At 41.3% G+C, this 113,530-nt stretch overlaps 1 protein-coding gene across 2 annotated transcripts; it reads right to left on the bottom strand.

Annotated features, from left to right (window-relative positions):
- Nucleotides 1-2,341: 2,341 nt before the first annotated feature.
- dph6 (diphthamine biosynthesis 6) lies at nucleotides 2,342-73,650 on the bottom strand. 2 transcript variants are annotated; one of them, XM_061744265.1, is made up of 15 exons: nucleotides 73,529-73,650; nucleotides 73,082-73,173; nucleotides 72,001-72,185; nucleotides 54,051-54,124; nucleotides 52,321-52,439; nucleotides 42,701-42,762; nucleotides 40,922-41,016; nucleotides 40,703-40,796; nucleotides 38,652-38,802; nucleotides 38,136-38,261; nucleotides 36,759-36,888; nucleotides 36,441-36,615; nucleotides 22,549-22,797; nucleotides 15,666-16,056; nucleotides 2,342-3,825 (listed from the first exon to the last, which is right to left on the bottom strand). In XM_061744265.1, exons 1-15 carry the CDS (start codon nucleotides 73,549-73,551, stop codon nucleotides 3,707-3,709), a joined length of 2,085 nt encoding a protein of 694 aa, XP_061600249.1. In that variant the 5' UTR covers nucleotides 73,552-73,650; the 3' UTR covers nucleotides 2,342-3,706. The 2 variants fall into 2 exon arrangements, with proteins under 2 accessions (XP_061600249.1, XP_061600248.1); XM_061744264.1 differs by lacking the exon at nucleotides 2,342-3,825 and adding an exon at nucleotides 12,227-12,843.
- Between the last annotated feature and the right edge of the window lie 39,880 nt (nucleotides 73,651-113,530).

The raw sequence follows: 113,530 nt of genomic DNA, 5'->3' as shown, positions 1-113,530 counted from the left end.
TCCTGAAGGATTCTGTTTAGATTCCCAGGAAAGAAGCAATGCCACACATATATCAATAAAATCATCCATACACCAATTACTTTTGTATACAGTACATGTTATTGCATGGAGTATAAATGATTAAACAAAAGTGTAAATCCTTGGTTAGAAGGAGTTGTTGAAAAATACTTTAATCTTAGTAACAGTAACTTAAACAAGATTCTGATTCTGATGACCGCAACTATAGCATCATCGTTATTAATCATTGGGATTATGTAATTGTGCAGGGAAACCTCAAACTAGAAGAGTTGGGTCATCTTTACAGCTCTACCAATAGATCTGCCGATATCACTGGCCAACAGCATCATGGAACATCCTTAACCTTATGTCCTCTGACAGGTTGAGTGAGTAAACACTGCTCATCCTGTTACAATGTCATGTTCTTGGCATCTGTGAGTTTTATTTTGGCACTTACCACAAACACTGAAAAAAAGATGCGGACCAATCACACTCCTACATATAGCAACATCATAGTAGCCATTTCACCCAGCAGATCAGCAGTGGGCCCCTCAACAATTTTGTTGTTGTAGGTTCAAAAAGAACATATTTGGTCTTCAAAACACCAGATGGCATTAGTGAGAAGCAATCTGTATCCACAGACACCACACTTCACAAGCCAAAAAGGATCAAATAACATACCAGACACTCCATGTCTTTAATGACCAAACAATGAACAGAACATCGTCAAATAATTACTCCAGACATACAGGACTGCCTTAGAAAATTAGAATATTGTGATTTTCTGTAATGCAATTAAAAAAACAAAAATGTCATACATTCTGGATTCATTACAAATCAACTGAAATATTGCAAGCCTTTTATTATTTTAATATTGCTGATCATGGCTTACAGCTTAAGAAAACTCAAATATCCTATCTCAAGAAATTAGAATATTCTGGGAATCTTAATCTTAAACTGTAAGCCATAATCAGCAATATTAAAATAATAAAAGGCTTGCAATATTTCAGTTGATTTGTAATGAATCCAGAATGTATGACATTTTTGTTTTTTTTAATCGCATTACAGAAAATAAAGAACTTTATCACAATATTCTAATTTTCTGAGACAGTCCTGTATAAGAAGTATGACAGATAAACAAAACACCACAATGCAAGTCCTACATACTTGTTGTATGGTGCAATTAGAAAAAAAAGTAAAAAAAAAACAAAAAAAAGTACATCTAATGATGCTCAGTCGGTGTCAAGAGGATACCTGCCCAAATAACATCTAATGATGTCAACATCTGTATTTGATTGTGGAGCTGCAGTGCCAGGGACCATAATTATTGTATTTTATTATTTTTTTTGTATTAAAATGAAACTGAGCTGAAACATATAACTGACACGTACTTTTCATATTATTAGCCACGTTTGAGCAGTATTTACTGAAAGAACAGATCGCCTGCCAGTTAAAATCGCAGTACCTCAGTTGACCACCAGAGGGGAGCAGATACCGCCGAATCACACTGTTGGATCGACGTCTCAGCAAACGCACAGTTTTTTCAACCAGTGCTGTGACCATAAAGACATGCTTTCACAATCTGTCAGGGGGCAGAAAACAATATATTGCAAAACCTAAAGGATTCTAAGATGAAAAACAAACAAAACCAGTTTCGCTGAGGCAAGCCGACCACAGTGTGCGGAGGCGTCTCATGAGACGAGGCTGCTCCAGAACTGGGCTCCCCTACTGTAGCCCACTGCTAAGGGGAAAGGGACTTACACACATTGCAGAGTTTGCCTGGAGGAAGAAAACCACAGTTAAAGTCCATGTGCAAGGCCACAATGACAAGGGCCGCAGGCTGGTACACTCCGCACAAAGGACAATACTCGCCAAAACAGCCCATTTCTTTGTAGAGTTGTTGCAGGTCAGCTTGGTAGAAAATGTACATTTGACAAAAAAAAAAGGAAAAAAACAAACAAGGGAAAAAAAAATAAATGTCACCCTGTCTTTACTCATTTTGTGATGAAGCCCAGTGGTGAGGACACAAAGAAACGAGTCTGCCATAGGCCATGACATGGGTTGTGATGAGGCTGTGAAGATATACTTGTGGTTTTGCCAGTGTGTGTATGAAACATGACTGCTGAAAGACAGAATATAATGTTTTAATGTCTGATGGACAAGTGGTTTCCGTGCAGTGAATTTTAGTGGTCGTGCTGAGTCTGAGTTTAATTACATGTGAATTCTTGAACGGCCGCCGCTGCTGCTGGTCGTTTCATTGAGGAAAAAGAGCTGGATGGATTCAGAACCCGGTAAAGAAAAATATGAAGAATCACATTCACCAATCTGTACTGAATGACACTCATTTATTCTTTATATCAATTGGGAATTTTGAACAAAACCAGTTAAAAAATGACTTTTATTTCCCTTAACACATGCATGTCTGATACCATACTGTTTGGCATTTAAACTATAAAACAATTTAAGATAAGGGGAATAAATGAAAAAAAAAAACAGTTTGGCAAGATACATGCTAATCTGTGATTGCTGAATAGAAGATTGTTGAGCCACTTTCATAGGAAACGTTGTGAATGTCCCCCCTAGTGGGGGTCCTTTAAAACTCAGCAGGAGAACATTAACACACATTGTATATTTATGGAGAATTGGCTTGCCCTCTCACATAAACAATTGCTTGTTTGTATTTTTCAACCCTCGATAAAAATCTTCAGGCTCTATTGGCTGTCTCTATTGTTCAATTTTTGATGACAACAATCAAAACAACAGTGTGTAGGGTAAAGATCAATAGCCTTCTCCACTCCAGAAGGGCAATGAAGAGAATAAGGCGGTGTGAAGATGCATTCCAGCTCAGCTTATCAATACAGTTCAAGATCTTTGAGAAAATAAATGTTCCAGGAGTAACGGTTAATAGCGGTATTCTCTCCTGACATCGTCAGATTGCGCTTGGGTGAAGACCCCCTAAACAGACACTCTCTCACAGAAGACGCGTTTGCCCTGCAGCCTCGTGCAGTAGTGTCCTTCTTCTATTAACCAGGTTGCCTTTGAATCGATACAAAACATAAAAAGTCCTAATCTTTTGAGGTGCTTGCCGCTGATTGCCTATTACACAGTAATATCGCATCTACAGCCCCACGGAGCACGGGGGAGAATCACACTCACATTATCGGAACGCATTACACGCAGCCCCAAACCGGTCCCACAGTAAATCTGAAAGGTTTACAACTGAGCAGGTGGTGTCAGAGGTGGTGCCGGGCCTTTATGAGGGGTGTCGGCTCGCCAGCTAAGAGAAAATTCCACCAGAAAACTGCAGGATATCAGGGGATACGGTTTATCGACTCGTGGAATGAGACACTGCTGGTGTCTTCCTTTGTAGACTCCGGTCTCCAGCCCTCTGGTATGTAGCTTTAGGTTGGAGAAGTTCCATCAGACTCGTTTCTGAGGTGGAGAGACAGCTGCTGTGGTCGTAAACTCGGTTTGAGGACAAAAGTGGATTACTGGTCCAGGTTCTTGGGTCAAAAGTGGAATAAACACATACTCAAAAAGGCACGTGCAGCTCTGCATTTCAAGAGTGAACGGTATCAAACGGGCAGCGTTAAACAGCCACTTATGTCCTTCTGATGTCGGGCCGTCGAAGCCTTTTCTTCAGAAAATCCCCACTTGATCTCGCGTGCCGTCAATTCTCCCGGTAGCGCTGTTGACTCTGCATCTGCTTCTATAAACTTAGCCAGCAGGACAGGTGGAAGATCTGCGAGTCTGGCAAGTTCAGGACTGGAACCGAGGCCACGGATGGAGCAGACTCTGCCAAAGTCCCTCTCAAACTCGCTTCAAGTTCTGGAGGATAGAGGTGGAAAAAGGGAGAACACAAGGATTTTAACTGTTGATCCCAGGAGGACTTAAACAGGAACGGACATTTGGTACTTGCATATCCATCCCACTGGGGTTGTCCCAGCAGCAGGACTACACTTAACCTCTCAACCAGAGACCAAAGGCTTATTTACAAATTATTGGCATTCTTAAATAGTTGGCAGATTGTAGCCTCTAACCCCCACCCCGCTCATCCCCCTGCAGTGCAGACATATGGTCAGAAAGGACTAAATGGTAAACGACTCCTCGCAGATCTGAGCCACATATGAGCATCGTGTGTTTGTGTGTGGCCAGACGATACATACGGCGAACTTGTGAGGATCCACCGGGCGTCTCAGGACCGTGCCTGATGGCAGCCTGTCTATTTAGCAGCAGCCAGCTGAGGTGTGTGCCACTGCCTTCCCTCTCGAGCCCTGCACACTAATTGGTCACAAGGGTCTCATGGTTGACTGTCCAGCCAGATTTCGTCTGTAATAACAGCATCCTGGGATGGGACCTGGGTGTGGTCACCGTGTTCTGACATGGCCGTAATAAAGTCCATACATCCAGGAGAACATGCGGTGTCACAGTTTGTACCATCACTATTAGAAATGTCAATCTAGCTGCATTCACAGTGACATCTGCCAAAAATAATCCACATCAAAATACAGATCCTTGTTGGTTATCTGGATCTCAATAGACAAACAAACTAGTGCTCTTTTAATAAAAATCTACTACACGTATAATACCGTGTGACATTTGTGTGAATTTCTGAAAGTGAAATAGGATACAGAGAATAACAATTAAATAATCCTCATTCTCTCTCATTTGAAACACGCTCAGCATGCCAAACATCCTTACAAAAAGCTTCCACACCCTAATTAGCTAATATGCACTACAGCTTAAAATGCCCCTACTGAACATAGGGCTTTTGCTGGGCATTAAAAGCCTAAATATGTGTTATCAGAGCACCATGGGAAGCAGGATCCTAGGGAAATATAGCTGGCTGACGACTGGGTGTGCTGCAGAGATCACAGACAGGGGGATGGTTTTATTAAAAGAAGGAACAAACCCTTTATCACACCTTGAACACTAAGCCTGTTTTATGTCAGAATGTTTTAATCTTTGTACCACCGGATGGGAAATAATTGCACTTTCTCTTTGAGTCTGTTTCAGAGCCAGTAAAGATGTGTCTGCTTATGCATGAAAGAGGGTCAACGAGAGGGGTGAAGGTGATATGAATGACCATGCAGGGTTTTTTTTGTGTGTTTTTTCATGTCTTTTTAAGTGAAATTGGAAGGAAAGGCAGTCTGTGCAAGTCCATGCAAACCCACTAAATGCTTTGGTGACATAGAACCAAATATACACATATACAGTGTATATATATATATATATATATATATATATATATATATATACACCATATTTTCTGGACTATAAACCGCACCGCATCCGCTCTATTTTTAAAAAAATAATAAAAAAAAGATATACAAGCCGCATCCGCTCTATTTAAAAAAAAAGATATGCAAGCCGCAGATATTTATGTTGTTAGATTAGATATTTACTACATGTACAGAATGATTTTGAACTGTAAATGATGTACATGTTTGTACCTAAATAGATCCTTTCCTAACAGTGTCTTTTAACACGACAGCAACTTTGCTGATTAAAATGGGACAGAATCAAGAGAAAATAACCGGTATTTATTTATCTATTTATCTGTTTGAAATCTGCTTCTACCTACTTCTATCTGCTAAAGAAGAAGTAGCGTATTCTTCTTTGCATTTATTTTGTCTTAGTTTTTATTCTAATTCCGGTTAGAGCGCCCCGAGCGGTGGAAGAAAAATCCACAAAATAGCTGCACCTTTGTATAAACCGTATGGTTCAAAACCTATGAAAAAAGTAGCGGCTTATATTCCAGAAAATACGGTATATATATCACATCACATTGTCCTTCAGCTCCGCTTTAGGCTACATAGACAGTGGTACAGTGGCACTGCCCATGTAGCTCAAATAGCTTCAAATATACTTGCATTAGATGAAACCAGACCATCTATCCAAGAAGACCAGCCATTATTCTGCCTCGTGGCAAGTTTACAGGAAAAAGTTTGCTGGGTAGACTGTAATTTCAAAACCAAACCAGTACCAAAGCCTCAAACACGCACACGCTCTATAAAAATCATACACAATGAACTTATGTGGAGGAGAAGGAGACGTGTTAGTGAAAGCTGTGGTAGAAAGTGACGAAAAGGCTGTGATTGTGTGGAAAGGATGTTGCCTGCTGGGTTTATAGGGATTTTTAGTGGCAAAACCTAGAGCCAGTGGTTTTTCATTCTGCGACACTGCCTTCCAAACTGCTCAAATGAACCACTCAACAAGTTTGTAATTAGCAAGTGTTGGCTCATAAAAAACAAACAAACAAAAACAAAACAACCCAGGTGAACAGACAGAGGCTAAGGGACTGGGTGTGTGCTGTGAAGCTTAATGACCACAAATCACATGACTTCCTGGATATGCAAAAAGCAGCTCAAGCCACAAAGCTGCAGAGAATTATTACACAGCTTTCCAAGTCTTTCCAGGTCTTTCCAGCTCTTTCCAGCACTTTGGAGCTTAAAGTTTTATCTCAGCTCATCTTCAACCTACTATGACAGGATGCAAATATTCATGCATCTCCCTTGTAAAACCCAATGCAAAGTTCACATTGTTTTAGCAAAGTGACCAGCAGGTATCAACCTAGTAACCTGTTTGTAAGACACTTGACCAATGATATAACATAAGTGCAAACGCTGCCATAATGAAATAAAAGCCAGAGGTTAAAGCTTGCTGATTTTTTCACACCATCTTCCTATTTGTACCAGATAGAAAGATGCTGGACTTATCTGAAATGTAGCTACAAAAACTATAAAGGATCACTAAGATTATTGATGGATTGAATGCGTTATAATTTAGCAAACAAATAAAAACACTTTCAGTTCCCTTAAAGTTAGAAAATGTGTTTTCCTCAGGTTAAGTTTTATGTCGGAGTGCCAGCTCACTTTGCTCTCGGTCAGCATATGTACCGGTAGCAGTGGACGCCTACAATTACCACTAGATCCAAAGGCTTTATATTTAAAAAAGGACCATAGTCCCTTCAATTTACATTTTTTTATTGATTTGATCCTTCATTTTTAACTTTATGTGCCAATGTACAAATGGGGAAGCGTGTCCAAACTTGTGGTCTGTACTGTAGATGTGTTTGATGTTTGCAGTGATTTTGAAATTCTTAGCTTTATGTTGTTATTTAGCTCTTCAAAAGTCATTGAGGAGCTAAATTTGTGAATTTAGTTTTATGGAATCAAAAATCTAAACCCCAGCATGTTTTAAACATTTATTTATTTATCAGTCGCATTGGGACTTCTGTGTGTTTTGTGTGTTCATGGCAGTGGGTGATGAAGAGGCTCCAACATTTTCTTCCTCTCTTACTACATGCAGACTATACGAAGTGACGATATAATTTAGAGGTAACTACTTGGAATTAAAGCTGCAAGCAGCGATGAACGTTCAGGCGTGCTGCAGTGGAAGCGCTTGTATGGCTTGCATGTAGATTCTTCAGGCCTGGACATTTAGTGGATGACACCACCCACGACTCTCTATGTCAAACCATTCAAAAGTTATGGCAGAAAGTAGGAACTATCAAATATCGACCCATCAGAAGAAGGGGCGGGGCTAATTTGCACCAATTATGGTCAAGGACTCAAAACCGAGTCCGATGACACCACCCACGAGTCTTTATGTTAAACCATTCAAAGGTTATGGCAGAAAGTAGGAACTATCAAATATGCACCAATCAGATGAAGCGGGAGCGCGTTTTTTGGCATCTATCGTTGCCACGGTAACGCTTTTGACTGAAAAAAGTAATGCGCATCGTCGCAGGATGGAGACGCAAATTTTGATGTACAACACACCTGGGTGCACATTACGGTTCGGGCGAAGAAGCGGCCGAAGAAATGGCATAAATTGCGCCAAAATTACACGATTAATTCAAAATGGCCGACTTCCTGTTCGGTTTCGGCCATGGCGCCATGAGACTTTTCTTTAAGTTGCTACATGATACAGGTGTGTACCGATTTTCGTGCATGTACGTCAAACCGTATTGTGGGGCTTGAGGCACAAAGTTTTCTAGGAGGCGCTGTTGAGCCATTAGGCCACGCCCATTAATGCAAACTATTAAATATCACATTTTTCACCAGGCCTGGCTTGCGTGCAAAATTTGGTGACTTTTGGGGCACGTTTAGTGGGGCAAAAAGGCCCTCATTTCGTCCAAAAAAATAAAAACGAGAAAAATAAAAACGAGGAAAAAAAAAAAAAAAGGAAAAATTCCTACAGATACAATAGGGCCTTCGCACTGTAAGTGCTTAGGCCCTAATTAGTTTGTGGTAGTGTTATACGGTTTGAACAAGAGCAACAGATCAAGACATTATGTGCAAAGTTGCGTTCTTGCTTCAAAGAAAGCCTCTTGGTTTCAGCAGGTTCAAAGTTATTCTGAGTAATCTGGTGTGTTTGTGTTTAGAAAGTCAGAATGCGACCCATATGCACGGCTCGGGTTGAGTCAATAATAAATCATCTTCTGACAAGGAACAAACAGGCTAACTGTGTGTAGCTGAATATGGGTCTGTAGGGCGGTTGTTTTGAAATACTGCATTCTGGCACACACATTTTCTGCCTTATTGGGTGTAAAAACGCTATAAAGCCGGTGTCAAATTGGGCCTACTTGAGGTAACATGACGTAAGGATATATACGTTCTCTCAGCTCCTCTGAATCTGTTTGTTTTCCGGCATCCTTTGACTGTCACTGCAGAAATGAACAAAGAAAAATAGCTTTCATTAAGTGATTCATCCAGTGAGCTTTGACACCGCTTTTTACAAAATGTCTTTTTTCCTGAGATTGGAGGCGTGAGACAGCACAGGTGGACAGATGGAAATTCGGCTTCGCTGTGGAGTCACATAAAGTCAGTGCGGAGTCTTTCAAGTACACATGCGCTTACAAATCCTCCACAGACTCGCTCTGAATTTGTTTTGGACCCGAATGTCTCCTCGGTGCATCCTGAATGCACACACACCTGCATTCGGCACCGTCTACTTTCAATTAGATCAGCCGGGGTGCCCGTTGAAACCAAGGCTGAGCGGCCTCTTTGAGAAAACCTTTCTATTGTAAGTAACAAGTTGAGACAAGATGTTTAAAGGTTTCATTCGAGCCATATGTCACGTCTATCAGCTGTAAATCCTAAAGCAAGTAAAAAATGTAGGGAGGGGGGGTGTGCAGTCACATTTTGCTCCAGTGTTGTCTGTCTGCGTGCTGACAGCAGCGGTTGCAAGGCTGTGACTGCTAGCGCCAGAGGTGTTACTTTTTCTCCTTTGACTTTTTGGATTCGTCACCCCGTGAGCATCGGCTGTGACCCATGAACGTGCCCACGGGTGAGCTTGGAGGGCTTGTATGAGCGTGCAGCGCAAGGCAACAGATTCATATTCAATGATGAGTAAGTAAAAGGTTTTAGGGAAGCTTTCCCAGCCGTCCGTAATCAAAGCCGCACACATGCCAAGAGTTAAGATTTATGTTTAAGTAAATTGACGATCCAGTTGCATATTTAGTGGTTAATATGAAAATAATTAACCTTTAAACTAGTTGATGCATTTGCAAGTGCCAAAAATGACATTTTTAGTTATTTATTGCATTAACTATTTTGTTGGTATATTATTTAGTTCTAATAATAATCCAGTGACATTTCTCACGGGAATAACTGAAGATGTAACTAACAAGCATCATTTATCAAAAAATAATGTTCAGTTTGAGCTGCATAATTAGGTGAGAACAAAAACCCCACTGTTCTTCTGTCAGGCCTAGTGAGACGTATTCCAAACAGATCGACCTTTTCCAATTCAGTTCTGGTAACCATATTTCATCGTTCTGAAAATGATAAGTCAAATCAAAGTTAAAAATGACAGTTAGATGGCCGGCTTGGCAAAGATTCAAAAATGTTAATTGACTGCCTCGGCAAGGGCTTGACAACTGACTCTGAGTGATCGATGTGCTTGTTGCCCTTTTCTCTCGGAGAGAACGTCTCTCAGACTAAAACAAATAACCGCTCTGCATTCATCTTGACGAGAACCGTAGAATCATGGGAGCCGGAGACGGCGGCATATAAAAGTATAATGATGACAAAAGACTGTGCCAGCTGCTTGGGTTACCGTACACACTGCAGACACAACAAATGGTTTACAATAATTAAACACAGGAAGAAGAGGGGTTACTCTAGAGAGACTGTTTCCTTGAATACTTTATGCAAACTTAACCAATGTTAGCTCAAACTTTCTTTGAAAAGAGAGCGCGGCGCGATGCAGGCTGTCACTTTGTTTCATTAACACTGTCATGGAGCTCAACGCTGCATCTCAGCAACGTTGCGGTTGACAAGGTCGCTTCTGTGGGCTAAACATCTGTTGTTCGCTCTAAATTATCAATTGACATAAACAGTCTAATGTTTTCACTCTTAATGAATGAAAGCATGAGATTGTTTGAAATATTTTCACACCATCATCAGCAATTATGTTATAACCATCAATAGGGGAAGTGAATCTAACTTGTTATCTTCCCACAATGCAAAGCTCTGCTTAGTAGTGACTTCCACTGATTCTAATGCGACTGATCTTCCAATCACTCCCAATACTTTCTAATTACTATTACTTATCCCTATATTACTGGTATCTGTATCATTAATATTACTCTTTTTGTTAGTTGTGTAAATTCACTAAAGGCCGTCGTAAACCACATAATTTTATTACAGAAACTTTCTTTAACATAACCCTCCAGATTTATCTGGATATAATACTGGCACTATGGTATAAATCTAAGAAAAAATACTAATAAACACGAATGAATCAAGTAGAGCTATTACAAGAGCCATAACTCAAAAGGTTTTAAATCTTTAAGAGCAGAAACAGTTGAGATACGCTCCTGCCCTAATGAGTCTGCGCTGATGTTTTCCACTAGCGGGAGTTCTGGATAAAACCTGTAACAGCTCACTGTCTCCTCAGCCCATGATACTGTAGCACCACACGGGAGCCGACGGAACGAACAACACGACTGACCACGAGGTGGCGGTGATGCAGATTTATTTGCTGTTCGCAAACGGCCAGCAGAATAAAAGGAAATGGAGAAGGAGAAGAAAGAGAAGAAGATATATGTAAACAAGGGATGCTACTTGTGTTTTTGTTTACTTTTTTTTACATACACCTGAAGCAATTGAGATTAAAAGAACCCCCCCCACACACACACACACCCCATCAGACCTCTAAATTGGTTTAATAAGTCAACAAGCCTGGATCCGACTCTTTGGCCCATCTGTCGTTTTTTTCATCGAGTGTACTCACAGCAAAATGTTCCAAGTTCCAAGGAATTGTGTTCACATGATATATGCTCACGTGAGAGTGCTGAACATAACCATATTTTCCGCACTATAAGGCGCACCTAAAAGCCTTTAATTTTCTCAAAAACCGGCAGTGCGCCTTATAATGCAGTGCGCCTTATATATGATCATTACGGTAATTTCTGTTACTGTAGTCAGGGGATTGTAGCTACTGTAGTTGGTGTCGCTGAAGCAACGGCGCTAAAAACGTCAGGAATCGTTACAGACGTTAAAGACAACATCAGCGACGCTGACTCGCATAATGGCGACTTTGACGAGACGGAGCAAAGCTGGTTTTGATTTTGTTAATAAAGTTCGACATACAGTACTTTTCTTCTTGTTTTTTTTTTTGCATTCGCTGTAGGATTTTGTAGCATTTCCTGTAGCGCAGCTTCATCAGGTAGATACGTAACTCAACCCCAGCCACTATAGTATGGTATTTTACCATATATTTAGTGCGCTGTTGTGCAACTCGAGGTAGCTTGGCTGTCCAGTTATCAAGGCTAATGATAATTCTATTAAAGAATTATTAATAATTAATAAAGTTGACTATTTATCAAATTGTATTATCAAAAATGATAATTCTCGTAGGGGCACCACCGCCGGGGCCTTACTTCCGGTGGGATTCGATAACTAACAGCAGAAAATCAGTCTCATTATGATTTGAATTATCCTGCAGAACAGCAAATCTTACAGAATAACAGTGAAGGCGTGATATCCGAACACTAGGCTCTGCCTAAACAAATCAATTTGTGACCAAATCTTGCATGAAATAACACAACCACTCATAAAGAAATCAATCAGAATTTATTTACATACGGGTGTCAAAAGATGATAAACGCAACACCCAAATAAACCTGATGGCAAAAAGGGCTTCAGTATCATAAAACAATTAATTAACTAGAAAAACATCACTAGAAAAATAGGACATGAAAGTTAAATACATGGAATGAAAAAGAAAAGAAATCAAGCAATAATAACGAAGATACAGAACATCTACAGTTCAAACGAGGCTCCTGTGGTCTTTTAAAGATGGACGCGCCCTCTTGGCCACGTGCAATTAGAACGGATGGTGATCCCGGTGTTAAACCGTGATCAACTGCAGAAAACAGCGCCTTAAAACATGAATGACTAGCAATGAGTAGTGACTACAAATTAATGAAAACAGTCCTTATAATGATGGTGGTGTAATCTCAGCTCTGAACACAGATTTAGCTCTGTAACACTCCCAGTTAAACTCATACACCCAGGTCTCAAAACCTCACGCCTCCTCGGGTCTCCGGGTGCCGATCAGGGGTTCCTGCCGGGTCTTTGGTCGGAGTCCGATCCCAGAGAGTCCTCCCGCCTCTCCCGCTCCTCCTCCTGACTCTGGAATCACGAGAGGACGGGGGTACAGCTGAAGCAGCCGGCGCTCCAGCTCCGGTCCGGAGGCTATCACGTCGTCTCGGGGGCGCGCGGGGCCAGTCTACTTCTTCTGAGTGCTGGTGCCCGTCGGCCTGAGCGCGTGGCCCCGGGACGGGCAGCGGGATGCGTCTCGGTTCTGCGCGGGGCAGGCTGTCCACAGGTCCTTTCAGGTGAAGTTTAAGAGCAGAGAGAGAGGTTAGGAAAGAAGAACGGGTCTCACCCTGGGCCGGGGCCGAGCTTCGAAGCGGCTTCCCCCCCCTTTCCAGCTCCCAGGGACCGGGGACACGTGAAGCAGGACTCTGGATGAAAAGTTGAGACCGGGAGCTGATGGGGGCGGCTCCGTGCACCGCGGCTTCAACGGGCTGCAGGTCCACCGGAGCGGCCCGATGGGGCCTTACACCTCCCCCCAGCCGGGGGGAGAAAGGGAGATGGGATCTTGGCCCAGAGCCAAACGATCCAGCTCGGATGAGAGGGTGATCGGAAGAGAGAAGCAGAGGAGCAGCGGCAGGGGTTTTGATCCTACGCGCGCTGCGGTGACGTCATCGGTGCCTCATTGCGATTGGATGAACGCCGCTTGTAGGCGCCACCCCCCCCCGCAAGGCATGCTGGGGGTTGTAGTTCAGGCAACAGCGCCATTTTATGAGGCACATTAAAGCGGAAAAGGGGGGGTTCAAAGAAGCAGTACCATTTTGAGGTCTGGTTTTGGCTCCGCTGCATCCCGACCCCTGCTTAGGTGTCATAAAACCCCCAAGGAAGTCTGTTTTCCCTGGCAGAAACCCTGCTGGGTCCTTGTTTTGATCTCCGGCCATGCCGTGGGGGTCGTAAACGGACTATCTCGACCCAGGCCGAGATAACCAGGAGTTAGCAGCAGGGGGTCGCAGGACTTCAGGAAGAAGGGGCAAAGTCTGGTTTTACAGGTCCTCAAAATCACAAAATATTCATACATTTATAAGTCCAGATTTCACATGGGCGACGCACAACAGCGCCTTATAATGCGGTGCGCCTTATAGTGCGGCAAGTACGGTAATTTAGAAATCCCACTCCTCAGACCCTGACACCGCCCGGTAGTTCCTGTTGACCAAGCTACGTTTCCTACTACAGAAACGTTTTTCGCCCCGTAAATGTTCCTGAAGGCCACTTTTGTAGTGCCGTTCCTGGTAATAGAGACATGTTCACGATCCGGCCTTGAAAAACTACCCAGAACTCCCAGTAGTGGAGACTTTCCTCTTAGGAACATCGTGTCTCAGACTGACACAGAAAAACTGATCGATGCGTTTGTTACCTCAGGATTGGACTGTTGTAATTCTTTATTGTTGGGTTGTCCCAAAAAATATCTAAAAAACCTCCAGCTCATCCAAAATGCTGAAGACAGAGATGAGAACTGACAGGAGAGACAATATTTCCCCCAGTTTTTAGCTTTTCTTCATTGGCTACACATAAAATCCAGAATAGAATTTAAAATTCTTCTCCTCCCATACAAAGCTCTTAATGATCAAGCCCCATCACAGCTTAAAGAGCTCTTTACTGTAGGTCTATATTTTCCAAGCAGAGTACTTTGCTCTCAGACAGCAGATTATTTGTGGTCCAGAGAGTTTCTAAATGTAGGATGAGGAGTAGAGGCTTCAGTAATCAGGTTCCTCTCCTCTGGAACCAGCTGCCAGCTTGTGTTCGGGAATGTGTAAGAAAATGTGTAAGCTTAAAACCCTCCTTTTAGATTACGCGTATGTTTAGGGATGGCTCAGGTGTCCTGAACCATCTCTTATTTATGCTGCCATAGGCCTATACTGCAGGGGGGCCTCCCATGATGCATGCATGATGCATGCATGATGCATCTCACTCTGTTCTCTTCTACTCCAATGCTATTGTTGTTGTTATTAACCTGTTCCTTCTTCCCAGCAGGTGTCCCTGACCTACAGTCTTTGTTCTTTTCTCCTCATTCCTGTCCTCTCAACCTCCGAGCGGTTGAGGCAGATGGCCGTCCTTCCTAAGTCTGGTTCTGCCAGAGAAAGTTTTGATGCAATCTGTTGGTTTCCTTAGCTTGGCCTTCACTATAATTGTTATTAGGGCCCGAGCACTGACAGTGCGAAGGCCCTATTGTATCTGTATGTTCTCGTTCTCGTTCTCCTTCCGACGAAATGAGGGCCTTTTTGTTCCCTAAACGTGCCCCAAAAGTCACCAAATTTTGCACGCAAGCCAGGGTCGGCGAAAAATTTGATATTTAATGGTTTGCATTAATGGGCGTGGCCTAATGGCTCAACAGCGCCCACTAGAAAACTTTGTACCTCAAGCCCCACAATACGGTTTGACGTACATGCACGAAAATCGGTACACACCTGTATCATGTCGCAACTTAAAGAAAAGTCTCTTGGCGCCATGGCCGAAACCTAACAGGAAGTTGGCCATTTTGATCCTGCGACAATGCACATTACTTTTCTCAGTCAAAACCGTTACCGTGGCGACGATAGATGCCAAAAAGTGCGCCCCCCCTTCATCTGATGGGTCGATATTTGATAGTTTCTATTTTCTGCCATATTTTTTTAATGGTTTGACATAAAGACTCGTGGGTGGTGTCATCAGACTCGGTTTTGAGTCCTTGACCATAATTGGTGCAAATTAGCCTCACCCGTTCTTCTGATTGGTCGATATTTGATAGTTTCTATTTTCTGCCATATTTTTTGAATGATTTGACATAAAGAGTCATGGGTGGTGTCATCAGACTTTTGAGTCCTTGACCTTTATTGGTGAAAGTTGCACGCGCGAGGGCCCGTTCATCGCTGCTTGCAGCTTTAATTTTTATTGGCTTTGTAGTAATTTGGCGTTGAACTGTATTCTTGAAGTGCCTTAAGATGACAGTTGTTGTGATTTGATGCGATATAATTAAAGCAGAAGTAATTGAACTGAACTTGACTGAATAACTGGGAACCAATATTAGGCAAGTTGTTTTAATGTTCTTGCCGATTGATGGTTGTATCTTCATTGACATACCTTGAATTATCTGCCATGCCAGGGGGTGGCTGCACTTGTAGAACACTCTTGCACACAGCGGGACCAGTTCAGTATCCACCATCTTCATCGCCTTCATGAACATGGCACCAACTTGCTCCGTTAAACACTTCACATCAGTGGTCTTCAGGCTGTCAACTGGACTAGCAGCCAGAGAGATTGAGAGGGAACCACTGCGTTTGTCAGCCGACAGTACGGTGTGGCACTCGATGGATCCGCATGCCACCTTGGCAGCCATGTCATGGGAAGTTCTTCTGCTGGGATCATCCTTGACTGCAGTCACGTGCAGCTCAACCGCTGCATCCCTGGGTAAGGCGGGCACCACTGCAATCAATAATGGCACCGGTTTGATCTCGGATTCCCACAGCAGCTCCTGCAATGTAGACAGATGGTATTCAAATGAACCGCATGGGAAATTATATACCATTCGCTGCCACAAACAACAATCAATCAAATGTATGGCCCTCCTGCTGAGACGCATGCTGCGGTCTCTGAACACAAACACTAACCCATCAACATTATTGTAAAGCCAATCATAAAAATGCTACCACACAACACTAGAAGAGGCTTTTTACTTGACAGACTGACAGGCCATCAATTAATGCTAGACTGTGAAGTGACCCTTAGTAATGATAGTGTACAGACAATTTAGAAAAGAATCCAGCGTTTGTAGCAACCATACATAAAATGCACAAATGAATTCACTTCAAGACGCATTTGCCATCATGACAGGTTTTATCCAAGAGGGCTTCTCACCTTTCTGAGATGATCACTCACAACATTTTAAAGGCTGTTTCACCACAATTTGGTCCACAGAAGCAAAAATATCTCTTTTTTTTCCCCCCCTCTCCCTCCTTTGGACCGAGAGCTATTAGTAGTAAGAAAATGTCTTGGAACAGTGCTACAATGTGGCCCTCTAATAATACTTGGCTGTGGCTTCATCTGCTAATGGGAGAGAAATGAGTGTTTTATGTAACCGTCATTTCAGTCGGAGTCGATAGGGCAAAAACACTTAACCCCTTTTTCAATTTGTTGGATCAATTTTCATCCACTTACACCCCACTTCGTAAATGCAGAATAATAACAGGTTACTTACATTTTATTTTGATATTCACTCACTCACACACACACACACACACAAAAAAAGAAGAAATCATTGACAAGAGCAGATTCCAGCCTCTTTGTCCCTTCAACGAGAAGACCCTTCATGACCCAATCTGTCAGAATCACTGAAGCAGCACTTACTTTCAGATTAAACTTAAGCAAACACATCACTGAGTATCAACAGCCAACATATCACTTTGAAAAAAAACAAAGGTAAGTGTCTTTAACGAGCGTGGGTGAAGGGGGTTAAGATTCCTAAGCTTATTCTACAGAAAACTTACTTGTAGTCGTCAAAAACAATCAAAAGAAGCAGACAACAATAGCCCTGTCTGCGCAGACGTCCTGGCACGTCAGACAAAGTGACAGCACATATACGTGTCCAGTGCTTTGATAAATGTTATATTAGCACTTCAAACACAGGTTAGGTATTCTCCTAGAGGGAAGTGCTCCTGTGCTTGTCAATAGCGATTGAACGTGCAACTGAGAGTGCAAAGTGGGGACAGGAATGACAGGACGGGGAGTTCTTGCTCAGCCAGGCTTAAAGGCCACCCTGCAGGCCTTGGGTGGCGAGGTACCATACATACCCGGCCGACGCTGTGCAGAGACATTCGAGGACTTCTGCACCGGGCTCCGGCCTCTGGCAGGATTTCATTGCCATGGCACAGTTGCTGACTTTTTATAAGAGCTGTCAGATGAGGTTACATCAGTCCACGTTTGTTTCTTTTTTAAATGTATCTCCCACAATTTTGCAGTAAACGGGAAGCTCATTTAGCAGTTCTGTGGCTCTCAATGTACTAAATGTTGTTGTAAGTTTTTTCTGTGCACACATGTAACTGTGTTAGCAGCTTTATTACTTCATGCTTCCTTAGGAGAAGAGTAATTGGTGGGAGGGGACACTTCCATTGCCCCTTAATAAGACATCATTAATTAAATTAATCAGATAAAGCACAAAAGTTTGATATATGGTGGAGTTGAGTGCTGCAGTAGGAAGTTAGGAGGGCTGGCAGGTGGTAGACCATGTGTGTGTGTGTGCGTTGAGGGTTTGTTCCACTCCTCATCGGCCACTTAACGCAATCCATCTCATTACTTCATGCCACTTCAGTTCCAGGGCACGCAGCCACCCCCCCCCCCCCCCCCCCCGTGCTCTCTCACTCAGTAGGCAGCAGGTAAAAGCATACAGTCTGAATCTGCTGCGCTCAGCGTTCTACACTGATGGGGTGTGACCTGCTTCTCTTTATGTTTGTTTTCCTTCTCCTCATTTTCCTCCCACTAACTCGCGTCCATGTGCCGAGAGCGTGTGGTGGCTTGGAGGGCCGAGAGGCGTGAAAGCCGAACGGTAAACACGGTAATAAGGAAGTGGTGTAAAGGCGGAGAACAGCGGGGAGCTGATGGGACTGCGCTGCTTAGCCAGTTCCCCTACATTTCCTGCCCAGCAGGACGCTTTCAGCATGTGGTTCTTATGTCTCAGCACTTACTGTAGTGCTGTCACTCTGCAATAATATCCTGTCCCGTTCACTCTTTTATTCACTCTCCTTTCATAAGATTCCACCCCGAGGCTCATCAGACTGTTTGTATAAATGAAACACAAAGGGCCGTGTCAGTAGGGTGACAAAAAGTTTAGTTATTTCAAAGCCCTTTCAAAATACCAGAAGTGGCCAAACTACATGAAAAACTCTTGAAAGACACTACAGTTCAATCTCATCACTAACACAGCTATCATCAGTTTAGTTTCCACAAAAGAAAACTTAAAATATATCAGCCTTAACAAACAATATTTAAGCCTGATATGTTTTTAGAAGGTGCTCCTACACAAAGGAATGCCTGTTTAACATTTATTGACTCATCCCATCACCATCTCCCTGTTCATCAAACCTTGTGTATGCTCATCGACAAACAGGCTCTTTGTGGTTTAATGCAGCGTAAATACAATTTCCCATGTGTAGCGACTCCAGTATGCTCCCAATTAACCCCACAAGCTTCTCCATCCACCTGATTAGAGAAATTATCAATGCACAACAACACCAGGCATTTCTATCATAAACATGAAGGTTACAGGGGTCTTTGTCAGAAAAGTGCGCTCCCTGTCTTTGTACGCAGAAGTGATAACACTTAATCACAAAGTTTTGTGTTGAAAGCGCCACCGTACTCAACGGAATCATAAATGCTTGTTGTGCTGAGGATTGGTTTAAAAGTGCAAACCCAGGAATGTGCACTCTAAACAGAATGCTTCATTCCTGCTGAAAAGCGATTGAATTAAAATAAATAGTCTCATGCATACTTTCATGCCTTTATTATACAATTGAGTAGTTGTAAAACTATGAACATAAAAAATATGTGCTTATTTCCCAAGATTTAAGGTAAAATAGCCTGGAGAGAATTGTTTGTATGCAGGCCATTTAGTCCATTTAAAGTGATAAAACTCAGGCGGGTATCATGGTCTGCATTCATTTAGTCATAGTAAAACATAAAATATTCAAGACTGTAATTTGCTAAAATGAATGTTAAAGGAGCTTGAGGCAAGAATAAGAAATGAGACTCATTAGCGCCACGACGGCCGTCGGGGGTACTGCAGCCAACAGCGACGCCGGCACGGGAGAACGGGGAGAAAGCACATGCAGCGTCATGTGACGTCACATCCGCAGGACAGCGCGGGAAATTCGGGCCCAGAATTGCAGCGCATTTTGCAGCACACAGCCTGTTCAAGGCAAAGGAGAGATACACTAGAGGGCTCATTCATTTTGGTTTGGAACGCTTCATCTGACATTATTACTAGAAAACTTAAAACGTATACGAATTTTTTTTTCATAAATCCTGCCTCAAGCTCCTTTAACAAGTGAGGAGTTGCTTAGGAAAATTTACTTCAGGCGGATGAGCTTTATTGGTGAATCAAATCTTTTTGTTCAAAATTAAGCTTTCAAAGAAAAGAACACTGCACCTGCTGCGAAACAGGGTAGGGCGCCTCCAATCTGTGCAGGGCACAATAAGTCTCAGAGATCCTGGTGCAGGACTTAAGTCTCAGAGATCCTGGTGCAGGACTTCCTCCGGCACCCTCAAGCCTTCAAAACTTTATTCACGGCCCAGGACATGAAGCTTTAAAGCACCCAAGATGACGGCTAAGAAAACATCAGACTATCCTTAAGTTTGGCCCTTTAGAGGCCCTGATCTTCATCCAGGAGGTTTAAGATCTTTCCTGTGAAATCATTTTGTAAACTACAGAGTGGAGAGACAGTAGAGCGATTAGATGCAGATATTTCATTGAGAGTTACATGGACAGTGACTGCTTGGAAAGATCAAAAATATTAAGTTATGGGTATCTTAATGTCTCATTCATAGTATGCAGTTAAATCAACAGTGAAGTCTGCTTTGCGTTAAAAGACAATAAACACTTATGGATGACGTTGCCTTTTGTCTTTTTTGAGTTATTTGTTGGGAATTGTGTTCAAATGAACAAAAGAGTAGCCTAGTCCTGATTTACTCTTAGAGACCTGGAATGGTTGCTGTTTGTATCTCTGCCTGTTCCCATTTCTGTTTGTTTGTTTTCTCTCTTGCAGATTCCAAAGGCGTGTTGTGTGTTTTCCTGTGTTTCTCTCATGTCAGACTTGCAACGGATGCCCCCCCTCAACCCCCTCTCTGATCGCCCTCATATATATGTTTAAAAAAAGCTTCATACAATGATGAGAAAACTGGCTTATAGGCTTCTGGCCTGTCATTGCTGGTACCTCTGAGTATTAAAAAAAAAAAAAAAACATCCAAAGAAATGCCCAAAAGTACGGAAGAGTATTAGGGCCATGCAGGAGAAAAAATATTTGAGATCGAAGATATTTGAGAAGATATTTTTTTATTCTGCATTTCAAGAAAAAAAACGAAATGTGGAGAAAAAAGTCAAAAAGTCAAGATTAATATTGAAATACAATTTCGAGAAAAAAGTCGAAATGTAGAGAAAAAAGTTGAAATGTCGAGAAAAAAGTTGAAATGTCGAGAAAAAAGTCAAAATGTCGACAATAATGTTGAAATACAATTTCGAGAAAAAAGTCGAAATTTCGCCTTTTTTCTCAACATTTCAACTTTTTTCTCGAAATTATACTTCAACATTAATCTCGACATTTAAACTTTTTTCCTCGACATTGACTTTTTTCTCGAAGTACATAATGAAAAAAAAATCTTCCTCCTCTAAAATATTATTTTTATTTTTCTCCTGCCTGGCCCTAATACTGTTCCGTACAAAAGAAATGTGTCCATGTCTGTCTGCCGTTTTTTATTGTCTTCATCCAAAATACTTTCTATTTTAACAGCTTAAACTATACTATCTTGTAACAAGGCATGTAAGTGAGGCTTTCCCGGAGTTGTGTTGTTTCAGAAAAAATCTGCAGCCAGGTGTACATACGTACATACGCCGCGAAACATGCTAAAGCATTACAGCCGGTTCAAATAAGTTTTTATTATTATTACTGAACTTTCTTGGATTTGCATTGGAAAGTAGAGCAAAGTGTAAAAACCAAGCTGAGAAAATGATCCGTTGTAGTTGATTTTGACATCCTGCAGCAGAAGTGGCTCTGTTTTAAAACGTATTTACAGACGAGACCCTGAGCTGCCAATCAGTGCTGTTTAACCTGTGAATCATCTGTAAAGGGGGGGTCTCCTGCTAGTAATCCCTGGTCAGTCGAAGGAACATTTTTGATTAATGTGACAGGCTGCAGGGAGGCCCAGCAGATGGACAAAGTCGTCCATCTTCATCGACCTCTGACACGAGTGCAGAAGTGTCATCTCCCAGGTTTGCCCTTGATCAGCTTTGTTATCCGAGTCGCTCCATCTGTATTGTAAATGAGCGCTGCTCCGCCAAAGCTATCAAGATTTCCTGTTCCACCGCGGGTAGCAGTTAAGACAAAACTCGTCAAATAAATAAGCAAAGAGACACCAGTTATTATGTGTTATATGTTTTGGAATAAGAAATGTTTCTCAAACGTTTTTAATCTGTATAAATATGATTATTGGCTTTAAATACCATTAGAATTTTACATATAGTTCCACTACAGACGTAAAGTTGACGTTCTCTCCCGAGTCTTAACACCACTCCAGCGAGCCAAGTTAGAGGTGGGCTCCTGCCTCTCTCCCTGAGGCTCTATTCCCATGGTTAGACAGATTACTGTGGGAGGAGAAGGGCTGCCAAGGGAGTGTGGAGCCCCTATTAGACGTACGGAGCAAGGGTTGTAAGCCAGGGCGGTAGAATGGAGGGAAGGGTGGAGGGCGGTGGCAGGGAAGACGAGTTAGGAGGGGGATAAGCTGCTCTGAGAGTTGAGCAGCGCTCCAAAATGGTGTGTGGGGGCAAAGGATTAGGGAGGCTCTGAGGAAGACATCTGCTTCTGTGCCAAGCGCCGCATTATCAAAGACACCAGCGTTTCCCACATCATCAACTTTTCATGAGTGCACTCACTGGTAAATATCAGTAGCAGCGGCTCAGGTCTCAGGGGGACAGAGAGGGGTGCAAAACATTCCCTTATTTTACAACTATAAAACATGATTCTGAAAGGCCTCTCTGAAAAACTTGGATACCCTGTCAAGTCTCGCTTCTTTTACTTATTCAGTGATGCATGGATCCCTGTGTCTTTTAATTCATTAAACCTGCTTATCTCATGTGAGCATAACATTGTTAGACCAATATTTCAGCTGCATCTGTTATAAAACAGTCAGACATTCATATTTCTACGTAAACCACTGTAATAAATGTCATAAACAAAAGAATCCACTCCAGAGAGGTGCTGACCTTCTCTTCCACCGTGGACGTTTGCAGGGTTTCCCAGACAGCTCTGATCATCCTAATGTCTTGGTGTCTGGTGATGTAGCAGTGGGCCTGGACGACATGAGCCACCGTCAAACCGCTCATCGCGGCTTCCAGGACCTTCTTCACGTGGCTGAAGGACAGGCGTGCTTGTGTGCAGGCGCCGGCGTTCACCAAATGCATGGTACAGGGGACCAGAGCAATCTGCCCAGCGCAGAACACCACCTCGTCTACCTGGAGGAAGGACACAGAGAGAGAAAAAGAAAAAGACGATGGGCTATGAAATCATGAAAAACTGAAAAACACTGCTGAGGTAAAGCTAAGCTAAATAACAATGAAGAAAAAAAATAGATGAAAGAAACAAGTAATGATGCTTTAGTTTTAGTTTCAGTTTATTTTTATTTGTTAGAGAGGGACCACGTACATTAGGAAACATTTTATAAAATAAAATGTAAATATACCCAATTGTAGCCAAAAGGCTAGTTTACATTGGCAGTCCCCCTGCCAGAAATAATAGGCTAGTACCTAGTAAAAAAAGATTAAAACACAAGTACAAACACATCAGCAATAACATATAACATATATAATTCAACCCTTACAATATACACAGTTCATCCCCACATCGATAGTATACACATCAATGTTCACATCTTTGATTATCAATCAACCAATTCCTGAGATTATATTTGAAGACATTGTATGAAATGGACTCTCTAATGTTCTGTGGGATGTTATTCTACTCAGGTGCTGTTTTATAAGAGAAAACCGATTGCCCAAATGAGCTCTTTCTAAACGGGATTTTGCAGTCTCCTCTGGCTGCCCCTCTGGTAACTCTGGCTTCCCCTCCAGTAGCACCAGTTACAGAGGAGCGGAAATAAACGACTTTAAAAAAAATAACAAAAGTGCACTATTCAATGAGGTGCTATAATCAAATCAACATCAATTACAAGCCTATGTTTGGTTAGCAGTGCATTCATTAACAAGTTCCAATCTCCCATTTTTATCACCAACAATGCATATTTCACACTTACATAGCACACAGGTATTAGATGGCTGCCAATATATCTCCGTGGCATCAATTTTATTCATAAGCGTAATTAGCCATGTGATAATTAGCTCAATTTTCTGTTAAATACCTCTGTTGGAAATAAGCTCCTCGAATAATGAAAACTGGAGAAAAATCTATCTGCTTAATGCAGACGGACGAGTGGGGATGAAGACTGGCATTAAGGAGGTCACGCCTTCAGAGACCCAGGTAGATCAGCGGCGTTCAGCGGTGGATGCTGTTAGCGTTGGACACAAAGCTGGTGATCGATGCAAATAGGTGTTTGGTTTGTGTTAGCAGTCACAGACACCCGAGCACATAGGCCCATCTCCAGAGAGGATCGACTGAGTTGTCTACTGATGATCAAAGATACAGCCAGTGGTATCTTGTGTCATGTGAGATTAGTATAGTTTATATGAAGAGGAGGTATATCTTAACACTTCCCGTGAATCAAACTCATAAGCTTGTTTGGATCGCTGCGACTGTCACACCAAAGTCCCCGCAGACGCTGGGAGGCCATTGCATACCTTATTCAGAAGTGGGAAATTTACTACAGAGTATTTACCATTATTAAAGTGGATGAAATCTGTCTTTCCTGGAGGAGCAGAACAAGATGTTAACCACACTACAGATGCGAACTATTTAGCTAGAGGGCGGACACTGTCATTGCCGTCTCCATAATCGAATGGGTTCGCCATGATCCCCAGCTCCTGGGTTCGCTTGTCAGCTTTGATGAACCTTCAGCTTTCCATCTCTGCTACTGCAAATTACCGGGACCTCGCAGGGGACAAAAAAGACGGAGGGGAAAGCGAGTTACAAGTGGGGAAGTGAGGGAGAGGGCAGAGAGGATGGAGATAAGGCCCTCACCACTTTCAACCGCTCGGATCAATCAGTAGATCATTTACCTGCCTCGCCTGATCCGCCCGGGCGTCCGCATTACTTTGAGCGCCGAACATAAAAGCCAGAATTTCCTCACATCAATGAGGAATTGTCATTGGCATTCTATTTATGAGCCATTAAATGCCATCATATCCACTCCAACAAAGACGGGCTCTATCAGGTTGGATGGGTGGCCACAATCTTTTAACAAGCTTGTCGTCATGAAAAGGGCTCGCTCCATTCTGAATTCATAAAGACCAGCTACCATTTGTCAATTTGAATATCAAAAGGTGCAAGCATGGGGCCCCTTGACTGTTAAAGGCGGACTCCCATTGCGTCTACCGAGCAGGTGTGTGATGATCAATTATTGAGGATCCCACTCTGGTTACTCTTAGTGGGAGGTGGAATTGGGGATCTGGGGTTTTGTGGTTTCTGTGTTGATCCTGGATTTGGGGGGGTTACTGGAGAAGGGAGAGTGAATACTATTTACATAAAATTAACAGTTCAAAAGAATGAGTTCACACACCAATCAAACTTGTTAATTGACTGTCAATGGTGTGTTCCTGAATATACAACACAACTACATTATTCATCTGAGGCCTTGACAGGGAAGACAGGCCAATTTGCATGGGCGTTGGAAACGTGATCAACAACCACAATGCCACATGCATTTTTAATAAGCCCGAGATGGTAATCTTTAATATTCATAAGGGTCAAACAATTGCATATGACATTAAACTTTCTTTAACAAGGTAAGTATTTTTCAAATGCTAGTCTTAGCGATCTAAACGGCCCACAGAGAAAAGGATTAATATGATATCTTCCAGCGGGACAGTATATTAATGCAGCATGTTTGTGTTAGTTTCTTTCTAGTATTTTAGTTTAATAATATTTGATACTTGTTGACAGAATTGAGAAAGTTAACTCCAAGGTGATTCAAGATGAGTTCTTCATGTTTCAGAATCAAATGCAGCTTTAAAATGAACACAAAACACGCAAGTTATTATTCTGAGAAACTATGTTATGAATTTTTCAAAACGAGCCCTAATAATGAAAATCAATTTCAAAATCTTTCTTCTGCAATTTCTGAGCTAGAAATATTTGAAATTAGCTCAACAATGGAGGACAAAGCAGTCTGAGCCATGTCTTGCTTTGGATTTGATCAAGCTTTATCTTGTGGTCATAATGCCATAATATTTCTACAACCACAGTAACATATGCAAAGGTCACCAACCTCAAAGACATTTTTTTTTTTCTATTTCTTGGGTGTAGACAGTAACATTAGTAAATATGCCCAGAAAGTGCCTGGCTCCGTCTGCTCCCGAACCTTAACAGTGTCTCGTTTCAGACTGGTGTGTCTGAGGTGTTTCTAATTGCTGTTTTTGTCAAAGGGCTTCCAGAGGTGGGCGTGCCAGACTACATTGGTATTGGTACTGGAGCCCTGTGGGTCCCCCGTCCCGGTGAGGACGTCTCCAAGTGTCATTAGCAGAGCTTCGGAATGGTGTAGATGAACTACACTGGCCGGGATAAAATGACCCAGTATTGACAAACAGTCAGGTTTTTCTGCCTGCTTCCAAGGACAGAGAGAGGTGGAAAACTGCTCCACTGCTCCTATCAGATATGCTAATGGTCACATTTCTCCCCATTGAGACCTCATACATAATTTAACCAGGAAATGATCATGCAAAATGTGTAATATAGGTTGGATTAATCGGCTTTGACTTTTCTCTTTTGCAAGAAGTCGTGCAACCAAACTTAAGGGGTAATGGTAGCACCATACCAGCTAAACATATGTTTTTAAACAATGACTGTATCTAATATTTTAATTCATTTAGGTGTTCCTACATGTTTTGACAGTTGTTTTCAACCTAACCACCCTGCTAGGTGTGGGTGAATTAATGCATCTTGACAACTGCAAGCCTAAGCATCCCACTTAAATTATAACTTTATCTAAACTAGCACAGATCTTGGGATCTTGCACCTAGATATGTCATGAAATTACTTTTATTTTGCACCATTTTGATTTACTTTCAATTGTTTAAGGAGCTTTCTTAATATGCGTGTCTTGACTATCTGCTTTCTGGTAATTTTCTTCTATTCTTGAATATTTAAGGGCTGGCATACAGCTCAAAATAGTTAAAAGTGTGGGGATAAAAAAAAACTGAGGCTGAAGTTTTGTTGTATGTATTTAAGTGAATATATTACTTCTACGTTTTAGCAGGGATTTGATATGCAAGGACCGTCTAATCCTTGTGTGGAGAATGGCAGTTTGTCAGGGATGTGCGCTGTGATTTCATCTTGAACTGGCTTCAAGTCTGTGGGGTTCGTTCAGCATTAGTGAATTCAAAGCAGATCCTGTCTGGGAGTGGGAAAATGATAAGAAATGGGCTCATGTTGTGCCGCGCCCTGAGGAAATCCTGCCTCTTCTGACACCTCATTTCTACAAATGCAAACCTTTCAGGAGAGCCACAACCTTCCTCGTTCCTGCAGAACCTTTTACTTTGTTAGTATTCTCATTTCAGATTTAACGGGAAGGGGGGAAAGATATTTGCCTTTTTTGGGGGGGGTTTATTTTCTCTGTTTTTTTTTCCCCACTACCAATTTTTTTTCCCCCTCTGTTTGTGCTCCAGTTTGAGCCTAACCCCTGTATGTTCAACTGTCACACAACATCAGTGTTACTTAAACAGCGACATAAATAGCTGTATGAAGTGCAGAAGGAAAAGGCAAGAATAAGGAACTTCTGAATGCATTCTTGTAAAGTAAAATCATAAACACAACTAAAAGCATAGTTCAAAACTTCAAATTATGATTCCAAATTTTCAATAATACAGTATGTAAAGTCACACAACTGGAATTTGAACAAGGGGCATTCCCCTAGCCCTCCCACTTCTCTTAAGCTTATTTGTATTTGTCTTTTCTACCTTTAATGTCTGCACTTGACGTAATGACTTGACAGACATTGAGTTGTGTGAAGTAACACTGCCACATCCGCTCTGGTCAGTTTTATGTGAGTCAGGAGCTGCCAGTCAGTGCTATAACCGAGGCCTGGGGAGGCTGCTAAAAGCTTGGGGAGACAAATCTGAAAGTCAACAAATATGAATCAACAAATAAATAACTTTTTTTTTTTACGCTGATAAAAAAAAGGGAGGAAATGCAATAAAAATAGAATAAGATTTCAAACAAATTGATATGTTTTCTTTTTTTGGTGTAAATTTATAGTTGCTATAATGATGTTAAAATAAAGAAATATGAGCGAATAAAATATAACAAATACCCAAGGCTGATGTAATGAAACTGTCTGCCGCCCTGGACCCCTGCACCACACCAGAGTCCGGCTGTGAATGAAGAGTGATGGAAAAGCATGGTTTTTCATTGCGTTAGGCAAAATGCCCTACTGCCTTCAACTGTCCCGACCTCACATTTTTTGACAAATTGGTTGTGAGGCTTTTACGACTGATGCACATATCGCAAAAATCATTTCTGCCAAGCTTCCTCTATGACCTGCCCGTGGGACATGACAAGCCCCTCCATGCATCGCTCTATCAAGCTGAATCTTTCCAGGACAATGCAAATTATGACAAATTCCATCATCCTGCATTATGCGCTTTCCCGCTAATCTCCCTAATTCGAGAGAATCGGGGAGGGTCTCGCTGTTTCAGCTGAGGGGCATGTTGTCTGACTGAATGATGCTGAAACTGCAACCCTCATACCCTGCGCTGTCTCCCTTCCCAGCTGTGACCGTCTCATCTCTTCTGTCTTTTCATATTTTTCCTTTTTGTGATGCTGTATCTCTTAGTTTGGCTGGTAAAGGATCAGCCAACTTAATCTGGACAAAAAAAAAAAAAGACAAGACAACACTTAAAGTATAACCCTGATAAGCGGTGAAGTAAAGTCTGGACCACAGTTCCAAATATATACACTGCATGAGACAGTTTAAATATTCATACCTGAAAAAAAAAAACAAAACATTAAACTAATGGTTTAATAAGATAAGTCCTCAGTTTCCCCGTCCAAAATATACAGAGTGAGACAAACACAAATCCACCCAAACATGCTTTCAGTCCTGTCTTGTCAATGGTCCATTTTGTGTTGGATAGTGCATGCATTTCAGTCTTAAGATATAAAAGATAAATAGCTCACGATCAAAAAAAAGGGAAAGACGGAATGACAGAAAGATGGTTCACAAATAGGCAAAAAAAAGAAAAAAAAAGTGTAGTTCCTGTTTGTCTCAACAGATGGCAGTATGGCTGCATTAAAAACGTGCACAAAGCATCACCAGTAGTTAACATGCAAACTTCGCTCCAACCATGGACAACATGTCCAAACAGTGTCAATAGTCTCCTTGGATTTTCATCTTTCCTTATTTTTTATTTTTTTCCAAAATATTTTCATAGACAACCACAAATTCCTTAAATGAAATCCAAAAAATGTGGGGAAAAAAAAGGTGGTGGGGTCTACATCGGTGACAGAGACATGTTTAAATTTCACTTTGATTTATGATATTGTATTATACTGAAAATAGGTGATAGTATTCTTTTTTTAGAAAACTGGAAAAATGTGACGATCTTAAAATGTACTGAATCCCACATGGAAAAATAGCAAACACTTGTATTAACATCTGTGTCACTGCGTCACTGCCAACTCAATACATTTTGACATTTAGTAAATATTGTGTTGTCCATATCGTACTGAATCAACTCCTTCCCTGAACATCTCAACTTTATTACATTTCCCGAAATGGCAGGGCTCGACATGCCCGTAGATTGTGAAAATATCTAAAGTATCAATAATAAACATATATTAAGCGCGAACCTGCTGACATCCAAGAAAAATAAGAAAAAGAAAGCCGGTACATTAGTTATCTACAGCAGTTTTCGCTGCAGTAAAACATGATTCGATGACAACGGCGAGTGACCCGGATTAAAAGTTAGCAGTTTGAGGAACTGCTTCATATGAAATGTATGATGACGCAAAACACAGAAACTTAATGAGACATCAAGAATAATCTCTCCCGAGTCATTTATACTACTGCTAAAAAATATCTCAGTGAATAAAGAAGAGGCAACAAAGCTACCACACTGTTGCATGTAAACTGAGTGATCACCTCTGTCCAGTTGATGACTGATTTTACTTAAGATAAACTTTAAATCTCTGGTTGTGCGACTGCATAAACATAAGCATAATGAATAAAGACTCCAGACACAACAGCAGTGTCCACAAATGCACCGACTGCAGCTAAGATATACTGAGCAAATTCTTTTGCTTTAAATTTTCTCTAATCATAGTTTGGATAAAAGATTATTACTAAAAGCCGAATGCTAGGAGGGTTGCATGCTAGAGAGCTGCTCCTCAGTAGTTCCTGTCCATCAGCACGGTGCAGTGTGCGAGCGAGGCCCCTGTATCTTCCTGCCTGTATTTGTCACACGTGTGGATTTCACAAGAAATATCCAGATCCTCTCTATCTGTGTTTTTGTGCCCGTGTATGTATGTGTGTGTCAAGTGTGTGTGCACAGGCCCTGTCAGCTATGCCCTCTCGTCACTGTGGGGGGAAGAAACACACCCGGGCAGCACTGAATATAGCAGCTAGTTACCATAGTAATAGGACGGTCATACATCTCTCCTCTGTCAGACAGTGATGGGAGTGGACAGGACACGGCGCTATGCTTTTTATCTATGCATTTGGTATTCAGTTATTTCATTCCGCAAATAAAAAGCGAAGCCATCTCAGCTTTGCTTTTTTTTTTTTCTTTTTTTTTTTCCTCCCTGTATTCAAATAGAGGCGTGAAATGGGAAGTAAATAGTTAGATATGGGGTAATAATTCACACATGGGACTACAAAAAGAAAAAAAAAATGGATGTGTTTTGACTGAGTGTTTGCGATTGTAATAGTGGGAGCATCTTGGCAGATGTCTGCTGTGGTGGGATCTTTACATGATGGTTTTCAGATGCCTTCTCCATGTCTCTGAACCATTCACCCCTCCACTGCTCATCAGCAGTGACAAAGTGAGAAGCAGATGAGGATGCTCTCGTATGTAGACACACACACACACACACACACACACACACACACACACACACACACACACACACACACACACACACACACACACACACACACACACACACACACACACACACACACACACACACACACACTAAAATAGCATGTGGCTCCCTCAAATTAAAAAGAAACGTACACCATTTATCAGTTGTAATTACACTCTCACACTAAAACTAGTTACATTAATCTAAATACCATTAACTGTTCTGATACATCCTCTTAATGGAGACTAAAAAGAACAACATAATGCTTTTCTTTTTTTTTTTCATAAATTTGCAGAAATGACTGACTCATGTAGGTGCAATGCAGACCCCCAGATCACCACAAGAGTAAATATCTGTCTGCATTACACTTATTGTTTGAACACTTAGATGTGCATCCCTGCATGTTTGTGTCTATACCGTGTGCATAAAGGTGAAAGAAAAGAGGGACGGTAGCTGTGGTTATCCTGTCCCGACTTCCCATGGCTTGTTGACATGAACGAAGCCAGTCAGGCACCAATAATACATGAAGAGCTGTTCAAAGACAATTAGGATCAGTTGTCAGGGTCGGGCCCATTAATGAGTGGGAGTGTGGCAGGGGCCGAGGCGCAGGCACGGCGCGGACGAAACGCGACTGCCTGAGAGCCGATGCGCTCCGACAGATCCAGTCCTTCCCCTGTCCTCGCCTGGTACAAGCTGATACCAGCCCGCATCCACGTGGTGCTGCAACAGCGGCGGCGCGGCGCAGGATACCGAAGCAAAAGAAAGGCCGTGCCTTGGGAAGATGACGACCGACGTGGGAGGTCAGCCTCCACGCCGTCACAGCAGGAGAGAAAAGCAAGACAGTGGCCTTGCAGGATAGGGTTGAAAACAGCATAATTACCCTTCCTGCTGTCTACCGCTTCCCATAAAACTGCCCCCTCATCAGATTAAAAAGGTGGTGTGATTTGACCCCTCGGATATACTGTATGTGTGTGTTATTTGGAGCACAAGTTCCTAGGTTTTCTTGGGATGTGCAGCTGCATCAGAAGTCCTGTTGCCTTACTCCCTGTGTGCAGGAAGATTTTCACACATGCAGTATGCAAATATTCAGAAGTGGATAGATAGACACTTTGAGATAATGTGCATGGACCTGATTTGCCTATAATGTTTATTTGCATGTTACCATCAGTCAGTCCTGTGCGCACAGGGAATCAAACCAGTTCAGTCTGTCAGAGCCGGAGCCGTCACGGGCAGCACTCCCTGCGAGACTTGGCCTCGGGGAGTGCAGCGGGCATGCCTCCGCGCTCAGGTCTTACTGGTTTTGATCGCTGTGTTTTCCGTGTGTCCGATTCAAGTGAAAACAGTTGACCCTGGCGTTTGGGAACGAGCCTAAAGGGATAGACCCGGATGATGAGAAGAGCTGGGGAAACCTCAATCAATGCTTGCCAAGGAAAGGCTCTGAGGTAAATCTTGACTGTCAGTCAAAACCCTCTCTGACTCTCTCCAAACAAAAGGGTCAACCTCCTGCACACCATTCAGGCTTTCGGTTAAAGAAACAACACGCCTATTCTTCTTGTGCCTTCAGTGAAATGAAAGGGAAAAGCAAATCTGTGTTAACATCCTCTGCTGCGGCGAGAAGCAAGTAACTACATGTGCGAAAGTAGCTTTCAATCTCGCAACTGCTCAAATCGCTGAGGCTTCATGACCTCATTTTTCATCGACTCAATTGCTCGACAACTGCTCTCCTCCTGGTCCAACCCCTTCCTCCCTGCCTCATCTCCTCTGCTTCTTAGTTGGAAGTGATCATTTGTTCTTTTATTAAACTTGATAACATCCCTTGCATTGTCTGAGCATGCATGCCGGAGAGCCGCCCCGACTGTTCTAGCCTCCAGCATTTCATATTATTGGTGCATTATTTCACGCATGCCCTCCTCTTTTATCAAGCGCTTTTGAAGTAATGTTAATAGACTAGAAAATTGAGACATTTATGAAGTATGGGCCATGTTTATGAAAAAATCCATAAAGTATGACAGGGGAGAGGTGAGATAAAAGCAAGGTTTTAATAGATTATGGCAAACAGGGGAGAGGCATCAGATGCTGACAGACACCTCCTCCGAGAACCTTCATATTTTATGGGATTAATTTTGTTGTATTAGAAATGAAGTTAAATGTCCTAATTAATCTGTTCGTGCTGCATGAATACCTCCCTGAACGCAGATGCATGCGCACACACTGTTTCCCAGCTAATTACTCTTCTGTGGTAATTGAGGTAAATGCAGTCTCTAGATGTGGGCTGAGGAAGTTTGGGGAGGTGTGGGGATATTTGATGTGGCGGTGGAGGGAGGGTTGCTGAGTTTTGCACACTGGCTCTTTTACAGCAGTAAAACACTAGGAGCGCGAACCAACCATAAAACTAAAGCAATTACGTTAATTTCTGTTATTCATCACTTGTTTCTTTTTTTTTTTTGCTTACATTTTCAATTGAAAATGCCAAAATAAATCAGGATGTTTTTCTTGCAACACGGAGGGAAAATGATTGGCTCAAATATATACAGTCATCGAGATGCTTTTGTGAGCCGACAGACTGCTGCTGCTTTCTGCATCACCACAAATTCACGTCACTGTTCAGCTTAGGTTTAAATCATTAACACATTTCATTACCATCTCACCCTTTCTTTTACAGTGTTACTATCAATTACATACAAAAAGAAAGTCATAAAGGAACTTTTGTTAATACACTGCATGCTCTATATTTGTTGAGATGAACAAAATCAAACTCAGAACTCAACCACGCAGAGGAAAGAACATTTCTACATATGCTTTTCTTTTAGTCATTCACTCTCCAGCATGGGTGGCCCGACCACAATATAACTCCAGTCCAACCTCATCAAAAAGCCCAGACAAAGTTCAAACCATTGTTTTTAGATATTTAGACTCCTCTAAGAAGATTATTCAAATTCTACCACCCGCCTCAAAACACTCCTCCCTTTGATGCTAATGGGCAACGTCAGATCCACTTCCCTCGCGATGCCTCACAGTCCACTTTGACAATTTTCAAAATACAATGCAAATCCGATCGCGGGCTCGTGCGAGTCAATCTCCCACAATATTGACTGTCACTCACAATTAGGGGACTGAGGCTAGAGGCTGTTGCTCACTAGCAACCTGAGGCTGGTGCAGCCGGCTCCCTAAACGCAACCCGCAGAATCTGATCAGTGAGTATAATTTCCCTGCAAATATCCCAGGGGTGAGCCACTTACCTTAACAGGAAAGAGGAGATGTTTAACAACCATTCAACTGATAGTCCTTCCTTTTCAGACCTGCATTGGCTATTGTGCGTGCCTGTGTGAATTCGCCTCCAAAAGGGATTGTGACCAAGTAAGCAAGATTAATTTAAACAGACGTAGAAAAAGAAAAAAGAAGAAAAAAAAAAAGAAATCCCACAGTTTGAGACCCCGATTTCTCTGACTTAGTAGATCACACTATATAAGTTATCTGCCAACTTAGCACTTTGTTACTACAATGTGGATACTGGTGGATAAAACAAGGCAGATTTTCAGAAAAAGGAGCAGGGGGTCCTTTTTCTTGCTATTATGTTAATGCAACAAAATTGTTTAAAAGTGCTCTTTAGTTAATGACAAATGCAGAAATATATTTTATGCTCTCTAAAAACACGCTATTACTTCGATTCTGTTGTGATATTTGACATTGTTTTTTTTTTTTTTTAAAGTGGACATCTAAAATCATCTGTTGTTTTTTTTTTGGTATAATAAAAAAAATGTATTTCATTTACTTTAATCAGATTATACAAATATCCCCTAAAACAAATGAAAGCCAAATTAACATTAGATCCATTACACACACAAATAATGTGATACTAGTAGATAACGACACGTATTACGTGTCAGTCAGGCACAAAACAACATGAAGCAGTGTAAAAAATAAAGCTTAAATTAAATTACAGTTTTCATTTTCTGTAGCTTGAGGCTTTAAAACTAAACCGATGCTGTACAATACATCAACTTACAATACACCTAAAGCCCCCAGCTTTGACATTATAAAGGTTAACTAATTCCTTAAATCAAGTCAGATCTGAATCTGTCAGCTTGCCAGGCCACGTCGACATTCAGTCAGCTTGCCATTTCCGAGAGCTGACGTTGAGAGACGGGACAAGTCAAGCAGACAGATAAATTGGATGGATGGAGTTTGAAGGTCCAGTATCCGTCACATCCCAATCTGTGATGCAGTTCCTTTCTCCCTCCACCAGCAGCAGTCTGCGGAGACCCCACTGCGAGTTTCTGTGATGCCGTGCTCTGTCACTAGCCATGTGCTGTCTCTCAAACCAGTGAACAGTCATGAATGAACTGGGCCCAAGAGAATTTCGGGGGTATTTTGACCAACAGCATTCAGAACTTCCTAAGCCTCGGGCATCGTTTCGAGAAGCTAAAATCCTGTGTATATTTTCTCTCCCCCGTCTTCTGTGGTTGCCAGAACCCTGCCACTAATGTGTCACAGGGCAACAGTCATCTAGGAAAATTCTCATTACGATGGCAACGGCCTGGTAGTGGGGAGAGATCGGCTGGTGCTGCGTGCTTGCTCACAGCGAGGGGGTAATTGTATCAATATGTAAAACTCTCTAGCTGCTCTGAAGAGTTGCTAATAGATTTTTGATCAAATTAACCCATTGTAGCATGGAGGAGGGGGCGGGCGCACTGTGAGACCACGCTGGGGTCATGTGAAGTACAATGCACAGCCCACGAAGAATCAAACTCTTCTCATTGTCTTCTCAAATTGCCGTGAATATGAATGATAATTAGAGGAATGAGAGATTAGAACGCTTTTCAGAGGCAGCAGAACAAGGAGACCAGCTGACTTCAATTTCATGTCTCAATGAGGCTCCATTGAGGAAATCAAACACTGCTGGCATGTTAAAGCAAACCTGGCCCTGTAGGTTGCATCTCAGGAATCCAAACTGAAACTTCAGTGACACACTGTTGAGATATGCCGTCAAGCCCTGAACGAATAGCTAATCCACACATGTTCTCACTCACAGGCGGATTTGGCTGCAGGATCAAGGACACTGTGGAGGAGATGGACACTATCCTTGTTGACAGTACCTTGACAAGTGTAATCCTATATAATACACAGTGGGTAAACACAACATCAAGCCAACCGTGCAACCACGGCCCACACTTCCTCTGCTCTGCCTTTGAATTCCACATTCTTTCTGGGCTTGAAGCAATATGAAAGACGCTCGACATGCAGCTTTACAAACAAGTGCAAAAGTGGATCCACTCTGCCCACTAGGAAGGGAACACATATTTACATGTGAAGACAAAAGTAGTTGTGAGAAACAATCCATCACACAAAGCGACCGTCGTACGCATGTAGGCGCATTCGTCCATACGTAACGCACCTCTGTGGGGAAATGATAAGACGCAAACAGCAAGTATGTAATCTGATATGCTGCGATTGTCCAACATGAGCGCAGCTTTAGCAAAACATCAAACGAATTGCGAGAAAGCTTGATCATTCGGCAGATTAAATCCTTGATCACGCCTCACTAAGCCACTACTAACCCTTTGAAAGACACCCTTGGCTCAGTTAAACACAGAAAATGATTACTGCAAGACTGCTCTCAATTAGTATATAAAAAAAAAAAACAAACGGAGAATAACACGGCCAAAATGTTAGATTAAATTATCTACAAATACCTTTGCAGAAAGAGTGCTGCATGAGGGTGCTCCATGACAAGACAGCCATTCTAAAATTATCTGATGAACATCTCGTCTATTTTTCTGCATTCATTATTTTGCATTGATAGTTTTTCATACTCTGCTTTAAATATGACAAAATGTGCAACCTGAAGACAATGACCATAAAGTGAAGTGAAGCATAAAGTAGAAGAAAAGCTGAGTTTCGGTTGTACCCTGAGGGCCTGGCTGTACGGGCCGATGTTGGCCGGGGCCCAGTGGGACAGGCTCTGCACATGCAGGGCGTCTTTCTGGTGGAAGCAGCCGTCCTCCACAGGCTCGCTCCAGTCATGGAGCAGACAGTCCATCTGCAGCAGCTGACCGGCGGGCAGAGACGCCTGGACGCACACCCTGCACCAAAACAGGGAATCGATGCCATAATAATTACAACACCAACAGAGAATAAAAACCCACAACAGGGAAGCCACAGCGAGAAGAGAAATAAGAGAAACGGGAGGGGGGGGGGACTTCAGAATGAATGTGTGCACCTTTACCTGGCTGGAGGGTTGATGTCAAAGTGTTTCTTATAGACAGCATTGAGAGGAGTAAAGTCGTCCATGCTGCTCACATACAGGTGAACCAAAATGATGTTCTTCATCCTCCAATCTCTGCTTTCCAACTCATCTGGTAACAGATGAACATAACAGGAGCATATTAAACTTTACATGCATGTTTGATCATAAACTGCATTGTATTGCATTATATATTATCCATTATAGTTTAGTTTAGCCAATCCAAAAGGGCTTACAGCTGCACTACACTACAATTTACAATAACCATCCAACTACTTCAGTCGTCTGAATGAGATCAATACTGTATTTAAGAAGGTGAATAGTTTACAACTTTTGAATGACATTGAAATCTATTGCTTTAAAGTGGTTTTGGTGACCTCAACTGTAAAGAGAAGTCTAAGACAATAGATTGTATGTGTATGCATTGTAGGCTTTGTATGCAAACACAGGCACAAACGCTCAAAGCGAAACCTCGCTCCCAACAATCATCTCAAAGAGCTTGAAGTTTGCTTTTCCTTTGCCAACACTGGCGTCTCCGACTACTTTGCCCTCATACAAAGGGCTTTTTCATTAAATATTAACTTGTTAAATATTGTCTCTGCACTGTGAAGGCTGTTCAGCCAAGCACCACCATAAACATTAAATATGCTTTTCATCTTTCGCTCTTCTGTCTCCATCAAAAAAGAGAAAGAATAAAAAGACTGAGATACACTGTAAAAGTGTACTCTTTTAAACTTCTGCAGGGCAAAAACAATAACCCACCCAACATGCCTGCACTTTGTGTGTGTGTGTGTGTGTGTGTGTGTGTGTGTGTGTGTGTGTGTGCGTGTTTAAAAAGGTTTTGGAATAATTTGAAGAGCTTGTCTTTGTTTGGTGGCCAGTTTGCAATCCTTTTCTTTTGACAGACAGTCTTTGACACGCAGGGTTTGCCTGCTGAGTTGACACGTGCCTGAGTCGTCTAGCTCTCCCTCTTGTCCTAGTGTGTATGTATTGCATCCAACACATCAGGGAGAAAGAAACATGCACGAGAAGTTCGCCCCAAGGGCTTTACACCATTGTTTTTAATGCTAAAATAAAGAGCAAGAAGCTGCTTAAATTAATCCTGAACAACAGGATCATTTATAACCTCATTTTGATCGTAACATGAGATGAGATCTTTATTTGATTGAATAAAATTACTTATGAAAGGTTAATTTTACTCTGTGCAGTGTTTTTTTTTTCTTTCCTGGTTCTTAATATTTTAGGGATGCAGATTTCTTTTCTTTGCTTTCATGAAAATAGACACAATTAAACAGGATATTCAAAAGTACCATGTTTGGAAAACATTTTTCATGCTCTTTTTTTGACATGCTCTCTTACTTTGTAGCAGTTTAAATGCTGCCATTGTCTGGCCCTCAATCCCAGGGTCTTGACTGTGAAGTCCACTGATACCAGAAATCCACTGATAACCTGTGGAGCTTCTTGATGAGCAAGATGGAGAAGTGTCTGTAGGGACGGAATAACAGGAAGTTCATGGATTTTTACACCAACTTAAGTAAAACCAGAAATGTTCACTATCATGCTCCATCAAAACATTTGGAAGATACAAACTACTAAATAATTATGCTTTTATTAATGCATTTATAATTAAGGAATGTGTTGTATTGTAGATTAATGCATACAAGTTCAGCATATGTCTGAATAAAGAATAATTCAGAGCCCATTCTAAGAAGCAATCATAAAATGACAGGTCTTGTCAAACAGTCATTCAGAAACGCTAGCATCATGATGCTGGCACAGACCCGCGGAGCACACGCCACACAAAGATATCATTTGACACGCACAGACACGCATGCGTGTCAGCATCCGAGTTTCCCACAAACAAATGAATCTCACCGTGGCCCCGCTGACAACTAAGGTCACAATTTGATGTAAATTTGTGCTGGTTGTCTTCAGCTTGATCAGCATATTCCACCTCCTCAGTCATCTTGTCAATGGCTTTCTGGCAAGGACAACTACCATGGGGCAAAGCTCTCGCCACCACATCCTGCAATGAAGCGCCACAGGGAATACATCAGGCCAAATGCCCACCAAAGAGCACGGAGCCTTTTGCAAAGACAGACAAAACGCTGTATAATTAGCCAACCTTTCTGAATATCCCACCAAGCAGTCTTGAGAGTGCGTGTGTGTGTGTGTGTGTGTGTGTGTCAGTCTTACATGACAAGGACCAAGACACTCATAACTTCAAGGTGAATGAATATGAAACAACATGCTAACATATTCGTGGTTCAGGCGAAGAGGGAGTGGTGTTTTCTGATACTGTAGATTCAATCATGCTGCCTGTCAATCAAAACTCATGACTAGACTGGTGAGAAATGTTTTGAATTTCACAATTTTGTTGGGTTTGTTTTTATTTCTTTTCCTCTATTGTTTACTCTGGCTCAACTCTATTCTAAATCTTAAAAAAACAAAAACAAATAATTGCCTTTCTCTAGGCATACATGTAACCTGCCAAATCTTGCTGGGGCGTCACATTTAAATTCATATTTCATTATTTCCTCAACGCACCCCTCACACTGCCTGGCACTCATTCACCCCCCTCTTCTGCTGTCAGCCGCATTAGGCCATATGATAATCAAATTAATTATACTTCATCCCCTCTCTCCTGGCCAGCATGAAAAATAGCTTGACTAGCATTAGCAGAGGGCAAATCATGGTGGTCCATCCCCACCCCCTGAGCTGGGTGCAGTTTCCTCTAGTGTTGGTGTCACCGTGGATCTGTCACCCTGACGAGAAGAGCTTCAGAAAGCTGAACCAGGGCAGGTTCTCCCCTGGTTGCACCCTCCCCTCCACTCCCCTCCACTCCTCTTGCAGACTCTGGTTCTTCCTGCTCTTCTCCCAGCATCCTAAGGGGGGCTACAGGGGCTGCAGGAGCGTGTGTGTGTGTGTGTGTGTGTGTGCGCGTGTGTGTGATGGGGGGTGGGAGCAGCAAAGTAGGGAGGAGGGAAAAAAAAAAAACATATAGCTGTAGGGAGTGAGGCTGCAGGGTCATAAAGGTTGTGGGATGGGGGTATGTTTTCTGTCCACAACAGTCCCATCCCCCATCTAACATGAATATATAAAGTACATGCATGAAGCTGTCTGCACATAAACACTCAAGCACACAAGCATGTTTGCGTGATACGCAAAGAAACACACGTGCAAATCAGACGCATTGCCCTAGAGATATGTTGATTCCTCGGTGTAACCCCCCCACCCCGACTCTCAGCAACTAATACAACAGTATACAAGGAACGCTTGCTGTCAGCACAAACACAGATCTGCTAGGAGCATTCTTATTAATGCAGACAATTTAATCAGAGTAATTAAAAGCAAAAGTTGAAGAAGGTCACCATCTCCGTTCCAAATGTAGGGGATTCTTTCGTCCTTAAGTAAGTTAAGTGTTTGCCGCTCCTCTTGTCTGTGAGGCCCAATTCAGTTTCCAATTTACCAAAAAGCCAATTCCAACTCCCTGCCTGCAACCCTTGCTTGTGTCCGCTTAGCCAGCTACCTGAATGCAAAGCGCCTTAATGTGAGTAGACATGTTTATTAAGCTGGGCCTAGTTCGAGGCTGCAGCGAATATTGCAGACGTCAAAGTAGGCCATGTGGAGCTAGAGGAGCAAGAGGGAGGGATGAAGGGAAAGACCGAAAGCAAGACTGTGTGAGAGAGAGCTAGAAAAGGCCCTGTGGAGGTCGATCTGAACCCTGCCCCGCAGTGCACTGTTTCCTGCTCTCCTCAACAAAGTTATCAGACACCCAAGGGTTTTGTTCTTGTGTTTGTTTTGCCCTGAGATAAGTGATCAACCGCAAAGCGACCCCGACTTTTGCTTGTAAAATTACTGGCGTGGTATTGAGCAGCATTGATCTGATTTGTGAAACAACTTGGCTTCATGGAAGTTCAACTCACAGCGTTTTTGTTCTCGGTGTGGATTTTGGTAAAGTTAAGGTAGCCGACTGGAGCAAAAGCATCTGCTGAGTGGATCACCGTCTCGGCTGCATCACTGGAAAAATGCACAAAACAACTTCCAGATATTTTTTTTTGGAGAAAAAAAAAAAAAGTACTTTCCCACCATATTGTTGCCACATGGTAAAAACAAATGCAACTTTGTCACACAATTGTACTTACATGGCTATCTTCTTTTTGAAGAGAGGACAGTCAAGCGTGAAGGTTTCATATTCACCTCCTTCTCCACAGACATGGACTCCATACTTCTGTGAAAGCTACCCATTAAAAACAAACACAAAACTAATTTCAACACTATGCTTTAGGGTACGAGAACTTACATGATACTGTAAATGAATAACCATAATAACTATTTTCAATTTGCATCTAATATTCTAACACGTTCCTGTGCAGATGAAAGTTTAAACACTTCATGTTATAAGGGAGGTGTGGTTCCAGTGTCACGGACTCATAACATTTTTCATTAAAGCAGCACAATGTAACTTTGAGCTTTTGTTGAGTTTGGCGGCTCCTTTGGATAAAAGCGGTAGTGCTTTACCAGAAAGAACACTACGTTTCCCATGAGCACCAGCGCGTACTGCTGGAAAGATCCTGTCCCCGTCGCGTGCATTTGTTTTGACAGTGAATGAAATAAGACGGGACGGAATTTTAAAACTACTTTTCTGTTTTCAGCTGTCGTTTGCAGGATGAATAGTGAAGAGGTAATGTATCTATTTTTGGCTAAACAATATAATATGACGATGTTGAAAATCACTAAGTTCAACTTGGTTTTATTAGTGAAGTCATCCCCGCCCCCCTGTGCTGTTTCAGCCAGATAATGCACCCCCTAACTACAAATGTTTTTTAGAGGGACTTCGTCATAAATTAGTAGTCCAACATACTTACTGACAAAATAAAAAAATACTTTATAACCTGTGAATAACTGAATGCCCATTCCTTATATTTTGCAGATCAGCCCTGCACAATTTTACAGTTCTCAGGAAAAATACTAGAACCCAAGACGAATCCCCTGTATGTGAAAACATCCCTCCTCGTCTTTCAGCTCACGCCAGCGAGTGAACGCCGGGCCAATGTTTATTCTTGTCCGGGCATTTCTTTTTTTAAATGTATTTATTTATTTTGTCCGGGCATTTAGCTTGTTACTCTCCCGCTTTCTTTTTTTTGCCTCCTCCGATAAAACTTTTATTTTCTTCGGATTTTTCGCTGCTTCGGCCATGATATCAGCTTCTGCTGAGCTCTGCGCTCCACACCCCGCCCAGCTTTCGTCTGGACTACGAATCGGGAAGGAGGGGGAAGTTACGTATTCTGTAAAGCAGTCAAAGCGGTAAAAATGTGTAGTTTTTTAGTGTGGCAGGGTTCCTACCATGCTCCTCAAAGTTACATAGTGCCAGTGAAGTCGATACAGACCCCTCAGACCATGACAGAGGTTCATTAAACCTGTTGGAAGTTGATGTACCATCACAATGACTCTGGAAATATTATATTAAGGTGGAAAAGTTACATAGTGCTGCTTTAAGTGTAGAATGGCTTGAAAACTTTATTTTAATATCTAATGAGACATTTACATCCAAATGAATAGTAAGTGTGATCATTTGACTGAAATTTGTAATTTATGCCACTAGATGTCACTACAAACTACAAACTGGATCATTGCAGCTTTACTGAAACCGATCCGAACCAGCTGCAATGCAGCAGTTAAACCATTCAATTTGCAAGAAGATAAAATGGGTAGCAGGTGTATGTACTTACACAAGTGGAGGCGCACAACAATACGATAAAAATCATTGAAATAGAAAAGGTGAAAGGTAATATAAACATTAAACTTTGAATTAAAACAAATCAAAGTTTTACAGCAGCTGCAACAGTTACATGTGGTTAAACGGTGAAATTCATGAACATCCTGAGGTGAGCAGTTAAACAGGGTATCTACCAGTCTATGACCTGTTTCAAATAGGGCTCCATGTCAGCCAGGGATTTTCCTAAGTGCTTCTCGGGATCCAGGCCTGGCATCCACGTGGAAAATACATGTATCAACATACAAAAACAGACACAAACAGACAGAAATATACACACAAACACCATTGCACACGACAAAAGGTACAGAGAAAAAGAGAGAGAGGGAGAAAAAAAAAAGAGGTCTGATTAGGAACAGAGAACAGTGATTGAACGTGACAGGCGGGGGGGTTTACGGGCAGTCACAAAAACACACACGTAAACCTGCACCCTGGATCTGTTTGTTTGACTTTGCAAGTAGTGTACACAGATCTCTCTGGGTAAGGGTAACAATTTTCAATTTCTGGCCACAGACTCCCCCCCAGCCCCCCCACGTCCCCCCCACCCCTACAGATCCTCCCCACCGCCAAACCCCCCCTCCAACATGCTCTCTTTGAGAACATAAACTCTGGAAAGAGATCTTGTTTATTTGTCTTTTCCCTCCCCTTCCCTTGAAATGGTGCATGGAAGTGACTCACAGGCAATGGAGAGAAAAGAAAGGGAAGAAAAGGGTGGTGTGGAGTTTTGTATGCATGCCTGATGGTGCCACACTCCCAAAATAAAGTCTCACTGACCCACACTGCTCAGACAAAAAAAAAAAAAAAAAAAATCCAAACAAATATGGCAAACCAACTAAATAGCAGTGACATGAAAGAAGGGAAAACGCCATCTCATTTCTTTTTGGTAAGCGTTTTAAACTGAAACACTCCAGATAGAGACACCGATAATTAGAATTTAGCCTCCTCTGTACTGAAATCACAAAAACTGTCAACAATTTACTAATTTAACTAACTGGACTCATTTCACTCCGAAGCCTGATTTTGTGTTTTTGATGGCTGTAATTGAACTCCATCTCACCCTGTCACTCTTTCCACAGAGAAAGTGCAGCCTGTGATTTCCTACTGCACATTCTTCAATCTTCCGACGCAAAAAAAAAAAAAAACAAGCCTAGAGTACCAGGTGCTTTCGACAAAGAATAGAACAATGCAAACATAACAGGACACGAATGTTAAATGCTAAATTTGAGGAAATTCCAAACCATGTAGTTATTTGCTGTTTCCAACGTGTTAAGCTTAAAACCCCCGGATTGTTATCCTAAAGTACGAGGACGCAGTTGTTGGAACGGATGAGAGCGTCTGGATAGCGACTGAAGACTAGCTTCAAATCATTAGCATTTTTGACTTTCCTTTTCCCTTGTTGTGCTGTAAGTGATTGACATAATCTTTAAAGAGCAACTCGTGACACGCAGAGAGATGTGCAGCTGTGACAGTGATGCCGTTGCCACAAGAAAAAATAAATAGTTGCTGAACTGGCCTGATAATTTCTCTGGAAAATCTAATACACCTGCTGGACATCACGTGATCCTGTTCATAGGCATGTTCATGTGTTTAATTAGAGGGAAAAAAAAAAAAAAGTTAATCCTAATGTGAGAATCTCTCTTCCCTCATGGCCTGACAACCTCAAAGGTTAATGTGTCAACCGTGGGCCCCGTGGGGAGAAATGGATGGAGATGAGAGAGAATGAATGGAAGATGTGAAGGAAGGATGTCGCATCCCATCCTGGGTTCATCTTCATCCCAGCTGTGTCTCTGCTCCAGGCCCCGTTAAGTCCAGCGTTACAGGGGAGAGATGGAGGGCCGCAGCAGCGGGAGGGAGGGAGAGAGGGAGGGCAGGCGGAGCGGAGAGAGGGAGAATGAGGAGCCCCTTATTCTCTTCCCAGGGGATCCGTGGTCTTAATTAGTGTGAGAATATCTAATCTCAACATCCTCTCATCTTAACCCTGCCACAAAGGTAATAAGGAAGGTGAAAAAAAACCCACCGAAATCCAATCCAATTTAAATATCCTCTTTAATTAGTCATGTCTTTTAACAAATTTTAATAATTGGCTCCGAATTGCTGAGGGAATGCAGCATTTTTAATGTGTTCATTAACCTCCCAGCTCTTAAGTAATATGACACATGATTTGATATTTACAAGTTGGAAAGACGGCAGAAGCCTGGGACGACAGGAGTGAGCAATAAAAGGATACAAAGATGGCACTGATGTGGAATTATTTCTCTCCAGAGCAATTAGCACTTGTATGAGTGTTTTCCTAATTGATCTTCCTGACTGAATTAAGGTTAGTCAAACCATTTGGACACGAGAGGAGTGAGGAGTTGTACGACGCACGTCTCGCAAAAGTCTCCGAGTAGCTACCGGTGCGAGCCTTCAGCAATCTAACGCCACTCATTTGCATGATCTTCACATCTCTGTCTCCTCTGAACCTGTTTTACAACTTGACCTAAACCCAATTACCTAACCTCATTATGCCACATTAAATCTAAATAAGCCCACGAGAAGCTGCCATTAGTCTGCCGCCAGAGACGGCAAGACAGCACTTTGGAAGGAGAGGATCTTCCCTAAGAGAGACTGAGAGCAATGGTTTTCTTTTAAAGGGGCTTTTTACCTCGTATTATCCTATAAAACTCCAATTAAATTCAGTGAACTTTAAAACCAGGGAGTCCAGTAATGAGAGAGTGCATTTTTTTTTTTTTAAAGCATTGTTGGCATTTAGGGGGTTGAAGTTAACGAGGAAGACAAAATTAACTGGAAAACCGTGACAATTAAGGTAGTTTTATATCGGAGAAAGAAAAAAAATATAAATGAAAACAGGTGGAGTGAATAACATTTATCCTTTCTTTACAATCCAATGTCCTGCTTTGTGTCTGGCACTCAAATAAATGTAAGTTCCTATTAACTTAAATCTTGTTGCAGACCAAACACACCCCAGCTATGCAGTTAGCACCTACGCTCGCCCGCAGGACAGCACGCGAGGAAAGGCCCAGAAAACACAAAAGGAATCCAAGCACTACAAAAATAAAGGGTTTTCTTTACTCAATAGAACTGAAATCAAGAAAAAAAAAGAAAAAAGCATCTGACCAACTGAATCCAACAAGAGGTCAAAATCAATTTCAGCCAGATCATGATAGTTTCTTTTTAGCGACTACGGCTGAGCTTTCCCACCTTGGAGAGGTTGGTTTTTATTAACCACGTTAGATAGGCAACTTGGTGCCTATCTAATTAAAAGTGCGTTTGATATTGCTTACTGAGCCTAATGCCAAATTAACAGCTGAGAGATTCGAGATACTGCCTGAGCTAAGTGCAGATTCGCAGGCGTCAGTGGGTTGTCTTGAGATCTAGCGCGCCAGCTGACAGCTCAGCTTTAATCCCTGCCTTCAGAGAGAAAAGGCAGAGAAAATTGGATTCATGATGTGCAACATTTTAGCCTTTAAACGGATGAAATAAGCATCTTCCCTCCCTTGTAGGTGATCTCCATCAGCCTTTTATACGACGCTCGAAAAGACCCCCGCCAAAACAATAGCTGTTCACCATCGAGTAATCTCTACAAGACAGGCAGAAGAATTGAAAGACGGAAAAGATGAAAAAAAAAAAAAAGGAGCGACGTGGCACGGTATAAAAGGTGATAAGATTAAGGCTATATGTGAAATTTGTCAAGCTCTTATCTGAAATTCAGCGTCTTCGACTAGATATGTGTAATAGGCAGTGTAAATTGCGGTGCGATCACGTCAAGATAAAGTCTTAAAAATAAATAAATAAAGAGAACAAACTGGGAGGTTATTTTAACCTCCCTGGAGTGGCCAATATTAATCTGGAGTGAGCGTGTTTGCTTTTAAGGCTAAAATAAGAACGACATTGTAAGGCGCTCCATTGAACTTCTTCTTATCCAAGAGTGGACCACACAACAAGTGGAGAGTTAAAAATACCTTTTTCTGCAGTCGAGGGAAGAGATGTCAGACATTGGATAAATTAATAGAACCCAAAATACACAAGACAGAGGAGATACTTTTCCGACATTGCTTCACCAGAATCTTGGTTCACACCACAGCCAATCTGCTGAAATCTAGTCCCAACGCAGGAATCAGTTTTACAACCAATATTTGTACATCTCAGCTTGATGTCCGTGTTGAGTCTTATTTTACTGGTGCACCTGTTTTTATGTTTAGATTTTTAGAGGAACAACTTTTCACATCTGAAGCGAGTGGTAAGTGTATAATTATTAGCTCGAGCAGCTTTAAATGTTTAATGGGTCAGAGCTGAAGCTTTACTTCTAGAGCGAAGAAAGAAAGTAACCTTTAGGCTACTTTGCAACTGTATTGATATTGAAGTTTGGGCCAAAATAACATTGGAAAAGTTGGCTAAATTATTAAAGACTGTTTTATTGATAAGCTCCGACACAATCATTTAAGTCTTGGCAACGGTTTTTGGGTTCCTCTTCCTTGAAGGTTGCAGCAGCTCCGTGTTCATAAACTGCTCTAAGTAACAAAATAAAAAGGAAATGCTCAGAAATTAAATAATACAGTCTGTCAACAAAAGACATGCATCAGGACCGATTTTGGAGTTAAAAAGTAGTTTTTTCTTATCAGTAAGCCTTTTGCTAATTCTAGTTACTACTGTCTTAACAGGTAAGCTATAGGTATATTTTTCTCCACAAGACAACTGGTCAAGGTTAAGCCTTTTCTTTCTGGATGTCACTTTGAGATTTTAGCCCGCCCTTTATCATAACACAGTAATGCACTTTACGTTGGTGTTAGCCAGAAGTCACTTGCTCGATTGCAGTTCAAAACCCTGCTGCGCGGCTTTTAATGAATGCAAGGAAACAAAAGCAAATTAAAGCTGCAAGCAGCGATGAACGGGCCCTCGCACTCACGGCCACCGCCCCCCATAAGCATATCAGAAATGACACCACCCACGACTTCCTATGTCAAACCATTCAAAAGTTATAGCAGAAAAAAGGGACAACCAATCAGAAGAAGGGGCGGGGCTAATTCAGGCCAATGAAGGTCAGGGACTCCATAAAGAATCTGATGACACCACCCACGACTCTCAATGTCAAACCATTCCAATGTTATAGCAGAAAATCGGGACAACCAATCAGAAGAAGGGGCGGGGCTAATTAAGGCTAACGAAGCTCAAGGACTCATTACAGAGTCCCATGACACCACCCACAACTTCCTATGTCAAACCATTCAAAAGTTATGGCAGAGAAAAGTATTCTAGGGGGCGCTGTTGAGCCGTTAGGCCACGCCCATTAATGCAAACCATGAAATATCAAATTTATCGCCAAGTCTGTCTTGCATGTAAAATTTGGTGACTTTTGGAGAACTATCAAATATGGACCAATCATATTTCAAAATGGCCGACTTCCTGTTCGGTTTCGGCCATGGCTCCAAGAGACTTTTCTTTAAGTTGTGCCATGATACAGGTGTGTAGCGATTTTCGTGCATGTACTAAAATTGCGGGTGGAGTTGCCTTTATATATCAGGTGGACGCACCAACTTCACGTTTGTAAATCCTCTATTAAAACATTTTTTTTCACTTTGGTTGTTAACTCAGTTTGAGATCTTGGCTTTGGTGTTTCATTTTTGTTTCATATTTACTTTTACATATTTTTAATTCTGGAATGGTTTTTTTTCTGAACCCGTGTTTGTGTTCGCCAACTTTTGTGACAGAGTAAAGGCCCTACGACTTTGTATGCTGCAAACAGTTCCAGTGATGGAGTGGCGACCAGCCCGGGTGTGCCCCGCCTTTTGCCTTCAGAGAGTTTGGATAGACGCCATCAGATTCTCGTGCTCCTGAACAGGAATCGACTGGTATTGATAAAGGATGGATGCACTGATCTTAATCTGACTGAAAGTGAACTAGACCAAACTCCTCATAGTCGGACTAATACGCCGAATGATGTGGCTGAAGTCAAGATAATGCCTGCATTTAGATGTTCCAACGGGACTGGAACATCAAGCTGAATTTCAAGCCACTAAGTGATCCAGAGAAGAAAACAAAAGCGTACAAAACTAAATGTAAAGAGCTGCAAAGCTGTTCAATTCACTTTTCACCATTTTTCCAGTTTCCTTTCATAAGCTAAACCAAACCATTATCTGTTCTTTTGGCCCGATTAGATGCTACCAAGCTGAAAGCAGGCCGTCCACCACCTAACGTTGAGGACTGGGACATACAGTACTTTTCTCAATAAATCGAGTTCCTTTATGTGCATGTATATTAGGACAAGTCCCTTTAAATGGCCAAGTTAAAGGGGACCTATTATGAAAAACACGATATTTTTCTTGCTTTAACATCTATAAAGTGGTCTCCCCTCAGCCTGCCAACTCAGAGGAGTAAAAGCAACCAAATTCTGCAGTGTCTGTACAGCCGCCCGGATGAGCCATCCAGTGTGATGTGTCTTCTAGGAGCCGTTCAGATTCTGCGCATTTTCGTTACGTAACCAAAATGCAAACACGCCCACAACTATAAAACCGTGTAACTGCATGCGAGCGTCCGACTATCGTAGCACTGCGTAACATCGGACGCTCTCTGTCCATCTCCCTCCAGCAGCTGCCACTTTATTGAGGTTTTTGTAGAGAAATGAGGAGGTATGATAGAGATAACTTCTCATTTCAACTAACTGGATCAGCCGTTCCTCATCCATGACTGTTTCCTACAGCGCTTTCAACCGGCTTTCAATGCGAGCGACAGGAAGAAAATAGAAGCAGGGTGTCCGACAAATGTTCAGCTCAAAACGGCACGCTGCGTCGCTGCGGACAGTTAGGACAGTCCAATAGAAAATAAAGCAATGGAATTGATTTTGTCGCTGACGCTCGCTCGCTCGATTTAACGCAGAACAGTAATTCAGGCTTAACTCCGCCGGCCGGAGCTTCCACCATTTTTTCATAGCGGTGTATCGTGTCATTCAGGCAGCCAATCAGCATAGAGCCTCATTATCATAGCCTCCCCGCCCACTCAGAATCCTGCATAGATAATGAGGTTAGAAACGGTAAAGATAAAGACATGGCCCAGAGGCTGAATTTCTAATTTATATAGAAAAAACCATCAAAAGCTTGTTTTTAAGACATTCAAGGCCTGTTTAAAATAGACATTAAATGCCATGATAGGTCCCCTTTAAATTGTAGTTGTAGCACCACTAAACTGTGCATGTGATATAAGTTAAATTACCATTCATTTTTCTTTTTCATATAAAAGTGATGTTTTTATTAACAAAAAACCCCCGACAATTAATATCTTTGAATACTAATTTCCCTCTAATCACATATTGAAACAGAAATCAGGTCTGAGGTAAGAGGATCAGTAGAGCAAGTATGGGATGTAAATTCCTCTCTGGTTAGGTTTCCGTGTTAGCAAAGGATCTGTTCATGTGAAGGTTAAGAGATCATGCAGACAGACCTTTATTTCACACAAGCCAATTATCTCTGAAGCTGAGGACCAATTAACAGCTGAACCTTTGTCCTTATATGCACCTCCACCAATCAATCAATTATATAATTGCATTAATATTTAATACAACTTTTTTTCAGATTCCAATTAGCCAATCAGCTCCAGAGATGCTGTATAATGAAGAGAGAGGTCCTCAACAATAGAAACAATTAATTAGAAGCATTTTCTGGAATTAATTAACACAAGGTAGCTGAACTTGTCTTCCTGTATGAAATTTGGAGTCTTCAAAGAGTTAAAGTCCTTTTTCTTTCCTTCTTTGTGTTTTCCATTGCTATCAAAACACAAATAAAGGCTTGTAGACTGCTTATCTCCAGCGTCATTCTGAATTTGGACAGCTGAAGGGATTTTTCACAGGACACAATTAATCTTGAGAAAAGCGGCGAGAGAAAGGAAAACAGAAACAAAGGCAGGAAAAGTCATCTTGAATGACTTATCATAACTGAAAACCCCAAAACACCCATTTTTAAACTACCATGAAATATCCTAATCTGTTATGGCTGCCAGTTCAGATGCAGATTAACCTTTGACCTATGAAAGTTTCTTCTTCTTTTTTTTTTTTTTTGATGCCCTCATGGGGTCTTTACCAGTAAATCCCTCCGAATCGCTTTCTGTTACACACACAAACACCAAAGCCCACCAGGTATGCCGTTCTGTCACCCAATCTCCCCTAAACAGCACACCTCACTGCTCAGACCTGCTCCCGCCAAAGCTGCAATTACGTGCGCGCTGCCTAAAGGCCTCGGGAGTTCGCTCCCCTGTTCAATTCTCTCCTCTCTAATTACTACTGCCCTGGGACAGGTGAGAAGTCATCGCTGATAAGATCTGCTCTTTTTACCTGCAGCCAAGGCACACGTGCACACATACACACATGGCTGCAGCTGGGAGGCCGAGACGCACGCTCCGAGGCACCAGAGGGGAACCTTCTTTCTAATTATAATCTTTAGAAAAATTTGCTTTTAGACAAAATTATGAGTAAGGGGGGGTATTTTTGTCAGAAGGGTAATTTGCCAATATGATTGACTGAATACTGTTCAACACCGGGGTTAGATCTGCTCCGGTTGTATTTTCAATCATATCTTTTACAAAGTAAATTGTAATTTCAATTTGTAGACAATAACTGCAATCCGAAACATGGATTCTGACATCATCACTCCTCTGATGGGCATCTGACAAGTCGTATTATTTATAACAAAAATTCCTTTTTATCAAAGCCGTTAAAAATGAGAAATGGCTCTAGTAGCTAAAGTAGCAAAGATAAACGGCTTAGCAAGTGCATTCCGCGAGAGGTTATTTGAGCAGTGCTGAAAGATATGCAGAATATCTCAGGCGCACTATGCTGAGCTGTGCGGGTCATCAGTCAGCCGTGGACCTCCTCTCGACTGATTGCTTCCATAGGCGACAACAAGCACTTAACAGCACGTAAACAGTGTCTGTCTGATGATCTATCCCCCACGAGTAGTTTGAGAGTAAAAGGAACCATTCAGAGGCGTAATTATCATTTATCATTGGCACCGTCGCGAGGAACCGGCTGCAGTGTCAAGTAGATACAGGTAGGGATCTTAACATGGTGTACCAGAGAAAAGGGAGAGAAACTTTTTCTTCAGTTTCTTTTGTTATTCAGTAATCTGATCTTCATGTCCTGAGGCTCTAAAACAGGCGAGCACAGAGCATGTGACACCACATTAACTTCTTCCCTCAGCACTGAAGCAGTTGAACATCTTAAATGAGAGATACCAGATTTTAATCTTCGCTTTACGGACCATGTACTCGAAGTGCAGAGCTTATGCATAACGCCGCTGAGGAGTGTTTCTCACACACAATAGGGACATGCTTCGCTTATTGACAGGTTGCATTCATGTGCGGGGCGATCACCTGTGATTATTTCTCAGCTGCCACCCCCCTCCCCTCCACCCAGCCTCGCGAAACCACGGCGCACATCCCTAACACCTCCTCCCTCTGCGCTTCTTATCTTTTCATATTGTTCTCTGCTTCAATACCTTTGCCGCTGGCGTAAGTCTGAACACCCCTGCTAAGCCACAGATTAATGATTACAGCATTACTCTACTTGCCTCCCTTTTTCTCTCGAGTTACAACCCATTTTCTCCCAACTATCTTTCTCTTATCCAAATTCTGTTCTTTCTATCCCCGGTGTGTCAAACACAACTTAACCAAAATGGCACCTGAGAAGGAGTAAAAAGACAATGAAAAGTCGGGTTGGGGGTGAGGGGAGTATCGAAAACCAGCTGGCTGAGACACAAATGACAAATGAAGGCACAAGCTCACCGTAGGCGGCGACTTTGATGAGGATAGCATGGAGGCCAGATGATATCATCTCTGAGAGAAGGGATTCTTGGTCTCGGCGCCACAGGTAGGCCAGGGGCTGCAAACCAAGCCGCGAGCATCTGTGGAGCAGGTGAGAGGCAAGCAAACGTGTTCAATATTGAATATTTGCCAAGTTCAGAACAACTTCAAAGCCACTTTTAGGAGGGACGACTTCTCCATTTACAGGAAGGCTGCATCCCTGGTAGGCCTGCAGGAAATACTCCCAGCTGCCACCGCGGCCAGCGGCTGCGTTCAACAAGACAAGCACAAGACTGCTCCAGCTTAAGATGTGGCTTCTCCATTGAAACTCAAGTGAGACAAAATTCATTGCAGCCATTAGAAAGAAAGAAAAGATGTGCAAGTGGTTCAAAATTCATATTGTAACGCTTTCAGCAGGCTTCTGTGTCTAAAACATGGACTTGTCATTTTCAAAGAAGCATTGTTCTAGGCTTATGTTCAAAGATGCTGCAGAGATATTATTTATTAATCTATTGATGTTGTTCCCCCTCCCATCCTGTACTAGATTTGGGAACATACTTTTGGACAATGACAGATGATACTGACTCACCAAACCTACAGTACATAAGTACTTGAGTATTTGATACCGTTATTGCTAGATGTCTAGTTTGATGGCGATTCCAGAAAGCGAACAGCATTTTAATTAATTGCAAATAACACACTTTTGTGTTGTATTTTATGATCAGACTTTCAAATTGTGCCTATACATTTTTTCTGTGCAGATATTAGACCATTCAAAAAAAGAAAGAATACAATATACTGGATGTCTTCACTTGTAACTTTCTCTTAACCCTAGATGGCTCAACTAATTTAGCTATTTTGGCTGTAAAAGATTCAGAAATCATACTTTATCGCCCTTTTTTCAGAATGACTTCAATATCAACAGTGATGTGAACAACACATGGCTATGCCTTGTGGGGTGGCTTTATGCTATCATAACACGCCAAATGTCCCTGTACAGCTTGTTTTTTCTTCTTTCAGAAATAGTTTGAATTTTCTCAGTAGCACAAATAGTAATTTGTAAAAACGGACGAACTGGAAGGCCCATAGTAAAAATAGAAATGTAATTTCCTCCTCCTTGATTTTAGTGACTGGACACACTGTGTTGCATGTGATTTCAGGCTGTTATGTAGCTCTAGCCACCATCCTACATGCCTTGCAGTGGATGCAAACAGGGAAACACCATTTTACTGACAGAAGTATTTGATAATGTGAGAAAAGCTTGTGCTGCACCGGGTCTGCTACGAACTTAAAACAAGACAGAACAAGTCGAAACAAGAGTAGAGGGAAAAATGGAGGAATAAATCAAGAACAATGAAACGGCAGGTAAATAGTGATAATTGCAATTAGAGTTCTATTTAGCTATTATTTGAAAAAAGCTTTTTTTTTATTTTTAACAAAATGACAAGATTATTAAGAAATTAGCAGTTTAACACTTACCGGTACTTCATAAAAGCCACACCCAGCTAGTAAATGAAGTAAATAAAGTGTGTGTATATGTGCAGAACTCAGTCCAAGTTTTGGACATGCAGTGATGTGAAAAGTACAGAGGATGTACTCATTTCCATCACTGCAAGACAGAACGTGCCTCCTGAGTTCAGCGGCCCGCACGCGCTGAACTTGTGTTCGCTTTATTAGCAGAGCGTATTCGGAATCTCGAGTGTTTGACTTACACATTTTCTACGCGGACTCTCTGGTAATCGGACAGAATGGCCCCCACAGACACGGCCTCAACACCCTCCTTCTCCTGTGGGGATGAAAAGACAAAAAGAAAAACTTTTCTTACTTTTACAATTACACAGTATAGATAACTTGCGATATCAAAGTCTCCCGGGTCCCAAATGCTGCCATTTGGACAGAAACACACAAAAACATATAAGCCCCCCTCACTAAGGCACTAATGAGGACAAGGAAAACAGATTCCTGACAGGTCATGCCTCTCGGTAGACCACAATCCTGTGGGGATGTTTACACTCTGGTCATATCAAGGCCTCTACGGTCCAGCCCATATCCCCTGGAGGCTTGCACACATGGCCCTGAGAGTGAACGCGTGTGTTTATGCATACACATCTGCATGTGTGTGAGGGACTGCAGGCACGAGCGCCGGCAAAGGCCGTTTCCAGACCTTATCAGCAGCGCGGGGTGAGCAGGAGGTGAGTGCGTCTGGTCCACGCTTCCATCCTCTGAACACTCAGCCGTAAGATGGAGCTGCAGTGACAACTTGAAGTATCAGCGAAACTTTGTCTCCGTGAGTGGCATGTATCTTTAATGTTGCTAAAGGCTAATCTAATTGCTTTTCATATCATATTCATACTTCAGAAACACTGGGACAACTATGCACATGAGAGATATTGGCACAGCCTTGAGATGCGTTCAATCTCCCTACATTAAAAGCAGGCTTGATTTGGAGTGACACGCACAGACGAACACACACACACAAACTAAGAGTTTCGTACTGACACACACACGCATAGGCATAGATGCCTCCATCCCCATCTCCGTGTACCTCCTCTACCCTCTACCCTCACGCACCTGCAGATTCATTAGAACATTACACGGGCTGTAATTAGAATGAGAAGCAAGGGTAGAAGCAGTGGAGGGATGCACAAGTCTCCAGTAAATTACCTTGTAGCCATTATCAATTTCCCTAGCTACTGGTCCTTAAGATAACCCCCGCCCCTCCCTCTCCCTGTGGTCTCTTCCTGCAATTTTTCTCTGCCTGATAAACATGCTGATTAAAGCGAACAGCGTGTAAACCTTTGATACTTTCCTAAATGAAATCCATGCCCTGCCTGGGGCTTGATACTGAACTGAAATGCATTGTGCCTTACAAACACACACACACACACACACACACACACAGACACACACACACACACACACACACACACACACACACACACACACACACACACACACACACACACAGCTCCACATAGGCATGCCAGCTAATCAGATAAAGGATGTGATATCTTTGTGTGTGTGTGTGTGTGTGTGTCCAACAGCTGATATGAGGTAAAAAGCTAAACATATAGATACATACAGCGATAGATGAACTCATGGACCAAAGTTAAACACCAAGCCATCATTAGAAAGGGTTTAACTCAAGTTTTAATATCTCTACGATCACTCCAAAACTGGAATGTACATTACAGTCAATTGCACGGCCCGGTGACAGTAATTAAGCCAGACTGATAACATTTCAGCTCAGCACAGAGGGAAGAAGGCTGCAGGCGGTGCCATGTAATTCTAGGTAAGCCTCCAGGCCAACACTCTATTCTAATGCTACGATAACCTTTTTTTCCCCTGTGGGAACAGCTGTAGTTCAGGTGATTGTCTTCCTATCGGAAGATGGTGGTCCCTTCCCGTTGCCCCACCATGTGTCTAAGTGTCCTTGGGCAAGACACTAAGCTCCGATACTGCTATCGATATACCCATGGGTGTGTGACTGGAGAGACAAAAGCACTGTATACTGTAATAGGCCTGTGTTGAAAAAAATCGATTTTCTGATTCTAAATCGATGCTCATATTAATTCCTAAAAATCGATTTGTATGTCTAAAGATCGATTTTTTTTTTTTTTTTCTTCCATCATTACTTTTTTGCCTGGTGAACTTTAATCCCAGTAGTCCCAGTAGTTTTGAAAACTCCTGAACTAAAAACTTTTCTTAGAGAAAATGCTGGACATTTCAGCTTAAATTTCTAAATGTTATATTAGTTCAATGAAGTTCATAATATCTATATTTAATATAGCTTGTTTGGTTTCTCTGTTATCGGACACGGTTTGTCATGAAATACCTGAAAAATGCCGGGTGCTTCATGGCAAGCTGTGTGTCTGGTGACAGAATAAATCAGACAAGCTAAAATAATTTGTTTACTGCTTGAGCTGTTGCAATTTCTTTCTTTTTTTGCACTTTAAATGGATATTGAAATGCCTATTTGAGTTATTTATTTCTTAGTTATTTCACAATAATTATTGTGAAATTATTATTTCAATAGTTATTTTACAGTCATATAAACCAGGCAACACTAACCCAAATCAATATCGAATCGAATCGGATCAAATGGTGATAATCGATTCTGAATCTTAAGAATCGGATCGATTCTTGACATTTGAATCGATACCCAGCTCTATACTGTAAGTCGGGTGCATATACTGTAAATAATAACAAGTGAGTCCTTTATGTAAATAGGTGAATGAGAAATGAATTGCAAAGCTCTTTGTTTAAAGTAGGCAAGGTTAAAAGGCCCCATGCAGGTGTGGAACGTTTGCTATTCACCTAAATGCAACTGTCAGCTTCTACAGAGGCAAATTAAGAGTTCATGAACAGACTAGGGAAAGATGGGGAGAAAGTGAAGAAGAAACACAAATGAGACCGTGGAAGGATAGTGCAGCATCAACACCAATTTAGTCACTTAGCTTTAAACTTGGCAGGACCTGACAGATTATCGGCGCATCAGAATTACAAACAAACAACAGCTTCTTTGTGTATTTCAGTCTCTCTGTCTCCTTGCATGTGCTTTCTTTTAGCAGGCAGATTGTTGGACCTCTGAGGTTCAACTGTGCCTCGTCTAATTAAATGGCTACTCTTTTCTCTTTATCCTGCCTCTCATTATATCCAATCACAAAGCCTTAAACCGTACATGGTACACAAGCTACTAATGAGGATACTAATTTCTCACACATCCCTCATCACACATTTGTTTGTAGTGGAGATTATTGATGTGAGACCATTTGGCAATCACTTTTGGAAGTTATTATTTTTGGATGTGGCTATGTTTTTGTCGCAATCAGGAGACAGACAGGAATGGGGAGCAGCTAATGTTGGTCAAGATGTGATATTACAAATTCTGATCATATTTTCTCACGCTTTGTGGGAGAAGGTGTGGTAAAATGTTGGGACTTGAGTTCAATAAAGCGTAATAGACTCCCTAAGAGAAACAAGGTTTTGGCAGTAGAAAGTAAAAAGAAAGTTGACAAACTGTAAAATGTTGGAAATATATATATATAATACAATACGATGTGATACAACACGATGCGATACGATAAAATATGATGCAATACGATATGATGCGATACGATTTTATTGTCAGTTGACACTGAAATTCCTTTTGCATCTTAAGTAGTTCATTCAATAAGAAGACATGAATGTAAAATGCAAATCATGTACTGTAACATGAAATGACAAATGCCTATACAGAAAAACAAATAACACTCCCCCCATTGAAATGCCACATTGTACAAGAGTGCACAAGATCACTGAGTCAGCCTGTACGCAGATGCTCATTACATACAAGATTATACATTGTAGACAAGTACAGACAGCACTTTACTTCAAACAACATCATATATTACAAATAGCAGTGATTTAAGACCCTGCATTCATATTGTCCTGAGTTTAACTTAGATGATTCAGCAGAAGGATGGACTGATATACTGTACAAAAGCAATTTTAAATGTTCTACTTTTGATAGAAGGGACTTTATAATGTTTCTTTGAAGGCAAAAATTTATATTCTCTATTTGGGACATGTAAGGAGTCAGAGGAAATATTTCTGGACAACCTGGTCATGCTCTTATTGTTGCGTTCCTAAAATACTGTGCCACAATGCTCTTTGAACATATTTTAATTTGGTCATAAAGTTTTGAGAGATGATCCTTGGATACATTTTTCTTTATGTGTGTTGTTTTTAAAAGGATTCCAACATCTGAGGTGAATGTGTCACATATACCATCAGAACAACAGTTATCTATGGAATAACCCATGATCCAGAAACACTCCTTCACTGTACCATGTCCACAATTACTTCATTTGCTGCATGAAAATACTTTTACCACTCTCTCTCCACTCCCTTTCTACCTATACTGTCTGAAATCCACATCTAAAAGGTTCTCGAGTCCTGACTCTGCCTGCATCAATAGCTCATCTCAATTTGAGACCGTATCCCAAATATCACATGTCCCTCCTTCTAACAGACAGTGGAAGTCACTAAAATACAGTAGCACTAAGGTGGTCTATCTATCTGAATGGATCCAACATGTTAAAGCAGACACAGCTCACCACTTGGGAGCTCACCAAATATGATAAATGGTAAGCCTTTGAAGCATGTTGAATCTGAAACAAAACAGATGGTTCAGCGTGTTGTGACCAGACAGTGGAGTAAATGATGCCATAGTCATTGCGTGACATATCACTGGCACATAAGAGGACTGCAATCCATCAGAGCATTCGTTCAGGAATGCTGCAAATTTTGAAAAAGGCAGCAAACTGCATTTCAACACAAACCAGAAACTGTTGCGTGGTTGAGTCGTGCCAGCGTGCAATTTCACGGCATTATCAGTCACACTATCCGGGATGCAGCCATTTATGATAAAATTGCTGAAATGCTCTATGCGATAGGTGCCTACAGAAGCAAACGGCAAGTGATTCATGACCTGAAATCACTCCGGAAAATAAATCATGACATTAATGATCATTATTCCAGACGTATCAGTGGGCAGGAATATTGGACATGTTATGAAATGAGTAGTTCCATATGGGGCAGCAGGTGGTTGGCAAGTCCCACTGCTCTTGTGAGCAGTTTGGATGTGGAATCAGGAATAAAAGGGAGGAGTGACAGGAGCAGCCAGCCAGCTTCAACTGAGAATGAAAAAGAGGCTAAAAGGTCCTGAAGTATCCTATTTAATACAGATGACTGTTGGCAAGTGTTATTTTATCGGAATTTAAAGGTCTGTCTGAAAGGTTACATTTTCTCTCTCCCAGTGGGTTGCAAAATGACGCATAAATGGTATTTGTGTATGAAAGCAGTATTGGTCTTTGGACCATTTTTTTTTATATTTAAATATTTTTTATAATATTTTTTTTTTTATTTAAATTTTTTTTAAATATTTTTTAAAATATTTTTAATCCCCGATTTTTTCCCATTTTTACCACTCCCGTGCTCCTAGCTAAGTCAGTCCTGGGCATTGCTCCCTCTACCAACCCTGAGCTCAGGTCTCCTCCTTATCCTGAGGAGTGAGCAGGCGGCCGGACGTAGCGCGTGGAAGGATCACGTTATTCCGGCCAGATCATCCTCACCTCATCTGGTGGCCCGGTTGGCTGCTGCATGTTTTTGTGAGGGTAGCTCACATTAGCTACCCAAGGGAACACGGGGAGAACATGCTAACTCCACACAGAAAGGGCCTTTCCAACCCCACCCAGGGTGTGGGCACTGAAGTCATGGGCAGAGCTGCCTTAACCTAATGTTAGGCCCTGGGGCTAAGAGGTTTTGTAGGCCCCCCATCCCCTCGTCTTACATAGTCTTATTATAAAAAAATCATATTTTGATTAACGTATCACTGAGCCCACTTGAGTATAAACACAAAATACACTTTTTATGACACTAACAACCACACACAGCAAACCAAGATGTGTGAAAGTATATAATATAATTAACACACAGTAAAGCTGTATTTTTTGGATCACTTCCACTTTTTATTAGAACTGTAAAATACAGACTGCTGCTGAACTGACTCATGGGGGAACTCAACACGCACTTCAGCGCCCACAGCGTCCCCGGCGGGAATTGAACCCAGAACCTTCTTGCTCTCAGACGGCTGCACTACCAGCTGCAGCACCGTGCCCCTTGTAAACAACATTTTGATTATTAGAGCTATTCCATGTAATAAATGATTAACAAAAGCAAGAATTACCATCACAAATTAAGTACAAAATCCCAACCTACCTGTAAAATCTTGAAAGGAAAATACCAAAAATGCTAACTAATAAAATCAAGAGGATTCAAAGACAACTAGAGCTACCAGGCTTTCACTAAACCAGCACCATCCTAAAACCCCAAGCCATAATTAAAAGTATTTAATTATCTTAACTATGATAATAAGTTGAGTTGACACCTAGTTAATATAAAGATAAATACATGCAGAGGTCAGAAGCCCCAAAAGGTTTATTCTTTTGCTTCTTCTTCTAGACTGTTGGTATACAATTTGAAGATACTTACAAACAACAAAAAAAACAACCTTAAATGACTCTCGCTTATTTGAAAAGAAAGAAAAAAAAGCCTTATCCGATTCCAGGACCTGAGGCCTTGCATCAGCTCATGCTCAGAGAGAGGTCCACTTCTGGCATGATGTTGTGCAACAGTTCAAAACCCCAGCAGCTCTGTCAGAGGCAGATTAAACAATGGCATGGCCTGGCTTTCCCTGTCCTCTCTGGCGGGCCAAGAAGCTATTAATGAGGATCTATAGCCCAGAGCAATGGAACTCCTTAGTCCCCCCAGCCATGTCCATCAGGGTACTTAGCCCCATGCAGTCATTAACTTCTGTTACTAATTGTCAAATTCATTAAACTAATCCTTCCCCCATATCCGGATGTCTCCTGTGGAAATAGATGGAGAGGGCTGAGTTATTAAGATGTCAGCTGCGGAGAAGATTAAGGCCAGCAGACATGCTCCACAAAGAAACGACACGGCCATTAAACTCTATATCAAGGTAGCGTGCGTGATATACTTTGTAATTATATATACATTCATCTTTGTAAGGGAGTAAAAGACTGGTTCGAATGTATTCACAGTCACAGACATGCCTTCAGTCAAGAAATCTATCTGCCCCCAAAGATACATAGATGGAAATCATCAAGAAAAAGAATTCAACTTAAGAATACAGCTATTTTATTAGCTTTAAGATTTAAAAGGTACTTACCAATGCCACATAGTCACTCGGGGTAATGTTCAACAGTTCAAATCATTAACAGCAACAAAGGCAATTAGAAAGCCATAAAATATTTAAAAATTCAATATTCATATTCATATGGAATACATCAGAACCCTCATTAACTCTTTCTCAATGGCTGTCACAATGAGGTCTTAATTATACACCCTAACAATACAAAGCTCCAATTTGCAAAAATGGTGGGTTTCCAAAATGAGTGCTTCCGTCTCTTCTGACAACCGGGAGCCCGGCGATGCCAGGTCATAACTATTACACACAAGGCCGTCATTTTCCAGAACAAAAATCCTCTTTTTATCAAGTCCAAAGTTGTTGATGCATGCATTATTGTTGCCTCCTGTGGGAAGTGTGCTCGTCTGTGGTGGCAGGCAGGTGGAGAAGGTGGTGAATTTAATTAAAGTGCTTTGAATGACAGTTGCTCAAGGGCAACCGGGGTACGATCACGTATTCTCAACTACTGCAATCAAAACATCACATCATCACCAGATTTGACCTCCCAGCCTTCAACCCCGTACCCACTCTGCTCCAGCATGCCTCTCCCATCCATCCTCCTCTCTATTACTCCCCCTGGATCCATCAAGTAAGTGACTGGATGGATGCAACACGGTTTTAATGCCGCCTGCATTAGGTCAGCCCTGTTGTAAGGTTGTAATGGAATGTGATTGTTCTCTCCGTTGTTTGCCAACGTGGCAAGAACATTGAGAGGGGGGGTTGTTTTAGATGCGAAAGTAGATTTGAGACAGGAGATAGGGTCAAGTAATCGTGTTTAATGTAATGCTGACATAGTCCCGGGGCGTGTAGGGGTATCTTGACAGCTCGGATGTGCCAAACTGACTGGAAGCTTAGGGTGAGGTAAGTGGGGGCTGCTTATTTGTTGCTCATTATCATTCTGTATAGACCAAGGTGACAACCGGAGTAGGTAAAAAAATGACAGGCAGTAGGGATATCTGTCCCGGATATTGTTTCTAGCAAATATAATGGGTATTCGAGGGGTAAGAAAATGCACAAAAACTACAAACTGTGTCTGATTTATTATAATAAAACAACAGGAGGATATGCCAACTTAGTGAGAATGTTTTTATAAAACAAACATCAGCCAAGATCTTGTCGTAGAAGGCTCCCAGGGACACTCCCATCACTAAACTGGCCTTGCTCGGATTTTAAAGAAAATATTGAATATTGGCCCTCATTTTGTTCTTTTAGATGGGCTGGCAAGATTCCTCATTAGGATCAGTCTTTAACCAAACAGAGAAAAAAGAAAAAGCAAAAGTTCTCACTTAGCCTTGACTGGTTCCTCAGACGATGTAGGTCACAGTAACAAGAACAGGAGAGAGGAAGCCTAGCAGGGTACGATATGCTGAGGCCACTATACAGGTGTGACCGGTCAACAGAGGATATGACATGACACATTGTCTGCACAGCGCGATGACTGAGGGAGTAGAGTCAGCCCACAGAAATGTTATGAGTGACAGGCAAGTGTACACTGATTAGGGCATGATGAACTCCCAAAAACAAAGATTTTATCCATGAAGGTGCTTTTGCAGCATTTCATGCCTGACTTTGTATTTGCACAGTTCCCCTAGCCTGAAGTTTAGACAAGCACATGCACACAAACACACGCACATAGTCTGCATAGTGATTCATTTACAATGACAGAACTGTTTTGAGCAATAGAGCCTGAGCATAAATATGCCATGCTGCACAGCTGGAAAATGTAGAAATTCATCAGGGTTAAAAATGTAGAGAGATTAACGTTTCAAGGGTTTCCTCTTAGATATATATGGTTGCGTAAACACAGGCCCAGCCAGTTGTCAGGCAAGGAGGGAGCGGGCCTTAGCCAAAGCAAGCACAAAGTCCTGGTTTCAGCAAAGCCAAGGACGAGGAAGCTTTCCATATCAACACACACGGAAAACTAAATGTAGGAGAGCGGTGGAGAGACATACCGCCATTTATTGATGTATGTGAATGTATGAAAACTTGTAATTCGAGCAAACAAGCTTAGTTATTAATGGTTCTTAAAAATAATATTCTACATCAATCAAAAATAATGTTTTTTTTTTCTTGTGGTTCATTAACTGATTTAGGGGGATTTGGGGAACTCGGGTTACTTCCTCCCAATGTTCAAGGTCTTCCACCAATTAAAGGATACGAAGCTCTCACAAAAAAAAAGTATTACAGATATTTATTTTTTTTCATTTTTGGCTAGAGTGAGAGTTTGAGCCTCTCAGACAGGAAGTTAACTCAACAGAGCAAGGAAAAAAATCAAAGAGCAAGTCTCATGCAGCAGAGGTAAACTATGTCAGTTGTTTTTTAGTTCTATAACAGGCACCAAATCCAAATGGTGAATGCAAGAACATGCATTGATGTCCATGTATACACACACAAACATGCTGTGGCCCATGCACACGCACACGCACACACACACATACTTGCATGCATACGCAAAAACACACACTCCAAAATGTAAATGTTTTTCTGGTGAGGTCAGGTTCCAGGCTCTTGGCATCAAGGCCCTCCTGTCCTCCATCATCCATGGTGCCAACAGATATCATGTACCCCCTTTCCACTCCCCATAGAGAGACTCGAGGAAAATACAGCAGTTTAAGCCACTCTCCAGACTCCAGACAGAGTTTCTCTACAGATGGTTATGACTTTAACTGCAGGAGGTGAGGAGGCTTGTCATAAATATTTCTAGAGGGGAATGGTTCACAAAACAAAGCACAAAAGTCTGTTCTGACTGGATGAATGGGGTTTTTGCAGAAAAGCTTCACAGTATTCATTATCATCCTGTTATGAGACAGACAGTGATAAACTAACACGAGTAGTTGTTGAAACTAATAGTGGTCTGACATCAAGAAAACATGCAATGGCAAAAAGAGATGGGACATTTTAACAGATTCCCCTTAGCATTTATCATCTCCAATTAATTTTAAAGAAATTATAACAAAATATTATCTGCAATTAGATATTTATATTTACACAAGTAGAGATAACGAGCATTGTTCATTATCGTCAGCCGATGTATCAAACTTGAATAACGTCTAGAAACTCGGCCTGTTACAATTAGTACTTAATCATGTAATTGCAATTACTTCAGATAAATGGGGTCATGTCAGGATAATCATCATAGATGTTTTCAAACAGGGAAAAGAAAAATAATTGAGACAAACTGACAAAAATGATGTATTTCCACAGTTGACAATCTTTTAATGACATTGTCGAACCCCTGTCTACTGCTGTGGACATATCTGACATGCACGACGGTTATTCTTTACAAAGTGAGGAGTTAATTATTAAATGATCACTTGGTTTATACTAAAATAGCGTCTGGGAAAAAATGAACAGAAAAGGACAATTAAATCGTAAATAATTATTTCCATAACAAATAATTTATTAAAATTTCATAGTCATATCAGTCCCACTAGATACAGCCATGATGAATCCGGCACTACAATAAAATAATAGTTATTGTTGTTAAAAATAGAATAAAATAGAAATGCACACTCCTCCTTATGCCCTTGGCAATGTGAGATAAGACTATCAGCTTCAATCACTGCTAAACAAGATTGGGCAAAGTACATTAAGCAGAAAAAAATACAAACAACTAACAAAGGTTTTGAGGCCTGACTCTTTATCTAATGTTTGTGGGGACTGCTAGAGTCAGTTGGTGGGAAATGGGCCTGCTTCTAATAGATCCTGTCCCACCACTTCCACATGGCCAGCAAACAATGCACAGTGCCATTATCTGAGCACTAATGCTATCCTTCCTCATGTGCAAAACAAGCCCAATCTCAGCCCCGCGGCCACCGCGTCGGCCGGGCCAGAGGAACGCATTACAAAGGTTACCGCACGGAGACAGCTGTTTGAGGCGATCTGCACTCATTAATACTGTAATACCTCCTTAACTTAAGTATGGAAACTTTGTTGAAATGTAATCATATGAAGAAAAAAAGGAAAAAAAAGTGTGCCACAAGTAGGGCTGGGCGATATATCGAGATTTTAATATATATCGATATATTTTCAAACGCGATATGGTACGAGACAATATCGTTTATATCGATTTAAAAAAATATATATATATATATTTTTTTTTTTTGATTTTGATATAGCTTATTTGGTGACAAATTGACTTGAATGTTTTATTTGAGATTTGCACAAATGTTTTGTTATTTGCTCAACTGTCAACCTCAGTGGAAAAGTCTGCCTGTTACTGTCTACATTGTATTAATTGCACAGTGTATTTTAATTTAATTGTTATGCAGGAAAGGGAAATTTGTTTTATTTTATTCAAGAAGCATTTTTATTCTATATATGCAGGCAGTTTATTTTTATTTTATTTGTTTTATACATTTTGATATTGTGCAGACCTCTGTTAATAAAGGAACCTGTGTGACATTTGGCACGAGGCTTTGTATTAAAACTGACTGTTTTTCTAAGGGTTTGCCTCAGAAAAAAAATGAAGCTAACAGAGATGCTATGCTATAATTCTTTGGGGGAAACCCCAATTATGGCACAGAAAAAATATCGAGATATATATCGAGTATCGCCATTCAGCTAGAAAATATCGAGATATGACTTTTGGTCCATATCGCCCAGCCCTAGCCACAAGTGATCATCCGTTGCTTGTAAGCTACTTCCAACAACACCATTTAGAGGTCTTGCAGCCCCACAAACCAACTGCAACAAGCATCCATTAGCTTTATTATTGATCTCCCCTCCTAAACCCTTGCTGTGACCCCAGAGGTCATGATTTATGTATTAAGCAGCTTTTTAAAGAAATCCATTTTCCTGTTGAGCCCCCGATGTACGTCTAATGCGGCACCATGCCGGTAATCAGAGAAGGGCTGGGTGTTTGATTTTGAAACCCCCCCCCACCCCTCTACCACCACCCTTTCCTAGTTCACACCTCTCCTCAACATCTTGTCTCACAACACCTCAGCTGCCTAATCAATACTACAGAGCTCCTGGATCAACAAGAGATTCCTCCTCCTCCTCCTCCTCCTCCTCCTCCTCCTCTGTCTTTCTACTACCTTCTCCCTCCTCTCCCTTCGGTTTTTTCTTCCTTCTTTCCTCACAGCAGGATGCAACCCCATCCGGACACTCGTGAACAAGAAAGTGGCGGGCTTCTGAAGGGTCCGGATGAAAGTGTGACAACAATACAAAAGGGAGAAAACGATGTTAGTGGAAGAAAAAAAAAAAAAAAGAAGGAGTGAGGGTGCAGGAAGAATGAAAAATAGCGTCTGGACTTGCGGACAGACTGGCCCAGTGATCTCAGAGGGCCCACTCCTATGTGATCTTCGATATTACAGAACGACTATAGCAGCTGAAGGGGGGGAGGAAGGGAATTGGTGTGTATTTTAGGAGAACCGAGGAATAAGGGAAGCGTTTTAAGAGGATTATCACGCTAAACACTAGGTTTTTAAACACACAGCAGAAGAAGGAAACATTTCCACTTAGTTTTCTTTCCAGGACTTTCGTGAGTCGTCTTGAGCACAAATAGATGAACAAATGAATCAGGGGGCTTCAGATGTTAATTGACCCGTGATCATGCTTAACCAAGAAAATGAGAGAACCTTTTTTTAAAAAAAAGCAGCATTTCTGGAAAGCCGAGTCCCTCACAGGATAGGAAATTAGATATGAAAGTAACATTTCCATCGTTCTCCAAGCCGGGTCTCGGTATGACAGAGATGTTACAGCGCTGCTAATTAGAGCTGGCGGAATAGAACATGTGCGTAGATATCATCTATTGTTCCTCATCACTCTAATGAGCTTAAATGTCTTTGTCTTTATTCATCAGCTCAACGGTTTCAGAGTTAGCTGCAAGAGTCAGTTTCTTTTTATCTATTTCTGTTTTATCACGTGCAATACACATCCAACGACGGGAGCTAAAACTGTCCACCGCAGAGGCTGTGATGTTGCAAAAATGGAAATATCCCTTAAAAATTGTCATTAGCCACGAATAATTAATAGGATCTACTGCTGTGCAACTTCAGTTGGTTTGCAGTGAGGTCTGGATGAGAGCGGTGGGAGCACCTCTGTCTAACCTGCAGCGTTGAAAGAAAGGAAGCTGGTGGAAAGAAGAAAGGCAGAGGTGTGTAAGGAGAACAGAGATAGACCTGTTATCGTGTAACAGAGGCCCGGTTTGACCTGACCTTGAACACACGGGCATGCATGCAGGCGCACACACACACACACACACACACACACACACACACACTCACGCAGGGTCACCGGGCATAAAGAGCCACTGTGTCAGGTCACAGAACACAGAGAGAAGGATAAAGGACTTGAGGGATGTGATATGACTAATATGAGGGGTTTTGCAGGCTTTGGGCAGAGAGGAGAGGGGGGGGACTGGCATTACAGCCAGGGGTGGCTGACACTGTTGATCTGTATCACAGATCAGAGCAGATCATACAGAAGAAAGCAAACCAACCGCAAAATGAAGTGTGGGCACACAACTTCCAAAATTGTATCCAAAAAAGCAAAAAAAAAAAAAACAAACTTAAAAGTAATTTTGCACTTAGACAGACTCATCTTTTATGTCCCACTTAAATCTCAGTTTTGTTTTGAAGTCCAACAGATGACACAGTCGTGACGTTTATTCTGTGAAAACACATCCTCGAGATAAAAATGTTTAAAAAGTTCTGCTCCAAAACTGTAAATTCTCCCGCTCACGCAGCGGGTTCAAAGATCAGCACCTAGCAGGATGAGACAGGGTACGGTGCGGCTTGCATTTCTATCAGGTTACATACTTCAAAGAAACGCTGCCATGCCCAACCAGCGATGAGAGCAAAGGGGCCAAGAAAGAGCCACGCTGTCATTGTGCCATTATTGCTCCTGCCAGGGAATGGATAGCTGTTTTTTTTCTTCTCCCCCCCCTATCATAATTGGGTCTTTCTTTTTTTCTCTATCAACAATGGTTCTGAAGAAAATGATCTCTTCCTTTGAATCTTGTGAATGGCTCCAAATACTCTCAGAGGTTCTCAGTTTGCTGATGGGAGCGGCCCATAGATGGCACTGTTGACTCATGCTACGAGTTTGCTGCCACTTTTGCGAAGGAGGAGGAGAGCGGAATATCCACTTAAAACTCATCAACTCTAGATCTGAGGAAAAAAAATCTTTCATATACACTCAAGTGTCAATATCCAAATATAATCTTGTAGCTTCTAATTAATTCAAACTGCTATAGAGAATCTTTCAAAATATCACACTCTTCCAAACAGAACTTTTTTTTCCTCGTGCTAAAACTGTTCCTTTCCAGCGATGATGATTTCACAACTTAAAAGTGTTTTTCCCCCTCTTTCTGCCTCTCCCATTACCTTATTCATTCTTATAGCACAAAAGAAACGTTTATTTTTCCAAAGAATTTTAAATTGGTTGAAACTGCTTTGAAGAAAAACATTGGAGATGGTGGTGAATAAGTTTATGTTTTTAAATAGAGAAAATTAAATAAAGTTAACCACCTGTACTTAGGCAGAGCACATGGATCAGGTCAGTCGACTTAATAATTAGTGAGAATGCCAAAAAAAAAAAAAGGAGCTGCAGAGAGCAAATGAAATAGAAATTTGAGAGGTCAAACTCTGTTCTTATGGCTGCAATCACTCAGTGAGCGAGAGAGGCGTCCTGGTTTTAATGCTGAGGGATTGTTGATGGCTGTGAGACAGGTAAACAACTGGAGGTCTGCAAGCCTGCGAGGGCCCCGTGGGACTTCATCTGCCCTGATCTATGGCCTGCCTGACTGGTGAAGTCAGAACAAGAGAAGCCCTGGAAATGGGAAATTAGCAGGCTTTAGCCATTAGACTCTGACCACAGCCAGAGCCGGTATTGCATCACATACCACAAATATGTCTGCTATTTAACTGTGAATAATCACGGGAAGACAAGAAACAAGAAACCGGACTGGGAGCGTGTATACTCGCAACAAAACACTAAACCGAGAGCTGTTTTTCAGATAGTCAAATGTGTGAAGTCTGCTATTTATACAGAAGATTACAAAAAATGACAAGCAGGGGCCGTGAAATGCCTTCAGGCCGCTTGACTGGCCGTTGCTGCTAAGGTGGTTTGTGTGGACATGTCGAAGCCCTGAAGCAGTCCTGTGCTCCAGATGAACATGTCTCCACACAGACCTTCAGAGAGGACTGTGCTCACACCCCCATCCCTCTCATTTCCACCACATCAAGCCAGCTCCCATCTCAACAAACTCCTATCCACCATCCCCTTAAGAGGCGCTTAATTTTTGATGCTCCCAGCTACAATAAAAGGTTGGCTTTGGGTGCAGGGGGGTAAAGTATTACACAGGATCAATCCCCACTGCCTGTTTGTGCTGACAGCAGTGAGAGTTTGCGATGCTGTTGAAGTTTCTGTCCAGGTAGCTTCCTCATGGCTGCAGGCGGTCAGACAGGCAGGCAGGCAGCAGGCAGGCAGCGTCAGCGGTGAGTTAAACACACACGCGGCTCAAACCTGTCAGTCAACCACCCTGCACGGCAATCGGACCACCGGGGTCTCATACATAATTTGCCGTCAAATTAATTTTATTAAAAAGTGGTGTTTGATCAAATATTAATTCAGTGATTAATTTTTTGCATCTGATCTTCTGTCATGTGAGATAAAAAAAAAGTGGAAATATTCCTGTGAAGCCTTTGTTGAAGGGCACCTCTTTCCAACTTTGTGCATAAAACTTTGATCAACTGATGCAACGGGGGACACTATTGTTCAGTGTGAGGTGAAAACAGAAACTAACTTCACTTAGTTGAGAAGTTAAAGTACTAAACGAGACAGACCAAGAGCACGAATATGACTTTTTACTCTCCAAAGCAGCTTGGTTGGATGAACTGTTGGTGTATATCTACTAGCGCAGCGGGGCAAAAAAGTATTTAGTCAGACACCAATTGTGCAAGTTCTCCCACTTAAAAAGATGAGAGAGGCCTGTCATTTTCATCATAGGTTCACTTCAACTATGAGAGACAGAATGGGAAATAATCCAGGAAATGGCATTGTAGGATTTTTAGTGACATAATTGGTAAATTCCCTGGTAAAATAAGTATTTGGTCACCTACAAACAAGCAAGATTTCTGGCTTTCACAGACCTGTAACTTCTTCTTTAAGAGGCTCCTCTGTCCTCCACTCACTACCTGTATTAATGCACCTGTTTTATCTAGTTATCAGTATAAAAGACACCTGTTTTAACTGGTTATCAGTATAAAATACACCTGTCCACAACCTCAAACAGTCTCACTCCAAACTCCACTGTGGCCAAGACCAAAGAGCTGTCAAAGGACGTGAGAAACTAAATTGTAGACCTGCACCAGGCTGGGAAGACTGAATCTGCAATAGATAAGCAGCTTGATGTGAAGAAATCAACTGTGGGAGCCATTATTAGAAAATGGAAGACATACAAGACACTGATAATCTCCCTCCATCTGGGGCTACACAGTTTCTTCATTATTCAGACTTATATTATTTACCTTCTAAAACTACAGAACCCGGCGGTGACATCGGTACAAAAATTGTTTTTCGTGATCATAAAGATACTAATAAAGAAATATACACTGGCAAGGCAGTGTCTTAATAATGGACTGCTATGACATATGAGATTAATTTTAATGTACAGCTCAAGTATAGATGAGTTAGATTTAATTTCATGAGCATATTAATATTGTAAAATGTGGCTGTTAACAGAATTATTAACAAAAGACATTATCAAACTCCAAGGCACCATAATACACAAGGTTGCATTGTAAGTGATTACAACTCATCATTTCTTGTTTTATGTGTCATGTCTTGCTAAATTCTGGAAATGGGCAACAACCTTCTGGTACTTTTACTCCAAACCTGAATATTTGGTGTGCCATTCTAATAGTATGAAAAAACCCCACAAAAACTTAAATATGTATAAATGATGTACAACATTAAATTATGTTTTCTTGAAATGCAAGCAAAATCACATACAGTGTTTGATTTTGTTCAACATGTGGCGGTACCATAATATTGTCTTAATTTTATGTCCTTTTTTTTTTACCTACCGTTGTAAAAAGCTGCCACTGTGAAGCAAAAATAACATTAAAATACAAGCAGATATTTTGTATTCAATAAGCTGAAAAATAATAGAGACAGCAGTAGGGTGCTTATGACAAATTATTTCTTTTGACTGTATCAATAATTCTGATAAATTATGTTTGATGTTTAATTTTCCGTAGATTTGAAGATGGCCTGAATGAGCAGCTTTAACACTCTAGGATAAGGAGTAAAAAATAAAAAAAAAGCCTTTAAAGCAATTGCAAACCAACAAACTCCAATATAGTGTTACCCCAACTATTTTTAATGACAAAGTAGTAAAGGATGCAATTATTTATATTTATATATATATATATATATATATATATATATATATATATATATATGCGTGTTAAACAAGAAATAGTATATCTTTGTAACAACCATCCAGACCTGTCTCATTGCATAATCCAATCTTTCTAGAAACATTTTTTGCATGCAGGCTGCAAGTGAAAATGTGTCATTTATTGAACTGTAGTTTGTCATTTACCATAGCAAAGTAAATGTTGAAAATAATATCACAATAAAATCAGAAGAGCAGAAAAATGTGATTTGAATTAGATGCCAGTTTATTCCAGTATTTGACAACCAGTGAGTCAGAGTATCTCTTTTTCTTTTAAATATAGGGGGGTTTCTCAACGTCATTTTATAATAAAGAACTGTATCGTCCTTCATTTTTGTTTGTGCTTTCTAAAGCATTAGCTATAAAGAAATAGATGAATAAATTATGCACAATGTGTGTGAATCAGAATGAATAAATAGAAGTGCATGTGCTTCTTCATCATCAAAATGTTATGTCCAGAAAACCCAGAGACACATGGTAAAAATTTATTTTTGCAGTGTACCTTGACAAGGTGCAGCAGCTGGTACAGATCCTCCACCTCGTCCCCCTCTGTCTCTGTGTAGTTCCTGCTGGTGTCGAGGCTGGAACCCTCAATGGTGCGTCTGTACAGAGGCAGGTCCATGGCCTCAGCAAACAGCTCTATAGCCTGGTGGCCCACTGTCTGGTACATGTAGCTGTCCAGCTCATCTACGGCACCAGAAAATGTATGTTAAAGTCGGTATTTGATATTAAAACAGAAGCATGTGTATGTGAAGGGGTTAAAAGTTATGTGAAGGTCACAGGAAGTGATGTTGCAAGTGCTTTTGAAATGACTGAGAGTAAACCAACCACCCACAAGTCAATTTTAGCTAAAGGCTACATCTGTTGTTTTCTATTTCATATCAGTTGGATATTTAATATTAAATGAAAACAGGAAAATGCTAATACTGAAGGATATTTTTTTTAAAGAAAGATTTCCATCACTGTAAAAAAATCAATGGTAAAAGTGTTAAGAGTCACATCTGGAGAGGTGATCAATAAAATGTTCATGTTTGGAGATGAACTAAAACTATGGCCTTGCAACTTAAATGTTACTGGTGTAATCTCCACATAATGTAAATCTGGACGCATAAAGTGAGTGAGCAGCATTTGGTTCCTCATTAGCATGTGCTGCTTGGTCAGCACTATGCTACACAGCTTTGATGGAAGAATGTAACTATATAAATGCACAACCAGTCTAGCAGTGGCTGTTTAGAAGAGTGAGATTTATTATACAGTGTCCAGGAAGTGAAACATAGTTTGGGTAAACTTTTGAAGATGATCAATGCCAACCCCTGTCATTTTCTCAAAATCTGCATCAGGTCAGAATACAAAAAAAAAAAAAAAAAAAAATCCAGTGGTGTCTGAAAGTTTATGAACTCCTTTGATGGCTCTACAATTCTGTATAAATAACACCAACATCGAATCAATCAAATTATACAAAGTATTACATATTTGAGGGAAATGATCCAATATCCCATATCAGTCATATTCAAAAGTATCTCCTCAAAAGTGCAGCTGGAAAAGCTCTGGCCACAGGATTGTAGCCACATGATTGAGTTAACCTGTATGAGCAGGACGCAGGTTGGCCAGAGCCACGATCTGCTGCCCCGCAGAGACGCACTGCATCATGTTGTAGCAGCTGTCTTTACCTCCACTGCAACACAAAACAACACAGAATCACACAGAGAAACCCAGGCGTGAGTAAACGGAAGCCTTATGCATTCAAGTACAGGTGCATTTAGTCAACAGTGATGTGATGCGGTACAAGTGTAATTTTGCTGCGAAAACGGTGTTTATGACAGTAGCGGCGGTATACCACATTTATATATATATTATACGCTACTTTACTATCGTATGCAAACGTATATTACCCTATAGTCAATAACATCACGTTAGCATGAGCTGGACAAAATAGCAGTTATAGTCTTGAATTAAATAAGAGATAAAATGCAGCCCCTTCTGTAAAGTGCAAAGAACATCGGTGACAAAATGAATTAAGACGTGATTACCTTATCAAAGCAACCACCTTCATGTTCTTTTATCCTCCTTAAAAGTTTAGTGACACAAGAAAGATGAGGTTATAATGAAAGGGAGTGATAACTGTCCCTAGCAACCGCTCAGTGTACACAACAACACGTGAGCGCATGTTTCCGGGTTGAAGGACCCCGATTATAATATGAGACGCCTTTTAATATGCCTGAAGGAAAATCCGTACCGATTCTTCCATACGATTCTGTTGCAAGTGTTTTTGTTTTTTCTCAACACTCAATGATCCGTTTTTAAAATATTTTTTAAACAGACACGTTAATAAACTCTAGCTGTTAATATTGTTAACATGTTAATAATAGTTATTGATAGTTATAATAGATTACACAGACCTAAAGTTATAATGTGTTGAAAAACAATTTATGAATGAATAAATATTCAGTGAATGAATATTGCTGAATATATATATATACTGAAATATCCAAATACAAATCTTTTAAAGCCTCAGTCGTCCACAAAACAGCTAATGCGGGTTGCTAAATCTATTTCTAATGAAACAAATTCAACATATATGACTACAATATGAAGGTGAGTCGAACAATTTTCTTCTCATTGTTTAATGTGCAGCAACTGTGGGTGTCATTTGATATGTCAGATTTACATGTGTTAGACCTGCAAAAAAAAATTATAATTACAAAGCAACAAAGTTCAAGTTAATTTAATTTATTATTAAATCATCATACAGTTGAACGGCACACCAAGTTTATTTACACTCATCCTTTCCCTCTTGTGGTCCCACGAGAGGACCAAAAGTCCATGCACTGGTATTCACACACAGGTTGTGGTTTTCCTCTGAGGGAGCCCTGTTTTGCTCAGAGGAAAGCCTTTGATGCTCCTTTTGCTCTCTGTTGTTGTGCCAGAGCAGAATAATTGCACTGCTTTTGTGTGCTTCCCTCACCTTCTACCCCTAAGCAGGCCAAAGGCAACTGATTCTCTCTAAGAGTACAAAATTGAGAGCGACGTCTCTTCATCCCATCGCTTTTAACTAGGTTCCCTTTTTTGTTGTTGTTTTGTTTCAGTTTTATTAATCCAGAATACCAAAAACTACAAGCCATAGATGAGCATCATTTATGTTGTGGTATACAGGCAGTACAGGCTGAACATAGTGATCCTTTCCTAATAAGTGAATCTTCTCTTGATGTATTGTACAACTATGTTTTGATGTGATTGATCTTTTTTCCTTTCTTAGAGTTCTTTGTTTTACACCAAGGTGAATAAATAAAAGATATTCAAACTCTGTACATTCACTCTATTTTCTATAGTTTGGTTCATTGTTATGCAGTGTTATCTTCCAGTAACATTTTTCTGTTATTTTACGTAACTACAATGAAAGTCTCAGCCTCTTTGGAGCTTGATTTAGTTTATTTAGCTACAGTTTTGCTGGAGAAGTAATAGTCAGTCCTTGAGCGAGTAAACCGGAATATACAAGATACATCACAACAAAAAAACAGCTACTTAAAATTGGCGAAATTAATGTCACAGCAATGCTCGGAAATTCATTTGACAGGATGAATGATATTGTTTCCAAACCGTTCCTTTGACATGTTTGCTTGAAAAATGGCCCTATCCCAGTGAAAGCAGGACACATCCCCCTGGGTCTGGATGTCCTTCAGTTTTGTAAACTCATTAATATATCAAATATGTTTTCCAATTTTGTAGGTTATACTTTATGTTACAGCCTCTCCGCCACTGGTAATTTCCATTAAAACCCAAGCCAATACGATTTGACGAATGCAAATATTGTCACTTATCGCTTTTAATTTATGTAGTTTATTACCCAGACAAATAAAGAGATGTGTTGTTCACGTTTTATTTGTGGCAGCATTTTGCTGACGTAAAAGAACGTTTTATGTCCTTATTGTTGCTGCGATGGGGATAAAAAGTGTTGATGGATAGCCCAACTGAGACACGGCCAATAGACGTGAATATGAGACGCATAAATATGAAAGCAAGGCAGGAGGAATCAAATGACACCCTTGGCCTTTTCTTAAAGGAGCATGTTGCATACGACAGGTGATTTACACGGACACACAAGCTAATTTTTGCCGCACAAGGACACAAAAACTTTAGGTGTAATGAGAAACTAAGGCCTCAAATGACAGGACAATAAATTGAGTGTCAGAACAGGCCAGCCAAGGTTGCAGGCTGAGTGGCCGGAATACAAACACACGCACACACTTTTAGTTCCTTCAACAACATGACGGAGAAAGTAAATGCTGTGCACTGCTTCCTAAACACAGTAAATATAGAGGGTTGCAAGTATTCTCAAAACATTCTGCTGTGTATACAGAACACATAGGCTTAAACATTTCCGCCGTAAAAATAGCAGTATTTGATTTATTCCGTTGAACTGTGTGAAGCATGATAACAAATATATAAATGCTTTAGAATATGCAATTAACTCACCGATGAAATTAGCTTAATATGGATAAAACAATGCATCATAAATGCATCTGGTGGCTAACTCAGCTGTGTTTTAACACTTCCGAAACTGCAACATTTCGGGTTTAAGCTGCAGGTAAGCTCAAAGTTGAATGTAAAACGATTTGCTCACTCATTCTAGAGTGAAGCTACAATGAAAACTGAAAGAAAAAAAAAGATCTAATCCAGTGCCAACTTAATTTACAGGGATACAGCTCCATTGACTGCCTTTCAATTTTGACCATCTCTCACAAAGTCCTGAGGGTGACATTATGCAGTGAAGCTGACTGGGAACCTGGAGCTCTCAGTTCAACAGTAACCTCTTGCCAGTTACTAATCAGAAATGGATCGTTTAATTTTCACTCATACATAGAGAGTCTAAAGTTTGGACACACTTTCTGCTAAAATGCCACACTGAGGAACAGTTTCTACATTTCAGGTGTTCATGAACGTAAGCCTCACCCCCTTATCTCACTGGCCCCCACTTCCATTCTAGACAACTTCAACTTGTTTTACTGAGCAATCAACACAATGTGCTTACATTTTTGTGCAAGTTATAATTCTATTTCACAAGGAGTCTTGCAGAACTGTTTTAAATTTTGTTGCATTGTTTTTAGTGCAATGACAATAAACACCATTCATTCATTCATTCATTCATTCATATCCCACCGTTTGACTGGTAGTGGTTGCCACAGGTTTTCCACATAGGCCCAAATGACGGGAAGTACAGTATATAGATACTCGCTGTCGGTGGTGAGATACTTGGCTCCTTGTGTTAAAAATATAGCTGCTTGGACTTATATTCCTTCCTATGTGGCACACTAATACGGAGGATTAAGCCACGTTCACACTGCAGGTCTCAATGCTCAATTCTGATTATTTGCCAAGATGTGATTTATTTTTTTTTTTTTTCTTGAGGTTGTTCATATTTATCTTAAACATGTCATATACATTGTTTTGGACTGACTTCTGTTTTGAAGTGACCCACAGCAAGACTTCTGTTTTGAAGTGACCCACAGCAAGACAAAGTAACATTAAATGCAAAACGTCAGGTGTACGGATGTAAAGAAAGATGCAGCATTGAACCTGTGAGATTATTTTTATTAAAAATTCTTCAGCTAATTATAATTTAGATTTAGATGTCTTTATTGTCGTTGAACAAGTTCAGTGAAATTGACATTGCAGCTCTTGTTTGCAAAAAAAAAACAAGAAGAACAACAGCAACGATACAATAAAATACTTTAGAATACAATAAAATACTTAGAAATACTATAAAATACTTAAAAATACAGTAGAGTATTATATGGCAATGAAATGAGAAGAAACCAGATGAGAAGGAGAGCAAAAGATTAGCCATGTGTGGAGCGATGGCTTGAATAAGAAAGCGACCCAGGTCTGATGTGAGAGAAATGTTGATTCATTCCCCATCCCTCACCTGCGTTCCAGGGTCACAGCGACTCAGCATCAATGTCCCAGTTTGGGCTGGGAAAGGGCGGCCAACTTTGGTCATGTTTGAACTGCATACACCTAGCCCAGCCTCGGCTGTGAATCCATACATTTATCGACATAAACAGCTTCTTCTTCATTTCTTTTCTCTTTATAAAGCTCGCCAGCTCTTCGTACGCAGACTGTTTTCAAAGAGAACTTTGTTCTGCATGCCAAGCTTCCGTATAACGAGCGCAGACCTTTTCTGTGATTTATAATTACGCTTCCACTCAGCCACAAACATCAAGGAAGTGACACAGCTCATCCACGACCACATGACGCCATCGGTCTGAAACATCTGGTCGTCCAGCTTCTTGATATTTTCTAAAACCTCTCATTGTGAATTAACAAGTACCCAATTGCCATAAGTTTGCAAAGAAAAAGAATGTTTCTTCATTTCCTTTTCTATAGTTTTGTCGCCACAATGCAAAATATTTATGTTAATTATAGAAGAAGCAGAATGATCACAGTTAAATGTATGATGATGTTATAATGATTTGTACTGAAGCGTTTGATGATTGAGAGCAGCCCTGTGTGCTCTTAACTCTCATCCACTCCGGCATTGTCTCCATCAGGCGGCAATTTCTAAAGAGCTATCAGCATAATGATACCTCTTTAGGGCCCGACCACGTCCAAATCAGTTAGTAAACAACCTAAACGGGGATCTGTACACATTTTTACGCACAATTAACTGTTATCACAAGGGGGCCAAATGGATTAGTAGGCTCATTAATGTCTGAGGCTAATCGGTCCTTGATTGGAAATGTGAGAGAATTTAAAATAAAGCTGTGGTTTGTTCCAAATTGCATCTGATCGTGGCGTTGTCCTTGCAAGAACAACAGCCGCAGTGTGCAAACAGAAGTTGGGGTTGTCTTTTTTTCTCTGTATCTCGCTCTTATTTCTCATACCTGCAGTGAAAATCTGGCTTTAATGCTTGTCTCAATATGCTTCTAAACATATGAAAGGGAAAAATGCTTTTTGTTAAAATTGCTGAAATCACTTTGCAGTCCTCATGTACAGTCCTCAGAAATCTGTTCCCAAATGAATTATGAGCAATATATATATTATTTGGCAACAAGCTTTTTAATATTTAGTTATAATGTAAAACTGTTATCCTAATTTCTTTCTTTCTCTGCTTCACCAACATTAAAGAATACACATATTGTGGGAGAACAGAGCTAATTACACCTTTGTTTGTAGATTTATGCAACTCTGGACCCTCGCTAGCATAAAAGGACGCTCCCGTCAGCGCTGTTTATGATTTTCTTTTTTTACTTGTCTGCACACATATTAATGGTTAATGCCATGCTGGTAAGAACCTAAGGCATATATATGCATTGTTAATATATTTATCTCATTAATATATATACATATATATATATACGCATACATACGCATACACATACATAGGCTATATCTACACATACTAACCAGTTTTCTTTTGTTTGTTCGTTTTTTTTTGTTTTTTTTTGTGGAAGGTGGAGGGGGTGGGGGGGAGGGAGGGGTGACATCCGCTGCTAATCCAGGATGCGAGAACACACATGGAGGCGCACGTCGAGCACTGGAAGTCTGCATTAAGAAGAAAAGAACAGAACAGACACGAAACCGGCACGGAACCGGCAGAAACACGAGCAGCAACCGTCCCAGGTTTTGAGATCCAATCACAATCTGAGCTAAGCTACCGCTTGTATGTGTGTGTGTGTGTGTATGTCTGTGTGGCTATGTGTGTGTGTGTGTGTATGTGTGTATATGTCTGTGTGGCTATGTGTGTGTGTGTGTGTGTGTATGTGTGTATATGTCTGTGTGGCTATGTGTGTGTATATGTGTGGCTATGTGTTTATATCTCTGTGTGTGTATGTGTGTGTATGTGTCTCTGTGTCACTATGTGTGTGTATGTGTGTGTGTATGTGTGTCTGTGTGGCTATGTGTGTGTGTGTATGTATGTGTGTCCGTGTGGCTATGTGTGTGTATGTGTATGAGTATGTGTGTGTATGTGTATATATGTCTGAGTGGCTATGTGTGTGTATGTGTATGAGTATGTATGTGTGTGTGTGTTTATGATTTTCAACCACATGCTAATTGGTCCGGAGTTTGTTTTATAATAATAAGTTAGTCCATCTGAAGAGCAAGTAGACAGATATCATTTATTTTATCCAGCTGGACTATCTGAGTTATTTTTGTGCTGCGCCCACCAGAGCAGATAAGCTCAGTGGTGCTTTGAGCTAAACGTCAACGGAGTTGGATGTGTGACAGTTGTAAAGTGTTATTGTTTAGTGGGCACAATGTTTTAGCCACCGTCTTCCCCAAATTATACATTCAGGTTCTAGAGCCCTGAACATACATCCGTACATCCATATGCTGCATCATTATGTTGAGGGTTGTGGTTTATCCCAGCTGTTAGCGCAAGAGTTTATCCAAGGTGTTACTGAAATGTGTGCAAGTCAGGTTTTGAATGTATCTTAAGGCCAGGTACTGAAAACATTTTCTTGAATTTCTCTTAACATAGAAAGATGTACGTGACGTCACTTTAGTTAGATTTTAGTCGAAAGTTTCAACACTAATCCAGACTTTGAGATAAATGAAATGATTTCCACTCACCAAAATGATCCCTCCCCTCTGACTCATGCAGCAAAGCAGAAATGGGAACTTTCCAACAGTAAAGCTAGCCAACCATCCCATTTCCTGAATATTTCTCCTTGATTTCAAACTGTCTTACTCTGCTCCTAGTATCCTGTAATCAAATTATAGGAAAAAAAAAAAAAAAAGTTGTGAAGCTCTTGCCAAAAGGATGTGGTCCATTAAAGAATGCCACTGTTCCACTAATTATGAAGCGGCCAAAGCGAACTGCTATCAAACTGCTATCACCTGCTTCTGCTGCCTAATGCAGTTTTACACATTGGCTCCTCAGCTGAATGGTTCACAGTGACAGTTTGTGCTCAGAAATCCAACATGACGGACGTTTCGTTGGCTTGGCGTGCCTTCCAAATCTACTATTAAAAATATACTTTAAAAGAAAACCACACGTGTCTGCCTGTCTGTCTTAGTAATCCAAACATGTTAAATCATCTGAAAAACATTGTGAACACAGAGAAAAAACAGGTTATTATTGAATATTGGTACATTTTCTAAAAGTATAAATTATGGCCTTGTAACTAGGTAATAAATACATACACATTACAATGCTAATGTTACGCAAATACTTTATAATCTGAAAATTGTCGGGTGGGATGCTGTAATTAGCTCGTCTGTTCTCTGATATACAATCCTCGGACAGTTTCCCTCTCAGCCGACAAACACAATTCTAATCCAGGAAATAGCCTGCAATCAGAATATTGGAGTTGACATCAGAGGTAGCCACAGAGGCGATTCCCACACACCCCTCCCATAGCTTCAAAGGTCTTCCTGGGCCTGTTATGGGTTTCCCTCGTGATGAAGTGTGACACTCCACAAACACAAAAGCCCCAACCCTCTCGTGGGTCTGCTTTGCTTTTCTTGGATCACTACAGTCCCGCCAATGCCAAGTCAACTTGGCGGTTGTCGGAACAGGCCCCGTATCTCTGGAGTGTGCGTCTGTGCGTGTGTGGCACACTGTGCTTTCAGTGTGTACGCATGTGGTTATGTGTTGAGTGTGTGTAGATAGCTTGTCACAGTCACGGGGGCCCTGTCTGCCTGTAAGTACTGTCTGTGTGTGGTTTGTGTGTGTGTGTGTGTGTGTGTGTGTGTGTGTGTGTGTTTTCCACCTTTAAATGATATCATGCACACACATAATCAAGGCAACCACCTAGTTGTCAGTAGGAGTTGCTGTCTTCTAAAAAAGCTCTTCAATTTTTTTTTGACAAGCACTTTATCAGTTTTTTCAAATTACATAAAAAAAGAAGACGACTATTATTTTAAAATACTTGGTTATACATTTTATAAATTTTCATTCTCACCCTGTTTTATATTTTTTTTTGCTTCTATTTCTGCTAACAATTATTATTTTTCTAGAAAATCAACTGTGCAACCACTGCTTCCTATTTTTATTCTGCTCCCACGTGTTTTCTTTTTTTATTCTTTCATTGATCTACATTTCCCAGCGGTAAGTTTTTTTTTTAATGCAGTAAGACGTCATCTGTGCTAAATAGCTGGCCACAGCTTACTCAGATCAGCACAGTCACTGCCAGAACAGAGCGAGTTCAGGTCTGCCATGTGTCTTGTGGTTTGGAGTCACGGATATTTGTCTAACGTGCTGTCCAGTGTCAACACTGGCTTTAAATACCCTCACGGCTGCACAAAGTGGGTGTCCACAGGGAGGGCAGAGAGGATAGCTGGAGATGAAAAAGAAGGAGAAGGCCAAGAGAAGGAAGAGCCCCGAGAAGAGGGACATATCAAAGCAGCCAGGGGATATATGAGGAAGATGTAGACAGAAAAGGAAGGGTTGGAAAAAGTAAGAGCAAAAATTCAGCGTATTTCTTTTCCGTTTAGAACCATCCAAAACAACACTGCATAGAGAAAGTAAGCAAGTTCAATTCAGGTCCAATTATTCAGCATAGAAACTGCAGAGTCATCTTACTCAGGGATCAATGTGTGTGTGGGGGGGGGAATCAATGTCTCTTTGCCCAAACAGAGTTTATGTCTTAGACTTTACTATATTTCCACTGCTTTTCTGCTCTTCACAGCAAGAGTGCATACATAGGGGGCTCAGCCACTTTAAAGCTGTGACAGGCTGTGTGTAAAAGATAGCCTCCGATCATTCAGAGCGATTCCTAAAGCTGTGACTAACCATAAATAACAAACAAAATCCAAGGCCTCCCACCAGCATCAACAGCAGCAGCCCAGATGAGAAACGGTTGACGGGATAGAAGATGACCTCAAGTTTACGGCCTAGAACCTGTTGATCCTGAGCAATTGACTGTCAACTGGTAAGAGAGCCAGCCCCCCCAACACCCCCCCACCCCCGCGGTGTTCATCAACTTCCTTCTCAACAAGACCGAGATGAATCCAAGCAGCAATTCTGCCATGAGAAGCACATCAGTGGCCTGCACCTTTTCTTTTTACGAGGAGAATTCCACACACTGGGTCCAATATTCCTAGTTACTGGTGTCTGGTGATTAAAGTATATAAAAAAAAGGAGGCTGCACCACTAAAAGGCAGTGATTTAGTGAGCTGTCACCCCAGTTCAGAAGGGGCAACAAGTTCAAGTCCCGGCAGGAGGGTTGTAATGAAAATGAAACAAGGGGAGAGGCTGTATTAGAGAGGAGAAGTTGGATGGCTGGAGGGTTTGAGGGTAGGAGGTGTTGGTAGGAGACGTAGGGTCATCTGGAGGGTATGGTGATGCATCCACTCAGAGTTTCTGCTTTGTTAGAATGTGTCATTGGAATTTAGGTTAACTTGAAAACCTTTAGTGCAAAGATTACATTCACCTCAGCAAATTTTCACATGCAAGCAGGTTTTGGGACTCATTTCCTTGTGTCATCAAAGGTCTTCAGCAGTTGTGAGAGTCCTGGTACCACGGAGGCAAAACAACTGAAGTGAAAACTGAAAACCAGGGATTACCTTGTCCCTGACCCTTCGCTAACCCTGTCCCGACCTTGTAAAAACCCTGACCCCATCATTTCCACCCTTACAGGATTCATCTGTTTGCTGGACCGCCTGCCTCTCATCTGTGGGAGTGACGTTTGATGCCTTCAAGTACCAGCCAGCTATAAAAGACACATCCTGATGGGCCTTCCTCTGCTGTGTTTAATAGCTGTCTGTCTCCCCCCCCCCGCCTCCCCCATCCTGACCTCTGTCACCACACCCATCCTCAGCCTCGGCGCTGGCCTTTGGCTAACCTCTTATATTTAAGGTTCAGGGTCGGGGCAGCAGACTCCGCTTGCCAGTTGGGCGGTTGCCCAGAGGAGCCGATGCAGCCGAGAGACGTAAGAGACCCAGGGACCCCTGTGATGTCTCTGAAAGTTTCCAAAGAGGGAAAGGCTGGAGTGTGTTTACAACATTTTAAATTTAGGGAGGGAAGTAGTGCCACGCAAGCTTACACAGAACATGACGAAAGAGTGGTGCAGTGTATAAAAAAGTGTCACGTAAAAAGAAGAATGTGACTTTTTCACAGCAGTCAAGCAGCTGAATGAAGCTGGGAAGAAGAATGAAATGCACATATGGTTCAGCGCACCTTTCATTTCAGTGTCACGGCGTGACTTGTTACATCTAAACACCCGAGGATGACACAGACGTGACTTTTCTTTGAGATTACTGGGTAGTATTTCATCATTCAAAATGAAAAACAAGGAAAAAGTAAACAAAGTATAAACAATAATAACTCCGAAACAAATGATTTTGTTACAAATCCCTTAAACCAAAAATGTTTCTTTCTATGAATTTCAAGCTTTCGAACCGATTTCCACTTAAGGAAGTCTATTCTTGAGAGAACCACTTCACAAGCCTGGGATCTGTTTCTTTCTGCTGCAGAACAAAGGGAACCAAAAATACACACGCACTCATCCAACAATTTTAGCATTACTTGCGTGTGGATCCTTGACATCATCAATTTATATCGCTCTTCTTTTGTTTCCTGTTCAGCTGTTGTTTGTACTTTTAGCCCACCTATTTCCTAAGCAACAATGACTGCAGGGTGAACCAAAATAATAGATCTAAATCTGTTAAAGAATGCTTTTCAAAGTCAAAAAGATGATAACGAAACAAAGAAAAACACCCACCGAGCTTTGTTCATGAAATTAAATCTCTGGAATAACAAATGTTGAATGCTTATGGCTCTCTGATGGCTCCATTTTTCACTCCATATAACTTGCTAATTTTTACTGCTCAATGTCCTCCACTCAGCCTGTGTCACTAAGTCATAAGACTGCTGCTCCTGGCTGATATATGGGTCCACACGATGATGTCAGCGGAAAACACTTTCAATAATTGCTATGATTAATACTCTCAACCTTCCAACACCTTTCCTTCTTCATGCAGCAACATATCTCCACCAAGGTTCATCTATCAGTCTGCTCTCAATCTGTTTAAGTCTTCTGAGTGATGCATGGCACACTGCAGAACCTGTGTTCTAATGCACTCTATTTACATTCTTTTACATTATGAGTCAATGAGGCTCTGGTGCATAAAATTGCCATGAGTCAAAGGAGGCAAGAGGAGGCAGAGAACTGGAGTATTTACTGTTTAATTGACTCAACTTAACAGTGCAATGGAGGGTAATTTCCCCTATTTATCAGGTAAAATTGATTCATTACCATTTCTATCATAAAAAAAAGCATGCATATCTTTTCACACGTACCAGGTATACAGTTGGGTAACATCTTACAGCTGGCAGCGCTTACAGGAATTTACGTATAACTCCCACAGGACGGGTTTCCTCTTCGCCCGCTCACTAATTGTTTGGGAGGAAAAAGGTGAAACAGATATGTGTAAACAGTGGAGGTCTTCCAGAGAGTTGAAATAGACAGAGAGGGCCTGGGACAGTAGCTGACCTGGGATATTCACCGTTTTTTTTTTTTCCTGTGGACTGAAGTCTGTCACGGTGGCGTCAGAGAAAGTAAACTCTCACTTCCTTGTCGTTGATGGACAAATTAATATTCCACTGGGAAACACTTCTCGTACGTCTTGGTGTGTACACGTCAGTCTGCTCACACTATACGTGCAATGAAAGAAAAAGTCCAAATGACCACAACTTTTGCTTTGGCACTGTAACATATACACTTTTTTTTGTATATATGAAGAAGAATAAATAGATTTAATATTCAAGACACCAGCAAAACCTATATAGAAAATGTTTTTCTTTTAAATTAAAGTCAATACATTTTTATTTGTATTTTTATTATATTATATTATATTATATTATATTATATTATATTATATTATATTATATTATATTATATTATATTATATTATATTATATTATATTATACTATATTATATTATATTATATTATATTATATTATATTATATTATATTATATTGCAATATATGGTTGAAGAGGGGGTGGTAAAATCTACAGATGTAAGATTTTTGCAGGACATTTTTAAATAAACCTGGATGTTTCATTTCAAAGTCCCTGTTAACCTCTGATCATCAAGGCAAACTATAAAAAGCATGCATTAATTTTTTATCAACACTAGGCATTTTATTATTAGTCTCTTGTAATGCTCTTTGGCTATTCTAGTACGTATCCCCTCATTCAAATCCCAGACTCATTGATCATTAAAAAAAAAGAAAAGAAATGTGGCCATTGCTGAGAATGTACTGTAAATGGGATTCGTAGACATTGATGTTCAGTGTAACAAATTGATAGGAGTCAATTAAGCATCTATTATTAACCTCCTATGGTTCACTGTCAATTATCTGTCCCATTAACTCTGTAATACTGTACGCAGTATGTGTTTAACACTGAGGAGATCCACCATGGCTCATAAGTAATCAGCACTTATGAAAAAAAAGAGCCAGGAACGATGACTTTTAACGTCATTTTAAATTTAATTAGATTGAATGAAATGGTTAAGACTATTTATACCTCTGTTCCTTGGTTTTTACGTGATTTACCGCAATAATAAGATACACTTAGATAGATATGTCATAAATTCCCACGCTTGTTCCACGAAATTAAAGGCAAGACACAAAGATGGTTTTTATGCAGCGATTATAGTTTTAGAGATAATATTACTGGAGCACTGATAGTTCATCTGTTTAAAGGCATAGTAAAGTCTGGATAAGACATTTCATGGACATGGATAATATTTAACTCTTTCTCACACGCGCTGTGCACAGTAATGCAACATATAGTGCCGGCTCCTGTCATGTTCATCAGAAGACCCCTGGGCTCGTGAGAGGAAATCGTTTTACTGCTGTACTGTCTGACTTCTATTTACACAAACTCCCTCAAAACACTTAAGACAGGATATTTGATTGTGAGAGCTCTTTCTTTTCCGTGCTGCTTTCCCAGAACTGACCGTCACCATGGTTTAAGCCCCAAACAACTGATACACAAAATCCGCAGCCCTACTTACATGGTTTAACAACAAAAAAATTGGCAAGACTTTGTCTAATGCCCATTGTTTTTGTCAACAATGTAGTAAGCTAATTATGTGTCATGTGCACAACACTGAGACACTCTGCAACAGGCAAATGAGATCAGGAAGCAGGCTGCATTGTAAACTATTTTCAGCCGGTAGAATACGGCCCCAAACACAATGACAACCGTGGATTCCTGTAAAAAATCAATTCTTTTGAGATTTGCAAAGGAAACCATTCCAGCCACAGAAATCCTTAGTGCCAGCTGGGTCGTAGCTGGCATGAAGGGCAAGCTTGCCAAGCTAGACATGCTGTCATCTGACCCCGGTGAACGGACAGCGACTGCATCTTTTTGAGCAGTATCTGGACATCCTTTCAGCTGGAGTGGGCCACCACTATCCCTGTGGCAAAGTCCCTGCCAGCCATTCTTCCTAATGGCTCTTTCTTGAGAGATTTACGGACCAGAGATACAAGACAATTACAGAAAGGGAAACACAAAAGCCTGGAGCTCTCCCGTGAAAGATTTACGGTTAAAGAGATGCTATTTTTGAAATTGAAAGTCTGACTAGAAAGTGCTGATGGTGTGATCCAGTAGAGGACTCTGTTGCTCAAACAATATCAGGTTCACTCAGGTGTCACTTAACAGTTGGCCTCATTACATCCTCTCTGGGCCCGTAGTCCTGGGCCGAGACTGACATGCTCTTTCTGTTTGTTCACCGTCGTGTACCTGCCATTAACATAAGCAGATGCAATAAATGAGTCACATCTTGATATATGGCATGATAGCAGAGCTTTCTTGGCAGCGGATTTGCTGCTGCACCTTTGCTTCCACCGGTGCTCCTCCATGCCTCTCAACTCAGGAAGAGAAACAGGAAAACACTCGCATGTTCCAAGACTCCGGGAGCCTGAAGTCCTGAAACATGGAAAGAGGATATAAGATTGTTAAAAGGAAAGAGACTGAAGTAAAGAAAAAAAGGAGAACATTATTAAAGGGTACAGAAAAAAAAGGAGAAGGGATGCAGAGGAAATGTTCCATCGAATATTTTTCTTAGTAATTGCCGTCATAATGCAGTGCAGTAACCATGGGCACACCAAACCTTTTACAGCAGGTTTTTGCTGCTTGACATGTCAATTAAGCTCAATATTTATTTAGAATTACATTATAATAGTCAATAGAATTTTCCTTTTAAGTAACATTAACATGACAAAAACCTACTCTCGTTAGTTGTATTATTTAGTCATTAACAACAAATTTTCCAAAGTTGTTACTGCTCATTAATATTTTTTTTTTTTTTACCTTGTCTGCACACATATTATTGATTGATACCATGACGGTAGAAACCAAAAGTGTATATGTGTGCATTATTACTATATTTAATATATATACATATATATACGCACACATATGCGTACACATACATAAATATACACATACAAACCCATTTTTTTTTTTTTTTTTTTTTTTTTTTTGGGGGGGGGGTGACGACCTCCACTGCCAATCCAGGAAGCAGGGACACACGGAGACACACGTCAAGCACTGGAAATCTGCAACAAAAAACCACAAACAAAGCACGAAACCGGCACGGAGCCAACCAAAACAATAACAGCAATCGACCTAAATCTTGAGATCTGATCGCAGTCTGAGCTAAGCTATCGCTACCGCTACCTAAACCCAAAAACTAGAGAGCCAGCATGCAGGTGAACAAGCCAGTGTGTATATCTATGTGTGTGTGTGTGTATGTATATGATCATGCGTGTGTGTGTGTGTGTGTGTGTGTGTGTGTGTGTGTGTGTGTGTGTGTGTGTGTGTGTGTGTGTGTGTGTGTGTGTGTGTGTGTGTGTGTGTAATAAACCAAACAAAGCTCCACCTGAAGTGTATCTATAGTGGGGGAGGGGGGGGAGCAACCCCGCCACCCGCGAGACCAGAGGCCGACACGGAAGAGCCCGGAACCCAGGCCACCGGCAACCCCACAGAGGGGAGAAGTAGGAGGAGGCAACCCACCGCCTGCGAGGCCCCCCCCGGCGGCCCCCCCGGCGGCGGCCGGGGGGGCCCGCGGGCGGGGCCCCCACGGCGCGGGAAGAAGCAGCCAGGGATCCCGCGGCGGCGGACCGCGACCCAGGCAATCCCCGGCCACCCGGTCCGGGCCGGACACGCGGCCAGGAGGCCCTCACCCTTCAGGCCAACGAACCCCACCCGGCAGGGGGCCAGCCTGCCCGGAGAGACAGAGCCGCCCCGGCCGCCGACGCGGGCAGGCGCACCCGTCCCCCACGAAAGTGGCCCTCCAAGACCAGAGGGGCGCCCCGCCGCAGAGGCAGCGGGGGGGACCGGAGACGGGCCCGGAGAGAGGGAACCCCCCAACAAGGCGACACCCGTGCAGGCCCGACAACGGAGGGCCCCAGACCCAGGCATCCCATTCATTCATCCATTCACCTATCAGATACCTATACTAATAATAATATAATATACTATACATAATAATAATACTAATAATAATAATAATAATAATAATAATAATAATAATAATAATAATAACCATCTTTGTATAATATAATATTCATAAATTATTAAGTTTTGATGTCCTGCCAATGGAGGCTCAAATCCTCCATGGCAGGACCCTTCCATACCGCATTCTCACCGACACAGACATACAATCACGCACCGTTTCCCCCTCCCCGGGGGGGTCCAGCACCGCCAGAAGGCACCCCAGGCTGCACGGCGGGCCCCGCCAGGCCCGGGTAACCCGACCCACCTGTCCCAGGCCAGTGAGGGAACGCGGGTGATGTGGGACCCCCTCCCGCCCCTGGTGTTGAGTGCGTGTGATTAATGCCATAAAAACAGGGAGGGGGGAGGGCCAAGTATCGATTGACACCGACCCCCCCCCCCTCCCGAACTACGTGTCTTTGTCAAATGTATTTATTAAGTGTTGAATGTGCAGTGTCTATTTTGCTGTTAAAACCGTGAGGCGGGGAGTGCCGGGCCCCGCGGGACAGTGCCCCCCACGACCCGGACCCCCCGCCCTTCGCCTATGTACGTATGAATCGCGTAGGGGGGGAAAGAGGGGGAGCGGAGGCCGAAGCCAGGAAGCAGGACCAGCAAAGCCGGCCCTGGTAAGACACCCGCGTCCCCCCACCGGCCGTCCAGTAGACGGGGGCCGGCCCTCCGAGCCGGGCCAGGGCCCCACCGTACCTCCAAGGGCGCCCCCGACTGCTCATTAATATTGAATTCAATTAATTTAAAGGAGCTTGAGGCCGGATTGTGGCAGGATTTATGAAAAAAATCCGTATACATTTTAAGTTTTCTAGTAATAATGTCAGATGAAGCGTTCCAAACCCAAAAGAATGAGCCCTCTAGTGTATCTCTCCTTTGCCTTGAACAGGCTGTGTGCTGCAAAATGTGCTGCAATTCGGTCCCAAATTTCCTGCGCTGTCCTGTGGATGTGACGTCACATGACGCTGCATGTGCGTTCTCCCCGTTCTCCCGTGCCGGCCTCGCTGTTGGCTGCAGTACCCCCAACGGCCGTCGTGGTGAAGGGTGGCGCTAGAGAGTCTCATTTCTTAAAAGGAGCCTCAAGCTCCTTTAAAAGTGATAATGACAAAATGTGCCTGCTGTCACCTAGTTCTATGAAAGCCTCATTAAGACCAAATGGATTTAAGAGCTACTGGACTTTAGATGATTCTTGAAAATATTTCACTTCCCATCCTGTAGGTTTCTAGTTCTAACTAACTGCTGGATAGTAAAAGCACCAAAACACCCAAAAAGAAAGTGAGTTTCTTTTTAAGATCCTCAGATTACCCAGACTTCCATAACTGAGATTGTACCCAGACATATCTGCGTCTGGGCAGATTCTTCATTTCTCGGGTCAGAGTCACCACAATTAAATGCCTTACAGATTCCTTTAATGGCAGTTAATTTAGAGTAAGCCTTACACGGTCGTCCTCTGTGCACATCATGTTGCACGGTGACTGTCTTCTTTGATTGTCTGTGTTTAATGGCTGCCTCCATCTGCCAGCCCTCTCTGTCTGCAGGCAAGCGGCCCGCGGCGCCCTGCATTAGAGCCTCTTGGCGTAGGCCCCAGGCACATTCCCCTTCTGGAAGTGTGATTATTGAGACCTGATTACAACGTCCGTGACAACGATACCAAACCCAACCTCACTGAGTGGTTGGCAATCTCACTGCAAAACAAAACGGCTGGAGAATTAATGATGCTTCAAACTCAGAAGGCTTTTTTAGTGATGATAATTTGGATTGAGGGTAATTTGTGCCAATTGGTAGCATATGGTTTGGTTTTGCACTTCATGTCCAGCAACAGATATAAAATCTGTTGGATGGCATCACATAATTAAATGCATTCAAGTTAGAATGAATGAAATAGCAAAAAAAAAAACAACAAAGATGAACAAGACAAGAAACCAACCACAATATGACAAAGGAGAGGAATTAGAAAGGAAAATAGGATCTCATAGAGCCAAACACATCATTTTCAAAACAACACTTCAGCTGTCGGGTTTAAATTTCATGATGGATGTCTGTAGGTAGTCAAAGCATGTCACTGTGGAAAGCAAGTGTTTGACACACACCTGAAAGCCCCTATGTTCTCCCCCGGTGGTGGCCTCCAACTGCCTGAGTTTTTTAGGGGTTCTCATTGCCTCATCCCTGGCTCCAGGCAAAACTTTGTCCCCATTCCTTCCTTCTCTATCCTCTCAATTTTCGTTCTACTCTCCTCCCCCCACGCTCATCACTTCCCTTTTTTGCTCAATCTACTCTCACTTCTCAGTTTCTCCATCTGTCCGTCCCCTCGGGCAGCAGGTTTGGGTAGAAGTCTATTGCGAGGATCAGAGCTGATAACCTGTACTCTGGACAGGCGGGCCACAGGGGGCCACACTTTGCCCGAGGATAGGTCGAACCATGCTGGGGGCAACGGAGGCACAGGAGCCGGGGGCCAAGGCCGGGGGCTAGGTCTAGAGTCGTGACTGGGGGAATGTGGGCTGGACGTTAGCACAGTGGCTGCATGAGCCTGAAGGCCAGGGATAGTGGAGGGGGCGGTGGGGGGCCTTAGAGCCAAGACAAAAGGAAAGGGTCAGTGTTAGTGACAGGGGCCTGCATGCTCTGGCTGAAGCTCTACTGATCCATGGTGGAGTGGAGCTGACAAGTGAGAGAACAGCACCACCCCTAATGATGGCAGCCAAGGTAGGGGTTAGGGGGAGATGTTGGTACAGACTGGAGCGTACTCATCTTTGAGGTGAGCTTGATGGGGTAGAAACAGGGTCAGGTGAGAGGAAGGGAAGCACGAGTTGGTTAGGAAACTTGTGAGAGCATTTCTTTAGCTCTATAGCCTGCTGTGCGTCAAGTTTTTGTTTATACTGATGCTTCAAATCAAATCAACTTGAGGAAACAGCCTTGCTGTTTCTGCTGTGGAGCTGGTGTGCTGTAGAACAGGCACCATACAGCTATCCATATACTTTGTACATTTCATAACTTTTCACATTTTTGCAAATGGTATTTATGCAATCTATAGAATTAGACTCCTGGCTTTAGTTAAACTCCACAAGCTGAAGTATCTAGGCAGAAGAGCTATGGGACAGTGTTGTGCATTTGTGCTTATTTTTGTGCAAACAATTTAGATTTGCATAGAAGGGCCGTGCTTCAATGCACCATCTGCTTGGTAGCATGGATTGCCCTGCTCTGTGGTGCCCCGATTCCATCACCTCTCATGGCATTGGTGGGTGGTCGAATGGGGGGGGAAGGAGTGGTGGTGGTGGAGAGTGTATACAAAAAGTCACCCTGAATCTGCCAGCTGATTAATCAAGGATGATTCGGCAGCAAGCGGAGCCTACCCGCTCCTTCCTGGCTAGTCCGTGTGTATTTATTTAGAGTAACCCGTGGCCAGTCACGCCTGACCTCAAACCATCAGGAGCAGCCACGGTTGCGCCCAAGCATAAACAAAAAATGCGTAATGAAAGTAAGGGGACAGAGGACGGGGTGGTGTGGGCTGGGGATGAAGGGGAGGAGAGAGGAGAGGGGAGGGCAGGCACTCTCTCTTTTCTGTGAGATAGGGATCTTGAGCTCCAGAGCAGAGCTCCATGGGTCCAGACACTGAGTTGAAATAGTTGGCTGTATCCTTGTGTTTACTTCTCCGTATACATGGGAGGGGGAATCATAGAGCTCTGTCAGACCAGCCAGGATCCATCCATCATTCAAGCCCAAGGTACATTTTGCAGAGTATCAAATAGCTGCTGGTGTTGAGGGGGGGCCAAACCCTTCAACTTGACTAGAGTTAATTGGAACTCCAGGCTATATGAGTGAAAAGTCATTATTTATGATTTTTGTGAGAGGGAAAAATTTGGATGGCTTCATTTATGACACATTTATAACACATTTTCCCTTTTCTGTTTCCTTCCCACTTTTTTCTGTATTGCTCTAGTTCATATTGTGTTAAAAGCACCGAGTATGATCAGTTTCATCATCTTTGCTGTGTTAGTAGCAGGGCATGCAGAGGTACAGAAACAGAACAAACACAAAGATGGAGCCTCCATGGAGAATTATTGATCGACCATGAAGGTTAGCCAGAAGTCTGAGAAGGTTGGCTCTCACTATGTCCCACGTGGCATAGGAGGCCTACATCCTTCTTTCTTTAAGAGCACAAAACACAGGAAAGAACAAATACAGAGGATGGGTAAGAGGAAACATAACAATCTTAAACTCATTGTTCACAAAGCATGACAAAAGCTCACACTTGAATGGTTCATCGCAGCTAAATATGTCTGTAATATTGGGTTTAAAGTATTCAAAGTTATTTTAAAGGCACAGTGAAAGTCAAATGCAAACAAGGTCAGGTGGAATTTAGGATGCGTGTTTGCCCATTTCTTTGTCCCCTCCACATGTCTGCTTCAGCACTTTGTCTTAGTGACTAATCTGCATGGTGAGGTGTTATCATCCAGGAGAGGAAGAGTGGCACTCCAGGTGAGCAGGTGGAAACACCACCTGGTGCCAGGAGAAAGGAGACACGGGGAGCACAGCCTTCCGGCACAGCTTGTTGGGTTCTGACCCACCATAACCCTCAATCTCTACAAAGCCCACCTCCCATTTTTTCTCTGCCGTCACAGTCATATCAGCCACGCAGCACCTGCCCGACTGACGCAGGAGGGAGCCCGTCTCCCACTGAGGCAAACAGGGGATGGAAGGATGAAGAGAGGGCAGGAGAGAGGGAACACAGTGGTAAACAACAGCACCTTTTGTCCTGCATCTGTCTGAGCCCAGCATCCTACAGGGTGTGACAGTTAGAGATGCATGTGGTACATTCAGCAATCTCTGACATAGATGTTGAGTCATCCCAGATGGCGATCACCTTTGTGCTTGTATTTTTCTTTTGCTCGTTCCCTTGCTTTTGCCGCCTTCTGTCAACAAATGACAAGCACATTGGTGTGACTTTGAAGAATGACAATGAAAATTTAAGTTCGCCCTTTGATTTTTCTATGCCTCTTAATGTTAATTTTATCACCATAAAGAGACATCAGATATATATATATATATATATATATATATATATATATATATATATATATATATATATATATATATATATATATATATATATATATGTATATATATATATACATACATATATATATATGTACGTATATGTTGTGTATGGGTATGTATATGTTTTTTTTATATTTTGTATATTATTATGTGTATATAGAAGTATGTATGTATTTATATATATATATATATATATATATATATATATATATATATATATATATATATATATATATATATATATATATATATATATATATATGAAAGAATATAAAAGGATATGTATGAAGGATATATATAAACCTTATTGGTCCTCCTTTTCTGTTTTTTTCTGGATTCGTTTTGCTATTGTTTGTTGGTATGTAAGACAGGCATTAATATAAGCACTATGCTTCTGCCTGTGCCTTTTCAGTCACTATTTTATTTTGATCATGTTTGTGTTCAATGTTTGTTTGGTGAAGTGACTGAATAAAGAATTTCAATCAATTATAGCTATGAGCTTAATTTAAAAAATCTGCACTCTGAACAGATCAATCTGTGTTGACAGAACTCAATAAGCCACATGTAAATAATTTTCCATCCTCTTCATGGACCAATGAGTGTTAACTACAGAAACTTTAAAATCAGGAAAATTGATACTGACCAACCCGTGTATTCTAAATAAGAGATGATAAAATGATGGATGATGATCATACCTCTCTGATAAAGCCTCTCTATCTCTCTATCTCTCTATCTCTCTATCTATCTCTCTATCCCTCTATCTCTCTTTCTATCTAACCATGATAATGCATTTTCATGGGGGGCATGAAAATACATAACATGTGACATTCAACAGTTTGGATTTGGAAGTTGGCTTGACAGACGCTACATCTTTTCCTACATCTTGAGATGGGCAAAGGGAAAAAAAAAAATCTAAATTTGGTTCTGAATTTCAGCATGTAAATCTCCCATATTAGCAGTGCAAAAGAAGTTAGACTGCCATGTGTTGGAGCCAGGGAGAGAATGTAAAATCTCTAACCTTGAGCCTTCACCATCATTGGCTGACATCTCCAAAAAAACATGTTCCTTTTTTTTCCCCAACTGTGGATTGTCAGCAGCACTGTCACGGGCAGGGAGAGGCGACGCTAAGTAAAGGACACATGTGGCTCGGTGAGGGGGAGGGGGGTGGGAGAGGGGGGTCTCTGTAAAGTCACTCACGGGGCTGCTGTCATGGTTAAGTAGACAGGTGCTTACTGTTAACACCCCACTAATATCTTTATGCATATTTATGAATCTCCCTCCCCTATAATACGTTGCTCGTTAATGTCACAGCTGCCAAATATTGACTATGACTTTCTTTTAAAAAGCGCATAAATAAAACAGCTTTTAAAGATTCTGACCTGCTTAAATACATCACTTTTCCCATCCCTTTGATCACAGAGGTTTTCATTATTTAAGCCTCCACGCTTCGTTATATTTTTCCACCTTATCTGCCACAAATATGCAATATAGCTTCATTTAAAGCAGGCACATATCCCTTCATCTAACAAACCCACATCTAAGCTCCTGTCAGCGTGTGGTCAGAGATGCGTAAGTGTGTTCTTCATGGGAAAAGTTTGCAAGATGGCTTTTCGTCACTGAGGTTTTGTTTTCTGATTGCTATGTAATTCTGACTTCTGCTCCATAAGTGGGCCTTCTGGGCCTTCCCATGAACACTTGGCCAACAACTGGCTGCACATGAGAGGAAAAGTTTGGAAGAGCTGTACATGAAAGTTGACAAGATTGTGCTCGGTTTTAAAATGCCAGTCAAGTTTAAGCCAAAATTTCCGTTAAGACAGAATGTCCTTGTTTGACTTCCTCGTCATAGCGATCAAGCGGGGTGACCAACTGGCTTAATCAAAGAGAGAGACTTGTCAAAATTACAACTCACTAAACACTTTTTCATTTGAATATAAGCTCCTTTTAAAAAGGGAGTGTCCAGTTCAAAAGCCAGGAATTTATTTAAAAAAAAAATCAACTTTCAAACTCAAAAACGCATTCTTAAATAAAACCAAATGCCGTTTAACAGAGCACCTTTATTTAACCAGTGAAAAAAAGCTCTAAAGGTTTAAAATCTCATGTTTCTAAGAATGCCGTGGCCAAGACTAGCAGCACTGAGCAGCACAAGAGTTACAAAACACATGTAATAACAACAATGAATACTAAAATATGAAAGTGCCACAAGATAAGAAAATCAAGTTGGAAAAAAATTAACAAGGGAAAAAACTGACAAAAGGGAGCAAGCAAAGACATTACTTAATAAACACAAACAAACTATAAAGGCAATCAAAACAAAAGGAATGTAATGAACACATGAAGTATGACAATACAATAAAGGCAAGTAAAATAATTTTCTAAAATAAAACAGCGAATCAAAGACCACTAGAATGAATGCTAATACTAGAATAAATCGGGGGCTTGATTGAAGATTAAAATCATGTTTATTGAGTCCAAGCTGACAAAGGGACACAGGAAACAAGACATAAATACAGGGTTGTTCATGTTGTTAAAATTTTGAATATTTCATACAAACTGATATTATTAGATTCAACTGCTTTTTGTATAAAGTCACTTAAATGTTTTTCTTTTCACCCTTCATACAAGTCTCCAATCAAATAAGAGTTTTACCCAACCCAGATATATGACTTTTAAACTAATTAAGTCACGTTAGGTGGGATTGAACCTTCCAATTTCAGCTGTGTTGTTTGTTAGAATCAACATTTTTACAAAACCTAATGACATAGGAAACATCTGCTAAGAACTTTGAAAATCATGAAATATTTGCTTAAAAAGAGAAGATACTGAACAGTAAGACACTATAATCAGAGAGATACCACCATCAGAACCACTTGTGCTCATAAAGTCATCATTTCCTTAGTCAAGCAAGATTGCAAAATGTACTTATTGCTCAGAATGAATGAAAAGAACTGGGGCCTCATTTATAAAAGAGTGTGTAGGATCCATACTAAAAGTGCACGTAAACCCAAAAGCCGAAAATGGCGGGCGCAAAAAAAATCCGGATTTATAAAACCATGTGCACGCACACCTGCAGGCAATGTTCGCTTTATAAATCACAGTCCACCTGGATGGTTGCGCAGGTGAATTCGCCTCATATCCCGCCCTCTACACGCCCACTTCATACCATAAATGGACAATGCAAAGTAGTTGACTGTATTTACATATGAATGAGCCTGCTGAGCATGCGCAGCGGCTTCCTGCAGCCTGTTTGTGCTGCGCGTGAGGATGAATGAGACATGTCGAGCCGGGCAACCGGGCCACTAAATTTCACGGAGACTGAGATCGAGATGTTGTGGATGAGGTGGAGGACAGGAAAACGACATTATTTGGTGGTCACAGTAAAAGTAGAAAAAGTATATACTGTAGATAGTATAAAATAAAGCGAGTGAGTGGCAGCACGTCGTTGCTGCGCTAAACGCCGTGAGTGTCACGGACATATGGTGCAGAAAAAAAGGTACGGAGCCCCTAAAGGGACACAGATTTTTTTTATATATATATAATGAGTTTTACGTGCGGGCGTGAAACCTTTAAGGCTGATTTATGGTTCCGCGTTACATCAACGCAGAGCCTACGGCGTAGGTGCACGTCGCCGCGTACCCTACGGCGTAGGCGTTGCGTAGTTTTAACGCGGAACAATAATTTAGGCTTACATCCGCGCGTAAAGGTTTCACGCGCGTAAAACTCCTTATATATATAAAAAAAATCTGAGTCCCTTTAGGGGCTCTGTAGAGTGGCCCGGCACTCATTTGTTCTGTCTTCAGTCACTCTCCAGTTGGAAGCGGCCGGTGGGTGACGAGGAGGTTCACGGCGTGTCCTCCACCGCGGCTGCAGCAGCAGCAGCACCAGAGTCCTGACTGACGCTGTGCTTCACACACAGAGGAACTGGATCAGCGCTATTATATTAAGTCTGATATGTCATGACATTAAGAGTATGACATGAATCTGGCTTCATTTCACCACCTCACCGCCCGCGTCGCCAGTTCCCCATATCTTCAAAATGTTCGTGCGCGAGGGTCAGGGTTGGCGTAGAGATACACACATTTTTCGGTTAGTTTTTTCTTTTTAAATCCCAACCTTTGCGTAGAAGGTGGCTTGCCCATCTTTCAAGCCCTCTTTTGTGTGCAAGCAAGCTTTATAAATGAGGCCCCTGGTGAGTATAATAATGCTGCAAAGGTTTGGCAATGATCACCCGGATCACCCAGCAGGAAAGGTGATTAAACTAATGCTTTGTTCAAACAATGAAAATAGATATCAACATGAACTGAGCGTTTCATTCAAAAGCCATCAGTATTTTTGCATCCCGGAACTTTGATTTTCCACTCCCAGTATAAACAAATTAGCCCTGTGCAGTCACGGGTGGGGTCAGAGGTCAACCCTGACACAGGAAGGCACGGCGTGACAGGCTTAGGCCACTTGGACTTCTAGTCCAGGGAACAGATGTTAGCAACGGCAGTGTGATTATCACCACGGTGACCGAGGAACAGGAGCAACAGCCCTCAGATAGAAACTGGTAATTACCCAGGATCCCCTGGGAAGAGATGACACGTGCCCACCACTCTTGGGGATCACAGGGCCGTAATTAAAGTGGCAGTAACAGTTGTTAATAGGACAGCAAATAAAGGTAACAGAGGATGAGGCAAAGAATAAAAAAAGAGTAAAGGAAATGGAGGCCTGGGGCACATAGAGGGATTCTCTCTCTTTTGCCCCTTGTTTGTTTTGCACACTGTGACCTTCTGGTAAGACAGCAGATTTAAATGAAGGGCACTTCCTTTAAGAAAAAGGAATGCAAATGTAATTGTTATAGATACAGAATATTACTATTTATTTGTTTCCCTATTGATAAAATGTATATTCATGCTGGGCCAGCAATAATGTATGAATATGATGATAAAGTTATGTTTTTTTTAGAAGCCATTATTTCGCAGATCAAAACAACTGACTTCAATAGCACAAGAACAAACTTTCTTGCACATGAATAACTTTTGCCTGGATGTCGGGCAGCAAAAAAAAAATAAAAAAATGTATATGACAGAAATGTCACAAAGCTGCCCAAAGACCTCTGCTGGCATGCAGGAAGCTCTTTAAGTGTAGCTACAGCAGTGTTTGGAAGTGACAGGTATGTTTTTGTCTTGCTCGGCAGTGTGTGATGCACAAAGTGCACAAGCAAAGCTCTTAAAAGCATAGTACAAGACCTTAAGTGTCAGAGCACATCACGGAAGCCTTTTAGAGCCACAAAACCCCTCTGACAGCATCAAAATGACTTCTCAAGCTTTTTTTGTGCTCCCGTCAGCTTCATATAAATGACCACATTCATCCCATGTGTGGCATTTGACAAGCTTATAAATTCTTGCTCCGGAAAATTGTGAAGAAAGTACACATTTCTTGTGATGGAGCGATGGAGAGATTCTGTAATGTAGGTATACGAAGATTTTGAATGACCAACTTTTAAGATTGGTTCTCTTTTAGATGTCAAAAAGAGTTTAAAAATTGTCAAATTGGACACTGCGGAGAGCATTTGACAAGTTACCAAAACATCAGGGCTAATGATTTTTTATCCCCCGTGATGCCAACTGGAATAATTTTACTTGTATGGATTTGTGAATCTCAAATATTTGGTGTGGGCATCAGAGTGGTCTGTGTAATAATTTTCTTGCTTACGTTGAAAATCTACTTGCAAAGTTGTACGTTTTTGTGAACAAATGAAGTATTCATCATTTCTGTTTAACCTGCTATTTTTCTGCCACTATGCATGAAAAGATTTCTGTGAGACCAAAAACGTGTTGAGGAAAAGAGGTGGCTCAGATAACTGTGGCGATAATGCGTTAGTTTGACAGTCAGGTCTCTCTTCCGTGCCAGAGGGGAGTCCCAGAGAGAATTACCATGCAGAGCTTGACACGGAATAACCACCCAGATAAATGGTAAGGCTCTGGCAGGACGTGTTTTAGGGATTAACTCAATGACCCAAAAAAGTGATGTCCACAAAATGGGATCACCAGGGACACCAGAGGAGAAGTAGTCATTTCTACAGCTGTTGGAGCCAACCTCGATCTTTCAATTACTGTCATTTTGCTCTCAAGGAGAAAAGGTCCACCAGGGGTTATTTGTCCAACATGAACCCACTAGTACTTGCACATGGCGAATGCTAAAGTAAGTAATCTCCATCTACAATGAATACAAATTAAAATCAACTTCAACTATATTTAGTATCTTTCAGAAAGAGTGGGCAGATTTCCCTACATTTTCTAAATACCTTCTTTTTTTTTTTGAAGACCAGCAATTATGTTACAATGCATTTTATTCCTCTACTTCACTTTCTGCACATTTTTCTGTTTGCACTTTTTACTTTCTGTGGTAACATTCACACAACACGCATTGCAAAGATCCACATGTCCTCTTTGGTCTTTGTTGCTTTGAGTGTTTCATGACTTATTCACTCATTTTGTCCCACTCAGGATATCAATAATTCATTTGAATGAAATCAAGTTTTCACTTAACTTAGTAAAACATAAGGTGCGCATACAAAGCTCTACTGTATGTGCATAGCTTGTGAATGTAAATGGAAATATTATATCTGCTGTGGTATAACTAATTATGTTCTTTACTCTCTTTCTGTGGTGAAAAAACAGTGTTTTCAGATGTTCTGTCACTTAAAAATACACTGTAAACAATGCAGGAGTTGAAATCATATTAGATTTTTACACTTAGTAAATCGATCACATTCAGGGCAGCACATTTGTCACATATTTATGCATGTCATGTAGAATTATTTTTCACCACATTGGAATATTTGAAATGTAAATTACAGATGAACTGATGCAATGTATCATACGTTTTCCAAGCACTGTCAATAGATGTTAAACTGGTTTATTCCACACTTGTGGATAGTAATAGTAATTGTCTTTCTCTTTTAGCAAGTTTTACCCACCGAAAATAGTGATCCTTTTTTTGGACAAGATATATGTTTTCAGTGTTTTTCAACTGTGAAAACCTTGTCCCAGTATGTTTTCGATGGGTTTTTAACACGCCAAGCGTTTAAACAGGACTTTAAAATGCGATAAAGGAATATGTATATAATCTTAAATAAGGCGGTTGGTAATAATTTTAAATTGGAGGTGAGGGTTTACAGATCACAGTGCATCTATGAGAAAGCTCATTTTACTGTCAAAATTATCTCAGGTGACAACATCCCAGATTAGCACTGCTCAAGAATAATCACAGAATAAAATGAATTTCATTTAAATTTAATTGGTTTAATTTAGAAAGCCATTAATTTAAATCTACTGTGTTACATAACTTTATATTTAGCTATATAGAACTAGATTTGATGTTATGACACTACAAAGATCAGATCTACTATCATCAGGATATGGTGCTACCAGCTACATAGCACCAAATAAAAAGTAATAACTTTACATCTGGTGCTCGCTAGGTCCATCTGTAAACTCACATTGCTAGCATGATCACCTTTAGCCAATGTAAATAGCTAGTTTATCTAAGGGAAAAGTTGTGTTTCAACTTAAAAATTGTGATAAAGCAACTTAAGGTAACATTAGCAGAGTAAAAGCATAATTGATTTGATTTACTTCTAGTTGATAATCTTCTGGACATCAATTTGAATTAAATAACTTCCAATGCCTATCTTTGTGTAATACCTGGAATCAGTATTAGATGTACCTTCGGCACGTTGCTGTACCTCTTTTATTTTCTGGTACAAATGCAATAAAACAGGCGGGTGCTCAAGATCTCTGTGTCTTGCAATGTTTAGATATTTCCAGAACCTACACACCTGATCGCAATGAACCAGCTTGTCACCAAGTTCTGCAAAAGTTCATTAATGATCCATTCATTTGACTAAGGTGCTGTGAAAGTTTTTAAACATGCAGTGCAGTGGCACTGCATATATTAAGTAACACATTTTCTGTAACTGTATTGTTGTGTTTTTAAAAGTGATCATCTAAAATAAACCCCAGCTCAAGTAATATACTTTTTCAATCCTATGAATGAAACTACATGCTTTGTTCTAATGTTAGTTTTGCTCAGTAAAATCAAATGGTATCACCGCATTCCTCCAAGGAACAAGCATGACCACACTCACATATTTGATTAGCTACCAACCGGTACAGTCTTTCTCTATCAATTCTGCAGTTAACACTCTTTAAATCTAAGCTTTGTGTCATATTCTGTTGGCAGGTTGCATCTAAACTGATTTGGCAACCTTTTGTCTTCCCTAATCTGTTCAAATCAATGGAAACATTCGCTCTTGATCTAGCATGGAGGGGGGGATGGGATCAATATGAAAACTGATCAATAAGTATTGCAGGATGCATTGGAAGGTCAGCTAGTCCCATAAGGTCGAGGCTAATCAGTTTAAGTTGCCTGCAGGCAGTAAAATGGAGGCTAAGTGAAGTTTAAGTGGTGACCTGCCCTGCAGGGACGCTCCTATTTCCATGTCATGAAGTCTTCCACGGGCAGGTGGGAAATGAACAGAAAATAAAGACATTTTAGAAATGTGACTAGTTTCATAGCTTCTTTGTAATTTAATCTCTTGACAAAAGTGTTTTGAAAATCAAAAAAACCCTTCACATTTTGTACAATAGTTTCTATCATTTTGACTATGACTAGGGGGGGAAATTTTGTTTTAACGTGACAAAAATGTAATTATGTTGCATACACTGTTATTAAGGTATAAGACTGTGACATAATTAAAGAAATAAAATACTGGGACAAAAATCGACAGACTCATCAGTGTATGGAAAGATCATCAAGTGGGAGAAGACTTAGAGGTCAGCATTCATTTATTTTGGCAGGTATTACCACCTACTATTGAGTGGTAAATGTCAAGCTGCTGATGTCCAACTACAACAACCTCAGATGATCTGAAGAGTTTGGTGAGGGTTTTCATGTGGTTGTTTGTTTAATGTGCTTTAAAGTTTTACCCTTCATATTTATTTTTTTCCATGGCCACTTTACTTGCCCACCTGGTACACTCCTGCACGGGGGCTGTCATGCAGCTGAATTCACATCCAGGGAGAAAACCAAACATCTGGTTGTTTTCTGTTGATGCCAAGATGTTTGGTGAGGAGGACACTAAGGAAACTTGTGGGGAGGAATCACCAGAGTCTCTTGAGTCAGAAGCAAGTGACATGCACTCACTGACCACTTTATTAAGTACACCTGGTATACCTGGTATAAAGTGGTGCGTGTACGTATATAGGCCAATTTATTAGGTATACGAAGTGTACTTAATAAAATGGCCGGTGAGGGGATGTTCAAGATATGGGAGAAGATGTGGGTGAAAATACTATCTAGAGTGACTGTTAAGACTTACAGCATGGATCGATGAAGGACTGATGCAGTACCAAAACATATAACTTTGCATCAGGTGCTCGGTAGCTCCATCCATCCATCTGAACAGAGATCACCTGGCCTCCCTCCTCCATCCATCTCTTCTAGATTTACTGGGGAACTGAGGTTTCCCCAAACCATCTGGGAGGTATAATCTTCACAATGGGTCCTGAGTCTGCCCTGAGGAATCCGCCTGACAGGACATGTTTGAAACACTTTCCCTGGAAGGCATCCAGCAGGCATCCTAACTAGATGCCTGAACCTTATGTGGAGGAGCAACAACAACTCTACTATGAGTCCCTCCCACAAAAGATTGAACTATCTCTCAGGGTATGTACAGTAATTTTGCAGAGGAAATGAATGCAAGCCGCTTGTATCCATGATCTTGTTCTTTCAGTCAACGTGAAGGTATGAACATAGATCAAACAGCAAACAGACAGCATTGCCTTTTGGCTCCGCTCTCTCTTCACTAAAACAGACTGGCACATAATACATAATTACTGTACTTCAGATGCCAAGCCAGTCCGAGTCTCGATCTCCTGCTCCCGTCCTCCCAAAACTGTGAACAAAACTATGTGATAGTTCAACCCCTCCACTTGAGGCAGCAACTCACTTCTATCCCAGAGTGGGAAATCCACCCTTTTCCGATTGAGGACTATGACCTCATTCCAGCTGCTTCCTACTTTACTGCAACTGCCTCAATGACTCCTGGAGATTTCCACTTGAAGAAGCTAACAGGACCATATAATCTACAATGAACAAAGATGCAGTCCTTAGCCAACCATAATGGAAACCTTTTACCAATGTAGCAGAGGTCAAAGTATTCGTACAGTGTTACCTGATTATGCCCCCCCCCCCCCCCTTTTTAAACAATTCAATAATATCAGGAAGCAGGTCCCGCTGTTGTGTAATTGTGTGACTTTGTACATTACAGTCAAAAGCAGGGGTGTCCAAAGTCGGTCCTCGAGGGCCGGTGTCCTGCATGTTTTAGATGTGTCCCTTTTTTTATCAAACCGTGATACAAGGAGCTTGGTCATCAACAGAACTATCCAGACTTTGATGACAAGGTGGTGACGACCGTTAATTAGAATCAGGTGGGTTGATGCAGGTAAACAACTAAAACATGCAGGCCTGCGGCCCTCGAGGGCCGACTTTGGACACCCCTGGTCAAAAGTCATCATTGTGCTTCACGTCATCCGCTTGGCAAGGATGGCTTACACAATGTGAAGGTACTTGTTGTATTCTTCTGGGTTGAGGCTAACCCTAACCCTAACCCTAACCCTAACTCTTACCCTAACCCTAACCCTAACCCTTACCCTAACCCTAACCCTAACCCTAACCCTTAAATATGAATCTTAAATATAAAATGTATAGCAAAAAGCATTGTGGGTATAATCAAAGCTAACAGATAAGGTTTAGCACCTATGAATCAGACATGACCATGGTGCTAACACACAGGCTCAGGGGTTGTTTTAAGAACATACTCCACATACAGCTTGCAAAATTTGCTGTAAAATAGCATGACAGTCATCGTGTGTACTTGGTGTGCCACAATAAGAAGCAAATATGTTACAGCAAAACCAGTGGTCAACTTTGTGAGTGACTGCTGTCACTAGTTTCCACCACAAACTGTAAAAAACTATGGAAGTAGCATTAGGTCGTGGGTTTGAAGCGGGTTTGAAGCCCATGTTTCTCTGTATGGGGCCTGCCATGTTGCTCTGGAAGCCGACGCAAACACAACCACTGTATGTCAATCAAAGTTTGCTTGGCTACTAGCCCCTGCCAAAATAGCTCCAGAGTTGCTGGCAGACGTGAATGCAGAATATACTATTTCAAGTGTTCTCAGCGATGACATCAAAAAATGCTGGCTCATTTAGCCGACACTGGGTTTGTACAAACAGCTGGTTGCATCGCAGAGCGCGGTTGCATGACTATTACGGATGAGGAAATGATAGAGGCTAGCCCCTGATTGAGCTGACCGTCAGTCGGTCATATTTGAAATAATTTCATTGCTTTATATAAACTTCATTGGTGTAAAATTAAACGATCGAAACCCCCAAAATCTTTCTGGTCTAAATTTTGGTCTCACTTATAAATATGTTTTTTTCTGCTCTGAACTTGGACATTTTAACAAAGGACTCAATGGAGATCGACTTGCTTTTGCAGCCAACTTCCAGAAGCCATTCAAGCAACTGCAACGAATCTTAGTTCTGCATGAGCCTCAACCCAGAAGTTAGATGGTTGGCGCTCGGTTTCCACTCTAGTATTCCATTCCTTTATAGATACTATAATTTTGCTTGATTTTTACAAGCTGAATTTGTAAGTTTATTTGGAAAATGCTATAGAATGCAATTTATAATGTCCAGCCAAGGTCCAAGATATTCAGAATAAAAAAGAAAAAAAAAACATTGGGGTTTATGGCATGAATGGCACACCACCGTATTTTTCTGCAGTAAAAAAACAAATACTTTATAAAAACAGGAGTAGAAAAAAGAAGACCAGGATTCAGATACCAAGGTACAAGAGAGGGGGAAAACAAGAGCGAGTCGTGGCGGAGTCGGGGCAATAGATGACCTTTTCATAGACAGCCCCTTACGCAGTCTTGGGCCAAGGTAGACTTTTATTTATAGAAGGTTTTTATAGAAGCGATTTTCCCGAGGTTATCCTGAGCAAAATGCCAGTTCTCATTATCAGCATGGTCCTGCCTGTGCCTCATTTTATGGCTGGATGAGCCCAGGCAGTGGGGGACCCAGCATGCAGCCCAGGGTCACCTATTAAATTCTCGAGTCCATGAGAGCACCGTCATGCACTTCTTGGTCTACACTGGGTGCGGCCATGGAGCAGTAAGAATAGAGTGAGTACACGGATGTCCAGGTGTGTGTAAGCAGGTGTGTGTGCTTGCCTTTGTGTAGAGTGTAATTTACTAAGGGAGTATGCCATGAGTGTCATACTTCCCGTTTTTTAGTCTTGGCACTTACTGTATCAGAATAGTTAATGTACAAATTGACTTGAATTGAATTTCACTTGTTGACGAGATGTGATACTACTGTTAAAATAAAGCTTATAATAGTTGAAAAATTGAAGTAATTATGCATGCTTTTGCACACAGAGGGAGGGTCTGACGCACTTTCTGTGCTTTGAGTCTGCATGAGACGGCATGCGTATGTCTGTGTTAATGAATGAGTCTCTCATCAGAGCGCTTATAAGTCACCCTGGTGAAGCACTTCAGGCGTTTCAAGTGGGGCCTGGCAGCCTTAGCATGGGGTCATCACAGCTCGATGACATACAGACATAGCAGAATGCCAACGCCAGAACACAATTCGACAATGACAGTTTGCAAGGAAAGGAAGGCCAAAAAGACATGGATATTTTCTCCAAAGGATAAATGATCTAATCATCCAGAACAAACGAAACAAACAAAAACAATTTTCCACTTGCTAAAAGGGAAATATTTTAAATCAAGTATTGTTATTTCAGATTGCTTCACATCTGTCACATCTGAACAGGAACAGATCAATGAGGATGATTCAAATGGACAGAAAGAATATGCGCAAGGAAGCCTTATAAATTACAGTTTTCTCACTAGGGAAAAATTCTACTTTGTCTCATCTTACTTTTATAAGTTCAGTATCTTAGTTCTGCCGACCAGTTCGTGTCTACCAGGTCACTTGTAACTCCAGCTGCCTCCTCGCAAAAGGAGTAATCCAATGTATAAAACTGTGATAGTTCAATTCCTGCCGGGTGCTGAGTGCGTGTTAAGTTCCCCCATGACTTCAGCGCCCACACCCTGGGTGGTGTTGGTGAAAGGGCCTTTCTGTGTGGAGTTTGCATGTTCTCCCCATGTTCCCTTGGTAGCTAATGTTAGCTACCCCTCACAAAAACATGCACACAGTCCTGGACTATACATGCCCCCTCTGACCAGCTCTGGTCAGATGGGGTGGGGAGGATCTGGCCAAAATAACGTGATCCTTCATAAATGCGGCGGAGAAGCCCCTCCCTGTCCGGTGAAAAGGTAGCGGCCTGCTCACTCCTCAGGATAAGACTTGAGCTCAGTGTGGGCCCTCCCGGGGTTGGTAGAGGAGAGCAATGCCCAGGACTGACTTAGGTAGGAGCACTGGGTGATAAAAATGGGGCCAGGTTACTGCAAGAGGATTCAGTCGTTTGTCACTTGATCTCTAAGATTGACTAGTTATTTATCCTGTCTTTGAATTTCCTCCAGTAAGACATTCTACAGTATTACAGTTTTGACACAATGTCTGTCTCACTTCTTGGCATCAGTCTCACCAGTAGCCAATGTCTCATTGGCTTACATCTTTGTAATAATATGGTAATAATTCTTCCAATTCCATAATATTCTTTGACAATGAGCAAGAATCAAGCAATTGTAGAGAAAGATAGTTCATGTTAAGTTTATCTTATCATTTAGATTGTTGTTACTTCCTGTAAAATGTGTGAAAGATAGTATGTAAATCGATTAAAGGATCATCTGGGTAACTGGACTTCGTCTGTTTGTGTCGTCTGTTACTCCATTGATTGACTTTTCTGTTTTCCAAAATACAGTAATATGCTGTAAATTCTCCAGAGTGGAAAGCTGGTCCTTAACTGTATATACTATAAATTATTGTAAAATAACAACAGAAATAGTGGCATTCCTGCTGTCAACAATTTATTGTTATATTGCAGAGAAATTCTTTGCTGAGTGCTTTCAGCATCATTAATTACAGACACACAATTCACAAGTTTCCATTTGTTAGTCGATATTCAAGAGGAAACCATGACATGCAACTTTTGCTTGGATAACTTGTAAATCTAAGAATAAGCAACTCGACGTTGCAATATTGTCTGCTCATTAAAAACAGTTAGGCTTACTGAGAGAAACATATCAGCTCGCTGCATACATTAAAATAGTGTGCACATTTTCAAAATCTTTGTTATAAAGTTTTGAAAAAGAACCAAATGACCAATGGCCAAGTATGGGTGTTTGCAGGGTTTGAAGAAATCTAAAATATAACCATCCAACTTTAGGGTTGTAAAAAGTCTGTAACAATTTAGATCAGCCCAAAACGTTTTTACTCTTTGTAGGGACACACAAGGTGTCTGAGTGAGAGAGGGTAAATCTGGAACTGGGTTTTACGCTTTGGCAAGAACAATGGGTAGCATACTGTAGTTCTCACCCAAGGTGATTCAGACGAGAAGACAGGAAGGATAAAACTTGAACTGGCTTGTAGTCATTAGAAAGAGCCATGGAAATAAACAGGATGCAAGACCTGAACTCACCATCTTCTTACTGGACGAGAATGTTTCTTTATCGGTAGCTGCTTGTAGTGTTTTGTGGCAGTGGTTTCTTCTGGCAATATGTTCTCCCCTCTATAATTTTGTCTTTGCCTATTCCGTCAGTTGTTTGACATCTCAAACATGTTCCATCACACACAGACAAATATCCAGACTCATGTCTGAGTGCAATGTGTTCTACTGAAACTAATGTTTCCCTTATCGGTTGGAATCAGGTTGTTTAAGGCAAGTTTCAACTTATGTCGGGTGGTTCTCAGTCTTGTTTTCTAAAGTAAATTTAGTTGAATAGCAGTATTTTCCCTGTTTCATGGTTATAGATGTCGGAGTACTTACAGTCACTAGCCAGGTGTTTTTTTTTCTCAATTTTTGTTGTTTTGGGGTTCTATTATGAGTTGTGTTTAAAGGGTACTTGTAGATACGGTGATCCACCTCCAGAAAAGTTCATTATGAAGTGTTCACAAACTTTTGAGCACTATCATAATCAAGATATGAAGTAGGCTACAGATCAAGAATATTGATTTACACAGCATCTCTCTCCTACTACCCAGTAAATGGCAATAACTATTTCTGATGAAGTAATGAACAAGAATGCCAAAATATCTAAGCTTTTCCTGAGAAAGAGAGTGAAAAAAGAGAAAAAAAAAGAAAATGTCATACCAGACACAGAGAATGAGAGTCTGGCACCCACGTTCACAAAATCCTTCATTCAAATAATCTCATGAGTCTTTCCAAATTAGCTAAAATCTCATCAACCATAAACATCATACACAGTTTTGACCATCCAGTGTAGTCTCCTAAGGGTTACACCCCACCCCATCCCCACCTTTCTTTCTGTGCACCCAGCTACCTTTGCAAAGCGACGTAATTCCTGGCGTTCCAGTGTTTTGGAAGCGAGGGAGCAAGGTCTGTCCCCCGGGGCTGTTTGCCTGCCTGTCTGACATCATAGACTGCGGCATCTTCTGATCCGTCGGCACGGAGAGACGATCTGGCAGGTTTAATTTACAATGTCAGCCCTTTCAAAACCATTTCCCTCTCATGCTGACAGCAATCCTGCATTTATAAATTAGCAGAAACATTAACCTTTAGACTGATTATAACGTGTTCTGAGGAAGGCAAATTAACTTCCATTTGTTAATGTCAGATTTGAGGTTCAAATGGTACCAAAGAAAATGAAGTGCAGAGACTGAGAAGATAATGCCATGCATCATGTATCATAAAGTGAAATGTTTTGTCAGCTTTTAATGATGAATATGATATTGTTTTTGAGGTAATGCGAAGCATGTTGAACATCAAGTGAAGATTGGTAATTGCAGTCATGCACTCATCACATGCAGCACAAAGGTCTTAATGTAATGCATGAAAATGTATACCATTGTTTCAGTTCACAAGATGTGACCCAATAAAGATTGAAAATACTGAAAATTAAAACTACACAGATAACGTACATATAAAGATACCTTTAAAGGGAAAGTACAACACTACAGATGTTATTCACGTTGTGAGAACAATGCCAGCTAAGAGAAATATTAAGTCTCCTGTTTGTTATTAAAATACACCATTGCTGTTCAGATACATCAGTGTAATTGCTAACTTGTGGCCATCAAACCCAGAAAAAAGTATTTTCACATTGGCATGTAACAGCTTGTCTTGAAGAACTGTTGCAGTAATATTTGTGGCTATTACCCTAATTAGAAGAAAACGCACAGATGGTGTTGTTTCACAAACTCACAGACTGAGAATCAAAATGTCATCACTGCCAAAATTAGCAATGGTCTGAGAAAATATAGTAAATTAAAAAAAAACACCCCGCTCCCCCCCCCCCCAAACATCACTCCTTCTCACAGCCCAGCTCTTAACTTTTGTCTTTTCTCCAAGTGAAGCTGACGTTAAATGGCCTTTTGTCAATGATGGAAAAAAAAAAACGAAAAAAAAACAAGGTCTTTAGTGGTGAAACAATGGTACTTGGGCACCATATGCTGCATTTAAAGTGCTGTAAGACAGCTGTGGAGTCTGAGTGTTCCTGGACACAGGCCAGCTCCCAGAAGAAGCCTTCCACTGGTTGGAAAATGTTTCCAGTGAGAGCAGGAAGAAGCCACTTTTCATGGAGCAACTTCCAGATGCAGGACGCAGAAGATTAGATGAGCACATCTGGGTGCGTACGAGCATGTGTGTGAGTCTGTTTTTCCACGTGCATGTCATTACTGCATCACAGTTTCGCCAAGCGCAATCTGTGTCAATACCTTTAATGAAGCGAGTAAGGAGGTTAGCCTTATCTGCAGGTGGAGACGACAAGGGGTACTCTTTTAAAAGACAGCATCAAATATTTTATTAAACTGCACAACAGTCCTGTTTGCTAAAGTATTACTCAACGTTTGCTCAAATCACCTTTTAGAAACATTTTAATTGAGAATGGTACATTTCCATTGAACACAAAAAAACAAAGAACAAATCCTTGAATTTCTCCTCAGCTACACGGGAGGTGAAAGGTAGATATCCTGCTGCACCGTTTCTGACTCTGCCTTTATTACTTACCCCATAGAAACTGTCTGTCAATCAAACCTGCTCCTTCACAGACTAGCCCAAGGGTAGAGAGCTTGTGCACCTTCACAACAATGTTACATTGTTCACTACATATAGCATATCTACCACAGCGAGGCGGAGGATTCAATAAGGAGACCATGCGGTAAGATGATCCCTTTTTTGTTGAAAAGAATGCCAGGGATTTTATATTGCTGAGCTGAGCTTTTATGCAACGCTTGAACATGGTTATGATGAGGTGAAAAGTTTCCAATAACTGTATTTTCCCTGCAGCGGAGATTAAAATGAATATATGCCCATAGAGAAATCTCAGATTACAAAACTGAATCCTGCTAAAAGATTGTTTAACTCATCTTTCTTCAATCTCTTTGCATAATTCCTACAGTACTTTGCAGTAATTCTTATCTTTTTTTGCATATGGATGATTTATTTTTGATCAAATCATTGCAGAACCGTGTTCAATAGTTGGAGATCTTTGACGGAGCTAGACTTGCTGGGAACGCTGGGAATTCACCTGTTTAGAAGGGATTTGCTTGTTGCGGAGCCACCCAAGAATAATCCGGTTGCCCCTGGAGTCGGCCCTCAGGGCCCCACTTAAAGTCAGTTATGGTGCTTTTCAATGTCAAACCAAACACCTCACCACTGGCACATCGTGAAATCAAAAACTTGTATTTACATGTAGTAATAAATAGTAGACCAAAGTTTTTTACTTATAGGCTGATGGAACCAATAATTAGATATAGGATGCAAAAAAAAGTTTGCAGCCTCGTCTAAAAAACATAAAATAACCATAGACGTAACATATTTACCATTGATATTGAGTGTTTTTGTTTTTTTTTTATTCACATGTTACACTTAATTCACATGTACTCAAAGTTGAATAAAACAATATTTATGAAACCTGCTTATATCGGGTATAGTGCTGTCAATATTTAACTATAAAAGCATCATATGCGCATCACATTTTATCACACAGAGTTAAGACTGACATTATATGAGTTTTTTTTTAAGTTTAAAATAAAAAAAGTGATTAGCTTGCCTTTGCATCAACGTTAGGAAAATGACCATTATGTTTAAAACCAATCCTAAAACCATAAAGAATGAATAAATCTAGTTTAGTCTAGTCTAGTTTTCATGTTACGTGTCAGATTATGTGGATTGTTGTTCCCAACATCAGTTCAACAAGTGAAATTAACATTTTAATCAACAATATAATAATCCAACTTGTGGAAAAAAGGAATGTAAATACATGTTTCAAACTAATAAAGATAATTAAAAAAACACTGTTCTCTGTAAACTGTGGTGTGAACAACATCACAATTTTAGACATGCCTTTCATCTCAACAGAAAAAAAAAATCACGTGGTAAAAACCACCAACTTCCCTAACTAGCTTTTGAAATTAGCCCATTAGCTCACACTCACGATGATTGTGGGAAAGTGGTAAAACAAGATAATAAACAACATAATAGAAACAGATGACTCTCTTCATCTCACTTCTTCTTGTGGTAGCTTTGGACTCTGGTTGCCTGCAGGCTTTTTCTTCCTTCTGATGCTAATGACGTTAACTATGAGGTCAATTCCTGCATTAACACCTGCTTTGAAGAATCTGACGTAGCACAACCGCGGCCCCCAGTAGATGGCACCTTGAGCAACCGTCTATAATTACCTGGAAAGACCGGTACTGATTTATGATGCTGCTGCCACGCTTTGAGGTGAGACACCTTGAGGCCCCGACTGTTGGTTGGACACTTTTTCTGGGAAGTCATCTCTCCGGGCAAGCCTTATGACGGCAAGCAAAGCTGGGTATATATCGGACACCACGGTACAACGACCCAAAAGGGAAGCTGTTTTTGCATTGGTTCATTTACTCAAGCCTTTTTTTGTTGTCCTTTTATTTTAAAATCCACACCCATTTGCCCAACCTTTGAAATTATTTTGCGACTCCTCTGAGGTTGAGACAATCAGCAGTCTAAGACGTGCAGCAGGTAGAAGACAGATTACAAGGATAAGGAGGAAAAGACGGACAACACATTCTGTGGAAGAAAGAGAATGAGATATTTTCATTGGGACGCGCGCTGGCATCAGATTCACTCCTCAGAGGTTTAATAAAACGTACTCAGTTAGCCCCTACTCATTACTATACTACAAGTATTGACTTTAGCCTAGAGTCATGACCAGATAAAATGGTGAAAGGGCTTGTCCTAAGTGATTACTCTGAATTACAAATCTGTCTGCATGTAACCCAATATGTCTGCTGAGCACTTCACGTAGAACCCAATAAGCAGGGGTGAGCATTTAAAAGCAGCG

The sequence above is a fragment of the Cololabis saira genome, chromosome 16, assembly GCF_033807715.1.
Source record: "Cololabis saira isolate AMF1-May2022 chromosome 16, fColSai1.1, whole genome shotgun sequence".
Classification (NCBI taxonomy): Eukaryota; Metazoa; Chordata; class Actinopteri; order Beloniformes; family Belonidae; genus Cololabis; species Cololabis saira.
The sequence above is the reverse complement of the archived record's forward strand: the minus strand, read 5'-3'. Positions and strand labels throughout refer to the sequence as shown.

Coding starts and splice junctions, on each gene's coding strand:
- dph6 (XM_061744264.1), bottom strand. CDS start 73,551: ATGAAGGTGGTTGCTTTGATAAG. Junction 41,017..42,700: donor TGGAGCCCTATTTGAAACAG/GTCATAGACTGG, acceptor TTTAATGGGTAG/CTTTCACAGAAGTATGGAGT. Junction 22,798..36,440: donor CGTACAGCCAGGCCCTCAGG/GTACAACCGAAA, acceptor TCCTTCCTCCAG/GTAGACGAGGTGGTGTTCTG.